Source organism: Benincasa hispida, chromosome 4 (assembly GCF_027475165.1).
Source record: "Benincasa hispida cultivar pf3 chromosome 4, pf3_genome.v1.1, whole genome shotgun sequence".
Classification (NCBI taxonomy): Eukaryota; Viridiplantae; Streptophyta; class Magnoliopsida; order Cucurbitales; family Cucurbitaceae; genus Benincasa; species Benincasa hispida.
The window spans coordinates 41,851,062-41,995,240 of NC_143481.1; the positions used below are offsets into that span (position 1 = coordinate 41,851,062).

The 144,179-nt window shown below is 35.2% G+C and overlaps 4 protein-coding genes, 1 long non-coding RNA gene and 1 pseudogene across 10 annotated transcripts; 2 read left to right on the forward strand and 4 right to left on the reverse strand.

The window, feature by feature from the left end:
• Positions 1–7,454: 7,454 nt before the first annotated feature.
• On the reverse strand, positions 7,455–9,489 carry LOC120075109 (ferredoxin, root R-B2-like). 3 transcript variants are annotated; one of them, XM_039028282.2, is made up of 2 exons: positions 9,330–9,489; positions 7,455–8,048 (listed from the first exon to the last, which is right to left on the reverse strand). In XM_039028282.2, exon 2 carries the CDS (start codon positions 8,024–8,026, stop codon positions 7,577–7,579), a length of 450 nt encoding a protein of 149 aa, XP_038884210.1. In that variant the 5' UTR covers positions 8,027–8,048; positions 9,330–9,489; the 3' UTR covers positions 7,455–7,576. The 3 variants fall into 3 exon arrangements, with proteins under 3 accessions (XP_038884210.1, XP_038884211.1, XP_038884212.1); XM_039028283.2 differs by having other exon boundaries at positions 9,241–9,459; XM_039028284.2 differs by lacking the exon at positions 9,330–9,489 and adding an exon at positions 8,612–8,707.
• Positions 9,490–26,793: 17,304 nt separating this feature from the next.
• LOC120076837 (uncharacterized) lies at positions 26,794–29,934 on the reverse strand. Its single transcript, XM_039030779.2, has 2 exons — positions 29,170–29,934; positions 26,794–27,290 (listed from the first exon to the last, which is right to left on the reverse strand). Exons 1-2 carry the CDS (start codon positions 29,711–29,713, stop codon positions 27,070–27,072), a joined length of 765 nt encoding a protein of 254 aa, XP_038886707.1. The 5' UTR covers positions 29,714–29,934; the 3' UTR covers positions 26,794–27,069.
• Positions 29,935–43,576: 13,642 nt separating this feature from the next.
• Positions 43,577–46,122, reverse strand: LOC150036714 (uncharacterized; annotated as a pseudogene). Its single transcript, XR_016529329.1, has 4 exons — positions 45,971–46,122; positions 45,658–45,882; positions 44,948–45,074; positions 43,577–44,775 (listed from the first exon to the last, which is right to left on the reverse strand). The product of XR_016529329.1 is annotated as an uncharacterized LOC150036714 (transcript).
• A 151-nt stretch (positions 46,123–46,273) lies between these two features.
• On the reverse strand, positions 46,274–66,303 carry LOC120076808 (uncharacterized). Of its 3 annotated transcripts, none has more exons than XM_039030728.2 (16): positions 65,916–66,303; positions 64,454–64,970; positions 63,978–64,221; positions 59,838–60,112; positions 57,923–58,096; positions 53,290–54,072; positions 53,112–53,206; positions 52,186–52,248; positions 51,986–52,074; positions 51,751–51,813; positions 50,455–51,102; positions 50,292–50,366; positions 50,091–50,161; positions 49,930–49,987; positions 47,503–47,695; positions 46,274–47,203 (listed from the first exon to the last, which is right to left on the reverse strand). In XM_039030728.2, exons 2-16 carry the CDS (start codon positions 64,870–64,872, stop codon positions 46,503–46,505), a joined length of 3,951 nt encoding a protein of 1,316 aa, XP_038886656.1. In that variant the 5' UTR covers positions 64,873–64,970; positions 65,916–66,303; the 3' UTR covers positions 46,274–46,502. The 3 variants fall into 3 exon arrangements, with proteins under 3 accessions (XP_038886656.1, XP_038886655.1, XP_038886657.1); XM_039030727.2 differs by lacking the exon at positions 65,916–66,303 and adding an exon at positions 65,550–65,843; XM_039030729.2 differs by lacking the exon at positions 65,916–66,303 and adding an exon at positions 65,268–65,843.
• On the forward strand, positions 66,040–66,916 carry LOC150036715 (uncharacterized). Its single transcript, XR_016529275.1, has 2 exons — positions 66,040–66,171; positions 66,642–66,916. It is a non-coding gene; the product is annotated as an uncharacterized LOC150036715 (long non-coding RNA).
• Positions 66,917–108,530: 41,614 nt separating this feature from the next.
• Positions 108,531–116,354, forward strand: ACR12 (ACT domain-containing protein). The gene is made up of 10 exons (XM_039029188.2): positions 108,531–108,806; positions 109,741–109,795; positions 111,038–111,154; positions 111,605–111,699; positions 112,812–112,896; positions 113,026–113,085; positions 114,750–114,805; positions 114,984–115,089; positions 115,170–115,238; positions 115,974–116,354. Exons 1-10 carry the CDS (start codon positions 108,649–108,651, stop codon positions 116,034–116,036), a joined length of 864 nt encoding a protein of 287 aa, XP_038885116.1. The 5' UTR covers positions 108,531–108,648; the 3' UTR covers positions 116,037–116,354.
• Positions 116,355–144,179: the final 27,825 nt, after the last annotated feature.

Below are 144,179 nucleotides of genomic sequence, written 5' to 3' on the forward strand. Positions count from 1 at the left end.
TCTAGTTGTCTTTATGTAACTTAAGCATGTATGTAGTGACATACAACTGGATCATGTCTTAAGTGACAACCAAAATGGTCTGTATGGATATAAAAGGGAAACCTTATCCTGGTAACACTATGGACGCGACCTGCTTTGTGGAATAGTTACAAGTGTTGTGACTTTTCATAGATAGTCTGATCCTGATCATTCGTGTAAGGGACATGCAAGCGGGAGCGTCCTGTACAAAGAGTTTGTATAAGACCTGACTACGAAGTGTTAATGTCTTGTCATATAACTCCGTTCATGCCAGAGACTTCACTTTACTAGGATGACCATAGGTAACATGACCTTAATCCTGAGTGAGTTGGGAATTCCTGCTATTAAGAGCAGTCCTTTGATTTGCACGGGTGCGAGTGGCCAGTGCGCTGACTCAAAACTTACCACTTTGAGGATTTGTCTGATTTGAGAGTTGGGAACTCAGCTTCACGAGATGGAGTTCACTCTTTTCCCGAAGCAAGGGTAAGTAGATAGATTGCTCCCTTAAGGGCTGATCCTGGGGCTTGAACGATGTGGAACCACACACCTTCTCATGGCCCGAGAGGTGTTCACACATAGTAGGACTATGTTGAATTGTTCATTAGAGGAATCAGTGGTACTTAAGGAGTAAGATGTAACTACAAGGGCAAAATGGTAAATTGGCCCAGGTGTACTTACGAGCATCTGTGAAGGGTCATTGTACTGATAATTGGTTATATTCAATGGACATAGAAATATATCTATGGTAAGAAGAGTTCAGCTGTCGGTATTTAATGGAATGTCTGGCAGTTAACGGATGGTAGATATCGTGGGTAAAGAGTTTAGTTCGTTATTCACGTACCATTGTAGCTTTGAGCCATATGTCCATAAGGTCCCCTTGGTAGCTTGGATAAAAGTTGAGAATCAGTTTTTGAGTCAATTTGAAATGTTCAAATTGACAAAAGGAAGTTCAATTATATATGATATAATTGAACTAGTTAATTATATACGATATAATTAATTTCATGTACGAGATACATTAATTTGGAAGAAATTAGATATAAATATGATTTATATCTAGTGGGGGGAAAATACTATGGTTAATATATGATATTAATCCATAGGTTATGAATATAATGTGATTATATTTATTATCTATTAATTAGACGGTTAAGGGATAATTAGTCGACGTCTCTTCTATTTTCATAACAGATGAGTAAGATGAAGAATCGCTTTGAGACTCTTAAATAGCTCACAGTGTGTTAAGCATTGGTGGCACGGACTGTTGAAAGTGTGTCATTGCTTAGTAAAAATCAGAGCCTATATGATAGTGTTGAACAAACGCTTATTTATACGATAGTGTTGAACGATCGCTTAACGCTTACACCCTCACGCGCTATTTACTAAACGATCTCTTACCATTTACTAAGCGATCGTTTAGTGCCTGAGTTTTTCTAAACAATCGTATAGACGATCGCTTGGCTTTTCCTACACGATCATTTAGACGATCGCTTACCTTTTCCTACATGATTATATATTTCACCTAAACGATCAAGCATTTTGTCTATACGATAGACGAGCCTTTCTCCACTTGCTTGATCGTTGTATACGATCTCTTTACCTCCTCCCCTCTACCAAATCCGAACAAAGTCTACCCTTTGGATTCTCACTTCGAGAATATTGAGGGCTCTGAGTGGTGGTGTCGTCCCCGTTTCCTTCTGTTCGTGTGGAGACTGTTTGAGGTAGACGATTGGGAGTTGATGAACGCTAGCTTGTCGTTCCAGTGAAAGCGAGATTTGCTGTGAAGAAAAAGTCTTCTACTGGTATGATCTCTCGGTCTCTTATTTACTGATTCTCTAAGCATGCCAGTAATTTAGCGTTGTGAATGCATATCTATATGTTTGAATGTACATGTAAAAATTCTGTCACAATGAATTAGAAAGATCCGCTTCCGTTCATAGCTACTCATGAATAAGAGTTCCTTCAGCTTCTCCATCTCCAAGTTCAAGGGTTGGATTGAATGCCCCTCAATCTTCAAGTTCAGAGGTTTTGTCGATGTTCCTCCATATTCAAGTTGAGAAGCTTCGTCGATTTCCCTCCATCTTCAAGTTTAGAGGCTTCTTCGATGCCCATCTACAAATTCGGAGGCTTCGTTGATGCTCCTCCATTTTCAAGTTCAGAGGCTCCATCAATGCTTCTCCATCTTCAAGTTCAGAGGTTTCATCGATGCTCCATCTTCATGCTCAAGTTTGAAGGCTTTACAATGCCATATTCATGCTCAAAGTCGCAAAGTAAAGCCTATTACCAAAAATTTGTTGGTGCTTTATCAAACTCAAATACAAAGCATTCGTCGATGCTTCATCAAACCTAATTGCGAAGGATTCGTCGATACTTCAAGCTCAAGTGCATAGGATGGCCGATGCTTTGTCAAGCTCAGATGCCGAATGATTCATCGATGCTTCATTAAACTCAAATGCGGAGCATTCACCGATGTTTCGTCAAACTCAAATGCAGAGAATTTACCAATGCTTTGTCAAACTCAAGCGGGAAGGTCTCATCAATGCTTCTCCATCTTTAAGTTCAGAGGCTCCGTCGATGCTCCTCCATCTTCAAATTCAGAGGCTTCATCAATGCTTTTCCATCCTCAAGTTCAAGATCAGTGTACATGGCTCGCTTCCATCTTCAAGTTCAAGATCGGTGTGCATGGCTCCGCTTCCATCTTCAAGTTTAAGATAAGTGTGCATGGCTCCACTTCCATTTTCAAGTTCAAGGTAGATGTGTCTGGCTCCGCTCCATCTTCAAGTTCAAGGTCGGTGTACGCGACTCCGCTCCATCTTCAAGTTCAAGGTCAGTGTGCATGACTCCGCTCCATCTTCAAGTTCATGGTAGGCGTGCATGGCTCGACTCCATCTTCAATACCTCCGTTTACGAAGTCATGGCGTGGCTTCGCTTCATCTCCAAATTCGTGACGTGCTTTCGCTTCATCTCCAAAGTCTGACGTGACTTACTTCATCTCCAAAATCTGGCATTGCCTGCTTCATCTCCAAAGTCTGGCAGGGCTCGCTTAATCTCCCAAGTCTGGCGTGGCTTGCTTCATCTCCCAAGTCTGGCATGGCTCCGCTTCATCTTCACAATTCATGTCGGTGCAGCTTTACTTCTTCTCCAAAAGGTTGATACAACTTCACCCCCTCTCCAAAATGTTGGTGCAACTTCACTTTCTCTCCAAAAATGTTAGTGTGGTTCTACCTCATATGCGAGATTAAGTTTGGTTTGCCTAGCTCCACCTCATATGCAAGGACAACTCTAGCCCGTCCGGCTTTGCCTCATATGCGAAATCGACTCCATCAACCTAACTCCACTTAAAAGCTTGTGGCATATCTGCCTCATTTTCAAAGTCAGATCAAGAAGTGATATAATAAGGTAGACCTTTCGGGGATCATCCCTAGGTTGATCGAATGGGAGAGTTGTAAGCCTTTCTTGGGGCCCATGTTGATCGAGATATACAAGGGCAAATCTTTCCGGGGTCATCTCTAGGTTGATCAAATAGGGGAGTTGTAAGCTTTTTCGGGGCCCCACATGACGATCAGGAAGCACGAGCACGAGCGGCGATACAATAGATAGACTTTTCCGGGATCGTCCCTAAGTTGATCGAATGGGGGAGTTGTAAGCCTTTCCAGGGCCCCCAATGATGACCAAAAAGCACGAGCACAAGTGGCGATACTCTAAGGTGGATCTTTCCGGGGTCATCCCTAGGTTGATCGAATGGGGGAGTTGTAAGCCTTTTTGGGCCCCTTCATGATGATCAGGAAGCATAAGGACAAGCAGCGATACAATAGGTAGACCTTTCCAAGGTCATCCCTATGCGTGTCAAAGAGACGGTCATGCAGAGGAGCATTGCTGCAAAAAAAAAAAAAAGAAAAAAAGAAAACGAAACAGTAAAGATCAAAAGAAAGAAAAAAAAAAAGGAAAAGGAAAAGGAAAGAAAAAAGAAAAGAAAAAAAGAAAGAAAAGAGAGAGAAAGAAAAAGGAGAAAAAAAAAAGAAGGAAAAAGGAAGAAAAAAGAAGAAGAAAAAAACGGAGAAAGAAAGAAGAAAGAAAGACAAGATTAAAAAAGGAAAAAAAAGAAAAAAAGAAAGAAAATGTTGGAAGAAGAAGAGGAAAGTGTAGAAGAAGAGAAGAAGACAGGGATAAGAAGGGGTTTAGGGTCCTATTTATACAGGTTTCGTAACAAATTAGAAAATCCAAATAAAATAAATATTTGATTTGAAATATTAGATTTTTATTAAATTTCCTAATTTGATTCTATCCTAATTTCAAATTAAATTTTAAAAAACATCAAACAAATTTCTTATTTAATTTAATTTTATTAGATCCTCAAATTTATCTTCAAAAGATTTAGACATATTTCAAATTTTATTTAAAATCAAATTAAATTAGGGATAAATTTTAAGTTTTTTCTTAAATTAAAATTTTAGCCATATTCAAAATTTCATACTAAATTCAAATTTCTAAGTTTTTATCTCTTAACCAAATTAAATTAGAGACAAAACTCAAAAAAAAATTCTTAAATTAAAATTTGGTCATATTCAAAATTTTATTCAAAATCAAATCGTTCAATTTGAGATTAAATTGTATATAAAAACTTTGGACATATTCCAAATTTTGTCCTAAATCTAAATTATCCAAATTTAGACTTTTAACCTCAGGTCAAACTAAATTAAGATAAAATCTCAAATTGATGTAAAATTTAAATTTGAGTATCTTCCAAATTTTATATCAAACTCATCCAAATTTAGGTTCTTATCTTTATTTCCAAATAAAGTCGTGGAAAAGATCTAAAATTTATCCGTTTTTATCTTCAATCAAAATAAATTGTGGATAAGAATGATCTTTTATTAAAATGTGGGTATATCCCAAATTTGACATCAAATTCAAGAACATATATATTTGGATTTTGATTCCAACTTTATATTTTTCAAGATTCATCCCCCGACATTTGTTGAACGAGAAATTTTGGACTAATCACAAACTGCCACATCATTCACTAAATTAATTAATGATGAAATTCCAAATCAGTGTCCTAATTTAAGTTGAAGACAAATTTCGATGATGCCACGTGGTTTTATAATCAAATAAGATTAACCTGACTCAATTTGATATTATTATTTGGTTAAAAGTCCAATTGAGCCCAAAAATAGATTTAATTTGACCAAAATGTCAAATAAAACCCAAATCCAATTAGTTTGGCCCAGGGACTAAGCCCATGGACTAACCAAATCTAAGCACATGAAGCCCATCTGAAAACTCTATAAATAGAGAGACTTTCTCATTTGTGAGGGTTAGGAGTTCAGAGAATTCATCAACAAACAGAAAACTCCCAAGACTCTCGAAGCTGCACTCACGCATCAAATCAACACCAACACTAACTCAAGTTCAACTCCATGAAAAACGTTTATCCATAAACCTCACATGAATAATTAGCTATAAAATGAATTATGGTGGTGAGAGAACCAATGATGAATGCATCAAACACATACGTATTAATATAATTTTGTTTCCTCTAACATAATACAATATAATTTTGTTTCCTCTAGCATAATACAATTTTGTTTCCTCTTAACGCAAATAAGACTAAATCATCAAAATCAAAATACTCATCATATTTGACCGAATTTCTAAACACCTAAAAAACTATAAAGAAAATTCTAGCCGGTCGTTATCATTTTTTATATTCTAATGAATCGAATCCAATCTCTACAAAATCTTTAAAGTGGTAGAGACTCGTGTTGATAATGTGTTGTAAAATTAGTACAATATAAGAACAAAAAGAAGCAAAGTAAGGAACAAAATCTTTAATGTGGTAGAGACTCATGCTAATAATGTGAACGAACTTTTTTTTTACCCAAAACCCTTCAAATCCTAATGAGATATCCCAATGATTTTTGTCTCGTAAGGTCTAAAATTGAGGTTGAGTTTAAAAAGTTGTAATAATAAAAATAAATAAATAAATAAAAAAAGATAAAATGAAAAAACTTGAATGAGGGACAAAATGGTATTTTCACCATATTGAACCCTCCACTCAAAATCTCAAAAAATAGAAAAGATGTTATAAACCATCCTTTTTAAAAAAGATGTTAGTTTTGTAAGGTGAAAAAAGGTGAAAATAGCAATTTCCCTAAAATTTATAAGTTTATGAACCAAATATAATCAAGAAACACAAATAATTCTAATTGTGTAGAGAATCGATATAAGATGTATATTAGATACAAATACGTCTAGATACGTGACGGATACGTCATTTGAAGTATTTGATTTTTTATATTATTTTTTTTAATTTTCAGATACACATATATGTTTCCACATATGTGGATTTTTTTTTTTTTTTTTTTTAAATTTAAACCCAACCACTTAAAAAGTCCAATCCATAATCCATTTTATTTAAAAGTCTACTTAAATCTAGTAATCCAAAACAAAATAAATAAAAAATGATAAAAACAATAAAGAACAAAAACATAAAAAGTTAAAAGAAAAACTGAAACCTGATTAATCTTTCCCTCTCTCTCACTATCTAAATAATTATTCTTCCCCTTTCATCACAACGATGCTAGAATTTTCACATCCTTCTTAAATCTTAAATCTACTTTAATCTAACTTATAATAAGTATTTGAAGCTTATGAAGTGATGTTGGATAGGAATAATTTGATTTTCTCGAGTTTTTAAATACTTCGAAAAAATGGCAGATTGATTGTAACTTTAAAATAATATAATAATTAAAAATTAAAAAAAAAACATTTGAAACAAGACATCTGATAATTTCCATTCATTTGGAAAAATGGAAAAATATTTTATCAAGTAGAATAAAAAAGCAAAGATTTGTAATTATCATCCCATCAAGCACAAACCTATTTTTAATTCCAAATTGTCAAACAGAAAAAATTCTAATAACTACTAATTCAATTATCATTATTATTCTATTATTCATTTATTTTATTACAGTATTTACTATTTGCTAGAATTTATTTTGTTGTTAACTACTAATTCAATTATCATTAAATTATCATTTATTTTGTCAAAAAGCCAATACTATTTCAAAACCCTCATTTATTCCAATATTTACTATTTGCTAAAGTTTTTACTATTTTACCTTCATCATTTTTTTTTATTATATGCTATAGTATTTACTATTTTCTTTCTAAATTAAAATAGTTTTATCCTCAAACACGCACTATTATAACCCGAACTAAAATAATTTATATCCCAAACACAAACAATTATAACTCAATTAATAATCTGATACTATAATAACCAACGCATTACCCCCTCTATCGTCCATTGTCGGTATTGAACTTTCACATCTTCTCTTGGTAGCTAACCATAAACTAAAACAGATATCCACTATTCATGAATGATGTTCGATACTTCGCCTTTAGCTAAACCAGCAACTTAAAATTCGCAGTAGTACTAAGCACAATTTTTGCATTGCAATAGACATTCAACCTCAAAAACTAAGTCACAAACAGTGTAGCATGATTGAAGTTCAATCAGATTCAACTGACAAAATGCACACAAACAAGGAAATTAGTACAAATCACCTTCCTTGTGCGTCTGGATCACACAATCGGATTGTGGATATGCGACGCAGGTCAGAACATACCCCTTCTCCATCTGCTTGTCGTCCAAGAATGATCCGTCTGATTGATCTACTGTCCCAGAAACTACTTGACCAGCACAAGTAGAGCAAGCCCCAGCCCTGCAAGAGTAAGGTAGATCCAATCCAGCATCCTCAGCTGAGTCGAGAATGTATGCATCATCAGGGGCCTCAAACTCATTCTCTTCACCATTGGGTCCGATTAATTTCACTTTGTAAGTAGCCATTGCTGACACTCTGAATGAAGAAGACTTCAATCCAAATGCTCGGGATACGCTCCTAACAGAACACAAAGAAGATGGCCTCTGAACCAGGGCATTGGATCTCCTTGGTGTAGTAGTTTTGATCAGGCAAGATGTTGGGAGTTTGATAGTCAACATGTTCAGAATAGAATAGTAATAGCTGAAATCCATGAAATAAAAATAGGGATTTTAAACAGCGAAAACTTACAACCATCTATTAGACAACAGAAGATCATTGCTAATTAATTACACAGCAACAATATCTACTTCACTGGAAACCATACATATTGTATACATGTTATAATTCCAAAATGAAGACATTCCAGCAAAATATCTTTCCTAATATTTCATGACATAAGAAGCATCAAGATGTCGGACATTCATCAGCTATGCTCATCCACGCAAACACCAGTAAATGATGAAAAAAGACATTGGAGGACAGGAGATAGTTCCAGATGATGAATTGGACATGGAAAGTTTCGATTCGATTTCATTCTTAACGAAAATCTAGTTCATTAAAACTAACTTAGTTTATTCCATGACCACAATAAGAAAGACATATTATAGTCGGTCTAACTGATGAGCCAGTAATGCAAAAGTACGTTTGAGGTTAGTAAACCTATAATAGTTTGATACCAAAAAAGTGAAATAAGAAAAAAAGAAAGAAAGAAAGAAAGAAAGAAAGAAAGGAAGGAAGGAAGGAAGGAAGAAAAAGGACGAGACCTCAAAGTTTTTGAAATAATGACAAATGCTTTTTGTTTTTGTAAAGCAAATGAAAAGACTACACCAATCTCTCGATGGTTCAATCCCACCTGCAATTGCTTAACTCAAAAAAGAAAAGAACAATACATCCATAACAAGCTCAACAAACACAAAGAGAAGTTACCACACCATACAATACATCCATAACAAGCTCATCCTAAACAATTTCCACACCATACCGCAAAGCAAACAGAACAACTTTTACAAAATCACCAGCAACTCTTCATTTGGAATGGAAAGAAGAACTAAACAAATTATCTAGCATGCAACGCGATAAAATGATAACAGAACCATCAGGCTTCCAGAAAATAAGGAAAAAAGAATCAATCGTCCTGAATATAGTAGCAACAACAACCAAACATTCTCTAATGTCAAGCGTTCATTCATCAGCAGAGATTCCAACACAATAGGTGCAATAAACGAATAAACAAATAAACAAACAAACAAATCATCAGAAATCAACAGTATGTAAAAGCCGAAAAGCTTGATCCACTATTCAACCAAAACAAATACAACATAAACCGTAAGAATCATCCAACGATCCACAAAAATAAACAGTGAATAACAAGAAAATCGAAAAGAAAACTTACAGAAACAGTGAAAAGGACAATCGTAAACAGAAAGGATCGAAGAAAGACGATAATGAAAAGAAATGGAGAGAGAGAGAGAGGGATCTTACGAACGAGGAGAGAGGATCTGCAGAAATGGAAATGAAAGCCCTAAACGCCGCTGGAAGAATAGAGAAGAAGATGGTAAGTACGTGTTTGTTTGTCACTGTCTTTTCCTTTCTTGAGAATAGACTCCAAATGGGGACGCTTGAGTTGGTGAACCAAGTTATCGATTCTCTACTCCCGTTTCTATTTTAAATCTTTTTGGAAAATTGCTAGAACCTTTTGGCTATTGGTTACTCTCTCCCTCCCAACCTTAGGCTTTTTTTTTTTTTTTTTTTTTTTTTTGTCAATTGGAAATAAAAGCAGAAAATTGAGTTGAAGTTGAATTAGTAATTATTATTTTGAAAGTTAAATTATCTGAAAAATTAAATTATTTGTGTTTGTTGTGTAAAGTTGAATTGAGTTAATAATTATTGTCTGTAGTGCTGAATTGAGTTGAGTTAAGTTTGAAAGTCTATGTTTGGATGCAGAGTTGAGTTGAGTTGAGTTTGAGTATCTGATATAATTTTTATAAATGAGATTGATTCTTTTTTTTTCTTTTTTTTCTTTTTTTTTCTTTTTTTTTTTTTTGTTTTGCTATTGTGGATTAATTTTCAAATATACACCTATATTCTCAACCCTTTTATGACATAAAATGGAAAAACTCTATTCTTTTTCAATTTGTAAAACATAACAGATTCTTTTCAACGTCTTTTCAAAAACTGTAAAAATTCTAATTTTCTTCAATCTGTAAAACATGCCACCAAAATACATGTCATATTGCAACTCGATTACTTATGAATTGGTATATTATATGTATGTATATTTAATTTTGCTAATTTAACATTGTTATAAAAAAAAAAATTAACTTGTATACATAAACGTTGAATAACTGGATAACTCAACAGATTATGTTTATATAATATGGATCATATATGTCGATCTTTCATTTCATAATGATGGTGAGAATGTGATAGTATAGTACGATTACATTCTCTAAACGTCACACAAATTATATCAAACGACCGAACATGTGGCCGTTCAAAAAAAAAAGACAAAATATATGTTTTTGGATTGAAATATTAGGTGGTCAGCCTAGTGGGCCTGAGTAAGTAGGTATATGTAATATCGTAGTCATTTCTCTTCCGGTACAACGAGGAAGAGGTTTGTCTCTTGTATGTCTATATCAATTATATCAATTAGGTCGCATCTATCATCCTTAGCCAGCCCTTCAATATCGAATATGGCTTGAACTACCTCATTCTGACGTCCAAATTCTAGCTCATATTTCTCGATTTGCCATGCAACGAGTCCGCCCATGTGCATTGACTGCATATCAATAGTTGATCGTATGATGTCGATCATTTCATTCTAGAATATCAATCGTTTCCTCTTACTCCCTCTGGATGACTCCGTTGATACATTGACTCTGCCTTTGGAGAGATTTGGTACACTTGCTCTCCCCATGGACATATCTACTTGATCTTTTTTCATTACATCCTCAGACAGTTGGGTTTATTCATTATCTGGGTAGAGTATTCCTGTCTGAGGATTGTAGATATCTACAAGTATTGTAGATATCCCAATCGAAATGTCCCATTATCGGACTTCCAACCAGGCTCCACCAAAAGAGACTTCCAACAATCTCCATCTCACTAAGACAGGGGGGAAGTATGTAAATCCTAAAAGGATGAATTGTACTTAGAATTAATGAACTTAGGTTTAGTTACAAATTGACAAGTCTTGACAACTGAGTAAATCACCCATGTGCTACTATCTCGAGCCAAGTATACATTACAATCATTCTACAAATGAAGCCTATTACAGTTGTAATAGTTATACTACATTGTCCTATGCATTGTTTATTAACTGGTCCATTAAAGGCAACCATAACTAGTCCAGCGTGCATTGTATAATATGACATGTACACATGCTCTACTTCATCAAATGTTTTATACGACTTGTGTAATGTTCTCTTGTACTCACTAACTTGACGATGACATTTGTGCCAGGATAGTAGATCCTTGGGTTACGACTAGTGAATTGTTGGGGATGATGTCCTAAAGTATCGTGTCTTGTAGTTTGTAAACATATTTTGTATGAATGCTTGTGATGTATAATATATGATATTTTCTTCACTACTTGACTTTGCACATTGGATGTTTTATTTGCTTTACCACAAACCAATAAATTAAAATCTCTAGTTGTCATTATGTAAGTTAAGCATGTATGTGATGACATACAAGTGAATCATATATCAAGTGATAACCAAAATAGTTTTTATTATATGGATATAGAAGGGAAACCTTATCCTGGTAACGCTACGGATGCGGCCCACTTTGTGGAATAGTTACAAGTATTGTGACTTGTCACAGATAGTCTGATCTTGATCATTCGTGCAGGGACATGCAAGCTGGGGTGCCCTATACAAAGAGTTTGTATAAGACCTGACCACGAAGTGTTAACGTCTCATTATATAATGTCGTTCATGACAGAGACTTCACTTCACTAGAATGACCATAGGTAACATGACCTTAATCATGAGTGAGTTGGGAACTCATGCCTTTGATAGTGGTCCTTTGATTTTGCATACGTGCAAGTAGAGATGTCCAAAAAATCCACGGGGTCGAGGCCTTGCGGGGACCTGCCCCAATACACGGGGAATGGGGGAGGGAGTGGGGAATTTTTTTCCCATTTACAATTCGGAGCAGCCCCGACCCCGACCCTGCCCCATTTCCCCGCCCCGACTTTGTATATAAATTAAAAATTTTAATATATATATATATATTCATATTAATATTGTAGATTTTATTAAGTAATTATGGATGTTTTAATTATTTAAGTTCAAGATTTTTATTACTTTAATTCTTTAGATGTTGTAATATTTAAAATAAGATTTCTAATAGTTGAATTTTAATTTTTACAAATTATGAGACTTTAGCATTTTAATTATATTTTTTAAATTGCATGTGTATTATTGTTTTAATTAGTAAAATTGATGATATTTTATTTAAATGAAAATTCCATTGAAAATGTTTAAAGAATTATAAATATATATATATATATTTAATTGAAATTAAAAAAAAATGTTAGAGAAAAATAAAAGTGGAAAATTTTTCCTTGCGGAATCCCTGCCCCGTTCCCCGCGGAGAAATTCGCGGGGACAGGGAATGGAATAGGGGGGCGAGGGCGGGGACGGGGAAGGCTTTCCCGTCTCTGCCTCGTCCCGTGGACATCTCTAGGTGCGAGTGACCAGGTCGCCGACTCAAACCTACCACTTTGGGGATTTGTCTGATTTGGGAGCTGGAAACTCAACTACACAAGATGGAATTCATTCCTTCCCCGAAGCAAGGGTAAGTAGATAGATTGCTCCCTTAAGGGCTGATCCCGAGGCTTGAATGATGTGGCACCACACACTTTCTTATGGCCTGAAAGGTGTTCACACATAGTAGTATTGTTCATTAGAGGGATCAGTAGTACTTAAGGAGAAAGATGTAACTATAGGGGCAAAATGGTAAATTGGCCTAGTTGTACTTACGACTACGAGCATCTATGAAGGGTTATCGTATTAATGATTGGTAATATCCGATGGACACAAAAATATATCTATGGTAAAGAGAGTTCAGCTGTCGGTCTTTAGTAGAATGCCTGGCAGTTAACGGATGGTGGATCTTGTGGCTAAAGAATTTAGTCAGCTGTTCACATACCGTTGGAGCTTCGAGCCATAGGTTCATAAGGTCCTTTTGGTAGCTTAGATTCAAGTTGGGAATCAGTTTTTTGGGTTAGTTTGAAATGTTCAAATTGATAAGAGAGAGTTTGATTATATATGATATAATTGAACTGGTTAATTATATATGATATGATTGAATTTATATATGAGATACATTAATTTGGAGGAAATTGGATATAAATATGATTTATATCTAATGGAGGAGAAAACACTATGGTTGATATATGATATCAAACTATAGGTTATGAATATAATATGATTATATTTATTATTTATTAATTTGACAATTATGGGATAATTGGCCATCGTTTTCTCCATAATCGTGCGTTAGTAGGGAATTCCATTCAGTTTTCGTAACTGAAGAATAAAATGAAAATTGTTTTCATTTTGCGGAGATATCGAAAGAACGCGCTGATTTTTGCGCACGAAGTGTTTTGCCCATCGCTTAGTGAATTGAGAGCCTATACAATAACTCACTTTTGCTAGACGATCGCTTACACCCGCACGCGCTACTTACTAAACGATTGCTTGCCTTTTCCTAAACGATCACTTAGCGCCCGAGCTTTACTAAACGATCGTATGACGATCGTTTAGCTTTTCTTACATGATCGTGTACTTTTCCTAAACGATCAAGCACCCTGTCTGTACGATAGACGATGCTTTCTCCCACTTGCTTGATCGTTGTATACAATCTCTTTTTCTCCTCCTCTCTACCAAATCCGAACAAAGTCAACTCTTTGGATTCTTAATCCAAGAATACTAAGGGTTCCAAGTGGTGGTGTCGTCCCCATCTTATTCGTCTGTTCATGTGGAGTCCATTCGTGGTAGACGATCGGGTGTTGTTGAACGAAATCTTGTTGTTCTAACGAGAGCGCGAGGAGTCTGTTCACTTGGAGAGAATGAGCTTTTCCGAGAAGAAAGTCTTCAACTGGTAAGTTTCTTTGTTATCGTGTTTATTTATCTCCAAGCATGCTGGTAATTTAGCCGTTTGATGCATATCTGTTTGTGTGAATGTAAATGTGGTTATTCTGTCACAATGCTTTTGGAAATATCCGCTTCTGCTCAGAGATACTCTTGTATAAGAGTTCATTCATGAATACACATAGAATTTGTGTTTTCCCAACTACCTATATTTTCAAAATAGGGGTAGTCGGTACCAGTGATAAGCGTTGAGTTAAAGAGGTTTTTTTGGGAGTTAGAATTCAGGAGTTCTAATGGTTATGGTTTAAGGGTTCTCATGCAACCCTTTACTACTTACATGTGTCCTAAATTGTGCAACTAGATATTCTAGTTGACAAATTATAAGTATATTTACGTAAAATCGAAACAAGTCTAGATAAATATTATAATAGTTGAGATCATTGGGTTTTCTAAGATATATTACAATAGTTGAGAACATATTAGCCTACAATTTAAGCATACTCTAAAGTTTCAATAAATGCTTAAATTGTGTAACTAATAAAATAAATATTATCTAAAAATGTCTACATAAAGAGTTTGAAAAAAAAATTATTAAAAAAAAACATAAAGAGTTTATGTAATTAATAAAATAAATATCATCTAGAAATGCCATGCATAAAAAGTTTGAAAAATGATATTAAAAAAAAGACAATACTTTCATATTATAAAATAAATTAGTCAATATGGTTTTAGTGAAAATTTGATGATTAAAATATTGAAAAAAAAAGGTTAAAGAGTGAAATATATAAATAAATAAATATATATATATATATATATATGAAAATTCTAGATCTAGCCAACATCAATTCTAAAAGATGATCTTTTTTATCTCATACTTAAAGTTTTAATCTACAACGTGGTGATATTTAGAAAATAATTATTGAAAATTTGATTTTTGTTAAAAGCAATTTTAAGACATTTTTTTCATTTTATTCATATGCTTATGATGTTCAAAAGGTACTAACTTTCGTTCCTATGCTTGTTCCTATGCTTATGATGCTGAAAATGTGCTAACTTTCGTTCCTATGCTTATAGTTTCTTTGTCCTGGAATTTATGTCATATTAGAAAATACTTCATGGAACTTTCATTCAGAATTTGTCTTGATTACAATATTTTTACAATATTTTTATAAAGATTTATTACATTGGAAAAGTTAAAAAAAGAGAGGGAATATTTTCTTTTTATTTTCTGTATTTATAATACAACTATTTTAAAGAAAGACTAATTTTATGTATTTATAGTTATTCTTTTTATTTTTAAATATATATATATATATATATTTTTACTCTATTCCCATTTTCAATTTTCTTTTTAATTTAACAAAAAAGTGTATGCAAAATAAAAATTGAACCAATTTAAATTTATAGATGGAATTCTAAATTGAAGCTTAAAACGAATGTCAAACGATTTACAACAAATCAAAGTCCACCAAGAAAAAAGTCCCCTACAATGTCAATATACAAGTGAAAAAATATAAAACCACATTGCAATTACAAATGTTCACCAGGCCAAACAACAAAGAGTAGACTAAAACAAATATTACTCCGAACGTAAAACTTACGAACCTCAAACTAGTTATGAAATGTATATTCGATTAGTTTGGGCCCTACATGGAAGAAAAATAAGTTGTTGGGTTGTATATTCTAAAACTTGCAGTTTGTAATCTTTAAACTTATTCTATTTTGCAATAAAGTTGTTATTGAGGTTTTATTCAACAAAGTTGTTATTGAACATGTAAATTGCACTTGTATCTAGCCTAAATCTAATAAACTAAATGAACCCCTGACTATAGCATGAATACTTGAACTTTATGTAAAGACACAAAAAAGGATCAAGTTTGAGTATATAGCCAAATCGGTCTATAAGTACAAGGATAAAGTTGGGTACCTTATCTTGGGGACACTATAGATGCGGCCCGCTTTGTATTTGATACAAACAATGTGATCCTGAAATCGTTCATGTAGAACATGCGAGTGGGGCATCCTATGCAAAAGATGTTTGCATAAAACTGGACCACGAAATAGTTACTTTTCTTTATAACACCGTTTACTGTTAAAACTGACTATTTCAACTAGATGACCTAAGGTAACTTGATCTCAATCCTAAGCTTACTATGAACTCCTGTTTCTTCAGGATTATCCTTTAATCTACAATGGTGAAAGTGGTTCAACTTCGCCACTCAATAAGCCTCCCAATTTAGGGGTAATACTGGGTAAATAGTTGGGGACATAGTCCTACAAGATGGAATTCATTCCTACCCGCTTTCAGGGATAGCAGATAGGTTGTTCCCTTAAGTACTGACTTCTAGTCTTCAACAAGAGACCACACCTCCTCTATGATTAAGAGGGACTCGATTTATTGGTAGAACCATAAATCAATTGTTCATTAGTGAATCAATAGAGACCTAAGAAGCAAGACGTATTATAAGGTAAAACGATAATTTTGATCCAACTATAATTACAAACAACCTGTGAAGGATCAACTTATTGATCTTGGTTAATTCAGATGGACATAAATATATCTACAGTAAGGGTAGTGTACCTTATGGGCTTTAGTAGAGTAACCCATAGTTAACGAATGTTGGTTAATTTGATTAAAATGGTTTAGCTAATTGATCTCGAATCATTAGAGCTCATGATCTGTAGGTTCATTAGATCCCCCTACTAACTCAGATTAAACCTTAGAATAGTGTGATGAGAAAATCTGAAAAGGTTCAAATCCAAATTAAGTGAATTATTAATTATATATGAGATAATTAAACGATTTGGAGAATTTTAAATATTTAAATATGATTTAAATATTAAATAATGAATATGAATTCATGTTTGAGGAATTGATGTTTAATTAATTTGATATTTGATATTAAAATTGTTTAATTAATTAGTTAGAATTAATTATACTTCAAATAAAGTATTAGAATTGATTTTGTTTAAAATTAATTAAATATTAATTATTGAATTAATATTTTGTAAAAATGTTTTTTCTTTTTAATTTTAAAACTAGATTCCAAAATTGGAAATAGAATTTTAATGAAAATTCTTTTTAAAAAATAATGAAAAATATTAAGTGGTTTTTCCCACTTTCAATATTCACAATTCCACCAAATTATTAAGGTTGAGGTGTCAATTTCTCTTGTAATTGAATTGCATATTATTGATGAATAAAATGAATCAATTTTGTTGAAAATTATGATTGATGCATTTGAGAAATTGAGAGAGAATAGTTCTCTTTTCAATTTTACACCAAAGCTGAAAATTTCTCCAATTTCTCTCTAAATTCAACCTCACTTTGGATTCCACCATTCAATCTAAAGGCATAGAGGATAGTAGGGAAGATCAAGTGGTAATCTTGAAGCCAAAGGAGAGGAGATTCAACCGCGATTGCAACCAAATTTGAAGGATGTTGGGATTAGTGTCCTAATTCTCCTGAAATCTTGTAGTTTGTACACATTGTTATTAATAAAATAAGACTTATTTTATTTGAATTTACTCATATCTAATAAACTAAGATCCATGGTTATTTTATGTAAACTTAAGCATGTATATGAGATATACTAGTGGATCATGTCTTAAGTAATAACCTAAAAGGTCTGTAGTATAAGGATAAAGGATGGATACCTTATCCTGGTGACACTACGGATACGATTCGCTTTGTAGATGTTTACAAGTGTTGTACTACTACAAATGATCTGATCCTGACTATTCATGTGGAGATATGTGAGCGGGTGTGTTCTATACAAAGAGTTTGTATAAGACCGGACCACGAGATGATTTGTCTCTTTATATAACACCATTGATAATTGAGACTTACATCTCAATAAAACGACCATAGGTGACATGACCTTAATCTTGAGTGTTTTGTGAACTTTTGCCTATGAGGGCGGTCCTTTGATTAGTATGGGTGAGAGTGGCCAGATTGCCAACTCAACAAATCTACCTTTTTGGGGATTTGCCTGATTTGGCAGCTGGGAACTCAGTTACACAAGATGAAATTCACTCCTTCCCCGAAGTAGGGGTAAGTAGATAGATTGCTCCTTTAAGGGCTGATTCCGGGTCTTGAACATAGTGGTCACATCCTCTATTTAGAAGAGAGTACTCAGTCATAGTAGGACTATGACTTATGTTCATTAGAGGAATCAATGGTACTTAAGGAGTTAGATGTAACTACAGGTGCAAAACGGTAAATTGGCCCAACTGTACTTACGAGCGATTTATGAAGGGTTATCGCACCGTTGATTGGTTATTATAGACATAGAAATATATCTGTAGTGAGAAAAGTGCAGTTATCGATCTTTAGTGGAGTGCCCGACAGTTAACGGATGGTGGATCTCATGACTAAAGAGTTTAGTCAGTTATTCACATACTGTTGGAGCTTCAAGCTACAGGTCCATAAGGTCCTCTTGGTAGCTCAATGAATTTACGTTGAGAATCAGATTTTGGGGTTAGTTTGAAGTGTTCAAATTAACAAGAGGAAATTCAATTATATGTGATATAATTTATGTGATGTATGAGATACATTATTTGGAGGAATAGATATAAATATGATTTATATCAAGTACCATAAAATAGAAAAAGAACTATGGTTTATATGTTTCATGAGATGAAATATTAAAACTATAGGTTATAGATATAATATGATAAGTTGGTTATCATATTTATTTATAATATATTAATTATATGATAATTAATTATTTTTCTCTAATAACTGATTGAGTGGGAGGTTATTGGAAGTTTTATGGTAATCGTGAGATAAAAGGAAAATTGTTTTCCTAAATTTAGAAGTTGCTTTATTCGGAAAGTACTCACGGTAACAAGCTATCAAGTAAAAGAGTTTTACTAAGTGATAACTGTTAAGAGACTAAACAATCATGTAGAGTTGACTATACGATAGTCATTCAATTGATTGCTGCTACACGGTCGAGTGGCTAAGTTTATACGATAGGCTGTCATTTACTAAACGAGCACATCGTCTATGCGATAGACTGTGTTCTTATCTTCTACTTGTTCGATTGTCTACTCGATCGTAGAACTCCAGTCTCTTCCTTAAGCAGAGATCATACAGAACCCACAATTTCTGGATTCTCATACCGAGAATACCAAGGTAACCATTGTGGTGGTATCCTCACTTTGTTCGTGAATCGAGTTGGACTCGATTGGGTTCAAGGAGCTGTTGGTTGTGTTCGTTGTGTTCATGTTCGTTGGCTGTACTGGTTGTTGCGTTCGAGTGTATTGTTGGACGCTTTGGACTGATCGAGGGATTCTTGAAGAATGGTTCTTCAAAGGTACGCATACTCTATCACTTAATTCTCTTATAGCATGTTGTAACTTCTATTTATACATAACCTGTTAGTTTCCGTTTTAAAACTGTAATTGTTTGTGTTTAATCTGAATGGAATTTGGAACGATCCCTTCCGCTGCTCATAGAAATCCTCGTGTTTGATTTCCTTCAAAGGATTCTTCACAGGTAACTTAAAGAACCCTAAATGGTTTTTTTGTGCTTTCATGCTTGTTCCTTGAAATTGATGTAATTAGAGTGTTTTTGGTCCAATTAGCTTCTGCTATCATATTTGTATCTCTATCATAAGTATGGTTACACCAAAGAGTAGGTCAGTACGACTAAAGTAGAAATAAAATATACTAGAACATACCTTTTGATTATGTTTGGAGTGAATGGTATTCGAGACATTCCACACGTAAGGGGGCAGAAAATAGACGTTGCCTAACAAAAACTTGAAAACGTTAATGACAGATTTTACTTAGAATACAAGGAAGGAAGGAATCATACCTTGTGTAGGGAAATCTTTCATTTGCTAGCTACCTTATATGAATAGAATAAAGTTGAAGTCAGAGGTAGAAGAAAGAAACATAATATATTGCAACAGCCAAACCACACATATGAGAATGTAAAAACGGTTTAAGGAAAACTTGAAAAAAAAAAAAAAAGTTAGAGCAGAGACGTACCAAAACAGTGTTGGGGTTGATGCCCTAAAGTCTCGTGTCCTGTAGTTTGTAAACAGTATATATGAACACCTGTGATTGTTAATATATGATATTTACTTCACATCTTGTTGTTTTGCTCGGTTATTTGTTTTATTTGCTTTACCACAAACCAATAAACATAAAATCTCTGGTTATCTGTATGTGACTCAAGCATGTATGTGGTGACATACAAGTGGATCATGTCTTGAGTGATAACCAAAATGGTCTGTAGTATATGGATATAGGAGGGAAACCTTATCCTGTTAATGCTACGGACCCGGCCCGCTTTGTGGAATGATCACAAGTGTTGTGACTTGTCACAGATGATCTGATCTTGATCATTCGTGTTGGGGACATTCGAGCGGAGGCGTCCTATACAAAGAGTTTGTATAAGACCTGACCACGAAGTGCTAATGTCTCGTTATATAACACCGTTCATGACAGAGATTTCACTTCACTAGGATGACCATAGGTAACATGACCTCAATCCTGAGTGAGTTGGGAACTCTACCATTGAGGACAGTCTTTTGATTTATATGGGTGTGAGTGGCCAAGTCGCCGATTCAAACTACCATTTTGGGGATTCGTCTGATTTAGGAGCTGGTAACTCAACTACACAAGATGAAATTCACTCCTTCCCCGAGGTAGGGGTAAGTAGATAGATGGCTCCCTTAAGGGCTGATTCCGGGGCTTGAACGATGTGGCGCCACACATCTTCTCTTGGCCCGAGAGGTGTTCACACATAGTTGGACTATGTTGTATTGTTCATTAGAGGAATCAGTGGTACTTAAGGAGTGAAATGTAACTACAGAGGCAAAATGATAAATTGGCCCAACTGTACTTACAAGCATCTGTGAAGTGTCATCGTACTCATGATTGGTTATATCCAATGGACACAAAAATATATCTGTGGTAAGAAGAGTTCAACTGTTTGTCTTGAGTGGAATCACTAACAGCTAATGGATGGTAAATCTCGTGGCTAAAGAGTTTAGTCAGCTATTCACGTACCGTTGGAGCTTTGAGCCACAGTTCCATTAGGTCACCTGGGCAGCTTGGATAAAGTCGAGAACCAGTGTTTGGGTTAATTTGAAATGTTCAAATTGACAAAAGAAAGTTCAATTATATATGATATAATTGGACTGGTTAATTATATATGATTTAATTGGCTAAATGTATGAGATACATTATTTTGGAGGAAATTAGATATAAATATGACTTATATCAAGTAGAGGAAAAATACTATAGTAGATATATGATATAAAATTATAGGATATAAATATATATGATTATATTTATTAATTAAATTAATTGATTAATTATTTAATAATTAACCAATTAATTCACGTTTGAACGTGGGAAGATGAGGCTGCGAAGGTTAAGATAACCAACGGGTTAAAGTTTGAAAATCGTTTTCATTTTGAGTACATTTTTCAGTCGTGCATTCTCTTCACCCGCGCCCAAAAAGAAACCGTGAAAGAGCGATCGTGAGAGCCTATACGATAGAATCTCATTCGTTTAAACGATCGTCTAGTTTATGCATTCTCTAAACGATCGTATACTTCTGTCCTAAACGATCATTCAATTTTTCCTAAACGATCGTGTAGTTCTACTATACGATAAGCGTCTCTACTATACGATAGAAAAGTTCTTCTCGCCCGCGCTTATCGTCTACACGAAGTCTTCTCCTCCGTCTTCTACCAAACTCACCAGAGCCCACTCTTTGGGTTTTTGAAACCGAGGATACTCGGGTTTCCCTTGTGGTGGTGTTGTCCCCGCGGCCTTGTTCGTGTACGTTCAGATGATCCAGTAACAGTCGACAGATCGCCAGGTGCTGGTAGATCAGTGGGAGTTTTCCGCTGCTGTGGATTCACACATACGAAGACAGTCTTCCTCTGGTATGAACCCCTTTTCTCTATGTTTTATTGTATTCTGAGCATGTCGTTGATGAGATTAATATGCATAACTGTTAGTATGGAATGTATATTATTTATGTTCCGGTCACTGTGAAATCAGAGCGATTTAAGCCCATTCATGGAACTCTAGGTATGAGATCCATCAAATAGTGTATCAGAGAAGGCTGTGGAGAAGTCTAAAAAATATGAGGAGGAATTCGAGTATAAGTAAAAGATACAATAAGAATGGTTGTTGAGGAGAGTTAGGTGCACTTAAGTGCATCTAACCTCAATAAGTTCAAACAGTAAATTCATTAAACTCATAATAAAGAAAGTCAACTCAAACACAAATAAAGTAAGTAATGGTTAGTTCAATATTAATTTTAGGTAGTTGATCATAAAATAAATCTGTTGAAAGTAAACATAATTACAACATAATATCTCAGACATAAATGGACATAAGAATAAAGATTAAAGGGCCTCAGGATTTGGTATAGATATTTCATTGGAACAAATTCAACTCCAAACAAACAAAATAAACAGTTGCAATAGTTGTAAAATTTAAGTTCAACTTAAGTGTACGAAAACTGGATTTAGTTGAATACTGAAACACTTTCAATGGATAAAAAAATATCCATTAATTAGACGAAAAACATTAAAAAAAAAAAACTGACTACGTACGGAGAAAGTAATTACAAAGCAATCCACACAACATAAGAAAAAACAGTGATGTAAAAGTTTTTAATCTAAATATCAAAATGAAAAAAAATAAAATCAGAAATCATACTAAAAAATTAGAGTGCAAAATTTTATAACAAATCATCATCAATCTTATGAAAAAAAAAAGATAGAAAACGAACCTGTTGTGGGGTGGATTGGACCCCCACCAAGCTCCAATAACATGGTCGGTATCCCTTACCAAGAACTTACTCGTTGTCCAAGTTTGATGGAAAAGCAGAAAAATGGACAAAGGAAGGACACGTGGTTTATTATCGAAGCGGCAAGAGGCAATCTAGAAAAAAAGTAGGGAAGACAAAGACAATCAGAACACATGTAAGCAGGGGAAGAAAGAATAGAGATGAAGAAGTTATTACGATATAAATGGAAAAAAGAATAACAGGGACTTGGTTGTAATGACATACCAGAAATGGAAAAAGATCATAAGATACGAAGAACAAATTATAAGAATAAACCCTAGTCATAAACATGTAAGTAAAAAAATGTCCAAAATGATGGGAAGCTAAATCAGAACAAAACGAACTCAACAAAGTACAGAGTCACCAACAATAAAAAAATGAAGGATGCAAGGATGAATAAAATATGAGGGAATCTAGACGAGAACTACAAATCCTAAGCCAGAAACTAAGTTTTTGAAATAATTTCAAATCTAGAAAAAAAAAAAAAAGTTAGATTTGCAAGTCAAAAAGATGTCCAAAATGATGGGAAGCTAAATTAGAACAAAAGTGAATCCGACGAAGTATAGAGCCAACAATAATTGAAAAATCAAACGTGCAAGGAAGAATAAAATATGAGGAAAACCAGATAAAAACATACAAATCCTAAGCTAGAAACCAAGTATTCAAAAATATTTCAGATCTAAACAAAAAAAAAAAGTTAAATTTACAAGAAATTGTTCATATCTACTACAGAAAACTATTTAGATCATCTACCAAAAAAAAAAATAGCGAGATCTACAAGAAAAAAAGTTAGATCTACCAAAAAAATAGTTAGAACTACCAAAAAAATCGTTCATATCTACAAGATCTAAAAGAAATAGCTACACAAAGAAAATCGAAGAAGAGAAATGCATCGGATTGTTTCCAACCATGAGTTCCCATATGACATAAGCGCTCTTGGGACCATTCCATCAAATCTTTGAGAAGGTCGTTTCTGGCGCCATCTTTATTTGATTGTACCCTGAGAACCCATCTAATAATTCCCTGCTTTATTGTCAACCAAGATGTCAACTCAGAACATTCTGCTCGATTCCACTAGCATTCATAGTTATCTCAGTAAAAGGATACTGATGTTCAAAGGAAGAGAGTACCAATGCCGAAACACCGTTAGGTGTACCTAATGAAAAATCCCGAAAGTACGGGGTATGTGCAACAAAGATACGAAAAAAATATCCATTATATTATAATGGCTTATTACATCAATAACTTGACTTTGATCAAAGTGAAACAAGAAAATGCAAATATAGAATGAAGTCTGAAAAGAATACAACTCATACAAGCCAGAGGGAGAAAGAAGAGACGAGATGAAGGAAGGCAAACCGAACAACGAAAGAAGAGGGAAGATGAGAAGAGAGAGGTAAATAATGAAAATGCACGAGGGGAAGAGAGAGAGAAAATGGGGAGAGTATTTAAAATGTCTAGAAAAAGTTGTGTGAAACGGGAGGGAAAGTGGTAGGTTAAAACGGTGGGTTTATAACCTATCGTTTTCTTTTAAACGAACATCAAACACCGGGTGGGTTTAAATCCAACTCTAGTGGGCTATCAAACAACTCCTTAGTGGGGGAAAAAAAAAAAAGAATTCGCATTATTGTTGAAATTGGGCGAAAAATATGCTTATTTTTGTTGGTGAGTTAGAAAATTGCTAAACCTGCTCGATTGTTGAAGTTGTGAGATAGAGATGCTTATTTGCATTAATGTGTGATAAGGTATAAGGTGTTTGTCGAAGATTAAAATATTTATGTTAATTTCTCAATTTTATGAAAATGTCTGATGAAGATATGATTAATAAACTGATGTTTTATTTTTAAGAAATTGTAATGTCCTCTTAATTAAAATCCCTCAAGGAGATGAAAAATTCGAAGATTTGAATTTGTATCCTCATAAATAAATACTATATAAATTTAAATAATATTTTCTTCATTTATCTTTTTCTTCAATAATACGTAAATTCTCTAGATATAGGCCTGTTTGGAATGACTTAGGAAAAAGCGTTTTTCAAAAATGTATTTTATACTATATAAATTTAAATAATATTTTCTTCATTTATTTTTTTCTTCAATACTACGTAAATTCTCTAGATGTAGGCCTGTTTGGAATGGCTTAGGAAAAACGTTTTTCAAAAATGTATTTTCATTTAAATACTTTTGATAAAAAAATCTTTAAAATAAAAATGTATGTGTGTTTGGCAACAATTTTTTAAAAGTGTTTTTATGTAAAAGTTTGTTTGATTTGTTATATACTATAAGTGTTTTTATTAATTTCAAATTACAATAAAAGAATTTGTCTGTAGAGGTGATGATCGGGGATGGTGGTCGAAGATGGCCGATAGTGGTTGCTAGAAAACGATGACTAGAGGTTGGTGACAGCGGTCGCCGAAAGTTGGTTGACAACGGTCACTGAAAAACGGTCGTCGGAAGTTTCCCATCGCCAGTCGTCGGAGACGGATGTCGAAGGTGGTCACCAACAGTTGTTGGAAAACTGTGACTAGAGGTTGGCAACAATGGTAGCTAGAAGTTGGCTACTTACGATCACCAAAAAACCATTGTCGAAAGTTAGCCAACCACAGTTGCTGGAAAGCGATCACCGAAGGTTGGCCAACAACAATTACTAGAAAAACGGTCGCCGGCAACGGTGACTGGAGGTTGATAGTTGTTGCTAGAAAACGGCTTCGGAAGTAGCTGAAAAATGGTGGTCAAAGGTTGGCCGGTGAAGATCATCGAAAAATGGTGACCGAAGGTTGGTTGACGACAATCACCAAAAAATAGTTACTAAAGGTTGGACGACAACGATCGTTTGAAAACAATGACAAGAGGTTGGCCGATGGAAGCCACCGTAAAGCGATGGTTGCCAGAAAGCGGTCATCAAAGGTTGGTAGGTGGCAATGCTGAAAAACAATGACCAGAGGTTGGTGCATCAGTTGAAGTTGGTCGACGACTGTCACTAAAAAACGGTCGTCGGAAGTTGGCCAACAATTGTTTCTAGAAAGCGGTCACTAGAGATTAACTAGCAGCGGTTACCGAAAAACGATCACCAATAGTTGGTTGTCGGAAAACATTGGGTCGAAAGTTGGTCGACAACAGTTATCGAAAAATGTCATCGGAAGTTAGCTGACAACGATTGTCAGAAAGGGGTCATCGAGAAATAGTGATAAAAGGTTTGTCTAGACGATCACCGAAAAATAGTCCTACGAGAGTTGACAGGTGGCAGTCATCGAAATATGGTCATAAAAAATTGGTCGATAACGGTTTTCAAAAAGTGATCGTCCGAGGTTGGTCGACAGTAGTTGCCGAAAAAACAATAGCTGAAAGTTGGTCACTAGCAATCGCCATAAAACAGTGATTGGAGGTTGACCACCGATAGCACCAGAGACCGTGGTCAGAGATTGGCTGGTGATTGTCATCAAAGACAGTTGAGGTTGGCTAACAGGGATCGCCGAAGGTGGTGCTTGAAGTTTTTCACTCAAAATTCATTATTCTAAAAGTTGATTTTAAGTGGTTATCTTAAACCAACTTATTTTATAAACTCGTTTTTCAAAATCCATTATAAGTGGTTCCCAAACACATGAATTCTTTTTGAAAAACTTATTTTTTAATTTAATCACTTGAAAACACAATCAAGTTTCAATCCCAAAAAAATTCACTTCGCAAAATTGTTAAATATTAAAAGTAAGAAACATCATAAAAGTTGAAGATTATTGGAGTTAAAATTTGAAAATATTTTACAAGTTAATAGTTAAAAGGAGAAGAAAAGAAGCTCAACGAAAATTTGAAAGATTTACCACAATAGATGGTATGTATTATGAACGACCATAAGATATTGATAACTTGAATAGAAAGTTTGAATCTCGATTTTTCAAGGACAATTAATTGCGAGGATAAGAGATCAAACTTCTTGAATCTCAACCTTTCTAATTTTATTTATTTATTTGTTTGTTGAAAAGAAGAAATATATATATATATATATATATATAACACTATTTTTAACCAAATAATGTTATTTTCATTATGATCACTTCTGTTTTTCAACACATATTTTCTCTAAGTTACAACATGAAGAAAAAGAAATGAAATAAACCTAACAGAAATTGAAGGACAAAATCCAAAATAGAAAGATGAAAGTTCTTGTTACAGAGAGTTTACTTGTTTACCTATTAATATTACCAGGAATCAATGTTCATCCAAGCAATAAGATATGCGAGGTTACAAGGGGAGGGGTTTGAAATTGTGGCCTATTATATTCATATTTTTGCTATTCAGCTACCAGAAAGAAGCTTAGAACTCACGTCATTGTCTCTCTTCTTCTTTGGAGCGGATAGCCGATGTTTTGACCATTCTTCCAAGGCTTTGCGATGAGAAGAATTCATCCGGATGCAAGGTCGTTTTTCCTTTATTATCTTCTCTGCATCTTTCCAATCTTCTGCCTCTCCTAGAGCCACTAATGCTGCACACGTAACCGCAACGCTTCTTCCGTGACCTGAAAAATAGGAAGAAAGATGTCGATATGACAATATCATTACCTTACTATGGTCACTATCGGAATGTAACAAGGTATTTGTTCCACGGACAGTGATTTCAAATATAACAAGAACACATCTTCTGTGACCTACCAGATTTTCAACTATAGAAACTGTGGAAACTTGAAAATGTCATATACAGAGGTCGAACGCATCTTTGGTAAACTGGAAGTTAAAAGGGGACATTCTACATCTAGTTTGAGTTCAATGGCTTTGGCTAAGACATCTCTACTGAGTTTGAATCCTCATCCTCGTATTTATACTGTAATATTCTTTTAAGGAAAAAGAAAAGAAGAAGAAAGAAAACCATTGGACAGTACTATTCTAAATTTGAAGTTAGCTCAGCATAAATATTACTATTTATTTGTGCAACCAATGCTTAAATTTTGTAAAGTTATAGTCGAAAATTGGGTATACTTAAATATGTTTGGTTTAGGGCGGTTATCAAATATAGTAAATGAACAAAAATATGTATAAATATAGTAAAATTTCACTGTTTATTGCGATAGATTGCGATAAACTACTATTTGTATCATGATAGACACAGATAGTAGTTTATCGCGGTCTATTGCGGATACTCTGATATTTTACTATTATTTATAAATATTTTCAGCAGTTTTGTCATTTAAAATAATTTTTCTTTCGTTAATGGATTTGTAATTCGCAATAATGAATATGCAGCTTGAGAGGATGTTCCCAAAGGTTTGGCTTATGTAATCCATAGGTTAGCGTACTAAGGGCCTGAGATAAATCAATATACCAAACCTAAAGTCAGTTTCACAACTTCAAATTATACCAACCTAACCCATGAACCAAGGACATAGTAATGTGCAAGAATAGAGCCTACTATGCCTAGCATGGTAAAAATTTCAACTTGTCAAAGAATTTCCACCAATACAATAGCAAAATGTCAGAACAGGTACAAACATTGGAAGAACAAGAAATTCCAGATAAAGAAACAGTGCAACCAACTCTAGTAAAAGAACAGCTGGAGGAAAAGAAAAAAAAACAATCAAGACGCAAAGCAGCATGGAGGGCACTATAAACAATTAGCAGTGCGGCGGGATAGGAGGTCGAAATCCAAGATTCTAGGAGGACATCAAATGGTCAGCCTAATGTATTATCATTATTTCAGCACGCTCTCTAAAAAAAAACCCATGAAATAGAATGCAAACTAAGAATCAAGTAAGAAGTGGTCCAAGCGATGAGTTCAGGTTGAACAAAAAATGAAAGTTCCTTCCATCCATCAAAGCACAGAAGTCCTAATCTTTCAGAAAATAGATTCCTATAATGAAAAGCGCATAACTACATGGATATGCTCACGTTAAAATTCTCCTTAAGAGGTATCGACAAGAAATTGGAATGCAGTAATATTGATTCATAAAAATACAAAAGAAAAGATTCTCTCTTGATTCAAACACTAAACTGGCAGGATAGGGATAGAGAAAGAGGAAAAAAGCGAAGTGAAAACATAAGCATCATAGTATCATCAATTAACAAACAATCATCACCGAAGCATAGTCATTCACTCAAATCCAGTTAACCAACCAGGGACAGAACCACCAAGAGCAAGCTAGATGGAAAACTTCAAACTCCTACACTTATCTATACAACCTTTTACCTCTACTAAACAAACTAAGTAGATGTTCGGGAGTGGTTTTGAAATTGTAAGAATCAAAAATTTTTTCATATTTAAAAAAGGTATCGGAGTGATTTTAACAATTTCAAAATCACTCCCAAAATGACCGGTAAACGCCCTTCTCCTTCTTTACTCCATCCCTATAAAATGCACAGGAAAATTAAAGCATTTCAACAAATCAGTACCGCAAGAGAGATTACCATAAGCACAATGGATGAACACTGGCTTCTTCTGCTCTCTTTTTCTACAAATCCACCGAACAGCTGATTCGATTTCTTGAGGCTGAGGAGAGCGTGTATCCCAAGTTGGAACACACAAATAACCTGAACCAGAAACGTCCAAACACCTTGGCAATTCACAAGTACAATCAACAATGGCAGGATTGCAAGGAGGCAATCTATCAGGTGAACTAGGCCACCCTCCAACAAATAAACCTTCACAAATTTCACTGTAAGGATCATCTCTACGGTACAATCCACGCAATGAAGGAAGATACCGAACGAAATACAAAAATGGACCAAAAATAATTATGGACCAAATTGGGAAAGTCCCATCTGATTTCTTCCCCAAAAGCAGGGGAAGATTGATAGATGGAAGAGAAGCAACTGAAACCAAGAGAGAAACTAAAGAAGCATATAAGAATTGAAACGATAACAATCTGAAACCATAGAATCTAAGAAATAGAAATAGAGAGAATAAGGTTGCTGCCTTCAACCCTATCAAAGATGAAAGTCCTGGTTTCATCGTTTTGAAACCTCAAAAATTTAGATTAATCGAAACCCAGAAAGAATTTTTCAGATTAGAAGATGAAATGGGATCTTACAGTTTGGAAATGTATTACGATCTTATGAAAACATAGAAGCCAAGGAGGACTGTGACCCACCAATCCTCGTTGAAATGAACCCCAAAGGAGAAATTATATTAATATTTTTCTTTATGATTCCGAAATTGATAGTATATGGTATGAATACTATCTCATTGTTTATTTTAGCTTTATACGCTCAAATTCGTAATAATTTAATATTTGAACTTAAAAAATAATAATTTAATTTTTATATTTTAAAATTTATAACGATACAATTCCTATCACGAAAAATATTAATGTTTCATTAAAATTTTTCTTATACGTTTTTAGATTGATAAAGATCAAGAATTGAATTTATTTATATACTATAAATACTAAGTTGTTATATAATCAAAAAATTGCACTTAATCTTGATGAAAATTTGCATAATAATGACTAAATAGTTACTTATTAAAATTCAATGATTAAATTGTTACAAATTTAAAAGCATGAGAATTAAATCATTGTCTACTAAAGTTATAGAATAAATTGTTACTCTCATGAAAGTTCAAGGACCAAAAGTGTTTTTAAACCTAATATTAATGATATAAGTTTTAATTAAAATTAATTATCCATCTATTAAAATTAATTTAATCACTTCTCGTTACATAGTAAGCTAGACATTTGGTCCACTGAGTGGAGCTAATATGTTAAAGTTAGTAAGTTTGTGTTTGGAATGTAGAGTTGTAAGATGAAATTCCTTGATAATTGTAAAAAAATAGATTAAGAGGAGAAATTGAATTTACTCGATAAATGTGAAAAGTAGAGATAAATGAAAAAAAAATAGAATTTCTTGATAAATGTAAAAAATAGAAAAATATTGAAATATGAAGTTATTCGATAAATGTGAAAACTTCAACTATTGAACATGAAGTTGTTTACACTAACTTAAAAAGTTGATGGGCCAAACGGCCCCTAGTTTTTATTTTATTTTATTTTTTATTTTTTACAAAGGTGTTAGGATTACTAAAAAGAGAGAGGGGTCTTAAGGTCCGAGGTCAAGGTACACATAAAGCACTATAACTGTTTGGGTTGATGCCCTAAATCTCGTGGTTTCGTAGATCATAAGTTATTTATACAATGAATTATTTATTTAATAAAATAAAGTGTTATTTTATTTGACATTTAGTATACATTAACCCAAAAACCAATAAACAAAGACCTTAGGTTATTTAGTGTAGCTTAAATATGTATGTGGTAGCATACAAGTGGAGCATGTTTAAGTAATAATCTGAATGGTCTGTAATAGATTGATCAGGCTGGGTACTTTATCTTGATGACACTATAGATACAGTCCACTTTGTAATTGTTACGATTGTTGTAAAGTGTTACAAATGATCTGATCCTGATCATTTCTGTGGAGACATGTGAGTGAGGGTATAAGACCAAACCACAAAATGATTAGTCTCTCTTTTCAACACCGTTACTTGAAAAGACTTACATATCACTAGAATGACCATATGTGACTTGACCTTAATCTTGTGAGTGAACTCCTGCCTATAAGGATGGTTCTTTGATTTGTATGGGTGAGAGTTGTCAGATTCTCCAACTCAATATGCCTACCATTTTGGGGATTCGTCCAAATGGGAAGCTGGGAACACAATTACACAAGATAGAATTCACTCATTGTTAGGGTAAGTAGATAAATTGCTCCTTTAAGAACTGATTTCGAGTCTTGAATAATGAGGCATCTCACCCTCTCACTGGTCAGAGAGGGGTCTATTTTATAGTTGACTATAACTAATTGTTCATTAGAGGGATCAGTGGTCTTAAAGAGTTAGATGTAATTATAGGGGTAAAATGGTAATTTTAACGTAGTTGTAGTTACGAGCAATTTATGAATGGTAAACTTATTGTTGATTGGTTATATCCAATTGATACAAAAATATATCTAAAGTACGAAGAGTGCGATTGTCGGTCTTTAGTGAAATGACCGGCATATAAATATTGATTAATTTAATTAAAGAGTTTAATTAATTAATTTCGTATCATTGAAATTTCTAATCTATAGGTTCATAAGGTCTCATAGTAATTTAGGCACAGGAAGAGCCAAAACTTTGAATATTAGATGAGCTAATTTACAAATAATCTCTCATGGATTTATTGGCGTTTGTCTGCTTTATTCTTTCCACTCAACGCCATTGATAGATGGAACTTCAACAGCAGCTAGGTTTGGAGTTGTGAGCATTATGTGGACTAAAGTTGTGAGCATTATGTGGAATAAAATTGCTTAAAGAACTCCATTGTAGGACAGGATCATAGAGAGTAAGAGGCCTCGTCCATCCAATCAATCTGGTGTAATTTCACTGCAACTATTTATTAGGCAAAAGGCGGTGTGTACAAGACCTGGGAACAAATTCTCCACTGAGATTCTTATTAGTGAAAAATAGCCCTAGCTAGATTCACTCCCTATTGGTCGATTTCAATTACATCTCGCTCGGTCGAGCTGTCCATCCAACCCGGAATCCAATGAAGCGATGGTTAACCCCTTTTTTTTAGTGATTGTCATACAAAGGTCGGGAGACCGTGCAAATGGTTAACTTGATGACTTCGCTTCGATCTCTTCACATACCAGAAAGAAAAAGATGAAGGACAGACCAAAAAACAGGGACCGATACCAACTTGCCCAAAATGGAAACGCCATGGATCTTTTAAGCCACCATGGAATGCATCACAACAACGGGGAAGGAGTCCATCTATCTGCCTAGCTTTGGTAGATTTCCTCCAATGCAATCCTTTGCTAGCTCAATAAGGGTTAAATGAGAATAAATTAATTTTGGATTAATTTGAATTATTCAAATTAATTAAAGGAAGTTAATTGTATGCGATGCAATTAATATAAAAAAAATATTTCAAATGACAAAACTGCTGAAAATATTTACAAAATATAGCAAAATTGCAAAATCTATCAATGATAGTCACTGATTGACACTAATAGACTAAATTTTGTTATATTCATATTAAAACTATAGGTTATATGAGAGAAAATAAAGTTAGTTTATACTATATATGATATAATATAAACTATAGGTTATATTATATGCGATATAATATAAGTTTGTTTTAATTATATTATTTTAATATAATTAAAATTTAAAATAACTCCTTCATGTAACTCCCCACATCTCTCATATACAGGTACACAGAGTTTAAAGAATACGTGTGAAAACATTTGGGTGAAAACTATTTGCATCCTCTTCCTCCTTGAGAAAAGTTCTCTAAAAAAGTTACTCTTTTCTCCCTCACAAAAATTATTAAGAACAACCCACAATAAAAGGATACGTCAGTACTCATTGCTGAAAAGATCACATCCTAATTTTAACTTTACATAACGCGTAAAGAATATATGTGATGGAAACAGAATACACATGAACAATTAAGCATGGTATATATATATATATATATATAATCTAAGAAGAAGAAAATATTCGGAAAACATATCCTTGAAGTCTACTCTCTTCATGATTGCCTCTCCAAAAACTTCGAACATGAATAACAAAAAACACGACAACAAGTGTTCACCACCAGGTAGAGACCTCAGTATTCTCGGGGTAGAGAACCGTAGAGAGTTTGTGGGCTTCTTTAAATAATTTGGAGAGGAAATGATTTTTTCTTTTTTAAAGAAAAACATTTTTTTTCAAAACTTTCAACTACTTCAATATTTTCAACACCTTACAACTCCAACACATTTTGAAGTATTTATAATAGTGCAAGTGGAAGATGAAAGAACCTTTCTTTTCATCTTCAAATAATAATGAGAGAATTTATTAAAGAAAATGAAAGGTTTATAAGTTATTTGAAGAAAATGAAAGGTTTATGTAATTAAAAATACATATAATTAAATAAAACTAATTTTTATTTAATTTATGTATACTTTAATTTAGTATTATATATATATATATATAAACAAATCCTCTCAAATATCTAATATGAATCAAATTCATATTAAGATTATTTTTTTTTCTTTTTCTCTTTCTCTTAAATTATATCTCATACAATTTTATATAAATAATTCTCTTTATTAATTTAAACAATTCAAATTAATCTCAATTAATTCAATGTTCATTTTATTCCAATTAAGCTGAGGAGGACCTTATGAGCAAGCTCCATGGTACTTGATTAATTAATCAAACTCTTGATTAAATTAATCAACTTCTATTAACTGTCAGTCACTCCACTAAAGACTGACAGCTACACTCTCCGCACTACAAATATATTTTTAGGTCCATTGGATATAATTAATCAACGATACATTGATCCTTCACAAATTGCTCGTAAGTACAACTGGGCCAAAATTAATGTTTTGCTCCTGTAATTACATCTAACTTCTTAAGTACCACTGATCATAGAATAATAAGTCATAGTCCAACTATGACCAAGCCCCTCTCGAGCCAGAAGAGGGTGTGGCGCCATATTGTTTAAGTCTTGTTATCAGCTCTAAAGGAAGAAATTTGTCTACATTCTCTAACTATAGAAAATGAGTGAATTTCTTCTCATGTAGCTGTGTTCTCAGCTCCCTAATTAGACGAATGACATATTAAGTCAACAAAACTGGCCATTCTCACGTATACAAATCAAAGGACCACCTTCATAGACAGGAGTTCACAACTCACTCAAGATTCAAATCAAGTCACCTATGGTCATCTTGATGAATTCCAAGTCTCATCTATCAACAGTGTTATATGGAGAGACTTTATATTTCATGGTCCAGTCTTAAACAAATTATTTGCATAGAACACCCCTACTCACATGTCTATACATGAATAATCAAGATCAAATCATTTGTAGCACTTTACAATAATTAAAACTATAAAGTAGCTCGTATTCTTAGTGTCGCTATGATTAAGTACCCAGCCTTATCCATCTACTACAGACCGTTTAGGTTATCACTTAAACATGATCTGTCTATATGTCTCTATATACATGTTTAAGTTTCAGAAAATAACCCTGGATCTTAGTTTATTGATTTTTGTGGATAAATGCAACTAAATGATAAATAAAATACCTCTTTACTTTATCAGATAAATAAATTATTTGTACAATACAGTTACAACTACAAGACCCACGAGATTTAGGGCATCATCCTCAACACACAACTCCTTCTTGATTCTCACCTTGAGAATAGCGAGGAAGTTACTTATGGTGGTGTCCAAGAGATATGTCTTTTGCTGTGTTCATAAAGAAGTGTTCGTGATACAGAGGAGTTCATGATTCCGTGAGAGGAAACGTAAAGAGTATTTTTCTTCAAGGGTAAGTTTTTTGTGTCCCTTTCCTCTCAGTGATTTAATTAGAAAGCATGCTTAGACTTTTTGTTCCTGTTTATCCTGTCTCTTCTCTATTTTCTCTGATTTAAGATATGTTCCAAAAACAAGTTTACCGCTACAAAGGCGATCAATCGCTTCCGCATCAAGAATACAATTTCTTCAATAATGAAAAAGAAACAAACAAAGACTAAAACCAACCAAATACATAAATAAAGCACAAACAAATCAAGGGAAAAAGTCCCAAAGAGAAGAGGTCATTTTAATCCCTGCAAGAGAAGTCTCAAGCCACTTAAAACCACAAATCAAAATCTCAGATTGAACAACCTCACTAATCACTTGGGGATGGCACAATGTAACACCATGGACAAACAAATTATACTCATGTCAAACATGATAAATAACTAACATCAAACAATTCATTACATAGCATGTTTATTAAATTAAAAATATTAATATAAAAAACACACATTCTTCAAAACTTAATGATTAAATAGGTAGTGTTAAAAGATTAAATTCTTAATTTAAGATGACATGATATAGTTGTTAGGTAACTTAGGTTACGTGTGAAAGAATTTTAAAACTCCATTAAGTGGGAAAGATAATTGGAAGTTTTTATACACACGACAGTTTTTTTTTTTTTTTTCGCTAAATTATTAAAAACGCCTAAAAATTGTGTTCTTTATGTCAAAAATATCTCTAAACTTTCAAAAGTTTCAAAAATACCTTTAGACTTTCAAAAAGAGTTAAAAAATATATACTTTTACGGTTTGTTTTAGATGAAAACTCTTAATGGTTTTTTTCCAAAAATAACCTTGAAAAATATCCTTAAACTTAGAGAAAAGTTTTAAAATATCCCACCATTATTACATGAACAAAAATCGTTAATATATCATTGCAAAAATATGTCTAAATTTTCAAAGTTAATTCTTAACTTAAAAAAATTTAAAATAAAATTAAAACAAAAAAGTCTTGCCATTTATCTACACCTCATCATTTCCCTCTTCCACTTCCTTTCTCTCTTCTACTTCCATATATGACCTAACATTTCTGAAAGATTATAACGAAAGCATCAAGGGGATTAACTACCTTAGGATTTAAATGTTTTAACAAAGTTGTACATTAGTAGTTGAGTGTGTGTTAATAGTCAAATACGTCCTTTTTGCATTTGGTTAATTATCATTTTGATAAGTTTTAATGGAAGATTTTGATTTTGAAAATTTGTGAAATTTTATTATTTAACTTGAAGTTTTGATTTATATTTTGCTGTGAGAAAATAAGAGGATACATGTATATACATACATACATGTATATATATAAAAAGAGATCTATATGAAAAATAAGAGGATATGTATATAACTTATTTTAAATTTGATTTTTTTTCATATTAAAAAAACTTCAAAAAAATTGTTCACTATACTATATATATATATATGGTTTAAAATATTGATGCAACTTTTGAAAATTTGAGGATATTTTTTAAATGACTATTAACAGTTTTGGTTCATATATTAAAAGTAAGGATATTTTTTTAAGTTCTTTTTTTAAAAAAAAGTTTAAGGACGTTTTTGAAATTTCTCAAAGTTCAAGGGTATATTTAAAATAAAATACTAATAGTTTTTATCCAAAACTAACGGTAAGCTTTTTTTTTTTCTTTCTTAATTTCAGGATTTTTTTAAAAACTTTTAAAAGTTCAAGAGCATTTTTGACATAAAATATAAAGTTTTAAGAATATTTTGTATAATTTAGTTTTTTTATAAATATTTAATATATTAATTAAGATTACATCAGAGTTTCAAAAGTCTTTAGAAGAATTAATATTTCATTATTAACTATAATTAATGATAAATACATATTTCAAAACTAATATATAGAGATACATGGATTTTATATTGAGGCTATTTATGTCATTACTCTACCTATGATCATAACTCAAGTTGATGGATACATTTAAGGGTGTGTTTGGTATGTGATAAAAGTAGAGAGTTGAGTTGAGTTGAGTTGATAATTATTATCTGGAGAGTTAAATTATCTGGGGAGTTAAATTGTCTATGTTTGTTGTGCAGAGTTGAGTTGAGTTGGTAATTATTGTCTGTGTTTATTGTGCAGAGTTGAGTTGAGTTGGTAATTATTGTATGTATTTGTTGTGCAGAGTTGAGTTAAGTTGAGTTGGAGGATCTGATGCAGTTTTTTTGTGAATGAGATTAGTTCTATTTTTTTCTGTTTGTTTTTTATTTCATTCTTTTATTTTTTTAGTTTTATGCTTTGCTATTGTTGATTAATTTTCAAATATACACGTATTTTCTCAAATCATTTATGACATAAACTGGACAATCTCAATTTTTTTCTCAATTTGTAGAACATAATAGATTATTTCTCATATATTCTTTTCAAAAACTGTAATAATTCTAATTCTGTTCAATCGGTAAAACATACCAACAAAATATATTTCATATTGCTGCTCAATTAATTGGTATATTGTATATTGTATGTATATATATTGAAGGTATATATATTTCATATTGAATGTTTGTATGTATATATATCCAAAAAAAAGTTCACAAAATATATGTTCTTTTCGATCCTTATAATATTAGTTATATTTACAAACACAAAAATTACATATTTTCAAGTATGTAAAAGTTATCATTCTTTTCGACATTACAGTCCATTGTCCATTTGTTGTTATCCAAAAGAACTATAAACAAAATATAGGGGTATGGTCAGTCTACATGTTTTTTCCTAGTAGACGGAGGCAGTACCTCTTCCGTGCGTGTTCTGGTACTGCAAGGAAGCAATCTATCTTCTGAATGTCTGTGACAACAAGGTCAATAAGGGTGACGTGATCATCCTCATCCAGGCCATCAATGCTGTATATGGCATTTACTACTTCCTTCCTACGCTTGAACTCCAGCTCATACTTCTCCTTTTGCCACGATGCAAGTCTACCCATGTGTGTACTCTGCATTTCAACAGTCGATCTCATGATGTTGACCATTTCAGTTTTGAATGATGTCCTCTCCCTCTTACTGTCTCGAGATGACTCGGTAGGTACATTCGCTCTACCTGTAGATTGCTCTACTGGCTCTTCATCTATTTCATCTTGATTTAATGGTGATTATGTCTAGCGAACCTCAGAGGTGTGACAGTCCTATGATCCAAGTTGAATCTCATCTTCAAACTCTCTGAATGCATTTGTCGCCATCACGTATGGGTCCTCACTTGATTGCCCTACTGCTCTGTCTTTCCCAAATACGGTGGAGAGGTCATCGTAATGTGGGAATGGCTTGTTCCACATCCCCTTCGCATTGGGATGACTCTGCATTGATACGTATACACATTATTAATATTTATATTATAACACGTATCCGTACATTTTTTTTTCTAGAATCTTACCCGAACCCAAAGATCGAAAATCTCTCTCTCGACTTGGACACATTTGAACTCCTCGTTTCAGCCGAACCCCGACTGACTTAACATCTCTGATACTGCGTTGTATTGTTTCTTCAGACTCCTCACCTTGCACTCAATGGTATTCTGATTCAGTACGCACCCGGACACTTTCTCATGCAAAATTCGCTCTAAGTGTTGTAGGTATCCTGGTCGAAACGTCCCATTATCGAACTTCCAACCAGTCTCCACCAAATACAATAGAGCTTCCACCAACTTAGTGTCCTCCACCTTCGACCATACGTGTTTAGACTTCTTACCATTGCCTGCCATTATGCTGCATGCATATGTTTGTTGAATGAAAAGATGCTATAAATTAAACACATGCACAAACAAAGGATAAACTGCTGAAATTATATGTTCCAATTTAACTTGTTCACACAGAGTCTTGGTATAAAACATTTTCACAACATACTTGGAATGTTCCATAATTAAATTTCATTCAGTAATAAAAGAAAAGTAAGCAATGAACATTGAATAATCAGGCTCTTTGCCATTGAGTAAACATTTTGACTACTAAGTCATCCCTAAACTTGGTCCATTCCTATGATGATTCAAAAAATTCAATATGATCCACATCAAGACCAACTGATGCAAAATTTTCCTCATCGGGCACATCAAGCATTGCACCGATTCCCGATCTCCCTTGTGATCAAGTTGTGATAAGGCAACATGCAGTTATTGTTCGACATTGGACTTGTATTGGGTAGAATGATTTTTCCCTAAGAATAGCCCACCGCCCCTTTAGCAACCCAATCGTTCACTCGATAACGTTCCTTGCTAAAGAATGTTTCATGTTGAAAAATTCTCTTGCAGTTTTTGGTGCGTTTCCTACTCCACGCCAATCGGAGATATGGTATCGTTCCCCTCTGTACGGCACCAAGAATCCTTCAGCGTTGGGGAATCCAGCATCACATAGGTAATAGTATCCTATACACGTTTCGAAATGTCATGCATTGTGGCAGGTACGAATGTTTAAATAACGTATACGGTATTATAATACCCTTTGGAACCCTCAATCCGTACAGTCACGAAACTGCATCCCTAAGAACCCTTGAATCGGCTGCAGACCCTTCCCACCTTGGCAAAACGAAGACGAACTCCCCATTTTGATCACACACCGTAAGAACGTTTGTGGCAATCTCTCCCTTTCTCATCCTATATCGAGGTCAATCGATGACACTAACATTCACTTTAATGTATGTGTCATCTAATGCACCTAGACAATTCTGTTTCTCTCAAGTGATCAGAATGAATTAAAAAAAATCTATTGTTGCATGCATATTTATGACGTATTCATGTAAAAAACTGAGTACTTTTTGTACCTGAAACCACTTCCATCTTCCATCGGTGCATGTATTTGTGATCGGTTCTGGTTTTCTTAACAAAACAGTGTGAAGTTGTAAGACTGCCCTAAGAACTGCATTGAAATATCTCGAAACTGTCTCACCAGACCTCGAAAAGTTTTTGCGTACCACTCGATTCTGTGTGCAAGAATGTGTAAGAATATCACAACCATCTCTTCGACGTCCATACATCTTGTTGGTTCCAAACAACCAGTCGACCGTAGCAGTTACATAGAATCGTAAAGGTACGTCTATCCATTCAGGTGCTTTCACGACATGCCAAGTCACTCTCGTAAATTAGGCGAAAGAAGGTCAACTGCTTAATGTAGTGCCTAGCATATGTCGGTTGTCTCTCTATCCTTCGTTAATTGTTCAATAACGTGGTTAGTGTTATGAACAACTATATTTGAGAGTGTGAAATAATTCTCATGATCGAAAAGAGGTCTTCAACAGTATCCATCTTTATAGGGAAAGGGATACACAAGTTGTTCCTGAAAGGGTAAGGTATTTGGCGGATTATGTTTCATGATTAAGAAAGAATAGAAAACGATGTCAAGCGTCGGTATTGGGCATATTGGGTTATAGTTTAGATTTATGATGTTATTTCCCAATGAGGATCTCGCTCATGAGAAGGATCTTGCTCGTGAGGAGGATCTCGCTTCATTGTTTTTCACCCATTGAAATGAACTTATTATTAGATAAAAAAAAATTACATAATAGTACTATTTCACCCATAATTCATAAAAAAAAAATTGAGAAATATCAGATAAAAAATATAATGTCGCCAACCATTAATAAAAAACAAATTGTGAACTAGTATTTCAAAAAAAATGTAACCAACAGTTAACAAATAACATATTTCCATAAAAAAAAATAAAAAAATAAGTCCTAAAAAAAAGGGAGATACTCTGAACCTCAAAATAACAAACCTCCTCAAACTAATTAGGAATGATTTGTGCAATTAGTTTGGACCCCACAAAAAACACAAAATAATGATAGTCAGATTAGAAATAAAATAAAATAAATTAAACTAAGAAGTAACCAACAAAAAAAATAAATTTAACTAAAGAGTAACCAACAAAAGCATACCTTTTTTAGTGGAGAAAGATAGTAGAAATATGAAACGTGGAAAAAGACAGTGAAAATATAGTGGAGAAAGACAGTGGAAATATAAAACGTATGGGTGGGAAGTCATCTATAAATAGAAGAGGGAGAAAGAAATGGTTGTTGGAGAGAGTTTGGTGCATTTATTAAAGAGTGAAATTAATTTGAGTGTTAGTTGAAAGTAAGCAGCAGCCACGTTGGTAGTAAAGTCAAGTAAATACAAATAGTAAAGTCAAGTAAATAGAAATAACATATTTCCATTAAAAAAAAATTAGGATCTCGCTCATGAGGATCTTCATGAGCGAGATCCTCATTTTTAGCGAGAATTCCTTCTAGAGCGAGATCCTCATCACAAAATTTGCGAGATTCGCTCATGAGGAGGATCTCGCTCATGAGGCTGCTCTCGCTCTCTCCCACTTTCTCGCTGGTCTTGCTCTCTCCACTATCGCTCTTTTCAACTTTCTCGTTGGTCTTGCTCTCTCCCACTTTCTCACTCAAAATCTTGCTCTCAATGATCTCGCTGGTCTCGATCTCAATGATCTCGCCAATCTCACTCTCAATGATCTCGCTCTTAGCTCATATTTCTCCTTTTGCCACGATGCAAGTCTACCTATGTGTGTGCTCTGCATTTCAACAGTCAACATTTCTAGCGAGATTTCCTTCTAGAGCGAGATCCTCATCACAAAATTAGCGAGATTCAGCCTACATTTCTAGCGAGATTTTTCAAAGCGAGATTCAGCCCACATTTCTAGCGAGATTTCCTTCTAGAGCGAGATTCTCATCACAAAATTAGCGAGATTTCACTTGTACAGGGTTGAAGTTTCGACTTATGTACAACCCTTTATACATATTGTTTCCAAGTTTTTTTTGTTTGTCGATTTATGTATGTCGAAACTTCAACCTACAACAACCCTAATATACATTGTTTCCAAGTTTTTCTTTGTTTATCGAGTTCTCAACGTTCGACCTCTACATCAATCCAATCCTCAACCCTCGACTTCTAGCAAAACAACAATATTTCTCTAATATAAAAGGCCTAATATTTCTCTAATATAAAAGATCTAATATTTCTCTAATATAATAAGTTTTGAAAACAATCATATTAATATAAAAGGTCCTAGTTTTGAGTGGATAAAAAATGAGAGTTTTGAGTGGGTAAAAAAGGGTTTTAATAACCCATAGATTTTCTTTATGGGCTTAACAAACATGGGTAATAAATACTCATACAACTCAACTCAACTCATACCCATTTATCAAACACCCCCTAATTAAGTAGAGATTTTAGGAATTGAGAGAGACTAACCTAGGGATGAGTGGGGGAGTGAATGTGGAATTAAGAGAGGTGGCTAGGAGAGAGGAAAATGTATAATTAAGAGAGATGAGTGATTGAATGTTGGAAAATTTTGGTATTTAAAAAAATCAAGGTTAATATCGTCTAAAAAAAATTATCCTATTCGTGTTAGTTTTCTAAATCACGCCTAGTGTTATAATCATACTTGTTCAAGATGTGTTGCTCATGAAGGCATGTTCAAACCAACTCATCTTGATTACACTTTTATATTACCTATTTCATTAGGTAAGTTAACTTACTTTTCTTGTACTTTTTGTTGTGGCTCCTCACTATTTTCACATGCAAAGGTAGCAGTGACAATTTTACTTACATTTATATTTAGAGTCATATACTATTAAGTCATTATTATCCTTTATTGTTTTCTAGCCTACATTTTTTAAAATCTTTTTCTCTAAAATGGGATGGAGGTTGCAAGGTACGTCCGTTGTACCACCTACTATCCAAATTAGAATTGAGTGACTTGTTCATAGGTGAGAACAAATATTGCACAATTGAATTTGCCTGATATGTGATTTTTCAATTTTTTATAATATTTAATTAGTTCTAGAAACTAATGTTTTACATGGTTCAAAACGGTTAACCATCCAATATTGAAGGGATTCATGGGGTTCCCTCCTTTGATTTCTGTTTTTAAGTTTTTTCTATTCTTTGTCAAACAAAATATAGATTCATACCGATGGAAAACATCGTGTTAAAAACCCTACTTAAATTTGATTTGGCATATATATTTTCAGATACCAAATCAAATTTAAACAGAAAACTCATGCTGAAGGGAAACATTGTGTTAAAAACCCTACTTAAATTTGATTTGGCATCTAAATTTTAGATTTTTCACCTATTCCATTTTGAAAATTTTTAATATCTATTTTAATTTTAAATTTTGATAGATAACTTGTACTAGCATGTTAATATGAATGTGGTTTTATACTATAGGTTAAAAGACAAGATCGAACAAATAAAAAAATAGATTATTTTGCAAGAACTACAATAGTTCTTAAAAAGCTCGCTGACTACAATAATATAATATTATGTAAGTTAAAAGATCACAATGAAACAAACATAAAAAAACTCAGACCAAAATATACCATTTAACAAAAATAACAGATGGGCCAACATGTGAATTGCCATTTATTTACTAAACTTTGCAAAATTTTAATTGAATTTATTTCATATATTTAACTAGAATTACTCAAGTAACTATTCATTGACCATACTTCAACATCTAGACATTATCATCCATTAAAACATAACTCAATAAATATGAGATCTATTTCATTTTGTAGTCGAGTTCAATTTAGCAACAACCATAACTTCGATATAGCTCCCTTTTCTTCTAAAAAAAATTGTAAGAAATGGTACAAAACTTAGTACAAGGTCTTTCTAATGGCCAAAACCAGACAGATAGAACACAAGTCAAAAAAAAAAAAAAGAAGAAGAAGAAATCAACTGGCAAGATTGTAGGGAGCTTGAACATCTCCATAAGTTAATAACAAGATGAATCAGAACAGGATAAAACTAGAAACAGAAATTATAAGGTCTCATTTTCTGCTGCTTCCATTATCCTTCTCACCTATTACATATAACTGAAGCAATTGCTGCTGTTTTTTAATCTTTACAAATTTAGAAGACATTTTCAACTTATTGGTAGCACCAGAAAGCTTACTGTATTCTGGACCTTCATTTATGGCCTTTGGCTTCAGCAATTGTTTCTCCCACAAAAGCAGTTTCCGGGATCTGGATCCAACCGCACCTGTTCGTTTACGTATTCGTCAGGAGACTTGGTCCTTCAAAGATAGCAGCTTTCCTTTAACCTATGGTCGATTTGAAATGAGAATGTATTCAGAGTTTCGAGTAGCAGAGCATTTACATGTTAGAGATAACCAACATAAGGTAGAACAAAATACTCTTAAGAATATGAGATTGACACCTCAAATACTTCGTTAGAAAAAACATTACCTATAAATATAAGTTCATATTAAGCATACGCAAGCAAAAGTGATCGGGAAAGTGCATAAATCATCATCAGGGGAGTTCAAAAATCCTGAAACTGTAACAAGAATTTTAAGGCTAAATGATAATTGAAATAAGGTCGTCCTGTTCACCATTCAATTTACCAAATAGGAAAGGAAGCAGAAACCGAAATATAAACAAACTCACATGAACTCGGAAACTGATTACCTAAGTAAATAAATAAAGGAAAACAACAAAATAGGGTTCCCGTCCATATCTAACCCCATGTTGCCAATTGTTCAGGTGCAGTTATTAGAATGGATTAATAAAAGGAAAAACCCATCAACATGAACTTTACTCTCCACCAAAAATATACCTCAAGATGCAGCACCACAATTTTGAAGGCACATCATGAACTTGAAAAAGAGAGAGACAAAGATTCATGTAAAAGAATATTCTGTTTCGTTCTTGATAGAGAATGTAGTTATTGCAGGCCCATGCTGTAATGCACAAACAAAAAGGAAAACCCATACAAGTCAATCAAGGATGAAGAAAATCATAACATTGAGAAAATAATTACTAATCCAGATTTTTTTTTTTCTTTTTCTGAGTTCTACTTCTAACAACTTCAGAGGTGGAGAATCGAACCATCAATCTTTAAGATGGTCATTTATGTTTTATCCTTAAGCTTATAGTTAATAGTAGAAACCAAAATAAAGTACCGAAAAAGTGAAAAGCCCACAGGGATCATGCTCCTCAGGCCAATTACTCTACTCCACAAAATGATTAAAAACCGGACCTGTAAAAAAAAAGTCTTCCAAAAAGTCTCCTGTCCAACAGATGCAATCCACAGGCGCTTCTATCCACGACCTAAGCCTGAAGCCTGCTCCTTGAAGTACTTGTAAAACAGATAAAAGGCCAAAGAAAAGGAGGAAATGGACGCATATGAAACATAAAACTGGCAAGGCTAAGCAAAAAGAGTAAAATGTACAAGATCCACGGTGGAGCTACCAATCCAATGATCATTTTATTAAGAGAGGGAGAAAGCGAGAGAACAAAAAATGAAAGAGAAACAAATGAAGAAATGAAAAATAACTAATTAAGCCTTGTGAACAGCTGTTTAATCGGACAGAGAATCATTACAGTGAGTAGGGTCATATAATCGTGAACAGTGCATCCAACTATGACTGAGATGATATTTTAAGCTTTACCATCACTCCGTGCAAGAGATAATGCTTATCCCGGAAACAATAAAGAAATTAGCAGAAAAACAGGACAAAAGTAATAAATGATATCAATTATGAATTAAGTGTACAAAGAACCATACCATACATCAATTTTCTACATAAGACATTGCAATAACGAAACAATATACATCTTACCACTTGTATGAAGGGTGCACTATGACAGGCAGTGGCGGGTAGACAGCAAGAATCTTCTCCTACCAATTGCAACAGGCAACAAAAATGGAAATCCTGAAGTTCCCACAATTTAACTCAAATAACAGGAAGAAAATCAACTTTAGAACAGTGTTGCAATAAAAATTGTTCTCTGACTGCCAACAGCTCCCTGACTTCAGTGGCAACAAGAAGGGAGAGGAACCCACCCTGACTAAACCAAAAGAAATTAAAATTATGTTTTCATCCAGGGAATTTAGTTCTAGAATTGGTAATAGATAATCAAAATATAAGTGACCTCCAAGCTTCCATATTTTCAGAAAAAGTGTACTATTAATTGCATTGAACTCTGCAGAAGCCCTGTGACGTTGCTGAATTCCTAGAATGGAGGATATAAGAATCAAACGTGCTGCAGAGCTCACAATCCAACAAAGTAAGAGCAATAACTAGCAACTATATCATTAGTAACAGTGTAAGTATTGAAATACCATCACTGGCCACATTCTGCATTGGCATGCAGGAGGAACCAAAGATTAGGTTCCGAACAAATGTCCATGAGTTGTAAAAAAAAATGAACAGAAAAGAACATCATTGACAAGTCTTCCGAGAAAATTCTTTTGTTTGCATATGAAATAAGTTATCTGGTTACATGAACAATTATGAACTCATCCTCCCCCCACCCCCAACCCAAAGTGAAAGAATTGAATGACAGTGATAGCAAATGCCAATCTGTCAGAGGCTTAACTTATACATGAGAGCTCCCCACCCAACTAAAGTATAGAATTCTAAGACCCCAATGAATGGGGAAAAAAAGGTACACTGTACAATCACTATAAAAGCATATTCAACTCAGAGAGGTCGTCCATGGGTATGTCAAGGCCCACTGCATCATGATCTTGTAATCCATCCTCATCAATGTTCAACCAAGAATCGAGATCTTGAGGGCCACCAAGTTCATTACCCACACCTAACTCTATTGAATCTAAATCATGTAACTGAAGGTTTGTGAAATCTGTACATTCACTAATTTCCTTCGATGAGTCCTCAGTAGCATTATTAAGGGGCAATACCACGGAAAATTCCTTTTTTGTGCTGCCATTGGCAATTTCATTGGAAATCCTACTTGCAGGGTTATCAGAATAAGTTCCATCCGTTAACTTGCCTAGAGGTCTATTTCCTGCAGGAGATAGCTGAGCTGTCTTCTGCTTGGGCTTTGTTTTTGCTTTACGCTCAGCCCTAAAGTCCCCAGCAGATGAACGCCCAGCTTTGGTAACACATAATCTAGCTGACATATCTTTATCCCTTTCTCTCTCGCTTCTTTTCCCCTTAGCTCCACCTAATGAATTGTTACCCACGGTTGATACAACTCTCATGCAAGCACTTCCTACATCATCCAGTAACACCTCTTTCTTCTTCCCTCTATTCACTATAGGCCCAGTTCGGGTGAAATCCTGATCAGAAGAATGAAGCAATCCCCTTCCACTTTTATGATTCTGCACACCATTGTGATAAGCTTCACCAGAACAGGAACCTGCAGTGGTAGGCCATAGTTAAGAACCAAGCTTACGAGATGAAAACATTGATTAACTTCTTTGACGTTATAGCAGAGGTCTGCATGAAGCAAAGAAAAACCATTTGGACAAATTCATGGACCCTATTGTTGCTCAACCACCATATATAACCCATTTGGTTATTGTCTTTTCCGTTTCTTTTTTTGAGGAATAAATAAAATATTTAAGTTCCACAAGACACTAAAAAAAAAAAGGAAAACGTAAGGGATTAAAGCTTCTGTTTTATGAGTTAACTAATTGGAAACAATTGAACCATTACCATTCATAACATCTGTATCAATTCGGTTAGAAGGTCGTGTTAAAATGTCCCGAAGTGCAGGTTCACTGAAGCAACTTTTTTGTGTATCTTCAAATCTTCGACACCTAGCAAGAGTTCTTTTCATGAAAGCTGAAGCCACTTGTTTTGACACCTTGGGGATCCCCAATTTCGCAGCACTACTGCCTCGAGTGGCCTATCATATTGGTAAAATAGTGAGTTAATAAATGAATTTGAGCTATTTAAAATTTACAATAGACTGCAACACCAGTTTAATACTTCCAAGAGAGTACTCAATCAAATAAAAGGAAAAAAAAAATCTGTTCTGTTTCAAAACATCACATTCCATATTCATCTTCAAGGCAGACTAATTTGCAGAAATAAATCCATGCCAAGTATACACGATGATAAACTAACATCTCATGATTGGAAGTCTCATGAAAGGTGTATCCCATCCCATCCCATCCCAATCAGGAACATTGTTCCGTTACCCCACTATGAAAGTGGTGTTTCTAAATATGTATTGTTAATTTGTATATTATTGAATAAATCAGGATAATTCAAAGTATGTAATCAACCTTCTACTAGGTGAATAAATAGACATCAATAAACTAATAAAGGAAAATACATAAATGCAAAATACCAAAAAAGAAATAATAATGGAAAATAAAATAATTAGGAATAAACCCTAAAGGTGGTAGATTGGCGAACTTGAGTTTGCAAAGATAACTTCCGAATCAAATCAGCAGATTTGGGATAGAATTAGAAATCCACGAAGAACCAAAACACGTAGAACTTCTAGGCTAAAACAGAAACCCACGAAGAGTGAAACCAAGAACCTTCTGGGCTAGAAACATAAATCCTCATATAGAGATCTATCACAAAACCTACAAAGAACAAACAAGAACTTTTGGACTAGAAAAAAATCTCGTTGAGAGATCTAAAAAAAAACCCTCAAACAATTGATTTGAAAATGGAACATAAATCCACAAACGCAAAGTGAACTAAAGCAATCAAACAAACCAAATCAAATGAACCAAATGAGTCCAGGACTAAACTGAACCAGACCATAACGAACTGAACTGAATTAACTCAACCAAACTTGGCTGATTAAACCGAATTTAAATTGAAATTGGTTTGTCTAAACTTCACTGAACGGGTCCAACTAAACTGGAATGAAGACCGAACCAAATGACTTGAACTGAAACGGTCTGACTGAAGCTAAACCTTTAAATAATTAGAAGGCAGGGCTCAAAATATCGCCCTCTGCGAGTTTAAAGGTGGGTGCTATTCATTGCACCAAAGTTCAATTTTCCCTTGATAGGGAGGCCAAGGAATTAGCAATCTGAAGCAAAGAATCTCTCTTATCCAAATGCCTCTAAAAGCTTCATTTAGAAAAGGATGTGCTTTGAAGAATAATGTTGGACTAAATTTGTCTATACTCTCAATGACGTTGGGCTGGAAACTGTTCTCTACACTCATTTTTAAAGGGCCTTAGTCTACCATTTACAATCCAAAGTTTTTGCTAATTATTCCATTCAGGACATTTGTTTGAACTGGAATGCATATATTTCTTCCGTTTAACTTTTGTATCGTTCTTATTGTATTTTTCCTTTTGAGTTTGGTATCTAGTAAAGAGAACTACATTTTCTTGTTGGTTCCCCCTCATCCACAGTTTCTGGAAAGATCTTCTGTGAGGTGAGACTCAAGCTCTTACTCCCTTCCAGATGACTTGGGCCTTCCAGATTACTTTTTATTTCTCTATAACCTCTTGGCCTAAAAGACAAAAGTAGTCTTTCTCGATAAAGTCATCTTAGCTCTTTGCTGTCCTGGTTTCTTTCAACAGCTCTCTTGACAAATGGATTCGCAAATGTATACGGCAAGCATTACATCTAAATAATGAAATATAAAAATGGCCGAGACCAACAAAGATTACAGAAAGCTCTCCAATTGTTTGAAAAGAGAATATTGTTTGGGAGTGACACTTGGTCAACTGGAAGGGTGAACCTTGATGCCTATGCAGATGTGACATAGACTGTAATTCGAATTATAAGCATTCCCTGTACAAGTTGGTTGGTAATAGTAGTTGGATAACACTTCTTTGCTATCAGTTTAGCTAGAACTGTTAACAACTGTTATATTACAGTTAGCAATATAATCGGCTAATTGGAAGCATCGCAAAGAAAATAAAATTTTTTACTTCCCTACTCCAGGAACTCAGTTTTCCCCCAAAAGAAAATATGCCTTGAAAATTATAAAGGGCCTTATTTCCAAGAAGAAAAACATACAATACCAGGAGACCATTTTCTATCAACCTTGACTAAGAGGGAAAAACTGGAAAAGGACTGTGCGAAAACATTTGCATGAATATAAGCCAATGAAAGGGATAACAGAAATAACTAAGCATAAATATTCTATATCTTCACATACCAACTGCTTTAAACAAGCCAACTGAACAAGCCGGTCCATTGCAAACTGTTCACGGAACCTACAAGGTTATAATAAGAAAAAGAAAATTCTCACAATCAATAATCATGTTGCTATATGTGGGTTAAAGATAGAAGCAGAGATCCAAGTAACTGAAAACACACCGTTCTTCTGTTTTTCTGCCTTCCTCAATTGCTTTGATTATTTTGTTTCCATGAATTTTTGTTCTAACAACCTATGAAGCATAAGTTAATACATTAGCACCAAATATAAAGCTTAGAAATGCCAAAGAAGATTGCACAACAAGATCTTAAGGACACCTAAATTCAAAAACATAAAAGGCATTATGAAGAGAACATTGCAACCTGTTGGTTAAGTTTCTTCTCTAATTCAAGAATTTCTTGATTCATAGTTTCCTCTTCCCCGTCTGCTAGGTCAGGCTAAGAAAGATGCCATTGAAGAGTAGAAAGAATAAGGCAACTACCCAGACAAGTATACATGGCACAAACTAAATCCCGAAATACATACCACTGTCTCTGGACACAATCCAATACTCTGGAGCTCCAGCATGAGTCTATCCTCTACAGACATCTGTTCATACTGGCAATTAAAGACAGAGACATTAGACTCCTTCAAATGCATGCCTAGTGGTCCATCAAGACCATTTTCGTGAAGTTCGGGGAAGTATCCGTTGTTTAATGGTTGATATCCATGATCTTCTTGATGCACATCAGCATTAAACAACTGACTGTCACGCCTTGATCTCCCATTGCAAGAAAATCTACAACCAGCAATTTGCTGAGTTCTTAGATCCAACTCCGATTCTAAGGCCATTCCAACGGAATTTCCAGGCTCAACATCAACAGAGGGATGCAGAACACCAGAAAAGTCATCTCCCCCATATTGTGAGAACATATTTGTCCCTCTACTTTCTTGGAACTCCTCCATTTCATCTTCAACTATCAAAGCTGATAATACTCTTTGGTAAAGTGGAGTAATGACTTTCCTCTTTTCTGATTCTAATTTTCCACTTAAAGTAACAAAGTCTTCAGCTTCATCAACTTGATCAACATTTCTAGGCATACTTTGTGGTTCGCTTTGATTAATTGACAATTGGCTTTTTCTTCCCGAACCAAGTGCTTGAGGTGATAAATCTTCCTCTGCCCCAACAGCACCCTGAGAAAATACACGTGAGGAAAAGAAAATAATTATATAGACAGATTTTTTTCTTTTTTTCTTTTTTCTTTTTATGTGTGCTCCTTCATTTTAGAATATTTCCCCAAAACAAGTAAAGGAATACACACAATGACTGTAGGAAAGATGAAAAGAACTACTTCGACAGGCTATATTTAGTTAAACAAGCACCTCAGAGAGTTTGAAAAATGGAACACTGCATATTTAATGTCCATGATTTTTTCTAATTCAAAAACCAAGCTTCCATTAAAAAAATTGATGGAACAAATAATAGCTTTCCAAAGTTTAACGTTGAAACGGTAGGGTTCACACTATATGATGCATTTACTTCCCTAATTATCATCCCTACTATCTCAAGAAATTTACCAGCCCTAGCAGCTAGCACCTACAACATCATTAGGTAATCAATCAAGATTTGTGAATGCACCAAAGAAGTAAAGATATTTGCAACTCCCAGTACATTACCCAAAGTTCAAAATTATCTTAATGATTCTCTATTAACTTCTTTATTATCTTAATGATTCTCTATTAACTTCTTTATAAACCCAATATCTTCACCTAAATTTTCTGCCAACTAAAAACCTTCAATTCTGAATAATTTATATATGCTACGAAAATCCAGACACATACCGAAATTGTGTTCTCATGGTCCAATACTTCAGAGAAGCTTTCATCATTCTTGTCGAGGGATATCTGCAGATTTTGCAGATTAAGTTCAATAATAGTTTAAGAATGTCTTTTAGTGATATTGAGAACTACTGATGTTCACTAATAGAATATTATAGTTCTTATAATTTAAGAGTATCTTTTAGTGAAATTGCGATCTACTGATGTTAGCCGTAAAACAGAATATAATAGTTCTTACCTGCTGCTTCAAAAAGGATTCATCTTCTTGGCTGAGGGAAGCAAATAAAGATTCCATTTTCCACCAGAACGCACTAGAACAGCAAACATCTGCAATAGGAAAAATAAAAAAGAATAACACACTAGACATTGATACATACAATACACACACTAGACATTCTTTCCCATGAAGAGATTCAAAATTTGAAGAGGGACACATACAGCTCGGATTACAAGCATAATTTGCAGCTTCTAAGAGCTCTTCACGGTCATCATCTGATTCACCTATAAACCATGCATAAGAATAATAATGCACGTGTAACATTTAGGAAGTGAATCCAATTCAGATATACATCCATTCGCCATCTCAATGGACATGCAGAAACTGAACAATAAATAATAACCTTCTTACAATAATTTTCAATTCCCACTTCTAAAGCTCATTATCATGTTTCATGTCAGCATATCACACACAGGTTAAACTTTATCTTCCTCTTAAGAAAAGAAAGAAGAATGATAACATTATTGAAATTATTATTCCAACTAGATAAATTTTCTTCTCAGAGAAAACGAAAGTCTAGTCAATACTTATGGCATATATCTAAACTCTAAACAAAAACATATCGTAGCTTTCAACAAAATAAAGCACTGGAAGAATATTCATATAGCTTCACGCTCATGTTTCACATCATTACATTGCAAGTGTGGGTAAAACTAAAATCTTCCTTTCTAGGAGAAGTAGAACAATATCATTATAAGAACTATCATCTCAACTGAAGACATTTTTTTTTCATAGGAACCAAATGTCCGCTCAATACCTAAAGCCTACATATACCCAAACCTACTATTTTGTAGCATTTATAAAATTGCTGCACTGGAAGAATATTTTCATACAGCTATTAAGTAGAACTTCAAGTCCTACCCACCACAATTATGCTTTCTCCCCACTCATAAGTATACTCCTACATTTCTTGCAAAAAGAATGTTGTGTCATGTAAAAAGCTTCTAACTGAAAACAGGTAATTTGAAGTAGGACACTTCATGTTAGACACTAAAGAATTTTACCATTAAAACTACCATACAGAGTTAGTACCCTGTTTCTAGGAGAAACGCACTATTAAACACCATGTGAATCAAAGATAACATACCTGTACAATCAGGGGAACCACCAGCTGATGTTTGTGAAACTCGGGTGAAGGCCTTACGATCAGATAACTTTTTCAGTGGGGGACGACCTGACTTGCTGAATGGTATTATATATCAATAAGATAAAGATTATCGAAAAGAAATAATGAAAGAGAAAAGAAATATTGGCAAATCTATCACCTTCCATTTTTCTCGGAACCAAGCCTTGCACTTTTAAGTGGTCTAGTCAAAGTTGGAGTCTCCAGTTTCTCCCTCGCTTGTGAAACAGAAACCCTTGAAAATGATGAACCTCTACCGCTCCTTCCCTGTCTTCTAGCACAGTCCCCAATTTCTTCTTTGTCAAGTACTTTGTTCTTGACCGAATGAAATATGTTAGGAATATTGTTCTGAGCAGCAGAAACCAACATTCTTTCTTCTGGTTCCCCATTCACCGATCCCCTCTCTTTCAACTGACTGTCATGATTTTCACCAGCACCAGATTCTTCACTCTCAGATAACCTGGCAGGAGATGACACGACTTCCTGTTTCACCCTAGCTTGTTGACTACCAATAGACAAGTTCCTTGCAAGAAATGAACCACCTGTCACAGGTGAAGCCATTCTACCACCTAAATCTGAAGGAGAACCTTCAGACCCCTGCACATCATCATGATTTGAAACAGGTGATAATAGATTAGATCTTCTAGTACGGGACATTTTCTGTGGCCTCTGGCCAACCCATTGAGCCATGGGAGGAGAAGAAGATCCACTGGGCATGGGACGCTTGCGATTGTTAGCCCCATTTACTGATTGAAATTTATTAGAACTTGGAAGTTGTTCCCAGCCATCAAGAGCTCCAGACATACGTGAAAGATTAGGAGATGAACTTCCAGCATTACTAGAGCCAGACCTGGGTGCCCTTGAACCCTTTCCTTTTGCCAGTGAATAAGGACCAGCTCCATGATTATCTTCACGAACATTTAATCTGATGATAATTTAACATCAATCAGAAATAACATATGAAATCTTGCTAACTATAACATTAACTACTCAAAATATGCAAGTAAAAAATCAGAAGTCCAAACTTCAATTGCAGCAAAGCACAAATCACTTGTGAAGTTATTTTCAGAAACAGCACCTTTCTAATTTTTCGTGGAAACTAAGGGGGCATTTGGGGCAAGAAGTAGAGTTGTGAAGTTCAGGAAGTTGTATATAGAGTTAATAAAACATAAAATTGATGTTTTTTAGTCGTAGGGCCCAGTAACTAACTATAACATTAACTACTCAAAATATGCAAGTAAAAAATCAGAAGTCCAAACTTCAATTGCAGCAAAGCACAAATCACTTGTGAAGTTATTTTCAGAAACAGCACCTTTCTAATTTGTCGTGGAAACTAAGGGGGCATTTGGGGCAAGAAGTAGAGTTGTGAAGTTCAGGAAGTTGTATATAGAGTTAATAAAACATAAAATTGATGTTTTTTAGTCGTAGGGCCCAGTAACTCCTTGGCCAAACAAGGAGTAGAATTACAACTCCACACTCCCCAACTCCTTGGACCAAGACCCTTAGGGAGAGAGCAACAAAAGGAAGTCCTACAATAAGCACCAAGCACGCACAGGAAAAAAATTGTATGAAATTTTAATCTTTATGTAATGCCCCTGGTATAGAAATAGTAGGACTATTAGGAGAATATTAGTATTGGTATTAGTAAGGGGTAAAGAGTAATTAGATAGGAAGTTAGATAGTGAATATTGCTATATATAGAAGGAGTGGGAGTGGTTGGAAGGTGTGAAGAATGTGGTGAGAATTTCCTTTGGGGAATTTGGGAGAGACTAGCCAGGCTAGGGTTTATCTTGTTATTTTGTTTGTGAGTTTATAGCATATTTCAATACATTTTCCTATATTTCTATAATTGAATTTCCCTTGAGTTTATTATATATTCTTGAATACTCTTCTTGTTAGGAGGGTTCCTAACAAATTGGTATCAAAGCCGTTCTTTCTTGGGTACTGTTTTTATTTTATTTGGCAAAGGGGGAAGAAGAATCATGGACATGGGAGTGGCTGAGTAAATGGACAAAAGATCGCAAACGGGAGGCAGCAGAAAGAGGAGAAACTCTATGGACATGGGAGCAAGCACAAAAATGGATGGCAAATAATGAGTGCAAAATGGCGGAAGAAGAAGAACCGAAGGAGATATTGCACGAAAATTCGAGAGAAAAGCAAAATCGAGATGAGATTTTCGAGTTGGTAGTGGCAAGCAAAACCAATAGTGGTCCGAAAATGGTTGATGGCCTAATTCCAAATAAGTTTGTGGTGCAAGGCAATGGAGTCAGTACGGGCTCGATAGGAAGGAGAGTTTGAACGAGGACGGTGAAGAAGAAATCAGAGAGTGAACGAAGACATAGAAGTATATTCATGAGAATGGATTGGAAAAAACAAAGAGAGAACTTATCGAAGGGCAACAAGTTAGAGAGGCGAAGGAATGAGAGTAAGAGAAAAATACCGACAGAAAAACCTGGAAACAAGCGCAAGGAGAAACGAGGGACAACAACGTGGTCGGAGATGAAGACTCAGGTGAAGAAACAGTTATGGTTCAGAGAAGCAGATGACGATTGGCTGCAGCGGAGGAAGAAGATGCCGGCGGTTGATTGGCTGAGATGGCAAAGTGGTCGACGAACGAAGCGGCGACAACAGAAGGACTCGTTAACGATTGTGCAAGTCGAAGACAGTGGGAGGACGATGAGATCAGAGGTACTGGACATGGAAGACGAGGTTGAGTTGTGGTGGTCAGAGAAGGAAATTAAAGGAAAATGGAGATCAATTGGAGGCTCTCGCTGGTGGCAAGTGAAGGCACAAACGAAGATGAAGCTACGAACGGAGTTGGAGCTTAGGCTAGGAAACACACGCCATTTTTATGAAAGATAAATTGGGGGAAGGAAATTTGCCTCATACGTGCGCAGTGAGAGGAAAGAAAATTCTGGAAGCAAGGTGGTTACATTTGGGTTGGGCCTTGTTAGGTTCTCTGGTAATGGGCCAATATTAAACAGCTTGGTGAGGCCCATTCTCCTACAAAAGAAGGAAATGTCAGAGATTTAAAAGATGGGTTTTCGGCCAGGTTGTTATTGGATCCAAGACCCGACCCGACATGGAATTACAACACCCATGGGATTAACTTAACCCTAGTGGCACTATGTAATGGGTGTTGCTCAATGCCAATCATCTTTCTTGGGATAAATACTAAGTTTTGTGTTAAAAAAGAAATGCAGAGGAAGATGGTGGGACAAGCATTAGCAAATAACTTCCGTCGAATTACAGAAGTGGGAGTCGAGTTTCCGTGCGGTGGAGAAGAATGGCCAAACAATTGGAGCATTGTCATCGGATGGTAGATTCCAGAAGAAGGAAGAACGGCGTTGAAGATGAAAAAAGTTGGGGGTGGTATTATACAGCAGCAAGGGTGGAGGTTGTCGAGGATGAAGAAAAAGAAGAGGGTGAAGTTGCTGAAATGTGCAGAGGAAGGTTGTTGGCGATGGAGGGAGATGAAGGCTTGGGACTGCTCCAGTTTTCTTGAGGTGGTGGGAAAATTAATCCCTGCCCACGTGAAGTGTCAGGTGGTGAGATCAGGTGTTAAAAGAAGTTGCAGCATTATCCATGAGTCTGGTTCATGGGCTGAAGTACAAGGAGAAGCCCATTATCCTTCCAAGGCTGAAGAAAAGGTGTGGGTTAATGTGCTGGTGGGAGAAGCCCAATATTTTCTGCAAGCCAGCAAGGGCTTTTGGGTCCATTTCGTTTTATGGAGCCTTTTTTTTTTTTTTTTTGGTCAGGCGATGGGCCAGCAGTTGGAGAAAAGGCAGCATTAATTTTGGTTGGGATTATGGGCTGGGAATTGGTAAAGAAGCCCAATTCTTGCTTTGCTCTAGAAGTAATCTAGGGCAGATTTTTTATGCTGCTGAAGTGGAACAATTTTCTTCTAAATGTGGGGCTCAGCACAAGTCAAAAGCTAAGGAAGAAGGGAGCTCCTTTTCTTGGGCTGCTCTATGGGCTAAAGAAGGATGATTCTGGGCTATGGGCTGAAGTTAAGGGAACTAATTGGATCCAATAGCTTTCCAAAGCTGAAGAGAAGAATTCCTCTTTCAAGATTGAAGAGCAGACTAAAAAAAAAAAAAAAAAAAAAAAAAAAAAGGTTGTCCAATTTTGTGATTGTGTTTTGTAAGCACACCTTGAGGACAAGGTGTCTTCGAAGGGCGGAGTATTTTAAGGCCCCTAGTATAGAAATAGTAGGACTATTAGGAGAATATTAGTATTGGTATTAATAAGGGGTATAAGAGTAATTAGATAGGAAGTTAATGAATATGGCTATAAATAGAAGGAGTGAGAGTGGTAAGAAGGTGTGAAGAATTTGGTGGGAATTTCCTTTGGGGAATTTGGGAGAGACTAGCCTCTCGAAAGGCTAGGGTTTATCTTGTTATTTTGTTTGTGAGTTTATAGCATATTTCAATACATTTTCCTATATTTCTATAATTGAGTTGCCCTTGAATTTATTCTATATTCTTGAGTACTGTTCTTGTTAGGAGGGTTCCTAACACTTTATTTCCAGTCCAACTTCCCCAAGAAAGCTTCCATATGTCCACAACGCCTTCCCTTTTTGTTTGAAATTGTCACCAAGCAACAATTGGAAGGTGCCTCTGAAATGAAGATGGGGAGCACATGACCAATGTTGCAGAAGATTGGCCCACAAGGTGTAAATGAAAGAACATGAAGACAGTATTTGTTTCTATATAATACCGTTCCTTATCATAGAAAATAGCACCAATCATAGTAGACTAAAATAAACGACATACTTGTTATTTCCTTTAACTAGTAGTCGGTCCTTTCCTTGTCCACCAGTAGAATCCCTATTAATTGTGGGCTTTTTTTCAGGCTCAGCCTTGGGAATAATACGCACGCTTGAACTGGTAGGCAAAGAACTTCCATCGCACTTGTTTATGCCACTAATACCGCTAGAAGAACCTGATCTGCAATAGTCATCATATTTCAACGTTTATCCATCTTATAGCATGAATATACAGATAATGATAATGAAATAACTCATGTCCAATAAGTATCCTGTCCAGTTTCCAATAAATTGAATATTTCAGGTAAAGAAAAGAAAAAGTAAAGATTGCAATACATAGAAGGAACTGTCCATGAAATAAGTAACATGTTCTTTCATAAAGATAGAATTGAAAATGCACATAATATGACTTAAATTAAAATTCTTCAAACCTACATCAACAAGTGCATAAGTGCATGCCACATAACTAACTACTCTACTTCAAAATGTTCCCTTTTGCTGGTGAGGGAAGAGGGGTCAGAAACAATTTAATTAATACCAACACCAGAAAAAGGGCTACTAACTCAAATCTGCTCAAGAGTTACAAAAGGATATTACGAAAATATTTACAAAAAAAAATCAGTTAAGACACTACAAGAGGAGGAAACAAACACGTGATGTCAGTTTCCAGGTACAATTTGGATGATTTTGCAGAGTTTTTGCTGGGTAAATCGCTTGTTGCAGGTCATATCAGTCTATAATCAAGAATGTGTGGCTAACTCTAATTCTAAAGACAGGAGGTCCTTGACAGGTTGATTACTTTTTGCAGTCTTAGGAAACCTTTCACTTAGAGAAATAGGAGAGTTTATAGAAGGATAGACAGTTCTTGAAGAAGGTTTGAACTGGCTAGGTTCGATGTTTCCCTTTAAATTTCTGTAACTAAAGATCTGAGTGCTACAACATTTTTCTTGGTACTTCCGATAAAAGAAATGGACTAGTCTCACACAAAGAATTGGGTCATCCAAGGTTAGGAAAAGAAGAGTAAAGGGAGATCCACTCCAAATCATCTCATTGTTTAGAAAGACGGGAACACAAGCCACATCAATACCATCTGCAGTAAACAATTGTTTTATAGAGATACTACGGAAAGGTTTTTAAAGTTTGAGACCATATGCAATTAAAGTCATGGTACACAGGCTCGTTATTTTCCAAAATAAAACAGCTTCAATTGTGCTCAAAAGTATAAATTAGTCACAAAAGCACGAGTTTCCCAAAATTGAAGTGGACAATATTTTTTAAATAAAGAGACGACTTAAATTGAGAACCAACTGAAAGATGACATGACAGCAGTCGATTGAACAAGATTCAGCAATATAACAAGTTAATATTTAGACACATGGCAACATTTTCTTAATGAAGTTGATATTGAGAGGTTCATAAAAGGCTGAGACTTACCTTCAAACAAAAATCAATTCTAAACTCATCTCCCAAACAATCTCAAAAGGTCAATTCCAATGATGACTTAGTTGTTGTTTGGAAAAAAATATATAAAAAATTCAAGATCAGCATACATCCTTGCTAGTTATAACTTATAGAACGTTACTGACAAGTGATAACATCATTCTACGTGGGAGATTCATAAAAGGTTGAGATTTATTTTTTTAAAAAAAATAAATTTTAGACTCATCTTCAAACAATCTCAAAAGGCCAATTTGAAGATAAATTGACTGTTATTGGGAAAAGGAGAGAGAGAGAGGAGAGATTTTTTTAAAAAAAAAAAAAACAGAACAAAGAAAAAACAAGGTTAGCATACATGATACAACCTTGCAAGTTATAGAACATTACTAACATTATCCTAGCTAGATTTCTCATCTTTGGATTGTACAAGATCCGTCCAATTAATAACAAGTAAAGAAATACATGGTAACAATGAAGTAAATCACCTGACACTTTGGGACTCAGATGATTGCAGTCCTGGCTCATTATTCAGCTTATGAAGCATGACACGTTTAAGCTCTCCTTCACCATCCAAGGGTCTGTTTAAAACTGTACCCACAGACCGTTTCCTTTTCATTCTTCTGTCCCACGATTCTCCAGTAGGAAGTTTGCGAATTTTTTCTTCAACTAGATCAGAAGCTTCACCTCCATCCCTCAGCAAATCTCTCTCTCTCCCCAAGGGAGGAGGCTGCCTTGTAACATTGTTAATCCGACCTTCGGCCTATTAAAAAGTTAAAACAATATAAAATAACACACGCAGTCTAAGTCTAAGAAATATCCAACTAAAATGAATTGAAAGAAAAATAGGTACATCTACATGACAGTAAACGTGTAGAAGCTGAAGAATGGGGCTCAAGAAAATTCTGAACAGCAATAAGAAATTTCAATTATAGGAAAGGAGTCCTCTGAAAACTTTGAGAATGCAGTTAACAAGGATTTACCATTAGATTTCGCATGAAGATCCATCGCTTGACACTCACTGAAAGGACACCTCTCAGAACTTTGCAGCATGAAAGTAATGTCTAATATTAATCATACTATTTTGTGACTTCTCAGAAGTTCTACTGATTCATGTTTCCCAACACCACATGTTTAACCTTTCAATTCTTTTTCCCTTTGATAAGAAACTTCATTTTCACTTATATAAAGTAATACCTAAATTGAATTAAAGCAGTACCTAAATTGAGGTGGTTATATTCAAACACTTCATTTCTATCAAAAAGTAATGACACATATCACGTCACTAGATGTCCAACCCCACTCAAAAACTGTAAAAGAATATCTGGTTAATCATTGGTTTTCAGAGACAAAGGAGAATGGGGATGTTATAGGAGTTCCTCTTCTTTTTTTTCCCCTTTACATTCACGAGGGACCAAGCCAGAATGTGCATGGGCTCAACTTTTTTCATGGAGCCACCATTCAACCCTACAACATATGGCTGCCAGGAAAACTTTAAGAATAGTAAATTTTAAGTCGGTGACAATCGTGGTTCGAATCCATTCCTTCTAAGCCCTCCAATTATCTACCTTGACCATTGGCCCTTAAAGAATTCTTCCTAATGGAAGGTCATAAAGAAGCCACGTAACATGTAATACTCCAAACACACTCCAAAGTTGCTCTACATGTCTTCAAGTGCTCCCATCTCCAAATTACAGAAATAACTAAATAACAATAACAAGATACCCCCCCCAAAAAAAAAAAAAAGGAAACGTTATGATAGAAGACCTCTAGGAAGTCCCAATTAATAGTTTGTTTCAAGGACTTAATTAGATAGCGTATTTTCTTAATACTATTCTTATCAAATTAAAATTGTCCTTTGTATCTAAAGACCATATAGGGCCACAAAGTGAACTGTACTCCAAAAACACCTGAAATTGCAACATCTCTCTAACAAGGCCATTGCTTCACTTTTCCCAAATTACCAAAAACCAGAAATCAGACCATTATTCAATTAGTCTTTGCTCTCCATTAAATCTCTGCTTTGGTCACTAACAGATTCATTCTTGATCCTTAACCACATGGTGGGGTTTTTTCAGGCAATGTCAGGGCCGAAAATTAATAGGAGCAAGTGCCAGATCTTGGGTATTGATTGCAATCAAGATAAGCTGAGGAGATGGATGGATGTGATTGGTTGCGAGGTTGGCTCCTTCCCTTCATCCTACTTCGGCCTCCTGCTGGGTGGTAGCCTGAGGGCTACGTCTTTTTGGGACCCTATTTCTAATAAGATTCATAAAAGGTTAGCTTCATCGAAGAGAGGTTTTTTTCTTCAAAGCTAAAAGACTAACTTTGATCAGATCAGTGCTTAGCAGCATTCCCATTTATTACTTATCCTTGTTTTGGGCTCCAAGTTCAGTCAGCAAGAACCTGGAGAAGTATATGAGAGATTTTCTTTGGAAAGGGGAGGATGAAGGAAAGGGTTCTCATTTGGTTAGCTAGGAGGTTGTTGGGCACCATGTTAACCAGGGAGGGTTGGAGATTGGTAATTTAAGAATTTGAAACAAAGCTTTGTCGGCTAAATGGCTTTGGTGTTTTGCCCTTGAGCCCGAATGCTAGTGGCATAGGATCATTGCAAGCAAACATGGAACCCATCCCTTTGATTAGGTGGCAAAAGGGGTTAAAGGCACACAAATTGAGCTTCCCTCTTTTTCTCACTCGATCCTTGTATTGTAGGGATGGTAAGGACACGTATTTTTGGGAATATCGATGGGTGGGGAATAGTCCCCTTTGTTCTGCATATCCTCATTTTTCCATTTGCCTTCTTTTAAAAATCGTTCGATCTCTGATTTCCTAGTTTGGTTGAAAAACTCCTTGTCCTTTTCTTTTGGATTCCGTCATCATGTAATGACGGAGGTTGTCTCCCTTCTTTCTTTGTTAGATGAGGGCAACTTTAGGGTTGGGAGAAGTGATATTCGTATTTGGAGCCCTAACACGAGTGAAGGCTTTTCTTGAAAGACTTTCTTCTTTGGGTTGTTTGTGGATCCCTCCCCCCATTAGTGAGTTTATCTTTGATGTGGTCTGGAAGAATAATTAAGTTCTTTACTTGGCAAGTTTTGCTTGATCGGGTGAATACTTTAGATAGGCTTGCTGAGAAGATGACCTCGTTAATGAGCCCTTTTCCGTTGTATCCTTTGTTGGAAAGTAGAGGAAGACCTGGATCATCTCTTTTAGGATTGTTAATATGCGAGATATGTGTGGAGTCATTTCCAGTAGGAGTTTGATGTATAGATTGTTGGCCAAAGGGATATTCGAGTGATGTTAAGGGAGTTCTTCCTCCATCCGCCTTTTAGAGAGAAAGATCGCTATTCGTGGTTTGTTGGGCGCTATGTTGTGGGATATTTGGGGGGAAAGGAACATTAGAGCATTTAGAATCCTAAATAGAGACCCTAGTGAAGTTTGGGCCTCATTGAGATTTCATGTTTCGCATTGGGCTTCGGTATTGAAGCATCTTTGCAATTGTTCTCTTGGTAACATCATACTTAGTTCTTAGTTGGAAACCTTTTATTTAGGAAGGGTGTTTTTGTGGGCTTGTTTTCTTGTATGCCCTTGTATTCTTTCAATTTGTTGTTGATTCTATTATTAAACAAAAAAACAAAAAAAAACAAAACATAGCTAACCTCTTCTCAAAAAGAAATAGCAAATGATTTTAAATAAGTGATGACTAACCAATAATCCAGTAATACTACTTTCTTCCTAACGATTTGTACCCAAAAAAAAGGACTACCAAAAAACTAATTATAAGTAAAATCGAGGGAAAATCCTAGATGTTGGTTTGATTTCGTTGGATTGGAGTTTTCTTCTACATTTAGTTCCCATTTCTTGTTTGGCTTGTTTGTATGCCCTTGTTGTTCTTTCGTATTTCTCAATGAAAGCTCGGTTTCTCGATAGATCGCTTGTGAGGAAGTTGCCCTCCTTAGTTGGGCCTTTATGTTGCCTTCTTTGTTGGAAGGCGGAGGAAACCATAGGCCATATTCTCTAGGGTTGCAAGTTCGCGAGATCCATTTGTGATTTTTTCTTTCAGTCATTTGATTTTTCACATGCTCGTCACAAGGATTTCAGTGATATGATCATGGAGTTCATCTTCCCTCCACCCTAGTGGGAGAATGGTTGTTTTTCATGGCCTGCTAGGGTATGTGCTTTATTATGGGTGATTTGGGAGGAGCAGAATAGTAGATTGGGTATTTAGAGAGGGGAAAAGTGATTCTAGTGATGTTTGTCTCTTTAGATTTCATATTTCTCTATAGGCTTTGATTTCAAAGACTTTTTATAATTATTCAATAGGCACTATTTCTACAGTTGGAGTCCATTTCTTTAGTGGGATTACCCTTTTCGTAGGTTTGGCTTTTTGTATGCTCTTGCATTCTTTCATTTTTTTTTTTTCTTCGATGAAAGTCATAATTTCTATCCCAAGAAAAAATGAAAGTTTGGTTTCTAACCAAAATAAATAAAGAAAATATTTCAAAATGAGAACAAAGCAAAGATATGCACACCACAATTTTCATTATATGAAAAGATAACATTTTAAACAAAGGCACATTAATATAGAAAACTAGAATAGAAGTAAAAGGATTGAGAAAATTTTCACAGACCCTTAATTCAGCAACTGAAGTCCGAACCCGCTTGTTAAGAACGTTGTTTTTTGCCCTGTCTTCAAGTCTCTGATTCACAACATCTGAAGAATTTCGATGAACCTGACTTCCCTTCTTCAACATGTTAGGCCCACCAGGCCTTTCATTCATTAAGCTCTCGTTCCGAATTTGCTTCTTTTGGACCTGGGAATCACAGTACTTGTTCAATTTGTGCAAGGATTCATCCATCCTTCTTGCTCTAACCCTGAAAAATATATGGTCATCAAAATCAGTATCCTCATCCCAGATTGTTTGGATGAAAACTTTTTTGGACGAAAAGGCTTTATGAAGGAGGAGATAATGGAGTTTGCAAATCAACTGGAGACAATCAATGGCCTCATGCCCGAGGATTGCAGCATCAAAACATCAAATAAAAAGAAGAGGGAAAATAAGTATGCTGTGTCTAGTGAATATGAAAATTCAAAACCGTAAAGTACCTAGCCTTATTAGATGATTCCAGGACATAAGCTCTGAACCGCTTTAGCTCCTCCACAGCCAGAGGATGCTTTAAACGAGCAGATCCAAATGAGTTGTCGTCTACATTCGTCCCAAATGACATCTCGAGAACCTTTTTTAACTCTTCTGAGCGAGGATACTTTTGCTCTCCTAACTTTATAGGATCCAACAATAAAAACTGAGATAGTGTGGGTGAATCCCCGGTGGATGAAACAATACCTCGGGATGAACTAGAACCCAAACCAAACATCCGGCTCTCTCCACCATCACGATAGTTTCCAGACCTGTCCAAACTGCTACTAGTCTGGCTCACCCTCTGTGCATTGCCATAGCTCCCCCCAAATGCTAACTCATCTTGAATAGCTGAGTTTGAGGACTCAAACCTCACATTTCCTGCCATCACTTTAAGCTAACTGAGCAAAAACCCAAAGAAAATGGCTTCCCTATTATTTGTAGACTCCAGAATCCAGCTCTGGAGCAGCAAACAGCTCGAACTATCTGCAGTAACCATGACATCAAATTATTTCCAACCCTGTTAATTAAGTAACATCTTTGAAGTGCTAACTACGTTTCCCTGAACATGGACAACTGTATACAGACAATGGAAAACTTGGGTAATGTACCTAAAGAAGAAGAAGAAGAAGAAGAAGAAGAAGAAAAGGGGAAAAGCGGGATGATGTTCCATTCACAATCAAAGCGGGCAGCAAGACGAAATTCAATTCTAAAAAACCATAATTTTCAGGTGGTTAAAGTATCAGAACAAAAAAAAAACCGACCCTGGCCAATTTTCAGTACCTTTGTACTACCCCCTCGACAACGATCGAAGTTTCCCAAACTAGATTCCAGTCTCAGGAGATTAACAAAAACAACAATTCGTCGCAAGAATTGAACCGATCAGATCAGAAACCCTCCCAAAAACAAAACTAACAAACCAAGCAAGCTCTAAACCCTAGTTCAAGCAAAACCTCTAGGGTTCATCACCGACTTCCCAGAAATCGAACTCGCAGTTCCCCCGAGAGAAAATCGAATTATTCAAAAGCATAGAACTCCAGATGACAACTGATGACAACCATTTACCTGCATTGACCGATCAAACCCACATCGAACAGTAACAAAGATAATTCGCGATGGCAAACAGCACCGTTCAAACACCTTGAAAAATAAAATAAAAGAGAACGATAGAGGGATACGATGAGGGGGAAAGCAGCCGCCGTAGAGATTCCGATAGAGAAGGGAGAAGAGAGAGAGAGAGAGAGGAGAGAGAGAAGATTAGGAAGGTCCCGCTGAAATTTACTCGGACAAGGCAGCAATCGGCATAGTACACCGCCGCTACAATCAGGGCCCTTAATCGGGCTTCGGTCTTCGTGGGTCCCTTCAATTTAGCGCCAGGCTTTTGATAGATATATACTTTTTGAAAAAAAAGATCAAAACAAACGCTCTCACCTTAAACCATAAACTCCATGAAACCTTCTCCTCAAATCTCCATCGTCGTCTCTTTCATCCAACTTCGTTGCCGCTCTTTCTCCTGCCACCGTCCCCGTCCGCCGCCCGCCGATTGATCGATAGACGGAATGCTAATTCGATTATCAGAACAAAACGCTCTGCCTTTCCTCGCGGAAAGCTACCGGCTGGAGGATTTTGAGAGTGAACTGATGTGGAAAATCTTCGTCGGACGAGACCGGAACGAGCAAGATGATCGGTGAGTGATCGATAGTGGGCGGCAGGAGGAGGATGGGATATATATATTCGCGTTGAAATTTTTTTCGTTTTTCTTCCAACTGACTCAGTCAAAACTCGTTTTGACTGTATGAAAATTTAGTCAACGCTCTTGTGACAATTTTGTCTATGAATAATTTTGTTTTTTAAAACAAAAAACAATTTATGCCCTAATGTGAATCAATGATTTAGTTTAAATTACTTTAAAATAACTAAAATAACTATCAACTCTAGACCCATGCCTCCCTCCTATCAATACAAAATACTATGATGTTGCTTCTCTTTTTGTAGGACTTATGAGATTTTAAACCCTTTTGACCTGTGTATTTTTATTTTTATTGCTTCTGCAATTTGGTAGTTTTTTAAAGTCACATCTTCTTCAATTTGACCTGATTCAATGAGTTGTTTCTTGGTTGAAGATTTTGATCAGTATATTGGTCTGGTACTACTTAGGTGGTTCAAGCTTCTTTGGTTAATGCGAACTCCCCCTGATTAGACCCTCCACCTGATTCTTTCAATATGAACTCTAATGCAACCTGGTTTGAAAGAGTTATGAGTATCAGTGCCATTATTCGTGATGAGAACGATGATGACGTGATTGCCATGGAGGACCATTTGTCCCTAACGGGGTCACATGGAGCTTATTGAAGTCATTGTTACATTTAATAGTGTTTCCATAACTCTTAAGGCTGACATCTTCCCTATTTGGGTTGAGGCTGATTCCAAAATCCTATGAAATCTCTTGGTTGGGAACGTTAAGTACACGAATGAGATTCAAACTTTTGTTGATACTATTCGGGATATCAAACTCGGTGGGTTTATCCTTCAGTTGGACGAACCGTCAGTGTAACTCTATTGCTCGTGAGTTAGCTTCCTATACTTACAGGTATAGACATTATGTCGTTTGGCTTGAAAACCACCTTCCATGGATAGGTTAGTTATTCATTTTTATTCTTTGTCTTTACATTTTTGTTTTTTTCCATTGTATTAAAAAAAAATATCAACTTTAGACCCATTTCAATTATGTTACTTCTTAAAAAGTTTAATTTTTACTTTCGACTTTGAAATTTGCCACGTAAAAATTATTTTGAACCTTGAAGTTTTCAGAATACATATATATGTTTTTTTGTTCGGATAAATTAGGGAAATTGAGAAGAAAGGTAACGTAAAACATGGAGGATATATTTAAAAAGAAGAAGAAATAAAATCTAAAAGACATATGTGATGTTATGCAATTTTGTGAAATATCAACATTGTTATTATTTATTTCATTTCAAAATATACCGTTAAAATTGTTTCTATAATCAATTTTTACACACTAGCAATATTAATTTACATGATTATTCGTGTAAAATATAACCTTATTTTATACATGATATTTACCCCTTTTTAAAACGACTTTTAAAGTTCAATGGCACAAACAAAATTTTCAATATGAGTTTAGCTCAACATTGATTGACATGCATTTTTCCCCAAGATTGATCATCTCTATATATATATGTATGAAGTTTATGAATATAATAGACACTCAATTTAAATTTCGTGGGTATTTTGCAAATAATTGAAACTTTACATGCTTGTTTTTCAAATATTTTTTATATTAAGCTTTTATATATCACTAAGTTGATTATGCTTATTCATTGTCAACATAGATAAGCCAGGAATTATATCAATTTGTGATAGTTATGTTGAGTGTTTTATTGGATGATTGCTATTGGAAAAGTGAAATAAATAACAATTTTCTTTTTAGATTTAAATTGAAAATAGATGGAGTTATATATTATCTGTCTATATACTATCTAAAATTGGTTATAGGTGAAAAACTTTTGATTTTTCCTTAGACTGTACATAAATTTATACCATATACTTTTATATTAAAATCATTAAATAAACATAAAACTCTTTTCCCCTATTTTTTAACATCACATTTAAAGAAAACAAAATATTTATTTTTCCCTATTTGTGTGCAACACACATGAAAATAAAAATTCCCTATTTTGGGCATTCACACTTTAAAATAATGTATTAAAAAAAAAGTCACATTTGATATTATTTATAATTCACGTTAAAATAAATAAATAAATAAAACATCATATTTTACCTCTAACACCCTCACAGCAAAATCTAAAAAAAATCTCATTTTATCTCTAATAACTTTTACTTCAAGTTAAGAAAATGATCTTTAAAAAATCACATTTATTGCTAATATCTACTTTGCTTTAAATAAAGGGAAAAAATTCTAAAACTATATATAATAACATTATAAAAAATGCTATCTTAATTAATTTCATATTAAATCGTTAAATAATCTCACTTGAATTTGGATTCACGTTTAATGATAATATTTAAAAAAAAAAAAAAATCTCATATTATTATCACTCTAATATAATTTGATTGAAAAATAAAATTTTGACATCTAAGTTGTCTCTATAAATAGCTAATTTAAATATTCCATTTTCTATTAGGAATCTCCTCTCCGTTTTTCTTTCATTTTTTTTATTATTTATTGTCTTTCTTTTATGTATATAACTTTGTTGTAGTATTAAGGTATATTTTTAAATTTCGTTAACAACAATATCTTTTCCAATGTTTCTTTTCCTTTCTCTTCTAGGTCTAAAGGAAGATGTCGTCTCTTTCTTTTTTGTTTAATACATGTTTTCTTTTTCAAATTTTTTTCACTTTCTAATTTTGTAAAAATGTGATTTAGTGTATTTTTTTTATACCTTTGTAGGTTTTTTTTTCGTGTATACTAGATTCACCACACATATTGTATAGGGTGAAAAAGAAATGTTAAGAAAAGTTACTTTTGAAGTTCAAGTAATTTAGAGGTTGGCAAAGTAATGGAGAAGAGGCCGATTACTGTTTTTATGTTTTTGTAGTTTTTTCACTTTTAAATTTTGGTAAATGCACATTGGTTTATAATAAGTTATATTATTAATTTATTCATAAAACTTTGAAATAAAGTTTAAAATCAAGAAGAAGATCACTTCAAAACAAGAGAGTAAGTTTTTAGGGCTTCTGTATGCAATAAAAAAAAATATTTTTATTTAAACTAAAATTTGAGTTAGAAATTAAAAAGATAATCAAATTATATAAGAAAGAAAAAAAAATTAGTCCAAATTAAAATTTGAAACTAAAAGATAATGATATAATCCAAATCAATTAAAAATTTCCGTATAAATAAGATTATCAAGAAATTAAAAAAAATACTTTAGATTAAATTAAAGTTTAAAATTAAGAGAATAGTCGAATCATCAAATCCAAAAGAAATTTAAAAAATAGAAAAAATTTTGGTTTAGGTTTAAATTATAGAATTAAGAGGCTAATTAAATCATCAAATAAAAAAAAAAACTTTTTTTTTTTAACAGGAGAGAATTATCACGATTTATTTAAGAAAAATTTTCACAAATAGAAAAAATGTCTAACTATTTACATAAATAGAAAAAAAAAAAAAGACATTGATTGACATTGATAGATTAAAGTCTATCCCACAGTATCAATGATTGACGTCTATCAGTTTCTATCATTGACAGATACTGATGGACTTCTATCGGCCTCTAGCAGTATCTATCAAATAATATTAATATTTTGCTATTTTGTGTAAATAGTTTCCCTTATTTTTCTATTTTTGCAAAATTTTCTTCTTAAAAAATATAATTATCATGAAATTTTATAACTAAGATCTTTTTTAAAATTTACATAACATGTGCAACGCACGTGGTATCAAACTAGTAATATTTAAATAGAGTTTACTTTATATGTAAATGGAAAACATACATGTAGTTAGTTCACTAGGGTTGTTGACCACTAAATTAATAAATTTATTTGTTTTAATTACAAGGTCACAATATATGCACTATCTCCCTTGAGATCAAATTTATTGCAATTGTTGTACTTAAAAAAACAAAAAACAAACAAAACAAAACAAAACAAAACAAAACAACACAACACAACACGATTCCTTGAAAAATCATGTTTAAAAAAGGTGTTCAGAACTTTAGAGGATCATCCCGTAAGGGCATCTATGATGTTCATACGGAGTGATGTATATGTCTATCTATGATAACATTGGATTAACACGAAACAAACCCTTATTTCGTCTTTGAACTCTATACTTAATATACATTTCAATTTTTAGTAAACCTAAAGAATATCTCAGGACTTGTTGGGGACAAATTTTGAGCTTTTATGGGGTGTTTGGGATGAAGGTATTTGCCATGACCGGCTATAAGTTAGGTTAAAAACTCAACTAACTTAGTAACATTGTACTTGGCTCTCATCACCGCCTATACTCCTATTGTCTCTCCAACCATCAACTCCATCCACCACCTTCAGCAACTTCCACTACTTGCCAACTCCGGATACATCTAACCACCATCATTTGTGGTCAACTATGGCGACCTCCACCAACTTTGATGGCAATTATTTCAAATTATTAGCATAGTATTTTATAATCGTCATTTATAGTAATTTGACATTAATAAAAACATCTGTAGCATATAACAAACAAAACAAATTGGTATATAAAAACAGTATTGAGAAATAGTTGCCAAATACAATAGTACTTTTATTTTAATTGTTTTTTTTAATCAAATGTATTTAAATGAAAATGACTTTGTTAAAAAAATGTTATGTATTTTTTTTTTTTTTATCAAAAGTGTTTAAATGAACAAAAGTTTTGGAGGTTGGAAGGAAGTTATTGAACATATTTATCATATAAAAATTTTGGATGAACATTTATGTTTTTCTTAAGTGAACTTGATCACCTATATTTGTTGGCCCATGTATATATATCTATATCGTATAACATGTCGAATAATGTGGTAATTTATTATATGTTTTTTTTTTTTGTTGTTGCTTAAATTAATTTTTTTAAAAATGAAATGCATGATCCAAAAGTAATCTCTAAACCTCATTTCACAAACTTCCCAACTAGGAAGCACAAATACTTCTAATTGTGCAGAGAATCGGTATCAGATACAGATACGATACGGATATGTCTAGATACGTGTCTGATATCTGTGTCTGATACATGATTCGAAGTATCTAATTTTTTTTTTTTTTAATTTCCAGATACACGTATCTGTTTCCCAGATACGTGAAAGGGATACGTAGGTTATTGTTTTTTTTTTCTTTTCAAATTTAAGTCCAACTACTAAAAAGTTCAACTCACAACCCATTTTATTTTAGTACATGTTTAGAAGTGATTTTAAAATCATCAAAAATCACTTTTTTTTTTTTCATTTTTAAAATCACTCGCAAACACACTTTTAATTACTCAAAATTAATTTATTTTTCAATTTTAAACCTTTAAATGCAATTTTCATATCATCAAAATTAGTTTTGAAGGATTAAACATGTTTCACAGTGATTTTGAAAATAAAAAAATTGATTTCAACCATTTTAAAATCACTTCCAAACATAAAAAGTCCACTTAAATTAAGCAATCCAAAACAAAATAAAATAAAAATGATAAAAACATAAAAAATTGAAAAAATAAATCCTAAAACGTAATTAAATCTTCATTCTTCCCTTCTCTCTCACTATTTAAATCATGATTCACACTCCCTTCATCCTCAACTTCATTCTTCAATTTTCATCTTTTACTTATTTCCTACCATCTACTCTAGTCGCTCAACAATCACCTAATGTTACTGGATTTTTTTTCCAAGCTTTTACTCTCTTCTTGAATCTACTAAATAAGTATTATAACAATTAATTAGATATGTGTGTGTGTGTACAACGTATCCGTATCTTAGTTTTTTAGAAATCGTATCGTATATGTATCTGTGTTTGTGCTTCTTATTCCCAATAATACATGTGTATTTTAAAAAACAACAAAACAAAATGCAATTCATAATTTATTTTAAAATGTAGAATTATTGAATATAAACAAAATATAATCACCATAGAAACAGATTATTTATGTCATAAAAAATGGAACCACATACCCCTGACATATGAACTTAACTTGGTACCCTAAACACCAACTTTAGACAAAATTGTTACTAGAAGCACATTGTATGCCCTAGTTTACTGTCTTGTGTATTGTACTTTGTTTTTACTTTGTATTCGTTGTCACACCCCGCACCAGATTACCCTCCTAACCTGGACGGAATAGTGACTGCAGCAGTTACCAACCCTTTTGCTGGCACTTACTGCCTATTTTACTTATTAACTAATACTCAAACCCTGAATACATACATATTAACTCATAACTTAATACATTTACACTACAGGGTTCCGTAACATTGGTTATACATGGATATTACCACCTAGTGAGCCCCATCAAGAATACTAGTCACTAGACAGACACATGTGAACTACCTAATACATATCTTCAATTACGCTTCCCTCAACCTGTTTCTTTGAGTGGCAGAGCAGCAGCAGAAAAGTCTTATGGGAACTGACCGCTACCTGAAAAAGAAAATAATTGAAAACGTGAGCTAGAAGCCCAGTGAGTGACTTAATAAAATGTAAACCTCTTACTTAAACTAAAGGCTTGAAAACATAGTGTTGAAACTTAAAGTATACCAGGGGTACATTGAGTATAAAGGTAAGGAATAAAAGGGCCAACAAAAGGGTTGGTAACTGCTGCAGTCACTATTCCGTCCAGGTTAGGAGGGTAATCTGGTGCGGGGTGTGACAAGTTGGTATCAGAGCAAAAGACTTTGGGAAGAGAGGGGAAAAGTTTATATATACATGTTTGAGTCTTGAGTCCTTAGCATGTGTACTAACAAGTAAGAGGAAGATGTCAAGAAAAGTGGTAAGCAAAGCATACAGACAGACAACAGGAACCCCGACCCTGCCTTTAGAAGTTTCGAGATTCAAGGGAATCCAAATGTTAGTGAATGGAAAGGTAAAGACCAGGTAAATCAGGAAACGACTTCAGACGGGGAATCGAGGATTCCACAGACAGGAAAAGAAAATTTAACAAGATCGCCAAGGGATTGGCAGAAAGTGTTGAATCCGTTCTGGCGGATTCGGAAAGGAAGTATGGTGTTGAGAATGACCTAATAGGTATTGAAAAGGACAAGGAGTTATAAGTCAGCATAGGGTAGGAAGGAAGAAGCCAAGACTTATGATTAGTATGGATGATGGATCAAGGTTTTGGCATCCTACTGGGTTGGTAGCTGGTACGGGTAAAACTCTTATGTACGAATTGTGGTAAGCATCTTCGAGGGACATGTTGTAAAGGGAAAAATGTATGTTTCTGGTATGGATAGGCAGGACATTTCAAGGAGGAATGCCCAGCTAGGTCGAGGAGTTCAGATAAAACACAACATGACTAGGTACCTTATCTTGTTAAGACTATGGATACGACCTACTTTGTAATTGTTACAATTATTGTAAAATGTTGCAAATGATCTGATCCTAATCATTCACGTGGAGACATGCAAATGGGGGTATCTCATACAAAGAGTTTGTATAAGACCGGACCACGATATGATTAGTCTTTCTCTATAACACCGTTGCCTGAAGAGACTCACATTTCACTAGGATGACCATAGATAACTTGACCTTAATCTTGGGTGAGTTGTGAACTCCTGCCTATAGAGGTGGTCATTTGATATGTATGAGTGAGAGTGGCAGTTATCACCAACTCAATATGTCTACCATTTTGAGGATTCGTTCGAGTAGGGAGCTGGAAACATAACTACAAGAGATGGAATTCACTTATTCTTGTTGTTAGGGTAAGTAGATGGATTGTTCCCTTAAAGGCTAATTTCGGGCCTTAAACAATGAGACACCTCACCCTGTCACTAGTCAGAGAGGAGTCTAGTTTATAGTTGAAATGTAACTAATTGTTCATTAGAGGGATCAATGGTACTTAAGAAGTTAGATGTAACTGCATGAGTAAAACGATGATTTTGATCCAGCTATAGTTACGAGCAATTTGTGAAGGGTCAACTTATTGTTGAATGGGGTTTTCCAATGTGTTGGGACTGGTGTCCTAAATATCTATTGTATTCTCACAGTTTGTAAACATCATATAAACAAATTGTTATTAATAAAATAATTCTTATTTAACGAGCACTCAATCCAATAAACTATGATCCTAGATTATTTTATGTAATTTAAACAAGTATGTAGAGACATACAGGTGAATCTTATTTAAATAATAACTTAAACAGTCTGTAGTAGATGGATAAGACTGGGTACTTTATCTTAGTTTTATCCTAGTGATACTACGAATACGACTTGCTTTGTAGATGTTACAAGTGTTATAAAATGCTACAAATGATATAATATTGATCATTTACATGGAGACATGTGAGCGGAGGTATCCTATACAAAAGCTTGTATAAGATTGGACCACAAAATGACTAGTCTTGTTATATAACGTCGCTAATAGTTTAGAGACTTGCATTTCACCAGAGTGACCATAGGTGACATGACCTGAATCCTGAGTGAGTTGTAAACTCTTGCTCATGAAGGTATTCCTTAAATTTGTATGGGTGAAAATGGTCAGTTCGCCAACTCAATATGCCTACCATTTTGGGGATCATCTAATTGAGGAGCTGGGAACACAACTACACAAAACATAATTCACTATTTCTCTGATGTCAAGTGATAACTTGTAGAAATACAAGTTATTTTTGCTCTTAAGTTGGAACAACTAAGGTTTTAATGATAGATTCTCCTCGTTTTTAGAAGAAACACATGAATTTATTCAAACATTAGCAACCTCATGCAAAATAAATTTTATTATTAAATATCGCGACACTAACGCATTGTATTGCAGGATTTTGACGCAGGGATTAACGCTAACGCATTAGACAAGTGCCGCAGGAAAAGCTCTAACGCATAGGCCATGCGTCGGAGGGAGTTCAATGCAGAGAAGATTCATTGCTCTAGGCTGATTCTGTCACATAACGACTTACAAGTATAGGCACCTGCAGCATGCGGCGTCTGAAAAGCTTCCACGCGGCAGGCAGCGTTTGAAAAGCTTCCGAGAGTCAGGCGGCTAATCAGGGCATGGACTTTAATGCTGACCAGGACATGGATTTTAATGTTGCCCATTCACCAAGTGGACGTGACCAACGCCTATAAATAGATGAAGTTCCTCCAGAGTTAAGAAGTTCGAAAATTATAAAGATCCTTACTCTCTGTATATTGTAGTCATAATTTTAGTTCTGTAGAGGCTGTGCTGTGGTGCTAGACGATTAGAAGGGTTGAGAACCACCACTACTGCTGGTCAGGGAGCGGAGGAAGCTAATCTTGAGAAAGATACTTCATCCAATTCCTAAACAAGTGATTGTACACAACGAGATTGAGCCAAAGAAATACAAGAGATTGTATTCTTTGGCTTGACTCAGTTTCCTTCTCATTTATCACTTTCATTCCATTTGATTTTGCTTTTGTAAAGACTCTCTGTTTCTTTATAAAATTCATATGTTTGATCCATTATACTTACCATTATTTATTTCTTGTTTATGTTGAATGCATTAATACTTTATGCACAATTTCATCCTAAAGCTCAAGCCAACTTGAAAAATTGGTAAAAGCATCTTTAACTTAGATTGTTCGAAAGAATAACTAAGTTGCATCAAGTAGGACGTCTAGTACAACTAGAGATAGACTTACTGGTGTCTATTGCATTTTGTGTTAGACACATGCATCTTAGAGATAGGCTTTGTATGTTATTCGCATTGAGAAATGTTGAATGAAGTCTGACGCATAAACAAAAGATAAGCAAACCATCCCATCTCATTCACATCACATCCTAGTTGTGTAAACTCGTCTTAGATCGACGCGTCCACTTACATTAAACTCCATTCTCACATGATCCATCATTAACTACTCAACTCTTTTGCATCTCTTGCACAGGCACAATAATTTAGTGTAAATAACACATTTTTCACATTCATTTAGGAAAACCCCTACAGTAGATACAATGCAAGGTCTGCGTTTGGTTAACTGAATCCCTGAGTTCGACCCTGGACTTACCAGGAACCTAAATTAGATTTATACTTGGATCTGGTTTAGGAAAACTTGAACGTCATTTGAAGGAGTTGTGTGCGTTCTGTGCATATATCTAACGCCCAACGCGTTACAATTATTTAAATGTATCGAAGTATAAATGCATCACTTATACTTGGAACTTCTTTCTTCAATTTATTTTATACAATACATTCCTAGAGCAAATCATGATAGCAACGAACATCAGGGCATGTGTATAAATTGCTCTCTTAAGGGTTGACTCCAGGGCTTGAACAATGTGACTACACCCTCTCTTGGCCTGAGAGGGTATTGGTCATAGTTGGACTATGACTTATTATTCATTAGATGAATCAGTGGTACTTAAGGAGTTAGATGTAACTACATGGGCAAAACGATAATTTTGACTCAATTGTACTTATGAGCAATTTGTGAAGGGTTGTCGCATATTGACTAGTTATATCCAATGGACATAGAAATATATCCGTAATACGAAGAGTGCAGCTATTGGTTTTTAGTGGAATGATCGGCAGCTAATGGATGTTGGGTAATTTAATTAAAGAGTTTAATTAATTATCGAAGTACCATTGAAGCTTCAATCTACAGGTCCATAAGGTCCCCTCTGTAGCTCAACATGGATTAAATTGAAAATTAATTTTGGATTAATTTGAATTGTTCAAATTAATTGAGGACATTAATTATATGTGGTATAGTTAATATAATGTATTTGATACATCATAATATAAAATTTATTTCAAGATAAATCAAGTATTTGAGTATGATTCAAATACTAATTATATGGATGATATTCATATAATTGAATTTAGTATAAATGTGATTTATATTAAATATCATAAGTAATTGAGAGAAATAAAACTATAGAATATATTACTATAGGTTATGTGTTATATTTAATATAACATATAGTATATATATATATATATATATATATATATATAATAAGGTAATTATTATTATTATTATTATATATTGAAGGATCTCTTATACGAGAGTACCTATGAGCAGAAGAGGATCTTTCCAATTCATCGTGACAGAATTTTCACATATATATTCAAACATACAAATATACATTCATAACGCTATATTACTAGCATACTAAAAGATAAAAATAAGAGACCGAGAGAACATACCAGTTGAAGACTTTTCTTCACGTGAATGAACGCCTCTCGCTCTCACTAGTCCAGCAAGTAATCACCCAACAACACATTGGTTGTCTACGCGAACAATAGACAATAGGGACGACACCACCACTCAGAGCCCCCAGTATTCTTGGAGTGAGAATCCAAACGGTGGGCTTTGATGGAATTAGTAGGGGGCAGAGGAAAGGCAGTTGTGTATAGAGAATCAAGCAAGTGGGAGAAAAGGAAGACTATCGTATAGTCAGATGCTTGATCGTTTAGTGCAGGGTACACGATCGTGTAGTAAAAGCTAAGTGATCGTCTATACGATCATTTAGTTACGCTCAGGCGCTAAGGAATCGTCTATGAAACGATAAATGATCGTTTAGATAAAGGGCGCATAGGTGTACGATCGTTTAGTAAGCGGGTGCTATCGTATAGGCTCTCAAACACTAAGTGATAAAAGGCTTATCACACCGTGAGCAATTATGCGTCTCTCTTGCAAAATGAAAACCATTTTCATTTTATTCTTCAGTTACTATAACTAAATTAAACTTTCCACTAACGCACGAATTCGGAGAAAACGTCGGCCAATTATCTTATAACCGTCTAGTTAATAAATTAAAAATATAATCATATTATATTCATAACCTATGGTTTGATATCATATATCAACTATAGTGTTTTCTCCTATACTTGATATAAATCATATTTATATCCATTTTACTCCAAAATAAGGCATCTCATACATTTAGTCAATTATATCATATATAATTAACCAGTTCAATTATATCATATATAATCAAACTTCTTCTTGTCAATTTGAACATTTCAAACTGACCCAAAAATTGAATCTCAACTTTTATCCAAGCTACCAATGGGACATTATGGACATGTGGCTTGAAGCTCCAACAGTACGTGAATAGCTGAGTAAACTCTTTAGCCACGAGATCTATCGTCCGTTAACTGCCAAGCATTCCATTAAAGATCGACAGTTGAACTATTCTTACCACGGATATATTTTTGTGCCCATCGGATATAACCAACATGAGTACGAAAATCCTTCACACATGCTCGTAAGTACAACTGGGCCAATTTATCATTTTGCCCCCGTAGTTACATCTCATTTCTTAAGTACCACTGATCCCTCTAATGAACAATACAAGGTAGTTAAATTATGTGTGAACACCTCTGACGCCATGAAAAGGTGTGTGGCACCACATCGTTCAAGCCTTGGAATCAACCCTTAAGGGAGCTATCTATCTAGTATCTACTTACCCCTACTTCAGGGAAAGAGTGAATTTTATCTTCTGTAGCTGAGTTCTCAGCTCCCAAATTAGATGAATCCCCAAAGTGGTAGGTTTGAGTCAGCGGCCTGGCCACTCCACCCATGCAAATCAAAGGATCATCCTCAATGGCAAGAGTTCCCAACTCACTCAGGATTGAGGTCATATTACATATGGTCATCCTAGTGAAGTGAAGTATTTGTCATGAACAGTGTTATATAATGAGACGTTAACGCTTCATGGTCAGGTCTTATACACACTTTTTGTATAGGACGCCCCCGCTCGCATGTCCCCTACACGAATGATCAGGATTAGACTATCTGTGACAAGTCACAACACTTCTAACCATTCCACAAAGCGGGCCACATCCGTAGCGTTATCAGGATAAGGTTCCCCTCCTATATCCGTATACTACAGACCATTTTGGTTATCATTTAAGACATGATCCACTTGTATGTCACCACATACATGCTTAAGTTACATAAAGATAACCAGGGATTTTAGTTTATTGGTTTGTGGTAAAGCAAATAAAACATTCAAATGAGCAAAAAAGTAAAGTAAATATCATATATTATACATCACAAGCGTTCGTACATACTGTTTACAAACTATAGGACACGAGATTTTAGGGCATCAACCCCAACATATATATATTAATCTAATTAAATTAATTTTAATTTTAATTTAATTAAAAGGAGGGAGTCAACTCCCTATTGAGGTTGACGCCCTAAACTCTCGTAAGGTCCTGTAGTTTGTAAACACTTGTATGAACAAACGCTTGTGATGTAATAATATGAGATATTTTCTTCACTGTTGTCTATGAAACATGAGATGTTTTGTCTACATTTACCACAAACCAATAAACTAAGATCCCTGGTTGTCGTTGTAACTTAAACATGTACGTGGAGACATACAAGTGGATCATGCCTTAAGTGATAACCAAAATGGTCAGTAGTATATGGATATAGGAGAGAAAACTTATCATGGTGACACTATAGATACGACCCACTTTGTAGATAGTTACAAGTGTCGTGATATGCTACAGATGGTATGATCTTGATCATTGATGTGGAGACATGCGACTGGGGGTGTCCTATACAAAAGAGTTTGTATAAAATCGGACCACGAAGTGTTAGACTCGTTATATAACGTTGTTCATGACAGAGACTTCATTTCACTAGGATGACCATAAGTAACATGACCTTAATCCTGAGTGAGTTGGGAACTTCTGCCTTTGAGGGTGGTCCTTTGATTTGCATGGGTGCGAGTGGCCAGATTGCCGACTCAAACCTACTACTTTAGGGATTTGTCTGATTGGGGAGTTGGGAACTCAACTACATAAGATGGAATTTACTCTTTCCCCGAAGCAGAGGTAAGTAGATAGATTGCTCCCTTAAGGGTTGATTCCAAGGCTTGAACGATGTGGCACCACACACCTTCTCATGGCCCGAGAGGTGTCCACTTATAGTATGACTATGATGTATTGTTCATTAGAGGGATCGGTGGTACTTAAGGATTTAGATGTAACTATAGGGAAAAATCGGTAATTTGGCCGAGTTGTACTTACGAGCAATTTGTGAAAGGTTATCATACTGTTGATTGGTTATATCCAATGGACACAGAAATATATTTGTAGTGCGAATAGTGCAGCTGTCGGTCTTTAGTGGAGTGTCCGAAAGTTAATGGATGGGGGTAAACGATTGTAGAGTATGGGATACTCGGCTACAAGGTGAACGCACGCGCTCCAAACAATCGTGTGGCTCAATAAGCTTCATCAATTAATCGCTTAGTACACGATCACGTAGTAAAAGTTACTTAGACACTTATTATTTTATCGATTAAATGATCATGCCTCACAACATTGTTGTCGTTTAGACGATTGTTTAAACTTGCGTTGTTTAAATTAGCGTGCAAAACGATTGAATGGCCTCATGCTTCATCGCATTGTAAATTGTACTCGATCGCAACTAAGCGATCGTAGTTACTCGCCCAATTTACTAAACGATCAGGGAAGACTTCGCCCGAGCGGTTCAAAACCCGATTCGCTTATGAACCGGTTTGCTCGATGGTTTGATGTGATAGATAGAATTTATTTCTGATTTTTTAGGTTAATCATCTTGGTTCATTAATTTTTTGTGAATGTACATAAGATGTATGTTTTATTATATGTCATATAATTGAAATCCCACTTTAGATTTTACATTCGACATGCATCATCTTTATATTGTAAGTGTTATGATATAGTAGTCTGCATGATTTAAATTACTTAAAGAACATGCTCATGCATCATATATAAGAGTTATATTTATGCATGCATTAAGCATAGACATGCATCATCTTTATATTATAATTGTTATAGTATAAGGGTGTATGGGAATATGTATGCTTTGTTCATTACAATTATATAAAAGTTATATATAGTAATGAATGGACATTGCACGAAGCATGACACATAGGTTAAATTCATAAGATTAATAAATACCTAGTTATGCATAGCAATGTGAATGGTTTTGGTTGTTTCTTTTATAAGAGTTATAAGGGAAATTAGAATTAAAATCGATAAAAAAGACATGCATGCAAACTTAGGCTTGAATCGTGGTTTTAAAAGAGTTTTAAAACTTGGTGGAGATAAACCTAGGATCACGGTTCTAATGAGATTAGTAACCTAAGGTTTAATCTTTTAATCAGTTTAATATGATTAAATTGACTAATAAAAGATTAAATATGTACAATCGATCTTGAGGCAGGGAAAGCGAACCTAGCAACCCTTAGACAAGCGAGCTCTAGTACTTGATATCCCTCAACAACCCGAAATGCTATGGTTTGTTGACTTAGTAAATCTATCTATAAGGGACCTTTTGTCTAAGACGAGTTATGTCTAGGCTGGGGTACTTAAGTTGACGGAAACGGAACACCCCTACCTGAAAAGGTGAATTAGATAGATTTGATGCATGCATGCAAATTTGAGGATAGTTCATTAAAGAATTTAATGAGACTTGACTTGAATTTTTTTAATATCAAAGACAAGCCCACAACTATTGCTTGAATTCTCAATCCCAAGAGAATATAGAGATTTCTCAAGTGGTGGTGTCTTGGTTTGGAGATCAAGATCCAGAACGAAGGGTTCATGATCCGAATTGAGGGATTTCACAGAGGTTATTTGGCTTTAAGAGTAAGTCATTTTCTTCCCTAATTTATTTTTAATTAGCATGTTGTAATCATCATTTAAATGCATAATCTTTTTGCCTCTTTATATATTTGAAGTTCACTGAAAAATAAAATTGGGACCGATCCTCACGTTTCCGCATAGGGACTTTCATCGGTTCTCTTCAATTGGTATCAAAGTGGACGGTTTTGGTCCCCTTTTTTTAATTTTTCATAATTTTTCTACAGAGTTATGGTGGGTGCATTATGTAAATTTTTCATGTTGATGAATGGTTTTTTGAATGGTTTACGATTATGGATGTTTTCGAGATTGGCCTTTTAGATTTTACTGCTTTATTTTACAGATTTGATTTGTAAGGGCCTATTTTTTTTGCCATTAAATGCAATCGGGTCTGTATTTTATTGTTCTTGATTCGTTTGTGGTGATGCCAACGACATTCTGGTGAAAACAAGGCTCAAATTGGAGCAGATTTGAAGGAAATCGCGACTATGTAGTGCAGATTGTACTGCAGCGTTGCAACGCTGTGATGAGATGGAATAGAAATTTTTTCCATAGCGTTGCAACACTTCGAGATGGAACAAATTTTTCGATTCATGGGCAGTTTGTTGTGTGGCTCGATTGGTTCCCCTCCAGTTCGAGTGGTTCGAGTGCTAGGCAATTCGGTTCATGCGGTTAAAGATCCAGTTCACTTGTTTCAAACCGGTTGACTATTAATTAAATTAATATAAATATTATATTAATTTAATTAATGGTTTTAGAAGTCCAACCCCGGTCCATAATTGCTATTTAAATTATACATATGATGTATGGTTTAATTATTTTATATATGTCAAAATGTATGTCATATAGTAAAAATTCCCACTATGGGTTTGTTGGGATTGGTATCCTAATTCTTCTAGAGTCTTTTAGTTTGAAACTTTGTGCACATTCTTATTAATAAAATAAGAGTTATTTGATTTGCATTTACTCATATCCAATAAGCAAAGATTTGTGGTTATTTTATGTAAACTTAAGCATGAGATATACAACTGGATCATGCCTTAAGTAATAACCTAAAAGGTTTGTAGTATAAGGATAAATGAGGGATACCTTATCCTGGTGATACTACGGATATGACCCGCTTTGTAGAGGTTTACAAGTATTATGAACTACTATAGATGGTCGGATCCGACCATTCATATGGAGACATGCGAGTGAGGGTGTCCTATACAAAAAGTTTGTATAAGACCGGACCACGAGATGATTAGTCTCTTTATATAACATCGTTGAAGGACATTGGACATGAGGATCTCCATGAGCAGCGGAAGGATCTTTCCAAATTTCAATCATATGTGAACAATACAATCACAATCATAAACGAAAATAAACGACTATGTGCAAAACAGAAATTACAGCATGCTTTTCTAAAGATCAAGGGAAAGAATTAACAAACCTTTGAAGACTCAAAATCAAGTTCCTCAATCACGAACGCTCAAACAAACTGCAACACTGCAACACTTGAACGCCCGTATAACACGATCGCTACACTGCACGATCACAGCAAACTCGAACAAAGTGATCACAAAGTCAGAACGGCCTCCACAAAACCTCGACTGTGTCGAGTTGAATATGACACCACCAACAAGGTTACCTCGGTATTCTCAGTGTGACAGTCCAGAGTGTAGGCTCTGTGTGGACTTGGTTACAGGATGAGACTGGAGGAGAACAATCGTGTAAACGATTGAGCAAGTGGGAGAAGATGAAACCTATCATGTAGGTCAATGCCTAATCATTTATCAAAAGCTATATGATTATTTAGCTCATCGTCTAACTGAGTGTCTATCGTATAAGAACACTCCATGATCATTTAGTCTCTCCAAGTTTTCATTTAGTAAATCTGATTACTTGACAACTATCCCGTGAGTAATTTTCAAGATTGGAAAATCTCAAATCAACAACTTGCTAATCTGACTAAAATTAGGAAAATATTTTTCCTTTTATCTCACGATTACCATGAAACCACCAATAACCTCCCACTCAATTGGTTATTAGAGAAAAAGAGATAATTATCCAATAATTAATATTATTATAAATCTAAATGATAACCAACTTATCAAACTATATTTATAACCTATAATTTTAATATTTCATCTCATGAAACATATAAACCATAACTCTTTTTCTATTTCATGGCACTTAATGTAAATCTCATTTACATTGACCCTCCACTGGATGTATCTCATACATCATACCGATCATATCATATATAATTGAATTACCTCTTGTCAAATTGAACATTTCAAATCAACACTAAGACTGACCCTCAACTTGAATCCATTGAGCTACCAAGGGGAACTTATGGACCTGTAGCTCGAAGATCCAACTGTATGTGAATAACTGACTAAACTCTTTAGACATGGGATCTCATCCATTAACTGTCAGCCATTCCACTAAAGACCGATAGCTAAACTCTTCTTACTATAGATATATTATGTGTCCATCTTAACCAATCATAGTGCGACAACTCTTCACAGATCGCTCATAAGTACAGCTCGACCAATAACCGTTATGCCCCTGTAGTTACATCTAACTCCTTAAGTACCACCGATCCCTCTAATAAACATAAGTCATAATCCTATTATGACTGAGTCTTCTCTTCCAAAGAGAAGTTGTGGCCACTATGTTCAAGCCCCAAAATCAGTCCTTAAGGGAGCAATCTATCTACTTACCCCTGCTTCGGGGAATGAGTGAATTTCATCTTGTGTAACTGAGTTCCTAGCTCCCAGATTAGAAAAGTCCCCAAAAAGGTAGGCATGTTGAGTTGGCCATCTGGCCACTCTCACCCATAATAATCAAAGGACCGCCATCAAAGGTAGAAGTTCTCAAAACACTCAGGATTGAGGTCGTGTCATCTATGGTCGTTTAGGTGAGATGTAAGTCTCTAGTATCAACGGCGTTATATACAGAGTCTAGTCATCTCGTGGTCCAGTCTTATACAAACTCTTTGTATAGGACACCCCCACTCGCACGTCTCCACATAAATGGTCAGGATCTACCATTTGTTATAGTTTACAACACTTGCAAACCCCTACAAAGCGAGTCGTAACCGTAGTGTCACTAGGATCAAGAATCCCTCCTTAATCCTTACACTACAGACCTATTTAGGTTATCACTTAAGGCATGATCCACTTGTATATCTCATATATATGCTTAAGTTTACATACAATAATCATGGAGCTTTGTTTATTAGATATGAGTAAATGCTAGAATGAAATAACGCTTATTTTATTCATAAACAATGTGTATAATTACAAACAACGAGACATCAAGAGAATTAGAACACCAATCCCAACAGTTGATACTTGAGACTTACATCTCACTACAATGACCATAGGTGACATGACCTTAATCCTGAGTATTTTGGGAACTCCTGCCTATGAGGGCCGTGATTTGATTAGTATGGATAAGAGTGGCCAGATTGCTAACTCAGCCTACCTTTTTGGGGATTTTTCTGATTTGGGAGTTGGGAACTGAGTTACACAAGACATAATTCACTCATTCCCTTAAGCAGGGGTAAGTAGATAGATTGCTCCCTTAAGGGTTGATTTTGGGTCATGAACATAGTGGCCATATCCTTTCTTTCGAAGAGAGGATCCAATCATAGTAGGACTATGACTTATTGTTCATTAGAGAAATCAATGGTACTTAAGAAGTTAGATGTAACTATAGGGGCAAAATGGTAAATTGGCCTAGTTGGAGCGATCTGTGAAGGGTCATCGCACTTGATTGCTTGATATGGACACATAAATATATCTGTGGTGAGAAGAGTGCAGACTGATTAAGACTATAATTGTTTGTGTTCATTCGAATTGAATTTGGAACGATCTTTTTCGTTTCTCATGGAAATCCTCGTGTTTGATTTCCTTCAATTGGTATCAGAGCTAGGTTTTTCTGATATTGCAAATCCCATTTCATTTTTTAACTTCTTTTACAGTCGTGGTGGGCTTTAAGGTTTATGCAGTGCGTTTAAAAGTTAAATGCGTTTGTGGATGTGTCGATGAATGTTTACGGGATGGTTGCCTCTGTTTAAAGCTTTCATTTCTATTACAAAATGTTAATTTGTAAGCCCCCCCTGCATTTTTTGGCATAATTAACAAGTAATTGAGTATGTAATTCAAAGTGTTTGAAGTTGTTGAGTCGTTCGTGATGAAGTTTCAAAGCATGGAGATGTGGTTCTCATCGAGGAAGAAGACCAAAGGTTGGACATATCGTGTAGCCTCAGGTAAACAATCGTTGAGATTTGGCTAAACGATCATGTAGAAAAGTTCTACACAATCGTGTAGTATTTACTAAACGATCGTTTAGCATGCTAAACGATGGGGTAAAGCATTTGCTTTATTGCGTAGCGTTAGTTGCTCGATCACGTGAATGTTGGAGGTAAATGATCGTATAAAGCATTTGATGCTATAAAAGGTGCATGCACTAAACGATCTTGTAGTTAGCATGCTTCGTTGCGTAGTCACTGAGTACACGATCACCCGGTATATGATACCTTGATGCTTGCTCCGGGATCGTTTAGACGATTTTGCTTCACCACATTGTTATCGTTTAGTCGATCGTTTAAGGCTTGTGTTGCAAGATGCACATTGCACGATCGTGTAACCTCATGCTTCATCGCATAGTCAAGGTACACGATCGTTGCTAAACAATTGAGTAAAGAGTTTACTTTATCGTGTAGGCGATCACAAGGATTTGGTACATGAATAAGGAGACGTGTTTCTTCGGCTGGACGATTCAAGATCCAATTCGCCTGTTTGAACCGAAAACTCATTGTGCTTTGTAATAGTTAGCTTTGGTTTTTTGAGGATTTGAGGCTAATTATCCCTATTCATCAACTTTTGTTTAATCTCCATGAGATGTATATTGTTTATATGCCGCAGTGTATGACATATAGATTTAAAACCCACCTTAGGTTATGCATTTGATTCATGCATCATATATTATAAGTGTTATAATATTGTTTCTGGCATGATGAAATTACAAGAAAGCATGCACATGCATTATGAAATATATGAGTTATATTTATGCATGTAGTGAGCATATTCATGCATCATCTTTATATTATAAGTGTTATAGCATAAAGGTGTATGGAAGCATGTATGCTTGGTTCGTTGCTTTGTTATATATTGTTATATACAAGTAGCAATGAATGAACAATGCATGGAGCATGACACTCAGGCTTGTTTGTAAAAGTTATGAATGCCTTGTATGTGTAGCTTCACATTGTGTTGGTTTTAGTTGAGATTAGATACCTAAGTTTAATCTTTTAAATCGACTTAATAAGATTAAATTGATTGGCATAAAAGACTAAATTTGTATTAAATCTATCTTTAAGGGATCTTTTTGTTGGGATTAGTGTCCTAAATCTACTAGAGTCTCGTCGTTTTTAATGATACACATTGTTTTATGAATAAAATAATTGTTAATTCATTCTGGCATTTACTCATATCCAATAACAAAGCTCCATGGTTATTTTATGTAAACTTAAGCATGTATACGTGATATACAAGTGGATTATGACTTGAGTGATAACCTAAATAAGTTTGTAGTATAAAGATTAAGGTGGGATATCTGATCCTGGTGAAACTACGGATACGGCCTGTTTTGTAGTTGTAAGTGTTGTAAACTACTACAAATGGGAGATCCTGACCATTCATGTAGAGACGTGCGAGTGAGGGTGTCTTATACAAAGAGTTTGTATAAGATGACTAGACTCTATATATAACGTCGTTGATACTAGAAACTTACATCTCACCTAAACGACCATAGATGACACGACCTCAATCCTGAGTGTTTTGAGAACTTCTGCCTTTGAGGGCGGTCCTTTGATTAGTATGAGTGAGAGTGGCCAGATTGCCAACTCAACATGCCTACCTGTTTAGGGATTTGTCTAATTTTGGAGCTGGGAACTCAATATACAATATGGAATTCACTTCTTTACCGAAGCAGGGATAAATAGAGAGATTGCTCCCTTAAGGGTTGATTCTGGGGCTTGAACATAGTGGTCACAGCTTCTCTTTGGAAGAAAGAACTCAGTCATAGTAGGACTATGACTTATGTTCATTAGAAGGATCGATGGTACTTAAGGAGTTAGATGTAACTATAGGGGCACAACGGTTATTGGCCAAGTTGTACTTACGAGCGATCTAAAAAGGGTTGTCGCGCTGTGATTGGTTAAGATGGACACATAATATATCTGTAGTAAGGAGAGTTTAGCTATCGGTCTTTAGTGGAGTGGCTGGTAGTTAACGGATAGTGGATCCCGTGACTAAAGAGTTTAGTTAGTTATTCATGTACCATTAGAGCTTCGAGCTACAGGTTCATAAGATCCTATTGGTATCTCAATGGATTCAAGTTGAGGGTCAGTTCTTGGTGTTGATTTGAAATGTTCAAATTGACAATAGATAATTTGATTATATACAATATGATCGGTATGATGTATGAGATACATCTAGTGGAGGGTCAATGTAAATGAGATTTACATTAAGTACCATGAAATAAAAAAAGAAGAGTTATGGTTTGTATGTTTCATGAGATGAAATATTAAAACTATAGGTTATAAATATAGTTTGATAAGTTGGTCATCATTTATATTTATAATAATATTAATTATTGGATAATTATCTCTTTTTCTTTAATAACCAATTGAGTGGGAGGTTATTGGTGGTTTCATGGTAACCATGAGATAAAAGGAAAAATGTTTTCCTAATTTTAGTAATGTTGAATTTGAGATTTCCTCTCTCATAAATATTCTCACAGAATTTGTCAAGTAAATGGGATTTACTAAGCGATAGCTTTAATAAGGTGAACGATCGTGAAGTGTTTGTAGGCGACAGATACTTAGCTAAACGATGAGCTAAACAATCACTTAACTTTTCCTAAATGATTGGGCATCGACCTATACAATAGGTTCTGCCATCTCCCATTTGCTCAATCGTTTACACGATTGTTGTTTCCTCCGTTTTCTACCTCAAACGAAGTCCATACAGAGCCTACCCTCTGGATTCTCACACCGAGAATACCAAGGTAGCCTTATTGGTGGTGTCATACTCAACTTGACACTGTCGAGGTGCTTTGGAGGCCGTCGTGTTGATTGGGGGATTTGTGACCTAGGCAATTGTTGAGTTCGAGTGTGCAGTGTTCGTGTAGTGTAGCGATTGTGTTGGACGAACGTTCATGGTTGCTGTGTTGCTGTGATCGAGCGTTTGTGATTAAGGAGATTGGCGATGAGTCTACAAAAGACTGTAGCTTTTGTCCTTGATCTTTTGTATGATCATGCTGTAATTTCTATAATTAATGCATAACCGTATATTTCTATTTATGACTGTAATTGTAAAGTTCATATATGATTGTAATTTGGAATGATCTTTCCACTGCTCGTGGAAATCCTTGTGTTAGATTTCCTTCACTTTTGTCTAAGGCGGGTTCTGTCTAAGCTGGGGTACTTAAGTTGACGGAAACGAAACACCCCTACCTGGGAACCTACCTGGAAAGGTGAATTAGATAGATTTACTATAAGCATGCGACAGTTGATCAGAGACTTCGTTAAAGAGTTTAATGGATGATAATCAAAAGTCATTCAACTTTCCAAGGTAAAAGTAACTCTTGGGCAAACCTAAAAAGCCACCTAGTTAAAATTCTTAATCGTGTTTTTTCTAAGTAAACTGAACCCTAGGTTATAAAATACTCAGTGGGAGGAAGAGATATATATGATATGTCAATGATTCCACTCACATTTCTCCCTGAATGTTCATGTTATGAAATTCATGCTTAGTTTCATGGTGCCCTGGGAGCATCCCCCTTCGAATGGTGTTTGCATGAGTCAATATCAAGGTAGACAGAGAGCAGTCTCCTTCACTGGTTCACACCGTGAGATCTTCTTGCACTCCCTCGTGGCGCCCTGAGAGCGTCCCCCTTCGGATGGGTTTTGTGCAGTTGGTCAATATCAAAGTGAACTCCATAATGGATAGGGTCACTTTAGTTTTTGCCCCAATCGGATTTTTTTCCTTCAGATTGGCTGCTTGGGGTGGAACTCTAGATCCTAAAATTATGGGTCACACTTACGGGAAATTGTTAAGCAAGTTAATGATTTCTTGATCAAATCAATGATGGCTAGTCATTATAGAAGCAAGAGTTGTTCTGGTATTAATGGTTAATTAAGAATGTCTCAATTCCAAGGAGGGATAAATAAATCACCCTTCGGTATCTTTTGTCCTAAACCTTTGAAGCGTCATTGCGAAACTAGATGCCACGGGGTTCATTTCAGTTTTGCTAAACCGTATTGGATGTTGTTTTTCAACGAGTATTTGGTTAAAACCTAATATAGGTCAATGTGTTTGTTTTCTCAGCAACATGAATGATTTTTCGTTAGTTGTCTCTTTTACTTTGATCAATTACATACATTAAAAAGAATCCGTTAAAACATATTTCGTGGTAAACGACCTCAAGTTTGTCATGGTTGAGGAGTGTCCTCGAGTCCCAACCCTTGATGCAAGCAAAGTGTTTGTAATGCATATAAGGTGTGGATGAAGGCTAATTCATTGGTCCGACTTCACATATTGGCTAGCATATCTAATGCATTGGCCAAAAGGGTTGATAACATGGTCATTACACATGAGATCATGGACTCATTGCAAGAATTGTTTGAACATCAGTTCTCACTTTTCGAGCACAAAGGGATGGATGACAAAGAAACCAGCAGTGTCATTTCCAAAATAATCTCCAGTCTTTCTTGAATGTCAAGGGAGTAGAAAAGAAAGCAAGTGTTTCTGACTCTGATGAAGTTCATCGACGAGAAGTATTCTCTGAAATGGAATTTTGAGCTTATTTAGGTCCAGACACTGATGCCACTACTCTCTAAAAGAGGAAGAAGTCTAAAGACAGTAAGTGTGATTTATTTGTCTTAGAGACGTGTTTGGTAAAGAATGATGATTCTGCATAGATACTTGATTCAGGTGCTACTAACTACGTTAGTTCTTCCTACCAAGGATTTAGTTCCTGGAAAACGTTGGAAGATGGAGAGTTAACTTTTCGAGTCGGTACTGGTGAGGTTGTTTTAGTTGTTGCTGTAGGCAGGCTGGAGTTATTTTTGGACAAGAAACGTTATCTGTTACTTGATAATGTTTTGTTAGTCCCTCATATCAAGAGGAACTTGATCTCGGTTTCTTGTCTCATTGACCAAGATTATACCGTCTTCTTTTCTGAGAGTAAAGTGTTTATTTTCAAGTATGCTATGGAGATTGGTTTTTGTTCAATGGAAAATAACTTATATGTACTAAGGCCGTTAGTCATAAAAGCCTTACCTAATATTGAAATGTTCAGAACAGCGACAACTGCAAAAAGACCAAAGGTTTCTTTTAAGGAAAACACTCATTTTGGCATCAAGGGTTAAGTCACATCAACCTCAATAAGATTGAAAAGTTGGTGAAATGTGGACTTTTAAAGAGTTTAGAAGAAAACTCCTTGCCGGTATGTGAATCATGCCTTGAAGGCAAGATGTCTTAATGACCTTTTACTGGAAAAGGTTAAAGAGCCAAGTAAGCCTAGGAGCTTATACATTTAGACCTCTATGGTCCGATGAGTGTTCAAACTTGAGGTGAGTATAAATATTTCATCTATTTCATAGATGATTATTCAAGATATGTGTATCTATACCTAATGCAACATAAGTTTAACACCCTTGACAAGTTCAAGGAATATAAGGCTGAAGTTGAAAACTTAATATGTAAGAAGATAAAAACACTACGATCTGATCGTGGTGGAAAGTATATGGACCTCGAATTCTATAACTATATGATAGAACATGGAATCACGTCTCAACACTCGGCCTCAGGTACACCTTAGCAAAATGGTGTATCAGAAAGGAGAAACAGAACTCTGTTGGATATGGTTCGGTTTATGATGAGTTATGTCATCTTCTATACTCGTTTTAGGGATATGCAATGGAGATTGCATGCTATATTTTTAACAACGTTCCCTCGGAAAGTGTTTCTGAAAAACTTTTTGAGCTATGGAGAGGCCGTAAAGGTAGTTTACGCCACTTCAGGATTTGAGGATGTCTGACCCACGTGCTTGTGGCTAACCCTAAGAAGTTGGAACCGCGTTTGAAAGTTTTCCTCTTTGTAGGTTACCCCAAGGAAATGAGGGGTGGATACTTCTATGATCCGAGTGAGAATAAGGTGTTTGTGTTAGGGGTGGTCATTCAAACCGCAAAAATCGAACCGTTTCTAAAAATGAACTGAACCGAACCGAAAACTCAGTGAAACTGAAAAATACGGTTCGATCTGATTTGAAGAAATTTTGAAACCGAATTAATTCGGTTCGGTTCGGTTTCACTTTCAAAAATCGAATTTGAAATCGAACCGAACCGAACCGCATATATGCAGTTCGGTTTGGTTTGGTTTGAACTAATAAATTGATTCGGTTCGGTTTCACGTTTTAAAATTTTTGGTTTGACCACCAAACCGAACCGAATTGAACGTTCCCACCCCTAGTTTGTGTCGACAAACGTTATCTTCTTGGAAAAAGACTACATCCGGGATCATAAACTATGAAACAAGCTTGTTTTACATGAGATTTCTAATGAGACTACTAAGTGTTCAACAAGAGTTGTTGAACAGACTGATAGATTAACAAGAGTTGTTGATGTCGGTTCATCTAGTCAACCATCTCAAAAGTTGAGATTGCCTCGATGTAGTGAGAGGGTTGCAAACCCACCGAAACGCTACATGGGTTTGATTGAAGCCCAAAACATCATGTCTGATGATGGGGACGAGGATCCATTGTCTTATAAGCAAGCAATAGAGGATGTTGACAGAGATGAGTAGATTAAGGCCATGAACCAGGAAATGGAGTCTATGTACTTCAATTTTGTCTGGGAATTTGTGGATTTGCCTGATGGGGTACAACCTATAGGGTGTAAGTGGATCTACAAGAGAAAACAAGGTGTAGATGGAAAGGTGCAGAATTTTAAGGCTAGACTCGTGGCAAAGGGTTATACCCAGGTCGAGGGAGTGGACTATGAGGAAACTTTCTCACCTATTGTCATGTTAAAGTCTCTCAGGATACTCCTGTCCATAGCTACATTTTATGATTATGAGATATGGCAAATGGACATCAAGACTACCTTTCTGAATGGTAATCTTGAGGAGTCCATCTACATGGCTCAACCAGTTGTTCCAGATCAAGAGCAAAGAGTTTGCAAGCTTAATAGGTCCATTTATGGGTTGAAACAAGTATCTAGATCGTGGAACATTAGATTTGATAGTGCGATCAAATCATTTAGCTTTGATCAAAATGTTGATGAGTCTTGTATTTACAAGAAAATCGTCAACAACTCAATAGCTTTCCTAGTATTGTATGTGGATGATTTCTTACTCATTGGGAATGATGTAGGTTTTCTAACTGACATTAAATTTGGCTAGTGGCCCAATTCCAAATGAAAGATTTGGGAAAGGTGCAGTATGTTTTAGGGATCCAGATCATTCGGGATCATAAGAACAAAAGGTTGGCTTTGTCTCAGGCATCATACATTGATCAAATGTTGATCAGGTACACGATGCAGAATTCCAAGAGAGGTTTATTACCCATCAGGCCTGAAATTGTTTTGTCTAAGGAACAGTGTCCTAAGACACCTCAAAACGTTTAGGAAATGATACAGATTTCCTATGTTTCGGTTGTTCGAAGCCTTATATATGCAATGTTTTGTACTAGACCTGACATTGCTATACAGTAGGGATTGTCAGTCGTTATCAGTCCAATCTAGGATTTGATCACTGGATGGCAGTCAAGGCGATTTTCAAGTATCTTCGGAGAATGAGAGACTATATGCTCGTGTATGGAGATAAGGATTTGATCCTTACAGGATACACAAACTCTGACTTTCAGACTGGTAGAGATTCTCGGAAATCGACATCAGGGTCAGTGTTCACTCTGAGTGGAGGGGCTGTAGTTTGGCGAAGCATCAAGCAAGGATGTATCGCGGACTCCACTATGGAAGCCGAATATGTAACCGCTTGTGAATCAACTAAAGAGGCTGTTTGGCTTAGGAAGTTCCTTACAGATTTGGAAGTTGTTCCAAATATGTCTTTGTCGATCACACTCTATCGTGACAATAGTAGGGATGTGGCAAATTTAAAGGAACCTCGGAGTCATCATAGAGGCAAGTATATCAAACGAAAATATCATTTGATCAGGGAGATTGTGCATCGTGGTGATGTGGTAGTCACGAAGATCGCGTCGAAGCACAATGTTGCTAATCCGTTTACAAAGACTCTCACGACTAAAGTGTTCGAGGGTTATCTGGAGAGTCTGGGTCTACGAGACACACGACATTTTGTCTAGGGCAAGTGGGATATGATACTGGGGTATAGAGTATGCCTTAGTTTATTGTATATTGTATTGTTTTTCATGTATTGTACATTAGTCTCCCAAGGCATTAGGACAAATGGAAGATTGTTGGGATTGGTGTCCTAATTCTCCCAGAGTCTCTTAGTTTGTAAACAGCTTTGTACACATTGTTATTAATAAAATAAGAGTTATTTTATTTGCATTTACTCATATTCAATAAACTAAGATCCGTGTCTATTTCATGTAAACTTGAGCATGTATGTGAGACATACAAGTGGATCATGCCTTAAGTAATAACCTAATTGGTCTGTAGTATAAGGATAAAGAAGGGATACTTTATCTTGGTGACACTACGAATACGACCCGCTTTGTAGATAGTTACAAGTGTTGTAATGTGCTATAAATGGTCTGATCCTGACCATTCATATGGAGACATGCGAGAGGGAGTGTCCTATACAAAGAGTTTGTATAAGACCGGACCACGAGATGATTAGTCTTTTTATATAACGTTGTTGATAATTGCACTTACATCTCATTAAAACGACCATAGGTGACATGACCTTAATCCTGAGTGTTTTGAAAACTCCTGCCTATGAGGGCGGTCCTTTGATTAGTATGGGTGAGAGTGACCAGATTGCCAACTCAACAAGCCTACCTTTTTGGGAATTTGTCTGATTAGGGAGTTGGGAACTCAACAAGACAGAATTCACTCATTCTCCAAAGCAGTGGTAAGTAGATAAATTGCTCCCTTAAGGGCTGATTCCAGATATTGAACATAGTGGCCACACCCTTTCTTTGGAAGAGATGACTCGGTCATAGTAGGACTATGACTTATTATTCGTTAGAAGAATCAATGGTACTTAAGGAGTTAGATGTAACTATAGGAGCAAAACGGTAAATTAGGCCAGCTGTACTTATGAGCGATTTGTGAAGGGTTATCACATTATTGATTGGTTAAGATGGACATAAAAATATATTTGTATGAGAAGAGTGCAGTTGTCGATCTTTAGTGGGTGCTCGACAGTTAATGGATAGTTGATCTCATGACTAAAGAGTTTAGTCAGTTATTCACGTACCATTGGAGTGTCAAGCTATAGGTTCATAAGGTCCCTTTGGTAGCTTAATTGGTTCGAGGAGCTGTTCGTTGTTCGTGCTGTTGGTGTTTCTGTTCGTTGCATTTGAGTGTTGTTGTGGACGCGTTGTAGACTGTTCAAGGGATTCTTGAAGAATGATACTTCAAAAGTACGCATACTCTATCCCTTGAATCTCTTATAGCATGTTGTAATTTCTATTGATACATAACTTGTTAGTTTCTGTTTAAGACTGTAATTGTTTGTGTTCATTCAAATGGAATTTGGAATGATCTACTTCCGCTGCTCATGGAAATTCCCGTTTAAGATTTCCTTTATACTTCTCATTTTTTGTGGACCTTTGAGTTCATTTCTTATGTTCATGTTTTGGTGTCCCTGATGGATCGCCACCTATGCTTATGATTGTGACTCCTCGAGGATCACTACCTATGAAAGCGTACATTCGGGTTTGCAATTTATGCTTATGCCTATGATACATGATGTACATCTGTGTCTCAATAAGAAGGCTAACAAGATCACCTAGTAAGCCTAATAATGGATCACTTACTGAGTATTTTTATATTCACAATTTTCTTTACATGTTTTTTAGGTAAAGGGAAGGACAGAACGATGAATGAAAAAAGTAATCCGTGACCAAGCCTTTAAGACTTGACATCGCTTCCGCACATATTTTCTCAAATGTCTATGTTTTGGTTTAAAAGTCGAGCACTTAACATTCTTTGATTATTTTATTTGGTTATTTATTTAATTTACTTTAGATTGGAGTTAGGGTCAACCCGAACGGTGATTCTATGTTTTAATTCTTCTAGAGCTTTATTTAATAAAAAGGCTTTTGTTGTTTTTCCTTAAATTTACAAAATACTCATTTTCAAGTTATGCATACATGTATTAGTGTCCCTCTAGTGAGTATTAGAGAGTCAGGTCGTTACAGTTGGTATTAGTACCTAAGTTTTTAGGTTATGTAGACTGACTTATTATGTCAGTCTAGATTATCCCATTGGCCATTAACAGATTATCCTTCATCGCCATGTATGTCCTTTATTTTGAAAAAAAAATTGGTCTCCATAATTATATGTATGAAGTATTGCTTGATTTACAGTTGTAATTGCCATGTTTTTGTTGAGATAGAATTTGCTATAAGTCGACTATGTGTGAATGTTATGATATGACACCAAAAGTTTGAGTAAAAACGAAGGTTAGAAAAGGGTTTTAGGATCCACAAGTCTATGACCCCCAAGTTTGAGATCCCCAAGCCCATAACCATTTCGCGCTAGAAGTGCAAAAGGGTGGAGTCGGTGGGAGTTAGAATGTTCGATAGCTTCGACCCTACATGGTGCTCAGGTTGATGAGGAATCGATGGCAGCACAAATTGGGGAAGCCCTTACATCATCTTTGTTAGGGAGGATACAAGAACTAGCTCGCAGTGCAGTGGCAAAGCAAGTAGCTCAAACTAATCGGATTCAACATGTACCAATACCATCAGTCCAGGTGCAACGAACCCAACCCAAAACCAGAACATGTAGAACCTGTTCTTTGAAGTTAACAATTTAGGGATTTCAGAAAATACAATCCTCATACCTTCGACAGGTCGCTGAAGGATCCTACTGTTGGGGTTTGTGCCCTAAAGTCTTGTGTCCTGTCATTTGTAAACAACTTTGTATGAACAATTGTGATGTATAATATAAATGATGTTTACTTCACTACTTGACTTTGTTTTATTTTACCACAAACCAATAAACTTAATATCCATGGTTGTCTTTATGTAACTTAAGCATGTATGTAGTGACATACAAGTGGATCATGTCTTAAGTGACAACAAAAATATTCTGTATTATATGGATATAAGAAGGAAGCCTTGTCTTGGTAACACTACGGACGCGGCCCGCTTTATGGAATTATTACAAATGTTGTGACTTGTCACAGATGGTCTGATCCTGATCATTCGTGTAGTGGACATATGAGCAGGAGCATCCTATACAAAGAGTTTGTATAAGACTTGATCTCGAAGTGTTAATGTCTTGTCATATAATTCCGTTCATGACTGAGACTTCACTTCACTATGATGACCATAGGTAACATGACCTCAATCTTGAGTGAGTTGGGAACTCTTGCCATTGAGGGTGGTCTTTTGATTTGCATGGGTGCGAGTGGCTAGAGCGCCGACTCAAACCTACAATTTTAGGGATTCGTCTGATTTGGGAGCTGGGAACCCAACTTCACAAGATGGAGTTCACTCCTTTCTCAAAGTAGGGGTAAGTAGATAGATTACTCTCTTAAGGGTTGATCCCAGGGCTTGAACGATGTGGCTCCACACACCTTCTCATGGCCCGAGAGGTGTTCACACATTGTAGGACTATGTTGTATTGTTCATTAGAGGGATCAGTGGTACTTATGAAGGAAGATGTAATTACAGGGGCAAAACAGTTAATTGGCCTACTGTAATTACGAGCATATGTGAACGGTCATCGTACTGATGATTGATTATATCCAATAAACATAGAAATATATCTATGGTAAGAAGAGCTCAACTGTCGGCCTTTAGTGGAATGCCTGGCAGTTAACTGATGGTGGATATTGTGACTAAAGAGTTTAGTCAGCTATTCACGTACCATTGGAGCTTCGAGCTATGGGTCTATAAGGTCCCCTTGGTAGCTTGGATATAAGTTGAGAGTCAGTTTTTTGGTCAATTTGAAATGTTTAAATTGACAAGAGGGAGTTCAATTATATATGATATAATTGAATGAGTTAATTAAATATGATATAATTTTGGAGAAAATTGGATATAAATATGATTTATATCTAGTAGAGGAAAATACTATAATTAATATATGATATTAATTTATATGTATGAATATGATGAGATCACATTCATTGAACGGTTATAAAGGAAATGGGACGGCGTCTTTTCTGTTTTAAATAACGGATGAATGTATTGAAAGTTCACTTTGAGATGCATAAATAGTTGATGGTGTATTGATCATGGAGGCGTGGACATTGTGTTAAAAAGAGTGTCATCGTTTGGAAAATCAGTGCCTATACGATTGCTTACATATATGATATTGCTAAGCGATCGCTTACCAATTACACCTTCGCGTGCTATTAACTAAACGACCGTTTACCTTTTTTTAAGCGATCATTTAGCTCTTGATATTTACTAAACTATCATATAGACGATTATTTAGTGTTTCCTACATGATCGGTTAGACGATCGCTCACCCTTTTCTACACGATCGCTTATCCTTTCCTACACGATCGTTTAGATGATCGCTTACTTTTTCCTACACGATCATATACTTCACCTAAACGATGAAGCATCTTGTCTATGCGATAGACGACTTCATCTCCCACTTGCTCGATCATTGTGTACGGTCTCTCTTCCTCCTTCCCTCTACCAAATCCGAACAAAGCCCACACTTTAGATTCTTACTCCAAAAATATTGAGTGCTCTGAGTGGTGGCGTATTCTCTGTTTCCTTCTATCCAAGTGGTGATTGTTTGAGGTAGACGGTTGGGTTTTAGACTCGTTGTGAAGAATAAATCTTCATATGGTATGATCTCTTGATCTCTTTAGCATTATGAATGCATATTAGTACATTTTGAATGTATATGCGGTAATTTTGTCACAATGAATTGGAAAGATCCGCTTCCGCTCGTAGGTACTATTGAATAAGAGTTCCTTCAATTGGTATTATGGAAAAAGACGATTGATACCAGCAGGGAGCTAGCATTGTGGAATCAGTTTAAAGAGCATTTCCATGAAAAATACTTCTCTGCTAACACACGGAATAACAAGCTGGTTGAATTTCTGATTTGAAGCAGAGGTATGTTAGTGGTAAAGTATGGGCAGGAGTTTGACAAGTTGTCCCATTTTGCCCCTGAGTTAGTAGTCATTTAGGTGGTAAGGACGAAAATATTTTCAGTGAGAATAAATCCAATAGACAGATGAAAAAAATACCCTGTAATCTGCATCACTCACATGAACTAGATCGACCTAAAGAGAAAATACCAGCAAAAGAACAATCTCGTTCCTTTTGATATGTCCACAACTGGTAGAATTGAAACCTCAAGAGACTATAACAACTGTGAATTTATAGAGAAAAAGGCAGAAACAAAGTGTTAAATCACCAAGTCAGTAGAAACTTTAACATTTCATCTAGGGAATGAAAAAGAGAAGGAAAAACACATTTTATACGAAATGAGCGAAAGATTAAATTCCAGTGACAGATCCTGTGCGATGAAATTTACTGAAGACGTGGAGACCTCGTGATCGTGATTGTGAAGTGCCTCTAGCCATAGATTTGAGAATCAGAGAAGAAGACAAGAAATGTGTGAATTTGGGAGAGAAACCATAGTGGTGGGAAATGGAAAAAAAAAAAAAAAAAGTTTGGAGCCCTAATGACACTTCTCCATATTTCTAAAATTTGAAAGCACGCATGAGTAAAATTTTAAGATTTTCTTCTGCCTTTTCTCTTCCTTTTTTGTAGTTGTTTTTAAAAAATACTATAGTGAAATGTTATAAAGAGTAAAATTTGTTGTAGTGGCATTTTAATCACATTAAAACACACGTCTCTCTTATAACCTATAGTTTTAATATAAATCATATTCACATTAAATTTTAACCTATAGTATTTATATAAAACTCATTTATATAAAAATTATATTTGAATCTTATTCAAATATATCACTCTCATATATTATATAATATTAATTATAAATCATATTTATAATTAACTATGTATTATAACGTGTCAATATACATTATACCAATTTGAATCTCATTTAAATATTTATCTCTCTTATTGATTATAAATCATATTCACAATGAACCATAATGTATCAATATATATTATACTAATTCTCTTATACATAGTATTAATTATAAATCATATTCATAATTAACTATGTATTATAATGTATCAATATACAGTATACTTTATACTAATCACATTAATATAAATTTTTTCTTAACTAATCTGATCAATTCAAATTATTCCAAAACTATTAATTCCTTATTTTATTCTTAGTGAGCTAGGAAGAAGACCTAATAGATCTACAAATTAGAAGCTTTAATAATACGAAATTAATAATTAAACTCTTTAATCAATCAACCAACATTAATTAATTGTTGATGATCCCACTAAAGACCGACAACTGCACTCTTCGCATTGTAGATATATTTTTGTGTCCATAGATATAATAAATCAACATTGAGTTGACTTTTCACGAATCGTTTGTGACTACAACTGGATCAAAATTACCGTTTTACCTCTATAGTTATATCGAACTTCTTAAGTACCACTGATCTCTTTAGTGAACAATGGGTTATAGTCTAACTACAAACTAGACTCTTCTCTGCCTAGTGAGAGGGTGAGGTACCTCATCGTTCAAGATCCGGAATCAGTCATGAAGGGAGCAATTCATCTACTTAACCTATGACCAGGAAGAAATGAATTTCATCTTGTATTGTTGTGTTCCCAGCTCTTTACTTAGACAAATCCCCAAAATGGTAGGCATATTAACGTAGGAAATCAGATCACTCTCACCCATGCAGATCAAAGGATTGCCCTCATAGATAGGAGTTCATAACTCACTCATGCTTAAGGTTAAGTTACCTATGGTCATCCTAGTGAAATGCAAGTCGTTTCGAGTAATATCATTATAAAGAAAGACTAATCATTTCGCGATATGGTATTATACAAACTCTTTGTATAGGATACTCTTACTCACATGTTTCCACATGAACGATTAGGATCAAATCGTTTGCAACACTTTACAACTATTGTACAATTACAAAGTGAATCATATATGTAGTGTCACTAGGATAAGGCACTTGGCCTTATCTATATACTACAGACCATTTAGGTTATTACCTAAACATGATCCACCCGTATGTCAACCACATACATTAAATAACCTCGAATTTTGTTTATTGGATTGAATTACACAATTCTAAATATCAAATAAATAACTCATTGTTTTATTAAATAAATGAATATCGTCGTTTATACATTACAAACTACGAGATTTAAGGCATAATCCCCAACAAAATAGATCCTTAGTGTTGTTTTTATTTGAAGTTTTATTAATTTAATGATAAACATGTGGTTATTTAAGTCCCGTTTGATAACCATTTAAGCCTTATTAGACAATCATTTGATTTTTAGTTTTTAGTTTTTTATTTATTTTTATTTGAAACTTAAGCTTGTAAATATGATTTCCACTTATGAGTTTATATATTTTATCATCTATTTTATACTAATGTTTTTAAAAAGCCAAAGTTAGTTTTGAAAACTAAAAATAGTAGTTTAGTTTATAATTTTATGAACCTAACTGCATATCACCTTTTCAATCTTATTGAACCGAGCTTCCCGAGGCCTGATTCAAATGATATTTTTTTCGACTCTTATGACTTCGTATGCTAGTAGAAATGAGTCATCTCCACAGGGAATCACATATTTTATTAAGTTAAGAATGGAATTAAATAGTAACAATGGAGGGAGGGGGGGATTGTTTGTTTGCGTGATTGCAGGGAATTGAAATGGAAAGAGAGAGATTGCAATAGTGCAAATACCGGGAATGTAGATGGAATTATAATTGACTAAAGATCTAGTTTAGGGAATAAATTCCACCCATTCATCTGGTTGTCACAAAACACGAAGGATAAATTTGCTTGTAGTTCATATGCTTAGTGTCACAATCGCACTTTCAAAAGCTTCACTTAGCGATTGTGCGACACTTGTTCCCGCTCACAAACAAGTCATGCAATTCGAATACGGAACGCAGATGGCACATCGGGTGCCTCTCGCAACCTCCACCCCCATTTTAGAGAAAAAAGTTTTAGAAAACGGGTTTGGAGAAAAGGTTTTCGCAAACAATTTGAATGTAAGAATAGAGAAGAGAAAGATTGTAATAGGCTAGAAGGCAATAAGCAACAACAACAACTTTATAACATACTACTCCGAGTATGAGAAAGTTATAGTTAGTCTTATCCCCATATAGTGCATTTTGAACAAAAACACATCCGCTACCCTTGTATATAGAAATGGGCGAGCGATCAATCACTAAGGAAAATACATATAAACCTAACTACCTAGTAAAAAGAAATACATAGGATGAAAGCATAGTAAAAAGAGGTGGAGGTGGACATGTGGCCATGAACAACACGCTCTGGACAAGCATGACCGTGACATTCTCTCCCATTCAATTGGATGACGTCCCCGTCAACCGACGTTGCTCGAACTTAGCCTACTGTGCCTTTAAGGCCTTCCACATGCTCCCAACGATCTTCTCTGTCTTGGAGGCTTTTTCACTTCTCCAGGATCTCTTGCCAGCTTGGTCATAGTCTTTCAGCTCTGTCGCTTTTTCCCGCAAGTCCTTCTTAGGCTTCTTCTCCTACCATCCTTTTCGTTGTGGCATGCGGATGGGTCACCACCCTCAATCTCTCCTCGGCATGGTTGGGACGATAGGGTTTCAGTCCACTTATGTCAATGACAGGATGAATCTCCATCCACGATGGTAGCTGCATGATGATATGCAGAAATGCATGTCATCTTAGGCCTTTTATTTAGAATTATGAAGGCTGTTAAGCATAATATGCGGCAATTATGTTAGGAATCCATGAGAAAATGAGTTTGCGGCATTCAACATTGAGAATCTCGACTAACCCATTATTATGCGTTATTATGCGTTCAATTGTCTATTTTTGTAGATAACACAGAAAGTGGATGCAAACGCGGAAGTCGGGTTATCGCATAGACTACCGTATGCGGAGAAACTCTCCATCACAAAGGTGAACGCATACGATCAACGCATGGGTGTTGCGGTGATCAGCCGCATGCGTCCATCGTATAGAAGTTGTGATCGTCAAGCGATTACGGTCATCATGTAGAAGTTGCGGTATTAAGCAAATGCGTTCACTGCACGATTGCGACTACACGATAATGCATGATAGAAGGATCAATGCAAGGTTGGTGGAATGAACGCATCAACGCATCTCAATAAGAGGTTTTCCCAACCCTTTCGATGACTTCCACCGGTCCTCTAAAGTTGCTCACAAGGCGATGTTCTCTTCTTGACTTCAAAATTGTCCTAGGCACAAACTTACTTAAACCCAATCTCTTGGAAGGAACTCTTGGTGTCTGGGTTTCCTTCCTCTCCTTCTCCTCCTCTTTGGAATCGGGGACTTGGGTAAACTGTCCGACTCGACAATATGACACTGTTCTAAGACATGTAGAATGTCTTAGGGGGCCTTCTCTTCTGCGTTTTCGACTGACTCGTAGGTAAAGTCATTCTCTAACTGGAGGGCCAGGATCATCCTCATCCCATTCGACCATTTGATCTCGGCTGCGCAATGGTGGGCATAGACCCTGTGATCACTAAACACTTGGTGAGCGGCATCAGTATTACCTCGTGCTCAAGCAGGAACTCCATTCCCAACACCATGTCAAACTCATCCATCTTGACAATCACGAAATCGGCAGGGCCATTCCAGTCTCCCAACTTTACGACTGTTCTCTTTGCCATTCCTATAATTAGCAAGGCCTTAGAGTTCACTGCTTTCATTTTACCTGCGCCTCCTTCCCAATGGAGATTCAGCCGTTTAGCTTCTGTTTCAGACATAAAGTTATGGGTGGACCCTGAATCGACCATGGTACTTTTGGCCGATCTATAGTTGACCCAAGCATCAACATACATCAGTCCACTTCTTTAGGACCCCTTTGCTTCTCCTACATCCTTCTGGAAGGCAACTAAAAATCTTAGGGCCCCAACCTGTGGGGTTCTATCTTCCTCTACTTGCACATTCTTGTCCTCTACTTGAACAACTTTGCCTTTCCAGTCTGAAGCTAATGAGGCTTGGAAAACATTAAAGGCTGCTCGTTCCAGACATTTGCTCGCCTTGTGCGAGCCCTTGCATATATAGCAGGATAAAGGTTGATAAAAATTCTTCTGATTCTGCCTCTGCCACGTATTTATAGTCGTCTGTAAGGGGGTCTACTATCCCCATTATTGTCTTTATCTCCCTCATTGTTTCTCGAAGGGTTCAAACTATTGCTCTTTCTCCCCCTATTAGGGGATCTTAAGTGTTTCCTCATCTCTTGAGATTCATCAATCAAGTCAAATAACCGTTTGACCGATGCATATGCAGCTGAGAGATCCTATATTCTCTGCTCATACAGTTTTGTTTTTGCTCACGATTTCAGGCCTTCGACAAAACAGAAAACTTTGACTTTTTCGGACATATCTCTTATGTCCAATATCAATTTGGCAAATTGTTTCATGTAGTATCAATATGTTTCAATTCTTGTAGCTTATGTCTTGCCAAAATCTCGATATTTTCGGGGAAGAACTGGAATGCAACTCTTGCTTCAGTCTTTCCCACGTGTCGATGGTACATTGACCCCCTTAGACGTCCATGAAACGGGACCTCCACCCTAACTTGGCATCCTCTACTAGGTGCATTGTCGTTAGGGTGATCTTCGACTCTCCAGCCGTTGTGTTCGTAGCCTTGAAGTACTGTTCCATGTCAAAGATAAAATTTTCTAGTGCCTTTGCGTTGTGAGCCCCACATAAGGGCTTAGACTCGGGTACTTTTACCCTGTTCAATTGGGCTGCACCCCCGAGTGGGGCTTGATTTCCCACCGCTCTCACGGTGAGGTTAACTCTTACACTAATGTCCGCAATCTCTGCCCAGATGACATCGATGGTGGCTCGAAAGTCCTCAGACAGTTCAATCACCATTTGAATGATCGCTCTCTGTGAGCTGTCTAGTTCTTTGACGCACTCTTCTATCGGGGCAACAGAACTCGACGAACCATCCCCACGCTCAAGAGGCCCACTCATCGTAACTTTTGCCTCTAGGGTCTCAACCCTTGTCAACAATTCCTTGACAGACATCCCATTTAAGCGACCAGATACCGCATCAATTTCATCGGCCTTATCAGCGAATTCTTGTAACCGAGTCTCTAGGAACCGAACCTGGTCAGGGACTTCTATTAAATAGAGCATTTTCTCTTCAATCTCGACCAATCGATCAACATGGGACTTGCCCAACTGCTTCGTAGCAGACATGATTACAACTTCTCAACTTTAAGAGCCGATTTGGCTCTGATACCAACTGTCACAATTGCACTTTCAAAAGCTTCACTTAAGGATTGTGCGATACTTGTTCCCGCTCACGAACAAGTCAGACAATTCGAATATGGAACGCTGATGGCACACCGTGTACCTCTCGTAACCTCCACCCTCATTTTAGAGAAAAATGTTTTAGAAAACAGGTTTGGAGAAAATGTTTTCGCAAACAGTTAGAATGTAAAAATAGAGAAGAGAAATATTGTAGTAGGCTAGAAAGCAATAAGCAATAACAACAACTTTATAGCATACCACTCTGGGTATGAAGAAGTGATGGTTAATCTTATTCCCATATAGTGCATTATGAACATAAACACATCCGCTACCCTTGCATATGGAAATGGGCGAGCGGTCACTCACTAAGGAAAATACACATAAACCTAACTACCTAGCAAAAGGAAATACATAGGATGAAAGCATAGTAAAACGAGGTGGAGGCGGACATGTGGCCATGAGAAACACGCCATGGACAAGCATGACCGTGACACTTAGCTCGCTTGCCTGGATTGCCAAAGCAAACGTCAAAATCAATTAATCACTTAATTAAACTAGATGTTCAATTGATTGGGTATGATGGCGTCCATATGAATTAAGCATCCACATTAAGTCTAAGGAATTTAACAAAGACGATTAACAATCCGGATAGCCTAAGTTACTAATTGATTCCATTCTTGAATTAAGTTAATCATGCAATGTTGTAAAAAAAAAAAAAATCCTAAACAACCTAAAATTCATACACAAGCATGTCTTAACCCTTGCTTCATTGAGATTAATACATAGATACATCGCTCTCTAGCTTAACAAAAAAAAAAAAAATGAAGATGGGCCACATTGTTCATAAATCCAATGCATATAAATTAAACTTTATTCAAGAATCATAAAAACTAGCAAGCAAACCGGAAATTACAAAGTTCTCCCAACCAAATTAGATGAGGTTTTCTCCTACTTTAAACTAGAAGAGACTTGTCATAACCACTAACAATGTTCCAAGATGAAATCAAGTATTCAGAAACTAATTACAAGATGAAAATAAGCGAAAAGAGGAAAATGCAAATACAAAAAGAGAGCTAGAGGTTGAAAATTAGACTTAGAATGAACCCTAAAATTGCAAAAATCAAATTTACAATAGCAGGTAGGCATCGTGATGCTTTTACGAGCATGTGTTCTCTGCTTTTTGACCTTTATGTGAATGGCATCGCACCGCAGCACTGCGCAAGCATTGCGACACTAGCCTAGAGATATTTTGATAATTTTTGCATTTCTTTCTTCGGTTGATGATTCAGAACTCCAAATTGGTTTTTTTTGACCCGGTTTCGACTCCGATGGTCAATTCTACATTCTTAATGCTCGAGATCTACAAAATCATTAAATAAAAACGTAAAATTATAGAACGAACCCGAATTAAGGAGAATAAGATAGCACCTTTCAGAAGCTATCACTTATCCACATCTACCTTGGATTCCACTACAGTAAAGGCGTGTTATATACCATATTGTTTATCGACACAAGACTTATATTTATGGCATGTTTGAGAGTGATTTAAAAAATAGTTAAACTCACTTTTTACTATTGTCAAACTCACCTTGAAAATGATTCAAAATAAGTTCTACTTATATGAAAACTACGCTAAAAATGTAAAATTAAACATTGATTTGATTTCGAGTGATGAAAGATATGCTTCATAGTAGTTTTGAACATAACAAAATGATTTTAACAATTTCAAAACACTCCTAAACATGCTCTCAACGTGTAAATTCGTGTTTTGCTAGAATTTAGCATATAAATTCCCAAATATTCTTATCAAATTAGCAAATCCACAATATGAACTGTGTGTGTATGCGTGTGCGCCCGCTTGCCCTTACATTTTTTTTTATTAAATTCATATTTTTCTCTTCACTAATAGGACAAGATTGTTTGCAAATGCCCTTTGAGTGTAATAGATGCAATTGAAGCTAAGATAACATGACTATCCAAGCAAAGATAATTCATATATAGATGCAATCCATATATAAAATGAGAAAAATTTATTGTCAATACATGAATTGTAATTTTCCACGTATCAAAATGTCAAAAGATAGCAACAACTATTATTTTATAAAAAAAAAAATCAAAACATCGAAAAAAATGAAAATTATTTCTAAGTTTTTTTATGAGAGTATTTAGAAGATAATTAGTATATTTTAATTAACATATAGTTTAGTTGATAATTTAGATTAATTAGTTAATTAATTTAGCCCACTATCTCAATTATTGGATCAATTTTTGTTCTTCATAAAAAAAATGTAACTTTGTCACTTAAGAATTCAAAAACTAATTTTAGACGACGATAAGATATTACTATTTATCTTCATATTTAATTATGTGTAGTATATTATTTTTTACGAATGATTTGATGTTCGAAAGATTTTAGTTCTACTTTTTACCTTGTCTTTCAAATTTTTTCAAAACTATGAATTTCACATGCATTGAATATGGGCTTGAAGCTATCAACCACTTTAGTAGGAATATTCACGGTTTGATAGTCAAATCGAACAAAAAATTCATGTTTTTAAATCGAATCGGACTGCAAATATTCGGCACGGTTGGTTCTTATAAATAATATATATGTTCTTAACGAATAAAAATATACACATAAACAGTCCAATTTATTTTCGATTTTATACATAATATATATACTTTTTAATGTATAAATAGTTCAGTTCGGTTTAATTTTTTTTTATTTTTTTATAATATTAACCGTTGGATTCAGTTTATTTTATAGTATATGTAACATAAAAATTTTGGTTCAATTCAATTTTATAACATTACAATATAAACCATTTGTTTAAAAAATTCCGACTTTCTTATAATTTTAAATCGAACCAAATCAATGCTCTGGTAAGAATCGAATTTTTAGTAAGATTTAGTTCAACGTATTCAGTTTTAGTGTTCACCCCCTAAATCCAATCTCCATTTTTATTTAAAGATAATGTTAAAAAATTTAATACTAACACTGGGACTACTTGGAGAGAAGGATAGGATAAGCAATGTACGAGTGCATGTATAGGATAAGAATAATTTTCGTCTTGTTGTCCAAAAAAAATAAAAACAAATCCACACGCCACGTAAGCCAAACTCTGACGTCGAACCAATTACATTCAAGTGGGTCCCACATGCTGACGCAGCAATCCAACAACTCTCACTAAACAGATCACTCCCCCCTTTATAATGAAAGCAACTCCGTTTCGTTCGAACATAACCCCGTTTTCGCCTCCGGTATTACCGAAAACGAACAAAGTTGCTTACGGGGAGAGCACCCACCGATTCCGATCCATCTTCTTCCATGGCTATGGCGACCTCGAGCTCCACCTTCATCGCTTCTTCTTACACTTCTCCTTCTTTGTTTCCATGCCGGTCCAGGTTCTTGGAGTCGGAGTTCGTTGCTCATGTCCCTCACCGCTGCTTTGGTGGTGCTGCTAGGCTGACTTTCTGGCGGAAATGGTAAAGTTTGAGTGCTTTGGAAGTTTGGTTTTCTTCTTTGCTTTTGTGTTTAGGATGAACTGAAATGAACCTTGCGGTTGAATCTAACGGTCTTTAACATCAAGAACTGGTTAATTTTGGTTCATTGTCAGTTGGCCTTGCTCGCTCGCTCGCTCTAGGAGTTTCTTGAATTGTTGATGCATCGATTTGCTTTCTCTTGATACTACGTATTATGGATAATTGTGAAAATTTGAAATGTCGGCTGTTTAGTTGACTGTCTGGAGGCTGAGAGAGTAGGGTTTTGAGCTTGGGATGGATATCATTCGGTTCGTTAGAACTTAATCATCTGATATTTTGCGACGCAGTGGCTTTTTATTTAGTTTATAAAATAAGATTTGTTCGCCCCAGGAAGTGTAAAGAAGTTCTACGCAGAGGGAACGTTTGGTATTGATACGTATCGGAGCCCTGGGCTGAGTTTTTATTATACTTTACGCATATGTAGGAAGATCGGTAATGTGGATTCTCTTTGATACTAATTATTAGAAGCTGACTGTTAGTTTCGTGAAAGAATGCTGGGTGATTGTCTGGGATGCTTTTATTCTTCAAAATATAATACGGGCTTGTTCCGTTGGTGCAATCTACGATATGTTTTGGATGGACGAGCATTAGGGAGTGAACGATTCTAAAATTTTAATTGCTCTATGATTGCAAGTAACTGTTGCTGTCAATGATCTTTGTGCCACAGTTATTTAGTGAACTTATAAAGTCTAGTTCAATTGTTTTCCTTTTGCTTTTTTGATTTTTACCTATTAGTTTTTCTCAATGGTTTTCTAGCACTTCATATTCTTCTTGCTCACTGAAGCATGCAACTCATGTATCTGACAGCCCTCTCTTGATTTATACCACTCAAGCTAATGCTTATGCCCTATTTGTTCTATTCATCTATTTTATGCAGGAATATCCTGAGTGCATCAACCAATGGTTTGAATGCAGTCAGTCCAACATCATTGGTCAGTGATGTGTCACTTAAACCTACTATTGAAATAATATATCTTCCGATGTCCTCAAGGCTGGACTGCTTACTCTTTCTACATAATAAAGTTTATACGTTAAAGTTCTATTACATTTTATTTACATTTTTTCACGCGATAAACCCATCCCAGGTTTGACTTATAGTCATATTCAATAATACTTTTAACATCCTTCGTAAATGACTAAATGTGCATTATTCCTGATCTTTTACTTCTCTCCCTTGACAACAATGGAGGCTATAGAAAATACTCTAATGGGTACCAATATTTCAAATTCACAAAAAGTTACACTAGGAAGAACTCAACAAATTAATCCCCTCTCAGTGCCTTCCACCCATCCCCATGATATTATTTCCCAAAAATTCCCTTGGTTTCTTTCCAACCAAATCTTCAAAAGGGCAACTTTAACAGTGTCTGAGTGTCAGACAAATAAATTTGACGCCTTCCCATACCATACACATTACCTTAAAGAAGTTGTTCTACCAATTGAGAAATGAATACTAACTAATCTGAAATTATATATTGAATACTAATTAATCTCATCCTTAATTAGTTAATTGTAATTGTCAAAACATTTGAAAAATGTCTTTCTTGTTTCAATTGCAATACATATATAACTTATATATGTATTGCAATTGTAAAGAATGATTCCATGTTAGACATCTTCTTTTTAGCTTTTTTGTGGTGTTAGGGATTATAAAGTTTTGTACTTATTCTTTGTTTCTTACTCTTTACAGTTGGAGCCCAAACTTCTAGTTTTGTATTGCCATTTCTGGTGTTTTGCTTTGCCTTTCTTTGGTTTTGTCTAGTTTTTGTATAGCCATTATATGTCCTTTCATTTACTCTATGAAAATATATATATTTTTAAATTCAGACATCTCCCTTTGTACTTTTTATTTTGCCATTCATGTTCTTATTTATTATTCTTTAATTAAACAATTATTTTTTCCTGAGTGTGCGTATGTGTATTTTGTTGCTATATACTTTTTCAGCTGTCAAAATATAGTACTCCAAAATCTCTTTTGGTTGGCCATTCAACAAGTTCATTTTTACTTCAAGAATTATGCATTTATTTTGCTGCAAATACTTCTACTTCTAGTCATGGACTGTTTGGATAAAATGATTTTATGGTGCAACAATTCCGCTTGTCAATCTTCCCCATTAACCATAAATTTGGATGACTTCGAAACTGTGCAATTGATGGCCTAATTTTTATTCCAGATTTTTGATCAAGATAGTGTGCCAATGCCCATAGTTCTCATAGATCAAGATTCAGATTCTAATGCAACTATAGTGGAAGTCAGTTTTGGCGATCGTCTTGGAGCTCTTATCGATACGGTGACTTTTGCAGTTCCATTATCTCATGCTTTCTAGATATTGTGTTACAAGATTTCACATATCTTATTCTCCTTATATTATGTGAAGTTGATCCGATGTTGTGTTGTACAATGTAAAGGCTAAAATACTTGTGTTATATGTTGGGATCAAAGTTATAATTTAACTTATTCTCAAATAAGATTATTTTTTCCATTTCAACATTGTGGTCGTAGCTTATGGATGCAGGAGTAATATATGATCACAGAAATAATTTTTTGGCTCATACGATTCTTATATGAATTTATTTGTACTATCCTCACTTTGTGTAATACAGATTTACATTTTCTAAAATAACTTTTTCTCTGAATTAGAACCACCTCACCGTTTTTTTAGTACTTAAATTTGATTTTAATCTAAATATCGTATGGTACTGAATCTTATTTCATCATCTTTCTTGGACTTCTTGTGTAGATGAGAGCATTAAAAGATTTGGGTTTGGATGTGGCGAAGGGAACTGTTAGTACAGAGGGACCAGTCAAGCAAACAAAGTTCTATCTGACAAGATTGTGAGTTGTTTTATTGCTTAAATTTTGTCATTTGAATTTTGAGCTACTGTCTGATGTGGTTGATAACAGCTCCCCACACATCACTTTTTCCTCCATTTATATTTTATATATTTAGTGTCACGTTTCTCTGTTTTGGAGAATATCATAACTTGTATGGGTGGGCTCAATTTTGTCTCCTTTTCTAATTTTTGCCACCTGATCTCAAAGATGAAGGAAAGTTTGATCCTGTGAACCACTTCGAACATAATCTACAAAATAAATATGTCAACCAAGGGGGTGTAAGTGGAATATATATGAATCCACATACACTCTATATCACCACGTGTCTTAAAGAATTCATCTATCTTTGCTTCAAAATATCCCTAAAGAATAAAGCATGCTTGACAATGTCGTCTTTGCTTTGCTCTGCCCTTTACCTCGAGCCTTTACCAGTTTGCCTTCTCATCACTACAACTTATGGGGGAAAGAGATGGGGTAACCATATGAAATTCAACAAAATTCACGGAGGTTAAAGCTCTCAAAATATGCAAGTAAGTTGACACAAGTATATTCTGAATTATTGGTGGCCTACTAAGAAGCATGAGCACAAACTAGAGCCTGCACCTCTTTTACCATGTCACAGTAAAAATTCATGATTTCTTTCCTATCAGATTCAACAAAAAGTAGACAATGGAAAATTAGTCAAAAGAATTCTGGTCTTCTAATGAACGGATGTTCATGAGCAAGCTGCAGGTGAAGTCCCAGTCTTTAGTTGAAAGTTTAACTTTAAGTAGAAGGCATAAGGTAAATAAGCAGAAGATGCTGGATCTTTTCGGAAAGTTCAGCTAATATCCCGTCTACTGGTCTACACCCAAAACTCATGCATGGACTTTGTTGCCCACTTCTGCCCACTTCTGATATCGAATTGAGAGTATATCCTCACATTCAAATTCTTAGTTCCTGGCATGTCAGCATTCTGATATTTTGTCACCTCCTGTTAATTGAGGATTTATTATATGATTTTAATTTTTGATCACATATGTGTTGTGATATCTTGCAGGGATATTCTACCTATGCTCTAATGTAACTATTAACAAATCTTTTAACATGTGTTTTGATGTTTGTAATTGTAGAGACTCGGGCCGGAAAGTAGAAGATCCTGATTTGTTGGAGAGTATTCGTTTAACCATCATCAACAACCTTTTGAAGTATCACCCGGTATGTATACTAAATAACTCAACGTACTAATGACTATCTTAATGTTTTTGATCTGACGTAGATCTCTCCCTTAATTTTCTGAATATTTCCTTTTATTTTCTTTATCTTAGCTTTCTAGTTTCTTGGTAGGAATCTAGTCAACAGCTTGCAATGGGAGAGGCTTTTGGAATTCAACCTCCAGAGAAGAAGGTATAGCTTCCTTCATGGTCATATTTTCTTTTATGGATAAATAATTGTATTTATAGAAAATAATGCCGTACCTCCAATCCGAGCAGTCTTCTTGTAACGTCCTCTGGATGATGTTTTCTCCTCTTTTATAATTTCATACTATCAATAAAAATTGTTTCTTATTAAAAGAGTGGGAAAAACTGCCATACAAAGAGGCAAGGGATCTAGCCTCAACCGAAGGCTGGATTATAAAGGAATTTCCAACTAGCTATATAAAGAAAGGATAATTACCGCAGGGTTTTGATTTAAGTGCCATAGGGGGTAAAAGAATTAACTTTAGCAATATCCCGAATCTTATTCTTATCACTTCTAATTTAATTAAGAAATACACACATTAGTTCCAAACTACGCATAAGGGCAAATTAGCAGAGACTGTACTCTTCTAATTTAACTTTTTACATGTTTCTTCGGACTTTCATTAATATTTGCGGTTACAATTTTTTTAATTTTTACTATTATTATTTTTTGTTGCTGTGAATGTGGTATCTGAAGTGGCTTGAGCTTCATAAATTTCGATTTTCCATGATTTAAGGATACTTATGTTGTTGAGGGTTTCCTTGATTCAACTCTCTTTAATGCATTTTTTTTTTAAATAATTAGAAATCCTTGTGACCCACTGTTGGTGGTGGGCTTTTCTTTTGATTTGTCATTGAAATATCTCTGTTTTAGGGGGGAAAAAAAACTATTTCCCCCCTTTTCTTTTTCGTTATGTTTTTAAGCTTTCATTTGCTGACATCCATCGAAGGGGTATGCACTCTTTTTTCTGATTGACATTTACTTAAAAGTTTTCAAGTTAAAATTAGTACTTTCTAATTGCATTTGATGTTCAGTGGATGTTTGTGGATAATTATCCAATACTTATGTTCTTCAGTAATTGGATTCGGTTTGATATATTGCAGAAGTATGAGTATCTTTTATAGATTTTGCAGCACATCATTGTCCCTTCTCTTCTTTTTCTCCCTAATAGCTATCTGTAATGTATTTCTAGGAATTTTTTGTTTACATCAAATGGTTTTATTTATTTATTTATTTTTTGTTTGCAAAATAGTTTTGCTAAAATTTTGTTTCCTTGTGGACTTTGATTGAACACTGATTTTTGTATTTATTTTCTTATACCACCCTTAGCTTACATGACATACTATTTTGTACTTTCCCTCCCCTTAAAAGATATAATTTGTTTTAACTAGAAAATGACCTATCAGTTACCATCTCTCCGATAAGTACATATGTAATGCTGCTTTGCTGATCCCCTTGCGATTTTGCAATTTTGTTTTCGTACGTGGGTGAAATGATCTGAAAGTCTGGTTTGTTCCTATAATTCCTCTAGAGCTAAACGGGTAATCATTGTCTTGGAGTGAAATTCTCTTCCCTCCAAGGTTAAGGTCTTTTTTTTAAGTGAGTGGGTTATAATTGTTTTGTAATGTCTTCATTAGTCATGCATGAAGTTGCAAGTTCAGGATCTTGAGTATAGTTTTTGGTTCATCAAACTGCAGCACACAGAAATAGTCACTTTGGGGGATCCAATTAAAGTTTGTTTATTTGTTTTTTGTTCTTTTTTTTTCTTTTAATTGTAATGAGGTCCGCCTTTATGAAAGTAATCAAGATTTCTATTTTGCTTCATGCAGCTTGATGTTGATATTGCAACTCATGTTCACGTGAAAGCTGATGGACCTAAAAGGAGGTTTGCTTTTCTTGATTTAAAATAACTTGCTGCAATTTTGTTGCGAAAGTTTTGTTGCTTCTCATCTAAAATAACACTATTACATTGTTTTTAGAGTACAACTCTGCAATGTAATTATAAAATTGGCAGAGTTAATTGTTCAGTTATCGTCTAATATATTTTTATTTTCAATTTATAGCCTACTTTGTTTAGAGACAGCAGACCGACCTGGATTGCTGCTTGAAGTTATAAAAATACTTGCCGATATCAATATTGAGGTTGAATCAGCAGAGATAGATACAGAAGTAAAGCCGCCCTTCCATTCTGTTTTTCTTTGTCTTCTTCCTCTGATTTGTCATGACAATATTTCAACTTTGATCTCTAGGGGTTGGTCGCCAAGGACAAGTTTCATGTCAGTTATGGGGGAGCTGCACTGAATAGTTCCTTATCTCAGGTAAACGTACATGACATAAAATTCTTGTTTTTAGCACTTTTGGAAAAGAAATGAAGTGTCTTAATAATAATAGTACTTAAAAGCACCATGAAATTGGTTATTCATCATATATTTTTTTTGATCGAACAGTCTTATTTGTTGATTAATGTCTTTTTGTTTAGGCAGTGTAAAACTTTTATCACGTTCGTCTTTTCAAATTTATGATGCGGATTAAAGTTGAATCTTCTCTTTCCAATTACTTCCCAAACTACCAACCTAGTATTTTGGGACTCCAAGGGTTTACCACAGACCTTAAAGTCCATGAAATAAATTGTGCCAAAAAAATTCTCTTGATGAACAAGAATGTGGAGGGATGAACTTTTTGCTTGACTCAAAGTGATAAAAGTCTTGGACAAATTGCAAAAACCACCGGGAAGTAAGGTGATAGTTGCAATTACACCCTCAAACTTTTAATTATAGAAGTTGAGCCCTCAAACTTATACAAATATTAAAATTGGAAGTTTGAGGGATCACAATGTTAGAGGGTATAATTTCAACTACCACCTTACTTCAACGGTGATTTTTTCAATTTGTCCAACTTCTTTCAGTTTAAAGTCCTCATCCATTAGACTGTTTAGGTTCTCCCTTTTTGTTAATTGTCTTTCAATACTTCCTTCCAGTTGAAGGTACCTCTCTATCCCACATTTGCTGTACTAAAAAAAATCTAACGAATTTCAATTTGCTTGAAATACGCAGGTTGTGGTAAATTGTCTACGTTACTACCTGCGGAGGCCGGAGACAGACATAGATAGTTACTAAGATCTTGAGGAACATCATCTCAATGTAAGCTTTGAAACTGTTTGATGAGAGCTCATACACGTTGGATCTCAAGTTCTCTGTCATTTCCAGAATTTTATAATTTGAAATTTCGAGCTACCATATGATATGTGAGCTGATTAACTCAAAGTTGTTCATCTTCATCCTTAGATCTTATTTCACTTTGTATAGATTTGAAGAATCAGATGTTGTCACACAACAAATGCTATCTTCCATGTCTGTTAACATCTGTCCAAGACTAAGCTTCCAGGGGTATCATAGTTCCCACTTACCAAATTAATAAAATGGGGGTTGAAGAAATAATTTTTTAATTTTTTTCCTTTAGGTTTTAAATGCTCAATTTAGAAGTCTGTAAGAAGAAATAAACTTGAGAGAGGCTGCAAAAATTTTGGAGAAAGTGATAATTTTGAATGAAATAGATGTCTAATGTCTAATGTCTATATAATTTAAGATACATTTAAAATTTTTAAAATTTGAGGCTCCAATATATAAACTTGAATTTTATGTCCAATAGATGTTAAGTAAATTTGCAAACATTCTTGATGAAAATTGGAAATTCAGAATTCTTATGGATACACAATTGAAATTGAAAGCTTAATTTCAAAGTTTAAAGGACTAATAAAAATTCGAGGACAAAAGAAACAGCAATTTTAAAAGTTAATGAATTAAATTCGCATCATTTTTTAAAATGGTCCAATTTTAGATCGGTATTCTTAATTGTCTAATCTTAGTCTAGATTTTTACTAAATCTTAAATTTAGTCTGTTTTTTTCCCCTTTCTCTTTTGTTATGTATAGCATTTTTACTATACATTTTGAAAACATATTCACATATTTTATTAGATAATTATTTTAAATGAAAAAATTACTATAAATATAGTAGCAAAATGTCACCGACTATTAGTAATAGATACTAGTAGATGTTTATCAATGACTATGGTTGTCTATTCATTTTGTTATATTTGTAAATAAGTTGCTCATTTTGCTATATTTGAAAACAATCATATTTTTATTTTCTTGCATGAAAATTATTGTTATTATTTATTTAATTTTGGAAAAAATTAAATTTAATGGACTAGATTAAAGATTTATTGAAAGTATAGAGACTAAAATTGAACAATAATGTGAGTACCAAAATGATATTTTAGCTAAAAAAAATGTCAACTAAAAGGAAAGAACATGATGTACCTACAAAATAATGTAGGCTGATATTACAATACAAGTACAGGGCATTTTCAAAAATAAAAAAAATAAGCTATTTACATAAAATAATAAAATTTTAGGATTTTTTTTTTTGTTTTTGTTTTTTTAGAAGTTACAGAACTTTAGAAGTCTATCAATAAACATTTTTTTTTATTTTAATTTCTCCGAATAGTCTAACATTTTTTTCTATATGAAAAAATTTCCCTCAAACTATACGAAAAATTGTTAAACATTGACCTAAGATTTTAATGGTTTATCTGGGTCCTTCCGACCATCATTGACCTGAAGATTTTTCTAAAACTTTGAAACGTTGTTTGATGCCACGTGTCCGGTTATCTTATTTAAATGTAATTTTACCGTTATACCCTTACTCAATCATTTTTAGTTTATTTTCTCCACTTTTTCTTCTTTCCTCTTCTATTCTTTGGTTGAATCCAATGATAGAAAAGAGGAAAAGTGCCCATATAAATGTAGTATTTGTTTTATCGACCTCGAGGTTAGAGGTTCAATTTCCTCTCCCTTCACTTTAATTACAATACCTTTATTAAAAAAAAAAAAAAAACAAAGAAAAATACAAATATACCCCTAATATTTTTCAACTCAAACAATGAATCTCCATTTAAAGTTACTTTTGACGAAACTAGATAAAAAATAACAATAATACTAGAAATTTGTACTATTACAATCATGAGATATGGAGTCACTCATAATTTAATAAAAACAAGAGCAAAATTTAAATGAGAGTATTGTATCACAAGTCATTCACGTATCCTATCATATTCAAGAAATGGGTCAGAATATTATGCAATTTAAGTATCATGAATGAATTTCAGTACAAGTCCATATTCCCTCGAAAATAAATAAATAACGGAAGCCAAAGAATTAAAATAAATAATGTTGTTGTTAACAGCTGATCATTGAAGGAAGCTTTTAATTTAATAGCCAGATGTGGGAGCATATTCAAGCTTTTTTGTATCGCACACACGACTCCACCTTTAAGGAAGAAATGTTTTTTTTTCTTTTCGAATCGAGTGTGTGATTTGTGGTGGACTCTTTGGAAGAAGAGAGTATTTAGAGGCATGAAGAGGGCCGCTATTGATAGTTTAATCCTTGGTGAGGTTCCATGTTTATCTTTAGGATTCGGTCTCAAAAACTTTTTGTAATTATTTTCTAGATAACATCTTATTTGAAAAAGTTGTTTGGATAGAAAGAAAGAAAGGTTAAAAATAAGTATGTGTAAAGAGTTAGAAAGTTATTCTAACTCAGGCTGTTGCTTCATGAACATGGACAAAAACAAGTGCAGATTAAGGCTTAGAATTGACAAGTATTGATTCGGGGTATGTTACATTATTTTATGGGCTTTACCGTCTTCACATTTATAAGTTAGAGCAATTGTGTCAAATGTCTAGAAGTGGGGAGATATTTAATAAATGTCTATTTATTTTTCCTTTTGAAAAATGTCTAATTTTATAATCTACATATTAGGTAGGAGTGTTTAAATAACCTAACACTGACAATCCGAATAATTCGAATTACCCCACTCAAAATGTAAGGGTTTAGTTGAGTTAGTTTTGTTTTTGGGTTAGTTCAACTTTTCTGTTTTTGTTGGGTTGAGTTGGGTCGCGCTAAACAAATATTGGATTGACCTAACCCAACCCGAATTTTATATATATTAATAATATATATACATCTTTGTTTAAAATTTGATTACTTTGTATGAATTAATTGTGATTTTTTAATATTTTTCTTTTAAAATTGTTATGATATTTATCTATGTTTAAAGTTTGCAATAAATATCATATATATATATATATATATATATATTTGGTATTTAGTATTTGAATTTTATGAGATTTTAGTTATTAGTCATGTGTTGTATATAAATTTACACATTTTTAATTAAAAATAAAGAATAAGGTATAACCCGACAATCCAATTGGATTAGGTTGGGGACTTTATTGGGTCATTTGAGTTGCCAATCCAACTAATTCGAATTTTTGGATTGGTCCTAAAAATACCTCAAACCCAACCCAACTTATGTACACTCCTAGCGGTTGGAGGTAGGCGGGAGGTGGTATACCAATTTTGCCCTTTGACTACCATTTAACTGAATATTGTAATTTGTTTAGATTTTTTAACCTCCTCTTGTGTTTTATTTTTTTAGATTTTTTTTAAGAGGTTTAAACAACTGCCTTCTTTTTTTTAAAAAAAAATAATTAATTAACTAATTATTATTCGTCATCCATTCATTTGATTCGTCCTTATCATCATAGTAGCAAAGTTCATCTGTCTACTACATTTATTCTATCTAGTTTTATTTTTATTCTATCTTAGTTCATCTGTCCTTATCATCATAGTAGCAAGTTTATTTGATCAAATCAATTTTTATTTTTTGTTTGGTTTATGTATTCTATCTAGTTTAATTGTTTCTATATTTGGATATTTTTTTTTCAGAAACATATATGAGGTAGATGACGATGGAATGTATTGCCACTATTTTATAATAACTTGAAAAATATAAGACTTGGTTTGGCATCAAATTTCTACTCAATACTAAAACTTCCTTTTTAAAATTTAATTCTAGAAACTTACGAAAAATTTACATACCGGGTATTTGTGTTACAAACTTTCTTTTAAGAATTCAATTTTAGAAAAAAATATATCTAATTTTTAGCTTATATATATTTTTTTAAAATAAGTTTTTCTGATGTCTTTAATTTGGTTATCTAAAAAACTCTTTTTTCAAATTCCATTGTTTACAAAATCATATTTTATATTTGATTTGTTTTAATTCATTTGATTATTTTAATTAGTTAGATTTTGTTTTAAATACTAGATTTGATTGCAATAATATATTTGATTTGTTTTAGCTAATATGGTTATTTTAGTTATTTAAATACTCCCTAGTTATTGGATTTCATTTTAAATATTTTGTTTCAATTTGGATTGGTTAATCGATTATAGGATAATATTTAGAAAGGGTATATCAGTCCATTTAAAATTAGATAAATTAAAGAATCTAGACATTTAGATATTCTTCAAATGAAAAATAGGATTAAAACAAAATTTTAATTCAGACATTTGTCTGGTCGCGCCTTTGGCTTACTATGCTTAAAGATTCCATCTTTCAACTTTACTTGATTTGACCGTTTCTTAAGTTCTTATTGTTGTTGGTCTCTATTGTTGTATTAAAAAAGCATCCATCAAAGTTGAGAAATATTTTATATACTTTTAAGGGGTCATTTGTTTATTGGACATGTAGATTACCGTGTTTGTTATGTGGTGATGTAAGATGCCCATGCATTTAGAGATTCTTGGACATCCTAGGATGATTTTCGTGATAAGAGCACTCCTTTTTACTCTTTCAACCCTTTTTCATATATATAAAAATATCGCTCTTATTTATTTTCATTTTCTAACTAAAATAGATATTTGTCAACTATGTATTTCACTCTTTTTGATTACATTTGTAGTTATTTTTATTTTTATTTTTGAAAAAGATATTCAAATTCATATTTAAATGTTCCCATAAAAACTTTACCATTTCATTTGTTTAAAAATGAAAAAATTTTGAGATCTAAACATGAACCTTAAACATAAACATATAAGCACTAATTTCATCTACTGATTTATATGTTTTGTTATCTATATTTTAAAAAGCCAAGTCAAGCTTTCAAACTTAACAAAGTAATTTTTAAAAATGGTTGTGTGTGTTTCGTGAGAATTTAATATGGTTAATAATTCAAATGAGAATTTAGTTATTCTTTTTTAATAAAAAAAACGAGGCCTTAGGTCTTGAGTAAGTATTTGATTTTATGTTTTTGTTTTTGAAGATTAAGTCTATTTCATCTCATTTTTTACAAAATGATTTGTATTTTTTTAAAGTATAATAATTGAGTTCTTAATCAAATTCCCAAAAATAGATAACAAAGGAAGAAATTTGGAGGTATAGGTGATGTTTATAGGTTTCATTTTAAAAATGTTACCAAATGAGATCTTAATTTTTTATTTTTGATTTTTGAAAATTAAGTTTAAATCACTACACTTGCTTTTTTTTTTTTTTTTGTGGAATAACCCTGAAATTGTAATTCAACATTAAAAGATAAAGACATGATCACAATGCATATACTTTGTGTCAACATCAAGGAATTTATTTTTAAACTTAGTAAATGTTGATATTGATACTTTATACAACAACATGAATTTGCAATTCAATATTAAAAGATAAAGATATGGTCACAATGCATTACTTGTGCAATAGCAAGGAATTTCATTTCAAAACTTAATAAATATATATTTTTTAGAATAGGTGATATTATTATACAACAATAAGGAGGATCCCATAACCCGGGATCAAGACATCAAAGCATAAGATAAGATTAGAACAAAACCAACACAAAAAGAAACAAAGAACAATGGGAAGTACAACAAGAAAACCATCCGTAAACACACTATATAAGACCAAGAAGATCAACTCGCCAGGAAGAAGCACGAGCACGAACCGTAGAGACCATAAGGTGAACTAGACCTGACCACGAAGTGTTAACATCTCGTTATATAACGCTGTTCATGACAGAGACTTCACTTCACTAGGATGACCATAGGTAACATGACCTCAATCCTGAGTGAGTTGAAAACTCCTACCTTTGAGGGCAGTCCTTTGATTTGCATGGGCGCGAGTGGCCAGGTTGCCGAATCAAACCTACCATTTTGGAGATTCGTCTGATTTTGGAGCTGGAAACTCAGCTACACAAGATGGAATTCACTCCTTCCCCGAAGCAGAGGTAAGTAGATAGATTGCTCTCTTAAGGGCTGATCCCGAGGCTTGAACGATGTGGTGCCACACACCTTCTCATAGTCTGAGAGGTGTCCACACATAGTGAGACTATGTTGTATTGTTCATTAGAGGGATCAGTGGTACTTAAGGAGTTAGATGTAATTACAGGGGCAAAATGATAAATTTACCCAGCTGTACTTACGAGCATCTATGAAGAGTTATCGTACTGTTGAATGGTTATATCCGATGGACACAGAAATATATCTGTGGTAAGAAGAGTTCAGCTGTGGTCTTTAGTGGAATGCCTGACAATTAACGGATGGTGGATCTCGTGGTTAAAGAGTTTAGTCAACTATTCAGGTATCGTTGGAGCTTCGAACCATAGGTTCATAAGGTCCTTTAGATAGCTCAATGGATTCAAGTTGAGAATCATTTTTTGGGTCAGTTTGAAATGTTCAAATTGACAAGAGGGAGTTCGATTATATGTGATATGATTGAACTAGTTAATTATATATGTTATGATTGACTTTGTGTATGAGATACATTAATTGGAGAAAAATGGATATAAATATGATTTATATCTAGTGGAGGAGAAAATACTATGGTTTATATGTGATATTAAACTATAAGTTAATGAATATAATATGATTATATTTATTATTTAATTTTGGACAACTATGAGATAATTGGACGCCATTTTCTCCATAACTGTGTGTTAGTGGCAGGTTCAATTCAGTTTTCGTAACTGAAGAATAAAATGAAAATCGTTTTCATTTTGCAAAAGATCAAGTAATTCGCTCATGCATAGTGTATACTGCCCATTGCTTAGCTAATCGAGAGACAATACGATAGCTCAAAGTTGCTTCACGATCATATACACGCGCGCCTCTCCTAAACGATCACCTATGTTTTACTAAACAATCATCTAGCGCCCGAGCGTTTACTAAACGATCGTCTATACGATCGTTGCCTTTTTCTTACACGATCATGTACTTCTTCTAAATGATCAAGCACACTCTATACGATAGACCCTGCCCTTTACGTACTTGCTTGGTCGTTGTATATGCTTTTCATATCCTCTTCTCCTCTATCAAATCCAAACACAGCCTACTCTTTGGATTCTCACACCGAGAATACCGAGGGTTCCAAGTTGTGGTGCCATCCCCATCTTTGTTCTGTTCGTGTGGAGGCCGTTCCTAAGTAGACGACCGGTGGTGTTGGTGAACACTGCGTGGACGTTCTAGTGAGAGTGAGAGCAATAGTTTACTTGAAGAGAACGAGATTTTTTGTGGAGAAAAGTTCTTCAACTAGTATGTATCTCTTCTCTGTGTTGTTTATTGTTCTAAGGATGTTGGTAATCTGTAGTATAATACATATCTATCTGTTTGAATGTAAATGTGGCAATTCTATCACAATGTCTTTGGAAAGATCCTCTTTCGCTCAGAGGTACTCTTATATAAGATTTCCTTCATCAACGACGTTATATATAGAGACGAATCATCTCGTGGTCCAATCTTATACAAACTCCTTGTATAGGACAACCCCACTCGCATGTCTCCACATGAATGGTCATCTACCACCTATACTAATTCATAACACTTGCAAACCTCTACAAAGTGGGCCGTATCCGTAGTGTCACCAGGATCAGGTATCCCTCCTTAATTCTTATACTATAGACCTATTTTTGTTATCACTTAAGACATGATCCACTTGTATATCTCATATACATGCTTAAGTTTACATATGATAACCATGGAGCTTTGTTTATTGGATATGAGTAAATGCATGATAAAATAACTCTTATTTTATTCATAACAATGTGTATATATTACAAAATACGAGACTCTGGGAGAATTAGGATACCAATCTCCCACTTGTCCTAATTCCTCAGGAGACTAATGTACAATACAAGATAAAGACATGTACAATATATAATAAACTAGAGCATGCCCCAGTATCATCTCCCACTTGCCCTAGACAAGATGTTGCATGTCCCGCAGACCCAGACTCTCCAGGTGACCCTTGAACACTTTAGCCGTGATAGCTTTTGTAAATGGATCAACAATGTTGTGCTTCGTCGCGATCTTCGTGACTATCACATCACTGTGATGCACAATTTCCCTGATCAAGTGGTATTTCCATTCGATATGCTTGCCTCGACGATGACTTTGAGGTTCCTTTGAATTTTCCATAATCCCGCTATTATCGAAATAAAGAGTGATCGACAAATTCATATTTGGAATAACTGACAAATTCAGATTTGGTAAGGAATTTCCTCAGCCAAACAACCTCCTTAGCTACTTCACAAGCGACTACGTATTCGGTTTCCAAAGTGGAGTCTGCAATACATCCTTGCTTGATGCTTCGCCACACTGCAACCCCTCTATTCAGAGTGAACATTGACCCTGATGTCGATTTGCGAGAATCTCTATCAGTCTGAAAGTCAGAGTCCGTGTATCCTGTAAGGATCAGATCCTTATCTTCATACACGAGCATGTAGTTCCTCGTTCTCTGAAGATACTTGAGGATCGACTTGACCGCCGTCCAGTGATCTAATTCTGGATTGGACTGATACTGATTGACAATCCCTACTGCATAGCAAATATCGGGTCTAGTACACAACATTGCATACACTGAGCTTCCAACAGCTGAAGCATAGGGAATCCATTTCATCTCTTCAACTTCTTCAGGTTTCTTAGGACATTGATCCTTAGACAAAACGATTCCATGCCGGAAGGGTAACAAGCCCCTCTTGGAATCCTGCATCCTATACCTGATCAACATTTGATCGATGTATGATGCTTGAGACAAGGCTAACCTCTTGTTCTTACGATTTCAAATGATTTGGATCCTTAGAACATATTGTGCCTCAACTAAATCTTTCATTTGGAACTAGGAAACTAGCCATTTCTTAATGTGAGTCAGATACCCTACATCATTCCCAATGAGTAGGATATCATCTACATACAGTACCAGGAAAGCTATTGAGCTGCTGATGATCTTCTTATAGACACAAGGCTCATCAACGTTCTGATCAAAGCCAAATGACTTGACCACAGTGTCAAATCTAATGTTCCATGATCGAGACAGTTGTTTCAGCCCATAATGGACCTATTAAACTTGCAAACTTTTTGCTCTTGATCTGGAACGACGAACCCCTTTAGTTGAGTCATGTAGATGGTCTCCTCAAGATTACCATTAAGAAAGGAGTCTTGACGTCCATTTTCCATATCTCATAATCATAAAATATGGCTATGGACAGGAGTATCCTGATAGACTTGAGCATGACAACAGGTGAAAAAGTTTCCTTATAGTCCACTCCTTCAACCTGGGCATAACCCTTTGCCACGAGTCTAGCCTTAAAGGTTTGCACCTTTCCATCTACACCTCTCTTTCGCTTATAGATCCACTTGCACCCAATAGGTCTTACCCCATCAAGTGGATCAATAAGTTCCCAGCCGTTGTTGAAGTACATAAACCCCATTTCCTGGTTCATGGCCTTAACCCATTCATCTTTGTCAATATCCTCAATTGCTTTCTTAAAAGACAATGGATCCTCGACCCCATCACGCTTTGGGCTTCAGTCAAACCCATGTAGCAATCTGGTGGGTTCATAACCCTCCTACTACGTCGAGGCAGTCTCAACTCTTGAGCTGGTTGACTAGATGTCTCGACCTCAATAACTCTTGTTGAACTCTCAGTAGACTCAGTCTCACTTGAGATCTCACGTAAAATGAGCTTACTTCGTGGCTTATGATCCCTCATGTGATCTTTTTCCAAGAAGATAGCATTAGTGGAAACAAACACTTTGTTCTCACTTGGATTATAGAAGTATCCTCCTCTCGTTTCCTTGGGGTAGCCCACAAAGAGGCAAACCTTCGAACGTGGTTCCAACTTCTTTGGGTTAGTCACTAGCACATGTGCCGGACAGCCCCAAATCCTGAAATGATGTAAACTACTTTTATGGCCTCTTCATAACTTAATAGGTGTTTCAGAAACACTTTTCGAGGGAACATTGTTCAGGATATAATATGCAGTCTGCACTGTATAACCCCAAAACAAGTCTGGAAGATGAGCATTACTCATCATAGACCGAACCATGTTCAACAAGGTCCTGTTTCTTTTTTCTGATACACTATTCTGCTGAGGTGTACCTGGGGCCGAGAGTTGGGATGCAATCCCATGTTCTATCATATAGTTAAAATTAGGGACATATACTCTCCACCACGATCAGATAATAGTGTTTTTATCTTCTTACTTAACAAGTTTTGAACTTCAGCCTTATACTTCTTGAACTTGTCAAGAGCTTCAGACTTACATTGTATTAGGAAGAGATACCCAAACCTTGAATAATCATCTATTAAAGAGATGAAATATTCATACCTACCTCGAGCTCTAACATTTATTGGACCACAAAGGTCTGAATGTACAAGCTTCAAGGCTTCCTTGGCTCTGTAACCTTGTCCAGTAAAAGGTTGTTTGGTCATCTTACCTTCGAGGTATGATTCACATACCGGCAAAAAGTTTTCTTCTAAACTCTTTAGAAGTCCATTTTTCACCAACTTCTCAATCCTATTGAGATTGATGTGACCTAACCTTAGATGCCGAAGATGGGTGTTTTCCTTTGGAGAAACCTTTGGTTTTTTAGCTGTTGTTACCGTATTGAACATTTCAGTGTTAAACAAGGCTTTTATGACTAACGACCTTAGTACATATAAGTCATTTTCCATTGAACCAGAATCAATCTCCATTCCATTCTTGAAAATAAACACTTTATTCTCAGAAAAGAAGGCGGTATAGCCTTGTTCAATGAGACAAGAAACCGAGATTAAGTTCCTCTTAATATGAGGAACTACAAAAACATTATCCAACAACAGATAACGTTTCTTGTCAACAAATAACTTCAGCCTGCCTACAGCAACAACTGAAACAACCTCACCATTATCGACTCGAAGAATCATCTCTCCCTATGGCAACATTTGCCAGGAACTAAATCCTTGGTAAGAGGAACTGTCATGATTAGTAGCACCTGAATCAAGGATCCAGGCAGAATCATCATTCTTTACCAGACATGTCTCCAAGACTAATAAATCATATTTACTGTCTTGTCTTCTCTTTTGGAGAGTAGTGGGATGGAGGTCGTTTTCCATGAAATTCGTTTCACATGATTCTTTCCACTGTAATAAATCAATCATTTTTAAAAGCTTTATACGGAAATACTAACGAGTTGGTGAAAAGAAAAAATACATTGACCTACGTTAGGTTTTAAGAAAATACCCGTTGTAAAACAAAACAACATCCAATAAGGTTTTAGCAAAACTAACATGAACCCCGTGTGACATCTAGTTTTGCAATGACTCTTTAAAGGTTTATAACAAAAGTCACCGAATGGAGGTTAGTTATCCCTCCTCTGAATTGAGAAGATCTCAACCAACCATTAATACCAGAATAACTCTTGCTCCTATAACGACTAGCCATCATTGATTTGGCCAAGAGATCATTAATTTACTTAACAATCTCTCATAAGTGTGACCCGCCATTTTAAGCCCTAAAGGTCCGTCCCAAAAGGCCAATATGAAGGGAAAAAAATCCGATTAGGGCAAAACCTAAAGCGACCCTATCCATTTCTGGAGTTCACCTTGATATTGACCAATTGCACAAAACCCATCCGAAGGGGGCCACATCGAAGGTGACACGAGGGCGTATAGAATGATCTCACGATGTGAACCAATGACAGAGACCATACAACGTGTTGGCACACACCCTTCACCCACCTACTATAAATACTCTCTCCGTCCACCTTGATATTGACTCATGCAAACACCATCCGAAGGGGGATGCATCCTGAGGCATCTCGAGGCCAAGCATGAATCTCACGGTGTGAACATACAGGGAGAAACGTGAATGGAATCATAGACATATTTGATACACATCCTCTTCCCACTGAGTATTTTATAACCTAGGGTTTAGTTTACTTAGATAAAACATGGCTAAGGATTTTAACTAAGTGACTTTTAGGTTTTCCCAAGAGTAACTTTTACTTTGGTTTGTTGAACAACTTTTGATCATCATCCATTAAACTCTTTAACAGAGTCTTTGACCAAAACATCGCATGCTTGTTGAAAATCTATCTAATTCACCTTCCTAGGTAGGTTCCCAGGTAAGGGTGTTACGTTTCCGTCAACATAAGAACCCCAGCCTAGCCAGAACCCGCCTTAGATAAAAGGTCCCTTATAGATAGGTTTACAAAAAAATTAATCTTTTATTCCAACCAATTTAATCCTATTAAATCGAATTTAAAAGATTAATCTAGGTTACTAAACTCTTTAGAACCATTTGAACTTAGGTCTATCTCAATCCAATTTTAAAACCCTTTTTAAAAAATTTGAGTTCACCCTAAGTCCGCATGCAACTCTAAATTATTGATTTTAGGTTTAATTTCCTTTATAACACTTATAAATGGAAAACAACCACCACAATGTGAGGCTAACACATGCAAGGCATTCATAACGCTTATAAACGGCCTAAGTGTCATGCTCAATGCATTGTCCATTCATTGCTACTTATTTTAGATAACACTTATACAAAACCCGCAATGAAATAAGCAAAACATGCTTCCATTCACCCTTAGACTATAACATTTATAATAAAAGAATGATGCATGATAATGCTCAATGCATGCAAAATATACAGTTAAGTGTTAACATTTAAAAAATTTGAGTTCACCCTAAGTCCGCATGGAACCTGTCTCTGATACTAATTGAAGGAAATCGACACTCGAGATTTCTGTGAGCAACGGAAGCAAGATTATTCCAAATTACAATCATGAATCAACAATACATATACAGTCGACTTCAATACAAGCGGTTATACAAATATACAGAGAAATTACAGTATGAACATCAAAAGTACAGAAAGCAAACTGAACGTACATAAGAGGATGCGTCTCCACACTCCGATGCGCGACTTTGATCGAACAGTTACTACCACGAGCACTCGATCTACACGACCACAACACCGCACGAACACAGCACGAACTCTTCGCACTCGTCCTCAACGATCGCCTCGGTCACGAACTCGTCCGCAACAACGGACGACCTTCGCAGCACCATGAACGACCTCCGAAAAACCTCGACGGTGTCGAGTTGAGTCTGACACCACTAACAAGGCGACCTTGGTTTCTCGGTGTGAGAATCCAGAGGGTGGGCTCTGTTTGGACTTGGTGTGAGGCAGACGAACGGAGGAAAGAACGATCGTGTACACGACTGGGCAAGTGGGAGGAGTCGGGGACCTATCATATAGGTCGATGCCAAATCGTTTAGACAAAGCTATGCGATCGTCTAGCAAAAGCTATGCGATCGTTTAGCTCTATCGTTTAGCTTGGTCGATTCTACACGAACGTTTACCTTGGGCCAGCGATCGTCTAGCAAAGCTATACGATCGTTTAGTAAACACTGCACGATCGTTTAGCTAGCACCTGCATGATCGTTTACCTAACCCAGCCGTCGTTTAGTAAATCTGTATTTACTTGACGACTTTCATGAGTTTCTTTTCGCCAGAGAGAAAACTAAAATCTTTTCAATCTTTACTCTTCCATTTCAAAATAGAAAAGCGATTTCCTTTTAAAACCTTACGGTTACCATGATCAATAACCACCCACTACATTTGGTTATTTAAAAGAAAAAGTATTAATTATCTAATAATCAATATTATTATAAATATAAATGATAACCAACTTATCATACTATATTTATAACCTATAGTTTTAATATTTCATCTCATGAACATATAAACCATAGTTCTTTTTCTATTCCATGGTACTTAATGTAAATCTCATTCACATCAATCCTCCACTAGATGTATCTTATACATCATACCAATTATATCATATATAATCAAAATACCTCTTGTCAATTTGAACATTTCAAACCAACACCAAGAACTTGATCCTTCAACATGAATCCAAGCAACCAAGGGGACCTCATGGACTTGTAGATCTGAAGCCCCAACGGTACGTGAATAACTGACTAAACTTTTTAGTCATGGGATCCACCATCCATTAACTGCCATGCACTTCACTAAAGACCGACAGCTGAACTCTCCTCACTACAGATATATTATGTATCCATCTTAACCAATGAGCAGTGCGACAACCCTTCACAGATCGCTCGTAAGTACAGCTGGTCCAATAACCGTTATGCCCCTGTAGTTACATCTGTCTCCTTAAGTACCACTATCCCTCTAATGAACATAAATCATAGTCCTATTATGACTGAGTCTTCTCTTCCAAGGAGAAGTTGTGGCCACTATGTTCAAGCCCCGGAATTAGACCTTAAGGGAGTAATCTCTCTACTTATCCCTGCTTCAGGAAAGGAGTGAATTCCATATTGTGGATTGAGTTCCCAGCTCCTAGATCAGACAAGTCCATGAAAAGGTAGGCATATTGAGTTGGCAATCTGGCCACTCTCACCCATACTAATCAAAGGACTGCCCTCAAAGGCAGGAGTTCATAAAACACTCAGGATTGAGGTTATGTCACCTATGGTCGTTTAGGTGAGATGCAAGTCTCTAGTATCAACGACATTATATACAGAGTCTAGTCATCTCGTGGTTCAGGTCTTATACAAACTCTTTGTATAGGACACCCCTGCTCCACGTCTCCACATGAATGGTCAGGATCTACCATTTGTAGTAGTTTACAACACTTGCAAACCTCTATAAAGCGAGCCGTATCCGTAGTGTCACTAGAATCAGGTATCCCACCTTAATTCTTATAATACAGACCGATTTAGGTTATCACTTAAGGCATGATTCACTTGTATATCACATATACATGCTTAAGTTCACATAAGATAACCAAGGATCTTTGTTTATTGGATATGAGTAAATGCCAAAATTAAATAATACTTATTTTATTCATTTAACAATGTGTATCTTTACAAAACAACGAGACTCTGTGAGAATTAGGACATCAATCTCAACATATACGTCTTACCTCATCGGTCAGATCCATAAGCTCCCAGACGTTATTGAAGTACATAGACTCCATCTTCTGGTTCATGGCTTTAATCCACTCATCCTTGGCAACATCCTCCATTGCTTTCTTAAAAGACAACGGATCCTCGACCCCATCATTAGAAATGACGTTCTGGGCTTTAGTCAAACCCATGTAACGATCCGGTGGGTTCATAACCCTCTCACTATGTCGAAGAAGTCTCAACTCTTGAGTTGGTTGACTAGATGTATCGACCTCAACAACCCTTGTTGATCTGTCAGTCGGTTCAACAACTCTTGTTGAGCCCTTAGTAGTCTCAGTCTCACTAGAAATCTCACGTAAAACATGCTTACTTCATGGCTTATGATCCCTTATGTGGTTCTCTTCCAAGAAGATAGCTGATAACTTGTAGAAATACAAGTTATTTATACCGTTTTATTTAAATTATGCAGTAAAAAGAAGGAAAAGTTGCGTCGATCGTATAGAAATTGGCTTAGAAATGCGAAAATTGTCAAGTGTCGTAAGTACACCCGCTAACCCCATTGCGATGGCAAAATGGAATGTCCAAGTATTTGTTTTGCAGGAAACAGGTTACCGTATGTGATAATCGCTCGAGAACAAAAATGAACAACGCATCCACATTGCATGTGACAATCAAACAAGAATGAAAAAGAACAATGCAATTGCAACGCATGTGATGGTCGATCATGGATTCAAACGATCAAAGCATTTCCACCGCATGCGGCAATCGATAAAAGATCAAAAAAATTACACCGCATGCGGCGATCGATTAAAGATGTAAAGAGCAACACATTTGCAAGGACTTTTAACATTGTACAGCTTTTCTGTTGTACGATTCCTACAAATTGAACGTGGAGCAGAGCAGACATTTCCACTATGCCATTGTAGGAATTATCAGTTTTTCAGAGCGGGACCACTAATGCAGAAGAAGCCAAGGTCTATAAATAGCTTCATCAAATTCGAATAATAGGAGGCTGATCTGAAGAGACAATTTAGAGAAAATCTGGGAGAAAAACGAGACAAGACTGAGAAATAAGTCTCTAGGGTAAGCAACTATTCCCATTCTCGAAGAAGAAGCTCTGTGCAAACGGTCACTTCTACCTGGAAAGCAAGCCTGAGAGGGAAGCTTTCCACTCCATTTCTACCACACACCAGCAAGCATATCGTATCCGATTGGGATTCGTGTCAAGACATTGACACTCTTTCCGTATTTGTTCTTATTTTCCTTCATCTACTGTGTTCATCTCTAATCTTTCATTCACTATCTGTAACAAACGCTGATCTTTAGATTTAAATATCATTATCGTATTCATCATCATTTCTCTGTTCTTCTCCATACATTCATCATCCATTTTCTTCATCATGTGTAACTAATTCCTAGGGTAATGGGAAGGATTAAGCGAGTGAGTTAATCCTTGTTAAGGAAATCGGCTAAGTTTAGCTAAAGCATGCTCGACGACATCTTCACCTGTGAGAGCAGAAGTAAAGATGTTATTCTGCCTAACGAAAGAAGGTTGGAAGAATGCGTTAACTAAAGTGAGAAGTATTTCCAAAGATGGAAACAACCTTGCGTTCATCATGTTCATCCCTATTTCACCATAGACATATGGAACACGGCCGATCACTAAAAGGTGTAAGCCAAGAGAAAGAGGAACCTTAGTTGCGTCCTCAACAAGATTGACAAACTTGCGATGTCCTTCCCTCAACCCATTCTCTTTCTGACATATTTCACAAGACTTTCCACCGTATTCATCAGATATTTTTGCACATCTTCATAGCTAGTCCTCACCCTGTATACTTAATTGTTTATTCATTTATTTTATCACCGTAATTTATTTTACCGCACTTTATTTATCACCGCAATTTATTTTATCATCGCTTTATTTTTATTATCGCAATTTACTTTCATCGCATTTTACTTTCAAAACTAATTCATTATTCTTTTTTTTTTAACCGGTCGCATATACCACATTAGTATCGCCAATCCCTGTGTTCGACCTCAGATCACTCTGAGAAACTTACGTTGGAATTATACTTGGTTCCAATGCAAGAAAACTTGTGACACGTGCACTACACGAACGCATACTACGAAGCATATCATTATCATCACATACATATAGAACGTAATATCGCATATTATTGTCGCAAAGTGCACAATACATATACATATAGATAAGTCGTCAGCAGCCTAACAGGTTATTGGCGATACACGATTAAGAATAATTCTTTACAAGTTTTTGGCGTCGTTGTCGGGGATTGGCAACTTTTAGTGTTGAATATTTTTGTGGTATTTTGCAAGACAGATCTCTGCTGTACTGTCTGTTTAACGCGAAGAGCAGGCTGACGGTGTATGAGTACTAGGACTGAACTAGAATTCAAAGCCGACCTAGAGATCGAGTGTACTTTTCGCGCACAAGCACGTCAGAACCGTATAAGGCGAAGAAGAACCATGACTAACAAAAATGATAGGCCCGATGGGAATCAAAGGATAAATCGACCGACGCAAGACCCTGTTTTCCTGACAGCCGACCGCAATATCCCAATGAGGAATTATGCGACGCCAAATTTATATGACTTCTCACCCCGAATTGTAAGACCCACGGTGGAGGAGAATGCAAGATTCGAAATAAAGCTGGTCATGCTACAAATGATCTAGAATGCGGGGCAGTTTGAAGGTCTATAAGGAGAAGACCCGCACGCATACTTGACCAGCTTTGTTGAAATGTGCAATACATTCTCCATTCCTGGCGTTACTTCGGAAGGAATTAAACTGTATCTCTTCCCGTACACATTTTGGGATGAGGCAAATAGGTGGCTTATTCATTGGAGCCAAATGACATTAAATCTTGGGACTAGTTGGTCGAGCGATTCATGAAGAAATTCTTCCCGTTCGCAGTCACGCAAGAAGATGGAGGGACGTGTTGAATTTTGAACAGATGAAAAATGAGACTCTGAGCACCGCATGGGTGCGATTAAAAAGATTGGTGAAGAACTGTCCGCACATCGGGATACCCGATTGTGTTTTGATGGAAACCTTTTACAATGGCCTAGACAGATCGTCACAAGCTATTGCTGATGCCTCCGCGGTAGGAGGATTTATGGACAAAACGTACGCTGAAGCCAAGGTCATCTTAGATCGCATTTCGCGAAATACAAATGACTGGGTAGATGATGGGATGGGGGAAGTGGCCCAGAACGAAGAAAAGCAGAAAGTGCCATTGTACCTACTGATACAATGACCACATTGGCAGTATAAATGGCTGCAGTTACCTCTCTCCTTCAAACGATGGCAATTAATCATGGAACCCTCTCCCAGGGTGTAGCGCAAGTCAATGCGCTAACACAAGTGGCAGCGACAAGCTGTGCACAATGTGGAGGGGGTGATTCAGTAAAAATGTGCCCATCAAACCCACAGATAGTGTACTCGATCCAGAATAACCCTTACAGCAACATATACAACTCGTTGGTGGAATCACCCTAACTTCAGTTGGGGAGGGAACAACGACCAGGGAGGCCAAAGGAATCTGCAGAACAATTCTGGGAATCGAGGAAATCCTTTGGCTTTTCATTAGGGTCTGAATCAGAGTCACCACCAAAATAGACAATCGTACAACCAACCTTCCTCATCCAACACCTCAACAAATTCATAGTCCTTGGAAGCTCCACTCAAGCTGTATATAGAGAAAAATGATGCGAACATGCAATCGCAAGCATCTTCCATAAGGAACTTGGAGGTCCAGATCGGGCAACTGACAGCCAAGCTTAGAAACAGAACACCAGAAACGCTGCCCAGCAATTCAGAAGCCCCTGGATCAAATGGGAAGGAACAATGTCAGTAGTGACATTGTGTAGGCAAGTCTGACCACTTGCGGGGATGCGGTTTCGGTAACCCTGAAGAACCTTTTTCAATCAGCATCCCTATCACTATCTTTCATGGCTTATGATCCCTTATGTGGTTCTCTTCCAAGAAGATAGCATTTGTTGAAACAAATATTTTATTCTCACTCGGATCATAGAAGTATCTACCCTTCATTTCCCTGGGGTAGCCTACAAAGAGACAAACTTTCGAACGCGGTTTCAACTTCTTCGGGTTAGCCACAAGCACATGTGCCGGACACCCCCAAATTTTGAAATGGCGTAAACTACCTTTACAGCCTCTCCATAGGTCAAAAGATGTATTAGAAATACTTTTCAAGGGAATGTTGTTCAGAATATAGCATGCAGTCTCCACTACAAAACCCCAAAACGAGTTTGGAAGATGAGCAAAACTCATCATAGACCGAACCATGTCCAACAAGGTTCTGTTTCTCCTTTTTAATACACCATTCTACTGAGGTGTACCTGAGGCCGAGAGTTGGGACGCAATCCCATGTTCTATCATATAGTTTTGGAATTGGAGGTTCACATACTCTCCACTACGATCAGGTCGTAGTGTTTTTGTCTTCTTACCTAACGAGTTTTGAACTTCATCCTTATACTCCTTGAATTTGTCAAGAGCTTTAAACTTATGTTGCATTAGGTAGAGATACCCGTACTTTGAATAATCATCTATGAAAAAGATGAAATATTCATGCCCACCTCGAGCCCTAACATTCATCGGACCATAAAGGTTAGAATGTATAAGCTCTAAGGCTTCCTTGGCTCTGTAACCTTTTGCAGTAAAAGGTCGTTTGGTCATCTTGCCTTCGAGGCATGATTCACACACCGGCAAGACATTCTCATCGAAACTCTTTAGAAGTCCACTTTTCACTAACTTCTCAATCCTATTGAAGTTGATGTGACCTAACCTTAGATACCAAAGATGGGCATTTTCTTTAGGAGAAACATTTGGTCTTTTAGCTGTTGTTGTCGTACTGAACATTTCAGTGTTAAACAAGGTTTTTATGACTAACAGCCTTAGTACATATAAGTTACTTTCCATCGAACCAAAACCAATCTTCATTCCATTCTTGAAAATAAACATTTTATTCTCAGAAAAGGAGACGGTATACTCTTGTTCAATGAGACAAGAAACCAAGATTAAGTTTATCTTAATATGAGGAACTATGAAAACGTTATCCAGTAATAGATAACGTTTCTTGTTAAACTAAAACTTCAGCTTTCCTACAACAACAACTAAAACAACCTCACTAGTACCGACTTGAAGAGTCATCTTTCCCTATGGCAACATTTTCCAGGAGTTGAATCCTTGGTAAGATGAACTGACATGGTTGGTAGCACCCGAATCTAGGATCCAGGCACAATCATCATTCTTTACCAAACACGTCTCCAAGACCAATATATTCATATTTACAGTCTTTAGACATCCTTCTCTTTTGGAGAGTAGTGGGATCAACATCAAAACTTAAATAAGCTCCAAGTTCCATGTCAGAGAACATTTCTCTTCTATGAATCTCAACAGAGTCAGTAACATTTGCTTCCTCTTCCTGGAGTTTAACTTTGAAACTGGCACTACTGGTTTTGTCATCCATCCCTCTGTGCTAGAAAAGTAAGAACTGACGTTCAAACAAATCTTGCAACGAGTCCATGATCTTGCGTGCAATGACCATGTACTCAACCCTTTTGACCAAAGCATCAGGTATGCTAGCCAAAATGTGAAGTCGGGCCAATGAATTAGCCTTCATCCATACCTCATATGCATTACGAACACTTTGTGGTGCATAAAGGGTCGGGACTTGAGGACATTCCTCAACCATGACAAATTCGAGGTCGTTACCACGAAATACGTATTACAAGATTCTTTCCACTGTATGTAATCAGCCAAATTAAAGGTTTTAAACGAAAATACAAATACGTTGCTGAAAGCAAAAACACATTGACCTACGTTAGGTTTTAAGCAAATACCCGTTGAAAAAAACATACAACATCCAATAAGGTTTAGCAAAACTAACATGAACTCTATGTGACATCTAGTTTTGCAATGACGCTTCAAAGATTTAGGACAAAAGTCATCGAAGGGAGGTCAATTATCCCTCCTCTGAATTGAGAAATTCTCAATCAGTCATTAATACCAGAACAACTCTTGCTTCTATAACGACTAGCCATCATTGATTTGGTTAAGAGATCATTAACTTACTAAAAAATCTCTCGTAAGTGTGACCCGTTAATTTAGGCCCTAGAGATCCACCCCAAGCAGCCAATCCGAAGGGAAAAAAATCCGATTGGGGCAAAATCTAAAGAGGCCCTATCCATTTCTAGAGTTCACCTTGATCTTGACCAACTGCACAAAACCCATCCGAAGGGAGATGCTCCTAGGGCGCCACAAAGAAGTACAAAATGATCTCACGGTGTGAACTAATGGCATAGATCGTAGGACGTGTTGACGCACACCCTTCATCCACTTACTATAAACACTCTCTCCGTCCACCTTGATATTGACTCATGAAAACACCTTTCGAAGAGGGATGCTCCTAAGGCACCATGAGGCCAAGCATGAATCTCACGATGTGAACATTCAAGGAGAAACATGAGTGGAATCATTGACATATAAAATACATCTCTTCCTCCTGCTAAGTATTTTATAACCTAGGGTTTAGTTAACTTAGAAAAAACACGGCTAAGGATTTTAACTAAGTGACTGTTTAGGTTTGCCCAATAGTAACTTTTACCTTGGATAGTTGAACAACTTTTGATCATCATCCACTAAAATCTTTAACGGAGTCTTTGACCAACTGTTGCATGCTTGCAGAAAATCTATCTAATTCACCTTTCTAGATAAGTTCCTAGGTAGGGGTGTTCCATTTCCGCCAGCTTAAGTACCCTAGCCTAGACATAACCTGCCTTAGACAAAAGGTCCTTTATAGATAGATTTAATACAATTTTAATATTTTATGCCAATCAATTTAATCCTATTAAACCGATTTAAAAAGATTAAGCTAGGTTGCTAATCCCATTAGAACCTTTGGACTTAGGTCTATCTCAATCCGATTTTAAAATCCTTTTAAAACATGAGTTCACCCTAAGTTCGCATGCAACTCTTTCGTATCGATTTTAGTTCTAATTTATATTGTAACACTTACTGCAGAAACAACCAAAACCAATTACAATGCAAAGCTAACACATACAAGGCATTCATAATGTTACAATCAACCTAAGTGTCATGCTCCATGCATCGTTCATCCATTGCTACTTTTTTATATAACATTATACAAAACAAAAACGAACCAAGAAAAACATGCTTCAATACACCCTTATACTATAACGCTTATAATATAAAGATGATGCATGAATATGCTTACTACATGCACAAATATAACTCTTATATTTTCATGATGCATGCACATGCTTTCATGTAATTTCTTCATGCCATATTATAACACTTATAATACATGATGCATGAATTGCACAACCTAAGGTGGTTTCAAATCTATATGTCAAACACTTTTCCATATAGACCATATACATCTCATGTATATAAAAAAATGTTGATGAACTGGGAAAAATCGCCTCAAAATCCTCAAAACAAAAGCTAACTATTACAAAAAAAAGGAGTCTCTGGTTCAAACAGGCGAACCGGGTCTTGAACCATCTGGGTGAAACAATGCATCTCCAATGATCGTGTACCAAACATCCCTTCGATCGTCTACACGGAAGAGTAAACGCTTTACTCAATCGTTTACCTACGCTTCCAGAGCTAAACGATCGTTTAGCAACGATCGTGTACCTTTTACTATGCGATGAAACATGAGGTACGCAATCGTGCAGCACGCTCCGCAATGCAAGCCTTATACGATCGTCTAAATGACTATGATGCGATGAAGCACGATCGTCTAAACAATCGCTGAGCGAGTGCCTACGTATCATATACCACGTGATTGTGTAATCAGTAACTATGCGATGAGGCATGCTAACTACATGATCGTTTAGCGCGCGCCTTCTTCTAAACGATGAGCATCAAATGCTCCCACTCGATTGTCTACCTCCAGCATCGACGCGATCGGGTAACCAACGCTACGCGATAGACTAAACGATTTACTCTATTGTTTAGCATTAGCTAGACGATCGTTTAGTAAATACTACACGATCATATAGAAAAATTTACACCATCGTTTAGGTAAATCCCAACGATCGTTTACTTGAGGCTACACGACACAACCAACTCTTGGTCTTCTTCTCCACTGAGAACCACATCTTCATGCTTCGAAACTTCATCACAAACGATTCGACTAACTCAAACACTTTGAATTACAGACTCGATTGCATATTAATTATGCCCAAAAACAAAGGGGCCCTTACAAATTAACATTTTGTAATTGAAAGAAAGCTTTAAACAGAGACAATTAGCCTGTAAACATTAATCAACACCATCCACAAATGCATTAACAATTAAACGCAATGCAAAAAACCCATCACGACTGTAAAAAAAAAAGTTCAAAACAGAAATGAAATTTGGAATATCAGAACAACCTGGCTCTGATACCAATTGAAGAAAATCAGACATGAGGATTTCCATGAGCAGCGAAATGATCGTTCCAAATTTCACTCGTATATGAACATTAACAATTACAATCAAGAAATGAAAACATACTGGTCATGAGACAACAAAATTGCAACATGCTTTACTACACGATCAAGGGCAGAATTATGCATACCTTTGAAGACTCATCTTCAACACCTTTGATCACGAACGCTTGAACAATCAGCAAGTCTGCAACCCTGAATGCTCGAGCACTACGACCGCTACACTGCACGATCACAGCGACCACGAACACAGCAAACAACCTCTAATAAACCTCGACAATGTCGAGTTGAGTACACCACAATGGCTACCTTGGTATTCTCAGAGTGAGAATCCAAAGTTTGGGCTATGTGTGGACTTGGTTAGAGGACGAGACTGGAGGAAGAACAATCATGTAAACGATTGAGCAAGTGGGAAATGAAAAGATGTATCGTATAGATTATGCCCAATCATTTAGAAGAAGCTCCACGATCGTTCAACAAAAGCTCCGCGATCGTTTAGCTAATTAGCCAGCTGAGTGACTATCGTATAGAAACACTCCATGATCGTCTAGTCTCTTTTCAACTGTCGTTTAGTAAATCTTATTTACTCGACAACCACAGTGAGAACTTTCCGAGAATAGAATCTCTCACATAAACAGCAACTTCTAAATTTAGGAAAATTTTTTTCCATTTATCTCACAGTTACCATGAAACCACCAAGAACCTCCCACTCAATTGGTTATTAGAGAAAAAGAGATAATTATCCAATAATTAATATTATTATAAATATATATGATAACTAACTTACCATACTATATTTATAACCTATAGTTTTAATATTTCATCTCATGAAACATATAAATCATAGCTGTTTTTCTATTTCATGGTACTTAATATAAATCTCATTTACATTAATCCTCCACTTGATGTATCTCATACATCACACCGATCTTATCATATATCATAGAATTACCTCTTGTCAATTTTAACATTTCAAATCAACACCAAGAACTGATCCTCAACTTGAATCCATTGAGCTAAGAAGGGGACCTTATGGACTTGTAGCTCAAAGCTCCAATGGTACGTGAATAACTGACTAAACTCTTTAGTCATGGGATCCACCATCCGTTAACTGTCAGGCACTCCACTAAAGACCGACAGCTAAACTCTCCTTACTATAGATATATTATGTGTCCATATCAACCAATCAACAGTGCGATAACCCTTCACAGATCGCTCGTAAGTATAGCTGGGCCATTAACCGTTATGCCTCTGTAGTTATATCCAACTTCTTAAGTACCACTGATCCCTCTAATGAACATAAGTCATAGTCCTACCGTTATTTTGTTATTTTGTCATTAATAAAGGAAGTTTCATTTCTTTTACTTGAATTGAGTTGGGTATTCGAATTTGTATTAGTCAGATGCCGATTTTTTTTTTTTTTTTTTTTTTTTTTTTAAAAAAAATTTCAATACTAATCTAATCACTCCCAAAATTGGTACTTGTTTGTCTTTTGGTTCACATCTATTATCAGATAATAACTAACCATTTTCCACATTATGAATGTACTATTATATAGGAACTGATATTATTGTTCATCATTGAAGTTTACCACGGTTTATCTTAAATAGACAGAGATAGTTTTCTATCTCAGATAGACAATGACAGAACTCTATCACTATCTATCTCAGACAGAAATAATGTTCTATCTCTGTCTATCTCAGATAGATTATGATAGAATTCTATCACTATCTTAGACAGTGATAGTGCTCTATCTTTGGGTATTTCAATTCCAAGTTATCAATAATAGATCCACTCAGATAAACAGGTATGTATTGATGTTAAATTATTATTGTTTATCATAAACAAATATGTATCATAAACAATTATTTACCAACAACAAAAATACTGATATAATATTATTGTTTATTTTTTAAGGCTACCACTGTCTATCTCAGATAGGTAGAGATAGTATTCAATTTATGTATATCTCTGATAGACAATGATAGAATTCTATCACTGTCTATCTCAGATAGAAAGAGATAGTGCTCTATCTTTGTCTATCTCAAATAGACGATGATAGAACTCTATCACTATCTATCTCAGATAGACAAAGATAGTGCTCTATCTTTATCTGTCTCAATTCAAAGTTATTAATAATAGATCCACTCAGATAACATACTTATGTTAAATTTTTCTATAGTTGCTAAAATTCCTAAGATGGATAGTGATAGTAGAACAAGACAATTAACAAAACATAACACTATCTACCAACAACAAAATTAATAAATAGAAACTTAATTATTGTTTATCATTGAAGTTTACCATTGTCTATCTCAAGTAGACAACGATAGAACTCTATCACTGTCTATTTCTCTACCTCTGTCTATCTTATATAGACAATGATAGAACTCTACCACTGTTTATCTCAGGTAGATAGAGATAATGTTCTACCATTGTCTATCTCAGGTAGATAGAGATAATGCTCTATCTCTGTCTATCTCATATAGATAATGATATAACTCTATCATTGTCTATCTTAGATAGATAGTGATAGTGTTCTATCTTTATTTATTTTAATTCAAAGTTATCAATAATAGATCCACTCAGATAAACAAGTATGTATTGATGTTAAGTTATTATTGTTTATCATAAACAAGTATGTATGATAAACAATTATCTATGAACAACAAAAATACCAATATAATATTATTGTTTATCATTGAAGTTTACCATTGTCCGTCTCAGAAAGATAGAGATAGTATTCTATCTTTGTCTATATCAGATAGACAATGATTGAACTCTATCACTGTCTATCTCAGATAGACAGAGATAGAAAGATAGACAGCGATAGAGTTCTCTATCTCTGTCTATCTCAATTCAAAGTTATCAATAATAGATCCACTCAGATAACATACTTATGTTAAAGTTTTCTATTGTTGCTAAAGTTCCTAAGATAGATAGTGATAGTAGAACAAGACAATGAATAGAACATAACACTATCTACAACCAACAAAAATATTAATATTATTATTTATCATTGAAGTCTACTACTATCTATCTCAGATAGATAAAGATAATATTCTATCACTGTCTATCACAAATAGACAGAGATAGTGATCTATCTCTATATATTTCAAGCAGACAATGATAGAACTCTATCATTGTCTATTTGAGATAGAGAGAGAGATAGTATTTTATCTCTATCTAAGATAGACAGAGATAGTGCTCAATTTTTCTATCTATCTCAATTCAAAGTTATCAATAATAGATTCATTCAACTAACAAATATAGAGTGCAAACAATATAGAAATTATAGAAACAAATATTAGTGTTTACCATTGAAGTCTATCACGTCTATCTGAGATAGACAGAAATAGTCCTCTATCACTATTTATCTAAGATAGACAGTGATAGCCCTCTATCTAAGATAATACTCTATCACTTTTTATCTTAGACAAACAGGGATAGTGCTCTATCTTTATCTATCTCAATTCAAAGTTATCAATAATAGATCTACTCAGATAAACAAGTATGTATTGATGTTAAAGTTTTTCAATAGTTGCTAAAGTTCCTAAGATAGATAGTGATAGTAGAACAAGACAATAAACAAAACATGTTAATTTCATAAATTCCAGAAGTAGTTGATTGTCAACAAGTAGAAAGAAACTTACAAACTGTATAAAGTAGAAAACTAAGTACAAAGAAATGTTCAATTTGAAGCTTTACAAACTGTATAGAGTAATTCTACAATCAAGACTGAGATTGAGATCGAGATTGGGATTTAGGTTGAAATTGAGTTTGGGGAATGTTCAAGCTAAAGCTTGGAGTAATGTCCATCATCAATTTTGCATATTCTTGAGTTGAAGTTCGAGGTTGTACTTCGTTCTTCTTCTCAGGTTTCTTCTTGATATTCTTTGCATATATTTTTTTGGTTGATTTTCGTTGTCTTTTTAGTCTTTCCTTTTGAAAGTGTGCGTCTTCTAGTAATTTTGTTATAAACTTTTTACACTTGCCCCGTTCTTGTTGCTTTTCCTTCTATCTTTCCCCTTCTGTTTGAATCTCTTCATCTATATCCTCTTTACTATCATTTTCTTGTTTTATTTCATCTTCCTCATCAATAATTTACTTCCGCTTTTGGTTTCTCATTGGTCTCTCCTTTTGAAAGAGAATCTCTTCACTTTCTTTCTTATTAGTATCTTCCTCTTCATTGTGCTCTTATTGAACTTGTTCTTTCTCATTTTGCTATTTTTCTACTTGATATGCATTTACTTTTTCTTGGTCTTCTTCTAGTTTCTCTTCATCTACTTTCTCTTGCTCTTCTTCTACATGTTCTTCATCTTCTTTTTCCTTCTCAATTTTCTCTTCTTCATCAATTTGTTGCAAGAACATATTGGAGTTCATACGAAGGATACTGAATGATAGATAATGATAGGCTACTATCATTATCTATTCATCACGTATATAAACAACAATATTTACCTTTTTCTCATTTCTATATTTAGACCTTCTTTCTCTTTTTTTTTTTTTTTTTTTTTTTTTTAATTTTTAATTTTTAATTTTTAATTTTTAATTTTCTTCTGGTTCAACTTCTTCTACTTCAGCTTCTTGTTCTTCTTTATCTGTTTCAACATCTTCTTCAAACTCATCTTCTTCCTTTTCCGTTTCAGTTTCAGTTTCAATTTCAGTTTC

Excerpts from the sequence above, each read along its gene's own strand:
- LOC120075109 (XM_039028282.2), bottom strand. The coding sequence starts at position 8,026 with ATGTTGACTATCAAACTCCCAACATCTTGCCTGATCAAAACTACTACA.
- LOC120076837 (XM_039030779.2), bottom strand. The coding sequence starts at position 29,713 with ATGAAACCAGGACTTTCATCTTTGATAGGGTTGAAGGCAGCAACCTTA. Across the intron at positions 27,291-29,169 it reads GTTCATCCATTGTGCTTATG|GTCACGGAAGAAGCGTTGCG; the intron begins GTAATCTCTCTT and ends CCTATTTTTCAG.
- LOC120076808 (XM_039030728.2), bottom strand. The coding sequence starts at position 64,872 with ATGGCAGGAAATGTGAGGTTTGAGTCCTCAAACTCAGCTATTCAAGAT. Across the intron at positions 60,113-63,977 it reads CTTCAGTTGCTGAATTAAGG|GCCGAAGGTCGGATTAACAA; the intron begins GTCTGTGAAAAT and ends ACTTTTTAATAG. Across the intron at positions 52,249-53,111 it reads TGGTTCCCCTGATTGTACAG|GTGAATCAGATGATGACCGT; the intron begins GTATGTTATCTT and ends CATGGTTTATAG.
- ACR12 (XM_039029188.2), top strand. The coding sequence starts at position 108,649 with ATGGCTATGGCGACCTCGAGCTCCACCTTCATCGCTTCTTCTTACACT. Across the intron at positions 111,155-111,604 it reads TTGGAGCTCTTATCGATACG|ATGAGAGCATTAAAAGATTT; the intron begins GTGACTTTTGCA and ends CTTCTTGTGTAG. Across the intron at positions 115,090-115,169 it reads CAGCAGAGATAGATACAGAA|GGGTTGGTCGCCAAGGACAA; the intron begins GTAAAGCCGCCC and ends TTTGATCTCTAG.